At 40.9% G+C, this 144,179-nt stretch overlaps 2 protein-coding genes across 2 annotated transcripts; both read left to right on the forward strand.

Annotated features, from left to right (window-relative positions):
• Positions 1-2,834: 2,834 nt before the first annotated feature.
• Positions 2,835-54,943, forward strand: XK (X-linked Kx blood group antigen, Kell and VPS13A binding protein). Its single transcript, XM_070289896.1, has 3 exons — positions 2,835-3,462; positions 11,838-12,100; positions 51,238-54,943. The coding sequence occupies exons 1-3, from the start codon at positions 3,218-3,220 to the stop codon at positions 52,062-52,064; spliced, it is 1,335 nt and encodes a 444-aa protein (XP_070145997.1). The 5' UTR covers positions 2,835-3,217; the 3' UTR covers positions 52,065-54,943.
• A 34,577-nt stretch (positions 54,944-89,520) lies between these two features.
• On the forward strand, positions 89,521-123,717 carry CYBB (cytochrome b-245 beta chain). Its single transcript, XM_070289897.1, has 13 exons — positions 89,521-90,327; positions 92,371-92,466; positions 93,867-93,977; positions 100,526-100,610; positions 101,418-101,563; positions 103,984-104,174; positions 108,083-108,212; positions 110,603-110,695; positions 113,354-113,607; positions 114,897-115,059; positions 116,999-117,145; positions 119,610-119,734; positions 121,170-123,717. Exons 1-13 carry the CDS (start codon positions 90,283-90,285, stop codon positions 121,294-121,296), a joined length of 1,713 nt encoding a protein of 570 aa, XP_070145998.1. The 5' UTR covers positions 89,521-90,282; the 3' UTR covers positions 121,297-123,717.
• The last annotated feature ends 20,462 nt before the right edge of the window (positions 123,718-144,179 follow it).

The following is a 144,179-nucleotide window of genomic DNA, read 5'->3' on the forward strand; positions in this document are numbered from 1 at the left end:
TTCTCAAAAAAGGTAACAGCCTTCCCAATTTTGAACATGTGTGGGAGCTCTACTTGGAAAGGAAATCTGAATTAGTCTCATGGATTTAATGGCACTGAATTAACATTTTTCAAATAGATTTTGTAGTAGAATCCAATTATTAGAGGAAGTCACTTGGTTGCAAAGCCATATACTAGAGAATAGTCAAACACCACGTGCTAGTTTTGGAATGTGCATTTCCCAAGTGAACAGAATTTACTTCACCAAAAAGATTTTACACGATTCATGATACTTACAGAAATATGGTTGTATCATTGGAGAAAAAAGCTCACCTCTGTAAATTTCACAATCACTAGTAAACTAGTGTAATTCCTTAATTATTTGGGGGGATACAAAAGAATAATCTGTCAATAGAATAGAACTGCTTATTCCTAACTGTATTTAGGAATGAACACATATGATAATGCAAGAGACTTGGGTTCAATCCCTGGGTAGGGAAGATCCCCTGGAGGGGAGCATGGCAACCCACTCCAGTATTTTTGCCTGGAGAGTCCCATGGAAAGAGGAGCCCGGTGGGCTACAGTCCATGGGGTTGCAAAGAGTCAGACATGACTGAAGCGATTTTGCACGAATGCATGATTTAAGGTATTACTGAATTTTGAAGAACTGCTCAATAAATTAGTATTAATAAAATTGTACTCTTTTTACAATGCATTTGCCTCAGCACACATGCAGAGTTAAAAACATAAATTTATTTTAAAATACACCAAATAACATAGATCAGTTATTATGACTTTAAAAGCCTAATTTCCAATAGCATTAAATCCAACACCAGTTATATGTTGTATATAACTAAAATTTTGAAAGCCTTGCACACAAAATGAGAGACTTATTCAAAAATGCCTTTTTTTTCTTTTTGGTTCTACAACCCATTGCTAATTATTATATTCCTTTAGGGCTACTCTGAGGCGCTTTCAAAGACATTTGTAGCAGTTACATCTAAATTTAGAGCAGAACATTGTGTCAGATATTTTGCTATATCACAAAATGTTGTAGTACTGTATTTTATAATAAAACCAAATTGTCAAGTATTCTGGTATATTACATATTATTATGCCAAAAAAAAAACCACTTTCTAGAAGTCTGTTATTGTGTACTTAATATTTCAAGAAAATAATGGGTATTTCAGTCAGAGCAAGAAAGTATAATGCAATACATGACATTCAATTGATCTTTAGTCACAATCCATTTAGGTATTTGACAGAGAAACTAGCAATCACAAGCTCAAATGCATACATTATTCTCAAGGACAAAATGGCAAACACTTAATACACAAAGACATGGTCACTGGGGCAAGTTAGCTGGTGCCTGGCTGAACAGGATCAACTTGCCAATCAATGCTCATCGGGTTTTAGCTTTTGTTATTGGTTATTCCTGGCGGGGGAAGTGCTACAGGTCAGTTGATGTCGCCTCCCCTTCGCATGGGGGATTTGCTTACAGCCACTGCATGGTATAAAGAATTCTCTGGAAGCAGGGTTGAGTCAGAAGCTTAGAGATGCACCTTACTGTCTTTAAAACTGCTGTTATACAATGTTCTAAACACTGTGATCTTTCCAAATGTATTTTCTGTATTAGTTTTGTACTGTTAGAAAATAATACACCATAAACTGGACTCTATAGTGTTTAAAGCAATGTTATTTATTGGCTTATCACACCCTGCCTGTTTATGTACAGTCTACTTAATATAAAACCTGTGATAATCCTTTGCCTTAAAAATAAAATCTAATGCTAAATATTGAGTGTGCTCTAACATAATTTTAAGCTACAAGTTAATTTTTCCTTTAAAAGTTAAGATGGTGTCAAATAAAATATCAAATGAATACTTTATGGAGTGTGGCTGCCTATTCTGTACTTGTGACAGTGTGTGTATCTTGATCCAGAACATGATGACCTGCTGGGTGCTATAAATAGATATTAGTAATCCTTTTAGAGAATGGGCCTGGCACTTCTCAGCTGTGGGCTGAATACCTCCCCTTAACCCTTATAAATAGATTTTCCCATGCCACAGAAGAATGAAGAAAAAGTCCTCCATGTTCTCTCTCTACATTTTTTGTCTTGATTCCTCTTGCATCTTCACACTCTATTTGTGTTGCCATCATATTCCTAAATAGAAAAATGCCAGAGATGCCTGAAGATGGATGAAATCACCTAACTTCGGCGGGAAGAGGGATCTCACAATTATTCAAGTCCAGTCTCTTATGGAACAGGTTAGAACTCGAGTTGTAGAGATTTAATGAAGGCTCAAGCTCTGAGCGACAAAGGGAGGGGTCGCTGAGCCCATGCTGATGTCCAGAAGGTTGTCACCGATCCAATGAGTGAAAGGGCATTGTGTTAGTCTTGGGGCTGGCACAGAGCAGCAAGCAGAGGGAGATATCGTGTGGCCTAGAAAATCGTTTCCTTATTAGGTCTTGGTCTTCAGCGGGCTGAATTAGTCAGTTATGAAGGAATGTATCAATATATTTGAAAGCAGGTTTTCTGGGAAGGAAAGCGTTAGCTCTTAGGGATTACCATGATGCTCTTTCACTTTGAAAGCAATGCTTCAGACTTGGTCGGGTGAAAAGGTACATTCCGGGTGCGTGACGATATACTTGCACTTTGAAAAGCATCTGCGGGCTCTGCTTATTTTTTTTAAGTGACCGGAAACGCTGATCCTTTGAGGGATTCGGCGTTATTTAGGTCCAGAAAACAGAGCCCAGGCTGGAAAGGCATCCTGATCCCAATTCCGGGTCCCGCGGGGCTGCAGGTTTTTGAAGAGATGTGAAGGTTTCCCACAGAAGCGTCGTGCTAAGGGCTTTAGGACCCAGCGGCTGCGCGCGGGGCCGGCGGGGCCCGCCGCCTCCTGTGCGGCTCGGCGCGGGCGGTCGCCGGGCGCGGGTTCGCGGCCCGCCCGCGGCTCGTCGCCGCAGAGACGCGACGGGCGCCGAGGCGCGCGGGCGGCGCTCGGTGCGCGTGGGCGTGTCCCGCCCCGTCCGCGCGCCCCGCCCCAGCCCCGCTGGGTCGCTCGCCCCCAGGCCCAGCTCCAGCGCCCGGGCCCCGCGCCCTCGGCGGGCAGCGCAGAGCGCGGGAGCAGTTGGGGCCGGGCATGCCGGGAGCCCCCGGGGCAGCCGCCGCCGCCACCGCCACCGCTACCGCCACCGCCACCGCGTCCGTCGCCGGTGCGCGCCGCTGACGCGCGGAGATGAAATTCCCGGGCTCGGTGCTGGCGTCCGTGTTCCTGTTCGTGGCCGAGACGTCGGCGGCGCTGTACCTGAGCAGCACCTACCGCTCGGGCGGGGACGGCATGTGGCAGGCGCTGACGCTGCTTTTCTCGCTGCTGCCCTGCGCTCTGGTGCAGCTCACGCTGCTCTTCGTGCACCGCGACTTCACCCGCGACCGGCCGCTCGTGCTGCTGCTGCACCTGCTGCAGCTCGGGCCCCTCTTCAGGTGCGTGCGGGGCCCCCGGCGGCGGGGGCCAGGCCTCCCGGGCGAGGGGGCCGGGGTCGGGGACGGGGACCCAGGCCGGCCCGCCCGGCTCCTCCGCTCCACCACCGTCCCTGTCACAGGAATGCGACAGGAACCTGGGAGGGTGGGAATGGAGCCGGGGCGTACCGCCTTCCTGTTAGGGGCTAGCGGTGGAAATTGCCGACAGTCGACTGAATTTGACCAACGGAAAGGGCCAATTCGGGCCCCTCAACCCTCTCCGCGGCCTGGTGGGCTCTGGCAGGATGAGCTCGTGTCGCGACGGGGCCTTAGGAAGAGGGTTCTAAATGGCCGTTAGAATCGAAGTGGGCACAGTTGATTGAATTGAAAATAAATTGAACAAACACGTGGAGTGGACTGTACTAGGCACTGTTCTGAGCTCAGTTACAAATACTAACTTATGTAATTCTTATACACGACCCTAAAAATCCACGCAGCCGTCTTCTCTGTCCGATGTGGAAACATGGAGGGGGGAGGGCGAGGGTGGGGAGCAGGGTCGAAATGTGTTCAGGGCCCTGCCTGACTTGTAAACTTAGCCGACGAAGCTGGAACACAAGTGCCACGGAGACCCCCAACTCTCGCTGTGTGTAAAGAGAAAAAAAAATTATTAGTGACATTTCTGGAAATTGTAGGAACACAAAACAAGTAAAATATTTTCTGGTAATGAAGTAGAGTTTGGTTTATCGGAGGACCATGAAGAGAGTTTAAAATGTGTTGTTTTGATACCTCTCATCTCTGTAGGAAAAGCGAAACAAAGGGTTTCTATCTGGATTAGAAACAAATTTATAATAATGAACTTTAGATATAGGTGGGAGAGAAGAGGGAAGAGGTAGAAAGGCCAGATTCATGTCAATGTATGGCAAAACCAATACAGTATTGTAAAGCAAAATAAAGTAAAAATAAAAATTAAAAAAAAAAACAAGTTTAAAGTAAAAAAAAAAAAATTCAGCCAGCTGGGAATCTTTCCTACCAGGAAATATCTCCCCAGCCAACACATCACAAACACACACACAGCAAAATATCTCCCCCACCAACATACCACACACAAAACATTCGAGTAGCAAAATAGATTTTACAGAGCCTTATATACACACACACAGTTGAGTAGTAAAATAGATTTTACAGGGCCCTATTATAAAACTTTGCATTTCATATTAGAGACAGTCATCCCAGCTGACACTCAGAATACTGACTTGTAGTTTACACAGTGTCAAAACAAACCAGGTGAACAAGTTTCCCAACCTCGAAAGCCACAGACTCCTACAGAGGAAGAGAAACAGGTGCACTGGCAGGAGTAAGAAGTTGCTACCAACCTCCTGAGAGCAAGGGAAGAGTTGGAGGGGAGAGGAACAGAGAGAAAGAAAGAGGGGAATTTTAAAAGCCCTGCCGCCTAGGGCCAGAGAATGAGCAAGTCCTCCGTGGCCAAGTAGGCCGCAGCAGCCTGATTGTGTGCCCACTCAGTGGATCAGTGCAATGCGCTCTTCGTGGACAAGGCACTCATCATTTCTTAGCTCCATCTTGTGAAAAGAAAGTTCATTGCCCATGCTATTTGAGTAAAGTGACAGGGAAACTGACAGTTCTTAAATGCTTCTTGTGCTAAATGGCTTGGTAGGTAGCGGTTTCTCTCTCTCAGTTCATTGACTCCTCACCATAAAGTAGATATAATTGTTCCCATTTTATAGATGAGGAAAATGAGACCCCACACCACATTCACAAGGCTTCTTACAAGTGGAGTTGGCTTAATTATGTGAAAGAAGTCTGAGGAGTGTGGAATGTGTTTTATCTATAGTTCCATCTTAAGAAAGTTTGGTCATCTTGGCAAAATTGAAAAAGCACAACCTAAGTTACCATCTTGGTAAATGAGAATACCTTATCAGTACTAACGTTTAAAATGTTTCTAAGTACTGAGTGACCCAAGACAAAGCTAATGACATAATAGTATGTATAAAAACAGGATGGTACTCATAGACCTAAGCTCAGAGAAATATACCAATTTGTTAAGAGTGGTAATTTCAGGATGATGGAGTTATGGGGCAGTTTTCACTTTTTCTCTGAAAAATATAGAAAAGTACATCATTTACTCCTTTATTATATTATACTTCTCTACATTTTTCGGTTTTTATCGTAAAAATATTTTAACTTTATCTAAAAAAAGAAAAAGTTTGGTACTTTGGAGTGATAACTTCTCAACTGATATATATATATAAAGTTTCAAAAATATAAAGGGACCTATTTCCAGAAAATTCTGAATAGGTCATTGTGCTTTGGGGGAAAAAACAGAATAATACATAAAAAGAAAAAAAGGAACAAACAACCTACTTCCTTCAACAAAGGCACTTTCAAGAAGATGCTGGAACCATGCTGAGATACACAAAATGTGGTTTCAAGCCTCTTATCTTCCAGATGAAAAGAAAAGCAATTTGATGTTGTGTGTTAGCATGCCTTAATATCTTATTGAAAGTTCTTCCTGCTGTTTGATTTTATTCTAACTTGAAGACATCAGCTTTACATAAAGATCAAAATTATTTCCCCCAAACAAAGGAGAGTCTCTGCCCTTCTTATCGATTGGACTTAGTAATATTTTAAAACTGTTTGGGGAAAATTTAGCTCTCTTTAATTCGGGATGGGTACTAACTAGCCAAACTCCTGTTCTTTTTAGGTGAGATGTTGGTTTTGGATTCACTCAGTTCAGTCGCATTTCATTACATTGTAATGATGGTGGACTAAACACTACAGACTAGGCTTTGCTCCTCCGTTCATGTAGGGAGGCTTTGGGAGAGCACCATGTTTCATTTATATCAGCCTCACATTTAAAACTGTAGTTGCAGTTTGAAGAATTGTTTCCTCATGAAGGCTAGGTTGGGATGATAGGAACATTAAATAATGTCTTGAATTTCTTTTTTTCTATTATAAGGACAATCTTATTGTGAATGATAATAGACATTCTGGATAAGCAGAGTGGGGGGAAAGCACCTCTTAACAAACAAAATTTATTTCTCATTCTTTTACAGTTATGTTCATTTTATAAATTAATTGGGAGAAGGAATAAATATAAATGAGTTACAGGTTCAAGGAATTTGCCCCCCATTCTTATTTATTGGTATAATGAAGGAAAAATGGTACCTAAAAATCTAGCTTTATAAAATAAAAGCTAAGAAGTTCTAGTAATTTTTTTTATTCAAGTATAGTTGATGTACAATGTTATATGTTGTACAATATGGTGATTCACAATTTAAAGGTAATGCCCCATTTATAGTTATTATTATAAAATATTGGTTATATTCCCCATGTTGTACAGTATATTCTTGTAGCTTATTTTATATCTGAGTTTGTACCCCTTAATCTCCTACCCCTATATTGTCTTTCTTCCTTCCTGCTCCCTATTGGTAGCCACTAGTGTGTTCTGTGGATCTGTGAGTCTAGTATTTTTGACAGAACATTACAAAATGATTCATTGCAATGAAAAACATTGCAAAATACCCTAGTATTTCTCTCTTCTGTAAACTTTGAGAAGACTTTAAAATTAACAATAGCCTAAATATCAGTAGCTTTTTTTGTTGTTGCTTGCAAAGTGCTTTCACATACAGTATATAATTCCATCCAATGTAAAACCTTGTGAGCTAACTGTCATTATCTTTTTTTTACAGTTGAGAATTGAGGCTCAGTGAGATTACGCAAGTGGCTTTTCAGAGGTCACAGGGAGCTTTCTATTTAACCAGTTTGGTTCTTCACAGAGCATGTATGTCATAGGAAGATAACGTGGCATAGAGGAAATCATAATCAGTATTTCTTTTGAAAATGTGTTTTTAGTAACTACCTCAGAGGGTCTCTGGTACCACAGATTATTTATGCTGACACCAACATGCATGGTTTCAGCTAATTAATAAATTGGTTCCACTATGATGTTTGAAAATGGAATAAAATGAAAATAACAAAGGATCAGCCTGCTGATTACCTACATTAGGGATCAGCAAACCGTGCCCCACATGGAAATCCCCTTACTGCCTGTTTTTGTAAAGTTTTATTGGAACACAGGCATGCCCATTCACTTCTGTGTTGTCTGTGGCTGCTTTTGCATTACAGTGGCAGAGTTGAGTAGTTGCAGTAGAGACCATGACCTGCAAAGCCTAAAATATTTACTCTTTGTAAATACACAAAATGTTTGGCAACCCTTGGTCAAACTCAAAAACTATCTTGAATGATTGTGATGAAAATACTTAATTTATTTATGGCTACATTTAGGTAACTTCTCAAGTAAAACAAAACAACAACAACAAAAAAAAACCATTTGGAGTAATTGGATGAGTCTTGCAGAATCCCAGAAAGAATAGTAGAGTGTGTTTCTTATCAGTTTTCTTAACCAGTAGTGGCAAATAGTGGAAGTCTTAGGACCTTTCACAAATTCATTAAATACCTACTACATGTAAACTTCTGTGCTAAGATTTTTATTAGTTGAGAAAAACAGTGAATTGCAGGAGGGTACACCTGGGTTTCCTGGAAAAGGAAATGGCAACCCACTCCAGTATTCTTGCCTGGAGAATTCCATGGACAGAGGAGCCTGGTGACCTACAGTCCATGGGGTCGCAAAGAGTTGGATGTGACTGAGCGATTAACACACGCACCTGGGTTTCAGGGCCACCTCTGTGATTAGTTCATTCTGGGACCTTCCTTCGTTTCCACTGTAGACAAAGAAGTGTCATTTGTCTGTAATTCTGCAAATATTTTCCATTAAACACAGCCTTCTCCTCAGCATCCAGAGACTTGCTTTTTCCTCTGGACCTTCATTTTATTCATTCAGCTCTTAATATGTGCTGTTTTTTCATTTGCTTGTTTGTCATTAAAAATTCTGAGCTTGATTTTACTATTCAGGTAAAACATATTTGTTGTTGGAACGACAGAAGGGCAGAAAACAGATAAGCACAACTAAAAAAATTTAAAAGCTCTAATTTGACTAACTAAAGAGAACAATTCTTAATATTTTGTCATATATCCTCACTAATATTTTTACAGTCATTAAGCTGGTAAACCATGAACCATCTAGGGGGAGGAAGGAGGTATAGGAAGGAAGACCCTGATTTGCAGTCTTTGCTGATTTCTGTGATTTAAAGATTTCCATCATGGCCTATTTCAAGCTACTGAGTTGTTTAAGAACTGCCTCACAAAATTCCTAACCATTTACCTGTCTCATGAGTCAGTATGAGCCAGCTGAAGCACTCCACTGTTTATGTGTATATGTGTGTGTATCTATATGTATATGTAATTTTCTTTTTATTAAAAATGGAATTTTCTCTGTATTTTCCATTGTGATACATTACTCCTTTTGCTTACCAAACATGATACAAATTTTTTGTATGTCAGTATATGTATGTGTATACTGTCAATTTTAAGGACTGGATAATATTTCATTGAATATACATATTAGGATTTATTTAATCATTGTTTTGTTTAGGGACCTTTAGAGTTTTCCCAGAACTTTGCCATTAAAAATAATGGTATTCAAATTTTTGCAGTAACCTTTCTTTCTAAGTGAGTTAATCTATGAGAAGTACCTTACAAACTGAAAGTGCTATATAAATATTACTTATATTAATTAGGTCCTGTTTTCTTCTTTAGATTATGTACATCTCTGAATGAGACAGTAGTGTGCAACTACCTTTGCATTCCCCACAGCACTTACCAAAGTGCATCCACATTCATTACATATTTGAGAATAAAGACAGTTCAGTTCAGTCACTCAGTCATGTCCGACTCTTTGCGACCCCATGAATCACAGCACTCCAGGCCTCCCTGTCCATCTCCAACTCCCAGAGTTCACTCAGACTCATGTCCATCGAGTCCGTGATGCCATCCAGCCATCTCATCCTCGGTCGTCCCCTTCTCCTCCTGCCCCCAATCCCTCCCAGCATCAGAGTCTTTTCCAATGAGTCAACTCTTCACATGAGGTGGCCAAAGTGCTGGAGTTTCAGCTTTAGCATCATTCCTTCCAAAGAAATCCCAGGGTTGATGTCCTTCAGAATGGACTGGTTGGATCTCCTTGCAGTCCAAGGGACTCTCAAGAGTCTTCTCTAACACCACAGTTCAAAAGCATCAGTTCTTCAGCGCTCAGCCTTCTTCACAGTCCAACTCTCACTACCATACATGACCACTGGAAAAACCATAGCCTTGACTAGACAGACCTTAGTCGGCAAAGTAATGTCTCTGCTTTTGAATATGCTCTCTAGGTTGGTGATAACTTTTCTTCCAAGGAGTAAGCTTTTAATTTCATGGCTGCAATCACCATCTGCAGTGATTTTGGAGCCCAAAAAAATAAAGTCTGACACTGTTTCTACTGTTTCCCCATCTATTTCCCATGGAGTGATGGGACCAGATGCAATGGTCAGTTTCTTCTGTCTTCTAGTGCTTGTGATCAGTGGGCCAACCTTGTCAAGTTCCAAGGCCTCATACAGCCCTCAGTCATAGATCTGAGTTTTTCCTCAGAGCAGATTCAGTTGGATCAGCTAGACTTAGCTCAAAACCTTGAACTTCATTGTTTTCAGCTAACCAAGTTGATCCACATTGTTTTACATGATTTCATGTAATATATTGGGGCTTTCCTTATAGCTCAGTTGGTAAGAATCCGCCTGCAATGCAGGAGACCCCAGTTTGATTCCTGGGTCAAGAAGATCCGCTGGAGAAGGGATAGGCTACCCACTCCAGTATTCTTGGGCTTCCCTTGTGGCTCAACTGGTAAAGAATATGCCTGCACTGTGGGAGGCCTGGGTTCGATCCCTGGGTTGGGAAGAGCCCCTGGAGAAGGGAAAGGCTACCTACTCCAGTATTCTGGCCTGGAGAATCCCATGGACTAAACAGTCCATGGGTTGCAAAGTGTCAAACACAACTAATATATTAAAGTATCTGTGACCCCAGTGGACAAAATGTAGCAGACAGTTGCCTCTCCCTCCCCATCCCTCCCCACCCCCTTGCACAACCACACTACTGTGTACCTTGTTTTCTCCCAGGAACAAAGATAATCACAAAATATATCCACTTTGTACTCACTAAAGAAAGAAGCTCCTGCATTTCCTTTCTTACTTCAGGTTTTATTTTAGTATTTCAAATTATACATGTATTCGCATTTCCTTGGTTGCCTCCAGGTGACAGTGCAAAGTTAACAACACTCAATAAAATAAATAAAGCCATAAAATCTTCTGGCAGCATTATAAGGTTGTTATAAAAATGCACATTTGGGGAAAAATGTCCTTTAACAATTTTGAAACCTAAAGCCATGAACACTTTTTATCACTAAGAAAAACATTTTCCCCAATATTTTGTTATGAAAAATTTTGAACATACAGAAGACAACTTGAAAGAGTTGTACAAAGAACACCCAAATACTTGCCACCTAGATTCTACAGTTAACGTTTTATTTCACGTCTATCCATCCTTCTATCAATCCCTCACTTCACTTGTAAGTGTGCGCGTGTGTGTGTGTGTGTGTGTGTAAATCATATATATCAGTACTCTTCCTCTCTTTGCTATTCATATGATTACCTAGAGAGGAAAATCTTTTTAAAAGCCAACTACTCTATCAGTCTAGAAAGGTGACTGGTTTGGGCTCCATCCTCGAGCAAGCTTGAAACTCCATAGATAAGACAGAGCTGGCAGGCTTCCAGGTATGATTGACTTTAGTCCTGTTCTGAAAAGGCTTAAGAGAGCAGAAATAGGTAGTGTGGTCTTCCAGGGGAATTCTAGGTGGGAGGCTGCTCTCTGCTGGGGGATCTCCCAACCACAGCTGCTGTTTTAACTGAAGTGATTTGGGGTATCTATTGGATCTAGAAAAAGTATATGTGCATATATATATATATATATAAAATATGTGTGTGGGGGTGAGTGCACACACATGCACACCCCCCCCCCATATACTGCATTATCTCCATGACAGTGTGGCAAAGTAGGTCTTATCTCTTCTTTATAATTCAGGGACAGAACTTGGGTTAAAAGACATGTCCAAGGCTGCACAGCTAATAAGTGTTAGGAAGGAAAATGGAGCGTTTTTCTGGAGCTCTGGAGCCTGAACCACTTCCCATGCCATTCTCGACTTGGTTTCCTTGCCTCAGTGGCCTTCAGTGTCACCTCTCAACGTGGTTCGTGCTCAGGCCAGTTGGCCTGCTGCCTCTAGAAGACTGCGTGCTCACAACTGGTCCTTAGAGAGGATGATTTTAGTGGCGGGGGTGGGGGGCAAGTTGCAGTCCAGAATAACCAAGCCAAGGCTTTGAGAAAGCTAAGTGAAAGTGAGGTAACTGAGAAAAGACAGGATCCTGTCTGCCTCTGATGATCATGACTTGCTGGTTTGTTTCCAGGTGTTTTGAAGTCTTCTGCATCTATTGTCAGTCAAACCACATTGAAGAACCTTATGTCAGCATCACCAAGAAGCGGCAGATACCAAAAAATGGCCACTCAGAGGAAATTGAGAAGGAAGTGGGCCAGGCAGAGGGCAAGCTATTCACCCACCGATCTGCATTCAGCCGAGCATCGGTGATCCAGGCTTTCCTGGGCTCAGCCCCCCAGCTGACCCTGCAGCTGTATATAAGTGTCTTGCGGCAGGATGTCAGTATCGGACGATGTATGTATATTTTTTATTTCTGTTTGCATTTGGGAAGCATGGAGAGCAAAACATAAGGTCTGTTTTGTTTCAGGTGAAATTCATTTCTATGCGCCTTCCATCCGAAGTCTGTGTTCCAGTTACTAAGCTCAAAACGTAGTGAGTTAAAATAATAGCGTTTCTTTTGCTTATGAATCTGAAGTTTAGGCGGCTCTCAAAAGGGCTCACCTCAGCTCCACTGTGCGTTAACTGGGGTGGCTCAAAGATGGGGAGTTGGAATCCACTGAGGGCTCATCCTCTCACAGTTCTTACGGTCGGTGCTGGGCTGGGGCCTCAGATCCTCCCCACTTTGTCTCTCCATGTGGGCTAGTTTGAGCCTCCTCACAGCATGGTGGCTGCTTTCAAGAACGAGTATCCTGAGAGGGAGAAAGGGCCAGGTGGAAGGGTATCCCTTTTGTGATCCAGTTTTGAAGTCATGCAACATTACTTTTGCTGCCATTTTCTTTGTTGATACACGTAGGAATCCTGTTGAGGCTCAAGCCAAAGGGAAGAAAGGAAACTCTGACTTTTGTTGGGGAATGGCCGCAGTCTAGAGGTTCACAGCTGTGATCATTGTGGAAAATACAACTTGCTGTACATAGGCTGAAAGGATGGCTGCCAGGGGCTGGGCCTCTTCAGATTGTGCCTCTGTCACTCAGCAATAGTTGTAAAGCAGCTGAGACAGTTGTAACAGCTTCTTTGTGGTGAATGAGGGCATCAGGAGTTCCTTCCTGTCTTCTTGAAGTTCTAATAGATATCTCATCTTTAAAATAAACACACTTCTCTAACCTTTGGACTAGTCTAACATCATCAAATTGAGGGCAGGTTTTGATTAAGCCAGATTAAAAAAAAAACTGCATATGCATTGGACACAAGTGAAAAACCTTCATATGAAAAGAGGAAATAATCCTTTGCAAATATTAATATTGTGAGTAAATGAAAACCAGATATTCTGGTAAGTTTTACTATACAGATAAGCAAAAATGAGTTAAAAGCCTTAAATTTAAAAATACATATTTAAGATAACACTGAAATTGGAATATTTTAAAATAAATCACCCTTATTAATTTAACTTCCCTCAGTCTTCTTTCTGCCTCTAATCTAGGCTGGATGGTAAAATGTCATTAATTTATGGCTGAGTCACAGGTTATTTGTATATCACAACTGTCTCCCTTATCCAGGTTACATAAGAATGACTGATTCTTAAGATATATCATAACTTTAAGTTGAGATCTTGGACCTTGGTGGATTAACACCTGTGAAAACACCTTCCACAGCCCCAGATAGACAGTAGATGCTCAATAAATGCAGCAGCATCCTTGTTTTCTAGGGACTTATAACTAGAATGGGCATTGACCAAGGTGAGTCCTCTGCATGCTAATATACCCTTTACCCAGTTCATTGTTTTCCATGTGGCAGAAACACAGCAAGAGACCAGATATGGTGATAGCCAATTTGATTTTTACATGTTGGTTCAATTTTTTTTCTCAAGTTACTGAAAATGAAGTTGTCTTTTAGCTCAGAGGTTGGCAAATAGCAGCCCATGGATATAATCAGGGGGTGCTTGTTTTTGTAAATAAAGTTTTATTGGAACGCAGCCATGCCCTTTGATTTACTTCTTGTCTATGTCTGCCTTTTTTTTTTCCTTTGAGCAGAGTTGAGTAGTTGCATAGTTGCAACAGAAAATAAGTGGTCCACAGAGCATAAAGTATTTACTGTCAGGCTCCTTACAGAAAGTTTGCCAACCCACATTACAGTTTTTCAGATGGAATTCTATTCGGGAAAATGAAACCTATCTCATAAAATGTCAGTGTCACAAAGAACATCTATAACATGCCCCCCGAGAACTTGGAATAATATAAGTCCCCTGAGAATTAAACGATAAATCAAATATGTATAGAGAAAGGAAGTGGGCATGGTCCTCTTAAAAATACAGATAACTGCAATTTATATAGGTTTTGACTAACCCTAATCACTGCCTTAGCATATCTGAGGAAGTAATCCCTCAGCTGGAAGGGGAAAGGTAGTTATAATTAGAGCACAGGCTGGGGTGTGTCATGGAGGCCATGGGCAGTATCTGTCATATGATTAGGAATGCATTTGGTGCAAGAAACAAACACTTGACTACAAGGTTAGACAACCCATTATTTTGCTCATCTAAGAAGAAATTGGAGTTAGGCCATGCTGGCATTACATCAGCTGCTCACACTGATAAAGTTGATGTCCCTACAATTCCATTGGCCTTTCTTTTGGGTTGATACTGCATAGAATCCATCATAGCTTCATTCAAGGTAGGAAGGAAAGCATGAAGCAGAAGGGGGAATGTCTTTCTTCCTTTAGTTCAGTCACTCAGTTGTGTCCGACTCTTTGCAACCTCATGGACTGCAACATGCCAGGCCTCCCTATCCATCACCAACTCCTGGAATTTACTCACTCTCATGTCCATAGAGTTGATGATGCTATCCAACCATCTCATCCTCTGTCATACCCTTCCCTTCCTGCCTTCAATCTTTCCCAACATCAGGGTCTTTTCAAATGAGTCAGTTCTTCACATCAGGTGTTCAAAGTATTGGAGTTTCAGCTTCAGCATCAGTCCTTCCAATGAATATTCAGGACTGATTTTCTTTAGGATGGACTGGTTGGATCTCCTTGCAGTCCAAGGGACTCTCAAGAGACTTCTCCAACACCACAGTTCAAAAGCATCAATTCTTCAGCACTCAGCTTTCTTTATAGTCCAACTTTCACATCCATTCATGACTACTGGAAAAACCATAGCTTTGACTAAACAGACCTTTGTTGGCAAAGTAATGTCTCTGCTTTTCAGTATGCTGTCTAGGTTGGTCATAACTTTTCTTCCAAGGAGCAAGCATCTTTTAATTTCATGGCTGCAGTCACCATCTGCAGTGATTTTGGAGCCCAAAAAAGTAAAGTCAGCCACTGTTTCCATCACTTCCCCATCTATTTGCCATGAAGTGATGGGACCAGATGCCATGATCTTCGTTTTCTGAATGTTGAGTTTTAAGCCAACTTTTTCACTCTCTTCTTTCACTTTCATCAAAAGGCTCTTTAGTTCTTCTTAACTTTTTGCCATAAGGGTGGTGTCATCTGCATGTCTGAGGTTATTGATATTTCTCCCGACAATCTTGATTCCAGCTTGTGCTTCTTCCAGCCCAGTGTTTCTCATGATGTACTCTGCATATAAGTTAAATAAGCAGGGTAACAGTATACAGCCTTGATGTACTCCTTTCCCAATTATTAGTAAGTAAAAGCTTTCCCAGAAACCTCCCTAATAAACCTCATTTAGGTCTCATTGACCAGGATTGGTCATGTGATCACCTTGGTTCAAGAAATGCTAGAGAAGCTGGGCATAGGACAGTTAAAACCAGTGACTTTGAACAACATTCCTTCAACTTCTCTGGTGATGATGTGACCAGAGATGGGAGCTGGGGAGCTTGTTAAAAAATCGACAGAAAAACAGGCTTCATTCTTGGAAATTGTGATTTGCTAGGTATGGGATGGTAGCCTCAGATAGGTCTTTTGATCTTTTTTCTCTTTTGTTTTTTAAACAAGTGTTCCTGGTAATTTTTATGTTTAGCACAGTTTGGGAACACTGGACTAGATAAGTCACAGCCTGCCTAGGGCTGGGCCCATGCCACCCACAACAAAATTATGTTTTCTTAAAATATAGGAGGAGGACACTGTCTGCCATACCATATGTTGAGACCAATAAAAATATCCATTCTTGATAGGAAAGGACATGAAGTCCATCCGAACCTGATCCCGTTCAACATTCAAACTCTGTATAGCTTTCTTTTCTCTCTTATCCTATGCTCACTTAGCAAATGCTGATGAATTTGGCCTTGGCAGATCTTGGAGGGGAGGTGGAGCCAGCCACATGGTCCACTGGAGAGGTTTTTATTAATTGCAATACAATTCATACAACAATAAGTTCACCATTTTAAATGTACAATTTAGTGGATTTTAGGATATTTACTATGTTGTATCATCATCACTATCTAATTTTAGAATATTTTTGATACATCAAAAAGAAATCCCATACTTAGTAGCAGTCACTCCTCATTTCCCCTCTCCAGACCCTGGCAATCACTAATCTGCTTTCTGTCTCTATGAATTTGTCTATTTTGCATACTTCATATAAATGGTATCATATACTTTTGGAGAGTTTCTTCCCCCATAGTCAGTAAATAATGGACACTGTCTGTGACCCTCATCCTTTGAGTGAGACTAGTCAGCTCTCAGGGGACTTGATTAAGTCACTGGACCTTGGAGGATAGATTGGTCTGAGGCCCAGATGAGTTCACCAAGGTTTCTGTGTTCTGTGAAGACCTCTGCAGCATGCCACTTGGCCTGCCTGGATCTCCAAGTGTCCTTCTCTCTTCTAGTCAAGGTGGTAATGCTGGCAGTAATGATGACTGCTTCTCAGATCCTTGCTTTGTGCCAGGCACTATGATTGGCATGATTTTGTTTTACATTCACAGCATCCCTGTGAGATAGATCTGATTACTTCCATCTTCTTAAGGATGAAAATTGTACTCCTAGTGTCCCAGAGGAGGCAGGACGTAGGGTTAGATTTATGTGAATTCACTCATTGAAGTCAATGAATATGTATTGAATATGTTTTGTGTTCCTGACCTTGTGCTGGGCTCCAAGGATAAAGTGGTGAATAAGGTGGACAGGGCTATATCCTTCTGGAACAGGATAAGCAAATAGGATACAAATAATTAGTTATATATTTATTTTATTTCAGGTAAATCCTGCAAAGTAAAAGTCTGTTGGGAGACTCTAACTAAGTCTGAGAGATAAGGGAAAATTTCCCAGGGGAACTTAAGTATAAACTAAAATCTGGTAGATGAATCAAGTGAAGTAAAAGAAGGAAAGGGCATCCCAGGATTTCAGACTTTATCCCAGAGGCACTAGGAGGTCACTGATGAGTTTTAAACGTCACAGTGTCATGATCAGATTTTGTTTTAGAAGCTGATTACTCTGGAAAATGGACTGGAAGGGAGTGAGGGGAGAAACAAGGAGGCCCAGAAGTGAGCTGCTACAGTTGTCAAGTTGAGAACAATAATAGCTTAGGCTGTAATAGTAGAAATGGGTTATTGGAGCAATATTACTGGTGCAGAAATTGAACAAGATGATGATTGATTGAATGGGAAGGTGGGACAAAGGCAGATGTCAGACATAGTTCCCAAGTTCCTGACATATATTGTTGATTTATACCCTACCTCATTCCAAAAATGGACTTGGTGACAGGGCTTATTAGTTAGTGCTATGATACTCTCTGTGGAATATACCCTTCTGTCTGCTCTTGTGGAAACTGGTAAATTAAATGGTAGTATTATATAAAAATATCATCTGGACTAAAGCATGTAATTCATGCAGTTCATATGATTACTAAAGATTACTGAACTTATTTATGAATTTGTCTCATTGTAAACACAATTAAAAATCTCACTCTCACATGAAATACTTAACCTTTCTAACACCATTTATTTGAGAAAGGAACAAAGTTATCAGTGGCTGAATACATGTTTTAAGATGTACAAGTATATAAATTCTATCCTAAGTGATAGACTCCGATATATACACAGTTCTTATGAACACTCTACATGCTGTGTTAGGTTGAAAAAAAAAATTGTCACATCAAGTGAAGAAGGAAACTAATTACTCTCCTACTAGTTGATTCAGTGTCTGACATTTTCTCCTGTTCATCAGATGCCAAAGGGCCCCCATCTGCTGCTCCTGGCCTGTCATACAGGACTAGGCTGCCCAGCCAGCTTTAACAGTGGGGTCAGTGGACCTGGGTTCGCCATCCCAGTTAACCACTTTCTGGCTGTGTTATCTTGAACATCTGTCTGTCTCCTGTGAGCAGTGGCTTCCTCACCTGTAAGACGGGGATAATCAGAGTTCCTCCATCTTGGAGATGCAGTCACGATGTGCCTATAAACTGTGACTTAACACAGAGCCTGGCACAGGCCACACCCTTTACAGATGGCTGCCTGTGTCTCCCTCCCCAGCTGCTTAGACAGGTCCCCCAAAGGACGGCCAGGCCTGGTTCTCATGTGATTGCTGGATGCTTAGGCCTCTGGCTGTGAGAAACCCAGCCTGGCCTGCTGCACCTTGTGGGGGTAGAGTGCTGTGCAGAGGAGGAAGCCAGGGCTACATCCGGGAACCACACAGTCCTTACCTTGGTTCCCTCTCTGCTCCCGTCTGTCTGGTGACACCCTCTATCTCCCTCCTTCCTCCACTGATGGAAGCTTGGCACTGGCTTAGCCTTTGCTGGCTTCTCAGGAGTGTCTGAGAGTAACCATGTCGGGTATGTGTACAGCTCTGTGGAGCAGGTGCTTGTTTAATCCAAGAAACCTTTCTTGACACCTGGTGCTCCTTCAACCAGATGCCTCACTGTCAAGATGTTCACCGCACAAATTTGTGGATCGTTACAAGAGCCATAAAGCCCTTCTGGACTCAGGCAAGCCTCCCTCTTACCCTCCTGCTTATTTGAGTGGCCAGCAGGCTTCTCCCCAGCGATGGCAGGTAGAGTGTCCTTCAGCTGGTTACATGAGGACACCAGCCATGCCACCCTGTCCCTGAAGTGGAGCATCTTTATGTCCAGGGCATGGTACCTCATCTTCCAGTGACTTTCAGACAACAGGGAGTGCCTCCAGGGTGGGTGGTACCAAGGAATCAATCATGGTATTCACATCCTGCCAGGTTGGTTAAATAGCTGTGTGGTTGCTGAAAGTGGTTGATTTTGGCTTATGGCTGTGGCATGTTTTAGCACAAGATGTAGTCTCCAGGATACGTCACCAGAAGTCACACCAGAGGATCCATTGAGGACCAGAGAAGTCATAGTAGGTGGATAAAGTGTGTCAGGTTAGCAGGTCTGTGTGCTCAGTGTCACCTTACAGTCCATGCCGTGTCAGCACTAGTGGCCCCTGTGACACCTGCAGGAGCCAGGCTTCCTGGGCTCTTTAGACTCTCTGTTTGATGACTAGGTTTGGAGGTTGAGCTTTTCTGACCTCGTGTGGGCAGGCCATGTGCAGAGTCATGTGGACACGGGAGACTCAGGCAGAGCTGTACCGCCATCCTTTAAGAACTCACAGCTGTGCCTGTGGGTTCACAGGAGACAGGGGGGCCCTGGGCAGCTTGTCCTCCAGCTAACTGTGGCACCCTGCCACACCCCTCTCCTCCCCAGGACCAGGGCTCCTCCACCAGGGGAGGAAGGCAGGCAGAGGCTGAGAACCACTGCCCTTGGGAAAGCAGGAGTCACCCAAGATTAGGCTTTTCATGCATTTTGAAAAGATGGAAGGGGACTGGTGAGGGAGGATTTGTTCTAACTTGAGCCCTGCAGAAACCAGTGACAACCAGTGCCCTGTTGGGAGTGGGAAAACTAAAGCCAGTGTGAGTGGGAGCAAGGGCTAGGGAGGGCGTGCCTGCCAAACCAGGTCTGTGACCAAAAGCAGTGTCAGGGCAGGCCGGGGTCAGACACAGACACAGGTCAGCACAGGTGAAAACATCACGTGTGAGATGACATGAGCCCGAGTCCAGCCTGGAAAGACCTTGGAGAGGAATGTCAGATTGCTGTTGGCGTGAACACAGGCCTGGGAATAAGGCTGGCCTCCCTCTGAAGACAGCCTCTGAGAAGAGGTGTTTCGAGGGCCCAGGCTCCCCTGGCCCCTGAATCTGACAGGTCCTACAGTCATGTAGCTGTAACTCTTTAGAATAGGTCTCTAGATCCCCAAAATATAATTTCTAAATGAGGGACCATTTAGTAACCTCTAATACATTCTTTCCTAAAGCATAAATTGCAAAGTGGCAGCTCACAAACCTGATCTGGATGGTGTTTGTTAGTCCTCCGCAGACATCTTAAAAGAAAATTCATAAGTGCTGACACTTAGAATCACAAACTTTCAACCTAAGTATCTGGATTTCTGACTTCTTTCGTGAAATCAAAATGTCTGGATGCCCATGTGGTTGCAGTCAGCTGCAAATACAAGATACTATCCCATTAAGGTTGGCCTTTGGTTTGCCACTTCTCTCTTTTGGATTTCATGTCTCACCCACTTTACTCATAGTGGCCACTATAGTCTGGACACTATAGAGACTTGAACTTGTTACTCACACCACAAATTAAGTCTAAGTTCACAGTGTTCATAAGGATCAATTTTCTCCTTTAATGATGTATTATAGTACAGGGCTTCTCAAACTATCTTCAGTGTACAGTCAGTATTATCTGTTCTTCTTGTTCTAATTCCTTATGAACTGATAGGAGGTCCTATAATTCATGACTGATACACAGCTGACATTTGACAAATGTCTTTATAAGAGAGAGTCAGGAAGAGATTTGATTACAGAGTGAGATGATAATGTGAGGACTGGAGCAAGATGCTATATGCTTGCTTTGAAGATGGAGGATGGGGCCACTAGGCAAGGAATGCAAGCTAGAAAGTCAAGGAAATGGATTCTTCTCTTGGGCCTCTGGAGGGACCATGGCCCTATTGGCACCTTGATTTTAACCCAGAGAAACTAATTTGAGACTTCTGGCCCCCAAAGCTGTAAGAGAATAAAGGTGTGTTGTTTTAGGCCACCAAGTTTGTGATAATTTGTTACAGGAGCCATAGGAAACTAATAACAGGTGCAGAGTAACCTTTTACAATCTCTTATTAGGAGCAGACCAATACTCCAAGAAAAGTGGCTCATTTTCACGGAGAGCAAATAAATTCTAGATTTGCTTCAATGTAATATTTGATTTTAAAGGACCCACAATCTCTTTTTGATAAACTTACAAGTAAACCCATAAACTGAGCCAGATTTGGCAAAGTTTAACACAGATTTGTGTTACTTTTCAGATTCTTCCACAGACTTACTGCTTTCTATATTCATTCATTTTTTTTTTCTTCACCATTCTTCCTCTTTCCCATTCTGGAACAAGTCATTTTACTTCAGCCCAAACACTTTTTCTGCCCTTAATTTTTAAAATGTCTCATTATCTTCAGACTTATAGTAGAGACTCATTCTTATAGAGTCTCATTTACATAAATTATAACTTTTAAGCAGTCATAGGTATTTCATGGAGAAAACCAGGGGGTGGATCATTGTAAATTTCTGTCATTTTAGCAGAGCTTTTGAATACATTCAAGCCAGCTTTATTCAGCCATGCAATTCCTTTCTGTAGTTTCACATCCTGGCAGAAATGAACATACTCATTTACAAATCCAAAGATACAGCCTCTGTAGCATAACAAAAGTATATCAACTCAAATCATGCTTAGTAATCAATGTTTTAGTATTCTTTCTTAGACATTTTCTAGGTATCCATTGAATTTCTGTTAATTATCTCATAATATCACTGCAGAGCCTTCAGTTATCTAAAGATTTTAGAAATGTTTTTCAACAGAACATACTCCAAAATCTCATTACTGTGGAAAATACAGGTTTATCAGAACAATGACTCACTCTATTTGTTTAAATATAAATTGATTTTTTTCCTATAATCTTAGACCTTCAGTAGGAGTAATTCTAGTTCTTTTGATCATAAACCTGTAGGAAAAATATACCCAAGAGGCTTAAAAATGTACACTTGTATTATAATTAACACTGATGAATCAAAGAAGACCTAGTTGTCATTAAACCCAAAATATTATACTAGTCATCATACTCAAAGATTTACATGAATTATGTCAATTTGAACTTTTAAAATATTTTAAAATCTAGCACTTTTAAAGTGCTCATTAGTAGCTCATTTTTATATTTTAGGAAATTTTAGTTATATTCGGTCTATATAAGCAATTATTTATTTAGATATGCCATCAGAATAGAGGTCCTGTATTTTTTTTGAAATTTTAAACTTTTTATTTTATATTGGGATCTAGCTAATTAACAATGTTATGGTAGTTTTAGGTGAACAGTGAAGGGACTCAGCCATACATATACATTTATCCATTTCCCCCCAAAGCTCCCTCCCATCCAGGCTGGTACCAAACATTGAGTAGAGTTCCATGTGCTATACCATAGGTCCTTGTTGGTTATCCATGTTGAATATGGCAGCGTGTACATGACCTTCCCGAACTCCATGTCACTCCCCCCCCCCACCACAAGCAACCATAAGTTCATTTTCTAAGTCTGTGAGTCTTTCTGTTTCATAAGTAAATTCATTTGTATCATTTCTTTTTAGATTCCACATAAAAGGGAAGTCATATGATATTTCTCCTTCTCTGTCTGACTTACAGTATGACACTCTGTAGGTCTGTCCATATTGCTGCAAATGGCATTATTTCATTCTTTTTAATGGCTTAATAATATTCCATTGTATATATATGCCACATCTTCTTTATCCATTCCTCTGTCAATGGACATTTAGGTTGCTTCCATTTCTTGGCCATTATAAACAGTGCTGTGCTGAACACTGACATGTATCCAAAGGTAGGAAAACATTACATCCTCACACAATCAGAGATGAAGGAATTTCTGAATTATAGACACAGGTACATATAGCCACAGAGACATAGCTTCAGTTCTACAATTTCAGTCATGGGTTAAGTGTAAACACAAGCAGAAAATCTCCCTAGTCCAGATTTCAAATAGCTGTTTTCTTCCCAAAGGGCATGACATTTTGAATTGATTTGAGATAAAAAATGGACTAACAAATAAAAAGGCTGACAAACCGGATTCTCTTTTGTGGGCAGGGACCTGAATCATATAGACCTGAATATCTATAAACCATGAACCCATTTAGAGAAAGCTCCAGATGGTCAGACCCTCGTACCAAATCCCCATCCATTTCTGCCAATGATAGGGAATAACTTATCAGCCATAAATAAACCAAAATAAAACATTAGTAGAGAGGCAATTTTAAATTAGAAGAACGCAGAGTCCTCACAGTTTTGTTGGCATTCTGGCTTCACCCAGGAGAGCTAAGAAAAGACACACCTGGGCTTTCACCGCACACCAGGCGCACTTCTCCGTGAACAATGTTTACCTGGCTCTGACAGGTGAATCTATTGGGCATCTCATTGTGAGCTCCAAAGCGGTTAAAAGATATTTTTCAAAAAGGATGAAATCTTGTCAGATGTTAAAACGAATTCAAAAGAAAACAAAAGAATGTTGAGCAGGAATATTGAAAGAAGTGTGTAATTGGAAGCAAAACTGGTTTTATTGCATTGTGTGTGTGTGTGGGGGGTGCGACAGTTGAACCTCTGCTGGACAATGCATTTTGTCATGTATCTGTGACCTGATAGCCTGGATCTTGGAGCCAGCAAGCGACAGGCCCACGACCACCACAGGAGGTGCATTGCCCCCAACATGTGGAAAGGGCAGTGCCCAATCCTGAGCTCTACCTCTTCTTTATGGATGTGACCATTTCTCCAATTCATGTCCCAGTTCAGGAAGAATTGCTTTCAGAGCCTGGCAGGGGCCCTCAGAGTCTCATCCACTGGCTAAGCCACTCACAATTGAGGGAGCCCATGCTGCTGCTATCAGCAAATGTAGCTAGAGTTTAGATCCATGGGTATGCTCCAGACTCCTCTCAGTTTCTGTCATTGTGAATTGAAAGTTTCTGTGGGATATCTGAAAGGAGAGAGCTCATGGAGTTGATGGGTTTAGTCAGGAGAAATGAATGGACTCATAGCCTGGAGAGCTGAACGTAGGGCCTGTAACAGGCTCTTCTGTACTCCGAGCCACGTGTCCTTGGCCCTTTTGATTTTAGCATAGCTGTGGTGAAAAATTCCGTGGACATTGCTAACATCCCCTGTCCAGCCTGTGTCCCAGCACACCATGAGAGGTATTTTTCTTCCTTTCTGTCCTAGGATTTTCTCCTATGCCAGGGAACACAGCTCAGTTAGTGTTGGAAAGTGTGGGCAAGGTAATGCTTGTTGGGCCACCTGCAAACTAAGGAAGATGGTAGTGAATGAATAAAGCTTCAGCCTCTGTCCTTAAGGTGAATAATTCGGGATCCAATACGTATGGTGGATCCCCAGTGGAAATGATGCCCACTGGCTGCAGTGGGAACCAGCTTGACAGTGTCATGTAGTCTTTATGAGCCTTGCTTCCTTCCCTCCTTCGCTCTGTTTCCTAGGCTCCCCTCCCAATGAACTGCCTGCATCCAGATGCTTGTCTCAGGCTCTGCCATTAGTGCTGTCATCTGAATGGAGGTGGTCTCTTCAGTCAAAGCGGGCCAGGCATGTGCAGCTATGGAAAAGGCAGCTAACTTCTTCAAGGGCACACGTTCTGATGGAGGCTGTGAAAGAATAGAGGGGTAGGAATAGAGAGGTTTGTATAAGAGATAGGCTGAAATTGTGCCCCAGGGATTCTTAGCTGGATGAGGGAAAATAGAGGATTCATTTGATTTCAGAGCTTGTTGTAGGTTTCTCATGGAGGGCCACTTGAGGGAATAGCCTGGGCAAGGAGACACTATGGAGTAATATGCCTGGAAAGGGGGCAAAAGGTCTTCACTGTATCAGCTAGCTATTGTGAATAACAAACTACCCAAGACTTAGTGGGTTAAACAGTTAGCATTTATTGTTGCTCAGTAGTCTACAGGTCCACTGGGCAGTTCTGGTCTGGGCCTGTCTAGGCTGATGTTGAGTAAGCTTGCCCATGAATTCACATTCAGTCTGGGGGTCAATTGGGAATAATCGGTCTAGGATGGCAGCACTTGGAATGGCTCTCTTCCATGTGTTTACTTCCTGAGAAGCCTGCCCTGGTGGTGGCAGGGCTCTGAGAGAGTCACAGCGTGCCCAGCCTCTTGTGGTCTAGGCTCAGAATTGGGACATTGTCACTTCTTCCAGATTCTGTTTCCACTTAGCACAATCGAGAAGAGATCAGGAGAGAAAATGAAATCCCTTTCATGATAATATGCCACTAAGTTGACACTACTCAGTAGAGCATTTTCACTTGTATTATATGGATATTAGCCTCCTTTAATTTTTAGCCTGTTGGTTAGACCTGATTTTTCCCTGATGAAGCAACACTAACACAACTACTTCCCTTACGACATGGCAGGTCTTCACATTTTCACAAGTGTCCTGTCTTCCTTTTCTTTTCCGTTCTCCAAACCCTCCAGTCATTTCTCTAATGGCATGCTTGGTAGCCATCAAGGTCACTGTATCTGAAATACAGTCTGGTTCATCTGACTTGTCACTCTTAACACATGGCATTCATAACTGCATGTGACATTGTAGGAATATATGATGAGCTTATAGCAGTGAAACTGTTTTTACTTTATTTTTGCTTTAATCTGAACTCTGCGATTTTATTGATGTGCCCAAATGTAGCTTTTGGGAAAGCTCAATCACACAGTTGGTTTATACTGATAGATCTGATAAATTGTCCCATTTCTTCTTCCATACTGAGAGCAGCTAAATCAAGATTTACCCATCTTGTACTTACTTAGTATAATTTTACATATATAAAGGTAGGGTTTGATTTTTTTTTCTTGTTTCTATTTCCTTTTCTTGGCTTCAAGCCCAGGATATCAGTCTGTTCAGATAATTGTGAATCATGATTCTCTTGTCTTCCCAGTTTTGTCCTAGCTATAAGTTTATGTCATCATGCAGCAGTTGACAAGACAGTGAGGTTAGGACAGCCCCAAAGCTACAGCCCTGTGCACTCCTTGACAATTGCCCTTTGGCCTGGAAGGAAGTAGTAAAGCATATGAGTACAGATTGCATATCTCATTGAAAATCCATCTGCACTGCACTCACACTAGCATATGCATTTTCTCTAACTTGTCCACAAGGACATCATGAGAGGGCTTTTTCTGTTTTATGGGGCTTTTTCTGGAGGCCTTGCTGAAAACCATGCACAATATCTATAATATATACCCACTTATTAGCTGCAGATATCTTTTCTTTGTGCATGTAGACAGGAATAAAGAATATTATAAGAAACACCCATGTACCTACTTGTCTGCTTTACTGAATATTCACATTACATGTTTGCTTCAGAAATTTTTTTTTCTGTTTAAGAAATAAAACAATACTAGTTCAATTGGGGCACCCCATGATGCTTCCTCATCATAATTTCAGAGTTTATCATTCTCATGTGTGATTTATGACTTAACTGCATTTACACTGTCTCTATGACTATTCTGTATTGGTTTTGTAGGTGTTTAAACTTTATCATACTGTAGATATCATTATGTAACTTGAATTTTTTGCTCAACATAATATTTCAAGAACTATACATGCTCCATGCTGATGAATGTAGCGCTAGTTCTTTCTTTCTTGTGGCTAAGTACAATTTTCTAAGAGATAGACAATAAATGTTTTCAATTAACAATAAAGAATCCACCTGCCAATGCAGGAGATGTGGGTTCAATCCGTGGGTCAGGAAGATCCCCTGGAAAAGGAAATGGCAACCCACTCCAGTATTCTTAACCTGAGAAATCCCTTGGACAGAGGAGCCTGGTGGGCTATAGTCCATGGGGTCTCAAGAGTCGGACATGACTGAGCAACTAAACAACAAATGGTCAGTGTCACATAGTCTTCCTGGTTTTTGTCTGTTTTTATAACTCTTTAACAGTGTGCAAAGCACTATTAACTCTCATACTGTACAAAAATAGGGTTTAGATTGCCAACCTCTGTTCTCCTGTCCTGTCAGACTCACACTGTTTCTCCATCCTCCTTTTGATTTACATGGCTTCCTACGTCGTACGTTCCCTTTTTATAAAACAGAATGACTGCCTTGCCTACCTCCTAGAGTAGGAAGATAAGGCAGATGATATACATGAAAGTGCTTGGAAATGTTGCTTTTTCCCATGCTGCACAGCATGTAGTATCTTAATTTCCCCACCAGGTGTCAAACCCATTCCCTCTGCAGTAGAGGTGCAGAGTCCTAACCACTGGACCATCAGGGAAGTCCCTGAAATGTTTTGTTTTTTTAATGATTTTTTATGCCTTCTCTCTCTTTTCACTTTCTTTTTCTTTTTTCCTCTTTCCTTCCTTTTTGCTCCTTCATATTCCATGAAGAAATATGGGAGCTCATTGAGAAATGTAGATGACTGAGACACATAGGTAGACACTGTTGAGCAGTGGGAGATTGGGAAGACCTGAGCCCAAGTGTTACATTCTTGCCGGTGGTTTCTCTGCAGCTCTGGGACATCAGTGGCTGGGAAATTCAGGAGGCACACTCATTCTAGGCAGCCTATTAGTAGAACACAGCTGTTATTTTGTTTAAATGTGCTTGGTCTAAGGTCTGGGCTGATGGCCTGTTCTGCCACCAAATAGCTATGTGACCAGTCTCACCTCACAGCCTTTTGGCTCTTCATCTGTCAACTGCATCTGTCAACACAGGTTTCACAAGATTGTTGTGGAAATTAAATGAGATAAGCTTAAAATGTTAGTATGTGGTGCAGGCCCTTGGTGAAATGCTTATTAGAGGTTAATTTGCTATATTTTTACCTATGAAGGTTAATTACTATACTTTATTGTTTACTTATAGAGGGTCCCCCTTTAGGATCACTGCACTAGACAGCGAGTCCACCAAGGGTACGTGCCTACTTTTCTCTTTTTTTGTATAACAATGGTAGCTTTAATGGATTTTAATAAAATTTGTAACTTTTCAAAAAGTGAGTAAGGTGAGCTTGGATTCGGTATTTCAGCACCTTCTCTGGTCTTAACACAAAACAATGATGAATTAATTTTTCTTTGTGGGAAGGGTTTATTAGTAATTTAATTTCTTTAATGACCAGATAGCTATTCAGATTTTTAACTTCATCATGTGTCACTTTTGGTATGTTGTATTTTTCTACCAATTTGTCCATTGCACCTATGTTGCTGAATTTATTGGCAACTGTTGTTAGTAATATTCTCTTATATGATTTAATGTTTGTAGGACTGTAATGCTATTTCTTAATTTCTGATATTCATAATTCATTTTGTATCTTTTGTTTCTTTATCAGTCCATCTAGGAGTTTATCAATTTTGTTGATCTTTTCAAAGAACCAACTTTTGTATGTCTACTTTAAAAACTATCCCCAAATGGGAACTTTAATTTGAAAAAAAATAGTAGTGTCCTTCATCTGTTACTACAAACACCTTTTCTAAATGCCTTAAACACATAGTTAATAGTACCTAGCCTGGTGACAGGTATGTGGATGTACTAAAGCCTTTTTTTTAAAGTTGAACTGAATCCACATATTTTTTTTCTCAGGTATGACATACTCAATCCTTCCACATTAACTTCCCTGCAGTTAAAGATCACCTTACTCTTAGATTGGCTGAGGGTCGGAGATTTAAACATGGGCAAGAGGAACCTGTAGAAAGGGTCAGACCAGCTCTCACAGCTATATGATTATATGGGTAATAGTCATTGATGTTGCTGGCCTTTCCTTATTAAGGCTGATTCTGTAGTTTTTCCACATGTAGGAGCCTGAGGAAGAAGATTGAGATAGCCAGTCTTTATATTTCCAGAGATAAGTAGTTTTTAATGCTGACTTCAAGTTGAAAGCTATTTCTGGTATTTCTGATTATGTCTCAGGAGACCAAAAAGTAATTTGGGCTCAGTGGATAGAATGAAATTGAATTTTCTCTAGGGAAGATAATATTAAACATAAATGCAAAGCATCTTGTAACAAGGTTATTACAATGGTATATGTCCACTATGTTCAGGAAAAAGTAAGACAGTAAAATTCACGACTGTAGACTTGGTGAGAATTAGTTACTTATGGACAGAGCAGTTGTTACCATTTGCTTCTGCTAACATTTTCTGAGTTCTCTTTCATATGTGGACCAGGATCCAAATGTCAAGGTTAATTAAAGGAAGTGTATGTGTGTAAAGTGATGAATATCTAGAAAGAATCTAGGAAACTTTGATTTCAAAGTTTTTTGTTCATTTTTAAACCTTTTAGAAGCTCATTTGAATTGTTTTAGTCAATGCTTAGTAAAAAGAATGGCAATACGTTGAGCAGAGCGTTGGTTATCCAATTTCTTCTCTTTCAAAGTAAGAGTGCCTGGCAGAACAGATGTGTCAAATGTGCCATGAAACTCAAACAATCCAAAGGGAATGGAGATTTCTGAACATCTGACTTTCTGGTAAACGTGGGCCACCCAGAAATATATTTTGCTTGTGTGTTTTTCAGCCTTATATTTGTTATTTTTATACCTTTCTTTGGAGAAGATCCTATACATTTTAGAAATGCTCTTCAAGGATTGAGGTGCACCGTTTGGAACATGTTTGTATTAATAGCATATGGTTTGGTAAATGAAGAAGCTATGTAGCACTGGCTCGGATACAGTGTTTTTTTTTTTAATTTGATAATAAATCCTTGTTATCAATTAACTTATTCAACAAATAACTATTAAAGGCCCACTGTGTGCCAGGCACTATACTCCATCCCAGACAGCAGTGAATAAAACAAAATCTGTTTTTATTGAGCTTATATTCTATTCTATATAAATATTCTGTATGAATATTTTTCTTTCACCTAAAAATAGACCATTGATTAATTGGAAACTTGATTAAATATGGGCAAATTGAAGTTTGTGGTTATTTTTAATTTTAATTTCTGAAAAATTTACATGCATGTGTCCAAAAGCATCACTGTACCCATTAAATATGTGCAGTTATTTATATATAAATTATTCATCAGTAAAGCAGTAAAACATTTACTCTAGTTTGTTTTCTTCTTACCCTAAGGTTGATTGAGCTGTATTGTATTGACTGCTCCAGTATGAAAGTTTCTCAGACTTCTGTTAATACTTCATGTTAGACGTCTGTGATTTGGATCCCACATTACTCTCAACTACCTATATCAGATGAATTTGACTATTGCAGATCCAATAAGTGACATATATGGAGAGAGAGAGAGGTATTAACTGGAGAAGGAAATGGCTACCCACTCCAGTAGAGAATTCCATGGACATAGGAGTCTGTGGGGTTGCAAAGAGTTGGACACAACTGAGCGACTAACACATACATGGGTATTAACTATTTATTTATATTTTTCTACACCAAAGAGCATTTTCAGCCATACTTAGTATAATATATATAACTGCTATAGCCGTCTAAACAATGGTCTAAATGATTGTGTAATAGTGAATGTCAATGTGTAAGACAATATGAAGTATGTAGGAGTTGAGGGTGAGTTCATATCCATTCCTCCAAAATTAAACTCACCCCAAATGCGCTGGAGGAAAAGTGCTTCTATGTGCCACCAAGACTTTTCATTCAGGCTTGGCTTTTGCCTGGGTATGGATTCCAGTTTTCTTTCCTGGAGTCTGTGGCCACAAGCTGGTGGAAGTTACTTAATGCTACTTGATGGGGAGATACACACTCCTCCCCACCCCTCATGTCAAGGCTGTATTTGAGTTCACTGGAGGCTGGCAGTGTTGCTTATGTAGCCTCTCAGTTTTCCTTCTAGAGCCTACGTTTGAAGAATCTAGCATAGAACCTTCTGATTCCTCACTCATGTCTCTGTAAAGTAAGTATTGATGGGCCTGGTGATGTAGCTTAGAATCAGGCATGTTGAACAGGTACAGTCATACACAGGAGAACTGACGTTTTCTTTGCAAGGTCCAAGCCATTTGTTTATCCATTTTTTTAACCTTGGCAAGGCAAAGGCTTTTTAAAAAATAATTGTATTTATTTATTTATTTTGGCTGTGCTGGGTCTTTGCTGCTGCATGGGCTTTTCTCTAGCTGTGCCAAGCAGGAGCTACTCTTCAGTGTAGTGTGCAAGCTTCTCATTGTGGTGGCTTCTTTTGTTGTGGAGCACAGGCTTCAGTGGTTGCAGCCCATGGGCTCAATAGTTGTGGCTTCTGGGCTCTAGAGCACAGGCTTAGTAGTTGTGGTGCACGGCCTTAGTTGCCCCTTGGCATGTGGGATCTTCCCAGATCAGGGATGGAACCAGTGTCTCTTGTATTGACAGGTGAATTCTTTACCTTTAAGCTACCAGGGAAGCCCCTATATATCCATTTAATTTTTTTTTATTTCTTATATATTTCTAAAAGGTTTATAGCCATAAAAGTGAAGTGAAGTGAAGTGAAGTGAAGTCGCTCAGTTGTGCCCGACTCTGCGACCCCATGGACAGTAGCCTGCACCAAGCTCCTCCGTCCATGGGATTTTCCAGGCAAGAGTACTGGAGTGGGTTGCCATTTTCTTCTCCAGGGAATCGTCCTGACCCAGGGATCAAACCCAGGTCTCCCGCATTGTAGACAGATGCTTTACCATCTGAGCCACCATTATAGCCATAAACACATATAAAACAAGACCATTAAATAAGAGGATAGAATAAAGCATTTGAAAAGAGGGAAGGAAAAATAAAAATATACTCGAAATGACTAGTGCAGGTAAGGATGTGTGTGCAAATGTTTGTGAGCATCTTTGGTTCAAGTGGTGTCAAAGGTAGAAAATGCAAAAGCTTATTTCAGTTTTGGAGGGTCAAGTGGCTGTGCCTGATTGTTTACAAAGCTCACTAAACATGAGTAACTGTGTTTTAAGAAGCTTTGCTGTGCCTTGCCAGAGGTGAGAATCTGTACCAGAATACAGGTTTCTAAGTGGACCTGCTGACTGTTCTGCTGTTAGAAAACCTAATAGAGGGCCTTGCACATGGGTCAGGTACTAACTTCCTTTGTGTGGCTGTGTAGAGCAAGGCTGTTCCTTTCTCTAGTTCAACACACTGATGCCTCTTCTCTCTGCCTGAGGCAGATTGATAAGAAAGTTGGTAGGCAGATAGAGGAGCCTGTCCCTCTTGTTTCTGATCATTGGTTGTGCCTTGGGAGGCGATTCCCAGAAACAAAGTTCGTGCAATGAGGCTTATCAACGCCTAAGTGCCTAGATAGCATGATTTCAAGAAGCTTTTATATATAGAATACTCATACAATAGGAAATAGGTATAAAATTTGGGCTCAGTGGGAAAAAAAGAATTGGATAGTTCTCCACAGTGCTGTAGGCAAGAGGGGATTCTCCAGACTTTTTGAGGCCCTGGACAGTTTTAAGGTTAGCAGATTCCTGCTTCTTGCTGCCCATTGATAAAGGAGATAAAAAGTAGAGTTAAGACCACTGCTAGACCTCGTTATATTTAATATTTATTTAGGCAGAATTTCCTGTTGGTTAAGACCAAGACTCAAGAGCAAGACTGCTTAGGTATGAATTCCAGCTCTGCTAGCTGAGTTTTTTCTGGAAAGTTGTTTAGCACCTTTGAGTTCCTGTTTTCCCATCTGTGTAATGAGGATAATAACAGTGTCTACTTTATAGAATTGTTGTTAAGTGATTAGTACCTGTAAAGTGTTTACAATAGTCACTGATATGAGTTGAGTACAGTAGTTTTTTTGAGCATAAGACAGATGAGCTGGAACAGATCATATCATCCAGTTTCCTTAGGTAAGAAATTGAAATATATCTGGAAGAAAAATAGCAAAAGCATTCACATCATATGTGCTGTGAATGGCATGCCATAATATTTATTCTGACAATTCTGAATATTAAACAAGCTACAAATATGTATTAAAACGGAAATCCTCAAGTTCTAACTAAACAGCTGGTAAACTGGCAGATGTTCAAGAAGCATCTTGATAACAGTAAGGTCTTAATCACTAGAAATTTAAAATGTGTTTTATGGTATTAGGATGTTGTTCTGGTTACATCTGTAGAACAGGTTTTGCTGTAGTGATTCAGGTAGGGGTTTATGTTTGTTTTTTTTTTAATTATTTTTATTTTTTTATTAGTTTTTTATTTTTTTAAATTTTAATATCTTTAATTCTTACATGCGTTCCCAAACATGAACCCCCCTCCCACCTCCCTCCCCATAACATCTCTCTGGGTCATCCCCATGCACCCGCCCCAAGCATGCTGCAACCTGCGTCAGACATAGACTGGCGATTCAATTCTTACATGATAGTATACATGTTAGAATGTCATTCTCCCAAATCATCCCACCCTCTCCCTCTCCCTCTGAGTCCAAAGGTCCGTTATACACATCTGTGTCTCTTTCCCTGTCTTGCATACAGGGTCGTCATTGCCATCCTCCTAAATTCCATATATATGCGTTAGTATACTGTATTGGTGTTTTTCTTTCTGGCTTACTTCACTCTGTATAATCGGCTCCAGTTTCATCCATCTCATCAGAACTGATTCAAATGAATTCTTTTTTACGGCTGAGTAATACTCCATTGTGTATATGTACCACAGCTTTCTTATCCATTCATCTGCTGATGGACATCTAGGTTGTTTCCATGTCCTGGCTATTATAAACAGTGCTGCGATGAACATTGGGGTACATGTGTCTCTTTCAATTCTGGTTTCCTCGGTGTGTATGCCCAGCAGTGGGATTGCTGGGTCATAAGGTAGTTCTATTTGCAATTTTTTAAGGAATCTCCACACTGTTCTCCATAGTGGCTGTACTAGTTTGCATTCCCACCAACAGTGTAGGAGGGTTCCCTTTTCTCCACACCATCTCCAGCATTTATTGCTTGCAGATTTTTGGATCACAGCCATTCTGACTGGTGTGAAGTGGTACCTCATTGTGGTTTTGATTTGCATTTCTCTAATAATGAGTGATGTTGAGCATCTTTTCATGTGTTTGTTAGCCATCCGTATGTCTTCTTTGGAGAAATGTAAAAGAATGAAACTAGATCACTTTCTAACACCGCACACAAGAGTAAACTCAAAATGGATTAAAGATCTAAATGTAAGACCAGAAACTATAAAACTCCTAGAGGAGAACATAGGCAAAACACTCTCAGACATAAATCACAGCAGGATCCTCTATGATCCACCTCCCAGAATTCTGGAAATAAAAGCAAAAATAAACAAGTGGGATCTAATTAAAATTAAAAGCTTCTGCACAACAAAGGTAAATATAAGCAAGGTGAAAAGACAGCCTTCTGAATGGGAGAAAATAATAGCAAATGAAGCAACTGACAAACAACTAATCTCAAAAATATACAAGCAACTTCTGCAGCTCAATTCCAGAAAAATAAACGACCCAATCAAAAAATGGGCCAAAGAACTAAATAGACATTTCTCCAAAGAAGACATATGTTTGTTTTCTAATTGGCATTTTGCCAGGGTAGGGAAGGAAACTGTTGATGAAATAATTTCATTACAGTAATGAAAGAGTAGTCTTTTGCCTTTAAAAAAGTCTACTTAATAAACATTTATTGACTTGCCTAGTTGTGCTGTGTGCTAAGTTGCACAGTCGTGTCTAGCTCTTTGCGACCCTATGGACTGTAGCCCACCGTGTTCCCCTGTCCATGGGATTCTCCAGGTAAGAATACTGGAGTGGGTTGCCATGCCCTCCTTGAGGGGATCTTCCTGACCCAGGGATTGAACCTGCATCTATTCCATCTCTTGAATTGTCAGGCTGGTTCTTTTCCACTAGCACTCCTAGGAATAGTATTAATACACCTAAATATTTTTAAATAAAAAAATGTTGTTGGGGTATAAAATGTATATATAAAATTATACTCATATGGGTGAAATCTGATGAGTTATCAAAAAGTAAACACACTTGTGTGCTGTAGGAAGCGGGGGCCCCCTCCAGGGCCCCAAGAGCGGGCTCTTGTCTAACACTCAGAAAAGAATTGTCTGAGGAGACACATGCTGACAAAGCAAGAGATTTTATTGGAAGAGGGCACCCAGACAGACAGTAGCAGGGTAAGGGAACCCAGGAGAACTTCTCTGCCATGTAGCTTGCAGTCTTGGGTTTTATGTTGATTGGATTAGTTTCTGGGTTGCCTTTGGCCAATCATGCTGACTCAGTCCTTCCTGTTAGCACACGCATGGCTCAGCCAAGATGGATGCTAGCAAGAGGGATTCTGGGAGGTGGACGGACACATAGTGTCTCCTTTTGACCTTTCCCGAACTCTTCCAATTGGTGGTGGCTTATTAGTTCCATGTTCCTTACCAGGATTTCCTGTCGTAAAACAACTCATGCAAATGGTTACTAGAGAGCCTGGCCAGGGTGAGCGGTTTCAATCAGTGTGCTTTCCCTAGCATATGTAGCACTCTTGGCAGGTCAAGAAACAAAAGAGTATCTGCACTCCTAGAAGCCTGCCTTTGTCTCTTCTCGGTCACTTTTCCCAGCCCTTCTTCCCAAGGGTGACCACTAAGCAAAAAGCTGACTTCTACCCAGAAATAAACCCAGGGGCCTATGGTCAATTAATCTATGAAAGAGGAGGCATGAATGTACAATGGAGAGAAGGTAGCCTTTTCAATATGTGGTGCTAGGAAAACTGTATAACTACATGTGAAAGAGTGAAGTTAGAACATTCTCTAACACCATACACAAAAGTAAACTCAAAATGGATTAAAAACATCAATGTAAGAGTGGCTAGTATAAAACTCAGAGGAAGACATAGGCAGAACACTCTTTGACATAAAATGCAGCAATATCTTTTTGGACTCACTTCCTAGAGTAATAAAAATAAACAAATGGTACCTAATTAAACTGAAAAGCTTTTGCATAGCAAAGGAAACCATAAATAAAACAAAAAGACAACCCATAGAATGAGAGAAGATATTTGCAAATGAAGCATCCAAGAAGGGATTAATCTCTAAAATATGTAAACACCTCTTCTAGCTCTGTATCATAAAAGCAAACAACCCAATCAAAAAATGGGTGGAAGACCTAAATAAAAATTTCTCCAGAGGAGACATACAGATGGCCTACAGGCACATGAGAAGATACTCAACAGCACTAATTATTAGAGAAATGCAAATCAAAACTATTGGGGGTTTCACCTCACACCAATCAGAATGGCCATCATCAAAAAATCTACAAACAATAAATTCTGGAGTAGGTGTGGAAAAAAGGGAACCCTCATGGTTGGTGGGAATGTAAATTGGTGCACCCACTGTGGAGAACAGTATGGTGGTTCCTTAAATGACTAAAAATAGAGTCACCATATGACCCCACAATCCCACTGCTTTGCATATATCTGGTGCAAACTCTAATTTGAAAAGATACATGTACCCCACTGTTCATTGCAACACCATTTACAATAACCAAGACATGAAAGCAACCTAAATGTCCACTGACAGATGAATGGATAAATATGTAGTAACACAAATACAATGGAATATTATTCAGCCATAAAAAAGAATGAAATAATACCATTTGCACAACATGGATGAACCTAGAGATTGTCATGCTAAGTGAAGTAAGTCAAAGAAAGACAAATATCATATGGAATCACTTATATGTGGAATCTTAAAAAATGATACAGGTGAATTTATTTACAAAAGAGGAACAGACTCGCTGTATGCAAGACAGCAAAAAAGACACAGATGTGTATAGCGGACTTTTGGACTCAGAGGGAGAGGGAGAGGGTGGGATGATTTGGGAGAATGGCATTGAAACATGTATACTATCATGTAAGAATTGAATCACCAGTCTATATCCAATGCAGGATACAGCATGCTTGGGGCTGGTGCATGGGGATGACCCAGAGGGATGTTGTGGGGAGGGAGGTGGGAGGGGGGTTCATGTTTGGGATCGCATGTACACCCATGGTGGATTCATGTCAATGTATGGCAAAACCAATACAGTACTGTAAAGTAAAATAAAGTAAAAATAAAAATTAAAAAAGAAAGAAAACAAACTTATGGTTACCAAAGGGGAAAGGTAGGAGGGGAGGGATAAATTAGAAGTTGGGCTTATGCACAGTGCTATGTATGAAATAGATAATCACTGAGGACCTACTGTATAGTACAAGGAATTATACTCAGTACTCTGTAATAACCTATATGGGAATAGAATCTCAAAAAGGATAGATGTATATATATGTATAAGTGAATCATTTTTCCATATACCTGAAACTAACACAACATTATAGATCAACTATTCTCCAATATAAAAGAAAAAAAAGAAAGCTGACTTCTAACATCACAGATTAATTTTTATTGTTTTGTAAAAATTTTATATAAGTGAAATCAGGTCTAGCATCTTTCATTCAGCATAATATTTATGAGAGTTATCCATGGTTGCTTGTAGCAGAAGTTTGTGTTTTAGCATTGCTGTGTAGTATTCCATTATATGAATATACCACATGATACATTCCTCTCTTATTAGATTATTTTCAGATTGGGATTATTAAAAATAATGCTGCTAAAATATCCTTATACATGCCTATTTGTATACATATATATGCAGTTCTGTTACATCTGTACTCAGGTAGAATTGCTGGCCACAGGAAATGCCTGTGTTTAGCTCCTGTAGAAACTACAAAAGTGGTTATACCACTTTACACTCTCACAATAAGTGTATAAGAGTTGCAGTTGCCCCACATCTTGCCAACACTTGCTTTTACTTTCAGTAATACAGTGGGTGTGTAGTAGTGTCTCGTTTTAGTTTGAATTTGCATTTCCTGATGACAATGCCAAAGCCTTTGACTGTGTGGATCACAATAAACTAGAAAATTCTGAAAGAGATGGGAATACCAGACCACCTGACCTGCCTCTTGAGAAATCTGTATGCAGGCCAGGAAGCAGCAGTTAGAACTGGACATAGAACAACAGACTGGTTCCAAATAGGAAAAGGAGTACGTCAAGGCTGTATATTGTCACCCTACTTATTTAACTTATATGCAGAGTACATCACGCAAAATGCCAGGCTGGAGGAAGCACAAGCTGGAATCACAATTGCCAGAAGAAATATCAATAACCTCAGATATGCAGATGACACCACCCTTATGACAGAAAGTGAAGAGGAACTAAAGAGCCTCTTGATGAAAGTGAAAGAGAACAGTGAAAAACTTGGCTTAAAGCTCAACATTCAGAAAATGAAGATCATGGCATTTGGTCCCATCATTTCATGACAAATAGATGGGGAAACAGTGGAAACAGTGGCTGACTTTATTTTACTGGGCTCCAAAATCACTGCGGATGGTGATGACTGCAGCCATGAAATTAAAAGACACTTGCTTTTTGGAAGGAGAGTTATGACCAACCATACATTTCCTTCTCCAGGGGATCTTCCCGACCCAGGGATCGAACCCAGCTCTCCTGCATTCCAGGCAGACGCTTTAACCTCTGAGCCACCAGGGAAGCCCATGACCAACCTAGATAGCATATTAAAAAGCAGAGACATTACTTTGCCAACAAAGGTCCATCTAGTCAAGGCTATGGTTTTTCCAGTAGTCATATATGGTAGTGAGAGTTGGACTATAAAGAAAGCTAAGCGCAGAAGAAATGATGCTTTAGAACTGTGGTGTTAGAGAAGACTCTTGAGCGTCCCTTGGACTGCAAGGAGATCCAACCAGTCCATCGTAAAGGAGATCAGTCCTGAGTGTTCATTGGAGGGACTGATGTTGAAGCTGAAACTCCAGTACTTTGGCCACCTGATGTGAAGAGCCGACTCATTGGAGAAGACCCTGATGCTGGGAAAAATTCAGGGCAGGAGGAGAAGGGGACGGCAGAGGATGAGATGGTTGGATGGCATCAGTGACACAGTGGACATGGGTTTGGGTGGACTCTGGGAGTTGGTGATGGACAGGGAGGCCTGGCGTGCTGCGGTTCATGGGGTCACAAAGAGTCAGACATGACTGAGCGACTGAACTGAACTGATGACTAATGAGCTTAACTTCCTTTTGATGTTTTTAGTGACCATTTTGTGTGTGTGTGTGTGTGTGTGTGTGTGTGTGTGTGAAGTGATTGTTCAAGTCATTATAAAAATTGAGTTGTATTATTGGGGCTTCTCTGATGGTTCAGCAATAAATAATCTGCCTGTCTATGCAAAAGACGTGGGTTTGATCCTTGGGTAAGGAAGATCCCCTGGAGGAGGAAATGGCAGCCCACTCCTATATTCTTGCCTGAGAAATCCTATGGACAGAGGAGCCTGGCGGGCTACAGTCCGTAGGGTCGCAAAGAGTTGAACACAACTGAGAAACTAAACAACAGCTACATGTATCCTTTCGGTCCCTGTTCAGACCTTCATGTATCTCCATGCTTCCATGTGGGATCATTTTCATTTGGTCTGAAATGCCACCTTTAATATTTTCTTCAGAGCAGGTCTAGTGACAAGTACCCTCATTTTTGTTTTGTCATAAAATACCTTTCTTTTCCCTTGACCTCTGTATATGGGAAACTTAAGTTAGTGGTTATTTTCTTCCCAATTTGATGTTACCATTCTTTTGTCTTCTGGCTTCCATTATTTCCACTGAGATGCCAGCTGTTATTATTGTTGCTCCTTTGAAGTTTATCTCATTTTTGATTGTTTCTAACTGCTTTTTAAGATTTTCATTTAAACTTTGATGTTCAGCAATTTTAACACCATATGTATGCTTATTGAGGTTTTCTTCGTATTTGTCCTACTTGGAGTTTAATTTGATATTTTAGCAGTTTGGGGAAATTATGGCTTCTGACCCATTCTTTTTCTTTTTTCTATCTCTGTCTCTCTTGCCAACATTTTTACTTTTCTGTGGGTCTCTCATGCTTTTTGTTTCTCCATTTTCTTCTGACTTGCCTTCTACTTAGTACTATTTATCTTTATAGCTGTTTCTAATATATTAGAGCCACTGTTGATTTCTTAATTGCACTTATTTTATTTTTCAGTTATAGAATTTTCATTTCATTTCATAGCAACTATTCTAGTTTTTAGAATTGTTTCCAGTCTCTGATAAATTCTCTATCTTGTCATAATTTCTTGAGCATATATTAATTATGAATATTTTAAGTCCATGTTAGATAATTACAGAATCTCTATTTCTTATGGGTATATTTCAGTTCTTGGATTTTGATCATTTCTTCTGTTTTTGTTGTTGACATGCTGTGGTACTTTTAACTAAATGTCAGATATCTGTAGTAAAAAATAGAGATAATTTGAGGCTCTGAATGAGTTTTATTTCTCCAGGAAGATTTTATTTTTTTTGTTGCAAATATTGGATTAGATACAGGTTGAACTGATTCAGTCATAACTTGAGTTGGTTAAAATCTGTACTTCAGCTGTTATGAGGGATTATCTATTTCTGGTCACCCTTACTCCTAGTGTCTAGTCTTTGAGTTTCCCACCAGAAAGCTTCAGCTGTATCCAGGACCACTATAGAGCCAGAATGTCAATAGTTGCTCCCACACTCACCAGATTTGAGAGACTGCTGAAACCTGTATTCAGATTCTGTAATAGTATAACCACTACTATCATACAGGCAAATGTCTCAAGGGGAAAAGCAGCTTCAGAATTTTATCTTAGGACTTTTCTTTAAGATCTTAGCTCCAAAGTACTGAGGGCTTTGGTAGATCTCTGATGCCTTTGAACAGGTGTTCGTACAGTTGTTCTTGGCAGAAATATTGGACCAGAACAAACTAATCTGCCATTGCCAGCATGGAAATCCTCTTTTTTTGCTTTTTAATGCATTTATAGGGAATTTTAGAAGCATGAGAAGATCAAATTATACTTTTTTTTTTCATTTTAAGTGCTCATTGACAGCTGTTGATAAAGCTAATATATTGTTCTTAAGTCAGTCTGTGCAAAACTGGTCTTGAATTCTGGCAGTTTGGGGGATACATATGAGACGATGTGAAATTATTATGAGTGTGTGCTATAGCTAAGAACCAAAGCAAGTAAGGAAGATATGCAAATACCAATAAACACATGAAAAGACTGTTGTTCAGTTGCTAAGTTATGTCTGAGTCTTTGCAACCCCTTGGACTGCAACACACCAGGCTTCCCTGTCTTTCTCTATCTCCCTGAGTTTGCTCAAACCCATGTCCATTCAGTCGGTGATGCCATCCAACCATCTCTTCCTTTGTCACCCCCTTCTCCTCCCCTCAGTCTTTCCCAGCATCAGGGTCTCTTCCAACGAGTCAGCTCTTCATATCAGGTGGCCAAAGTATTGGAGCTTCAGCTTCAGTATCAGTCCTTCCAATGACTATTCAGGGTTGATTTCCTTTAAGATTGACTGGTTTGATCTCCTTGCTGTCCTAGGGATTCTCAAGAGTCTTCTCCAGCACCACAATTCAGAAGCATCAATTCTTCAGCACTCAGCCTTCCTTATGATATCAGGAAAAGATAATCTATATCATTAGTCATTAGGAAAATAGAAACTGAAATCAGAAAAGGTTACCACTTCACACCAACTGGCATGACTAAAATCAAAAAGTTAATAATAAAAATTTAAGTTAATAATAATAGCAAACACTGGTGAGTGTACGGAGAAATTATAACCTTCATACACTGCCGGTGGGAATGTAAAATGGTTCAATCACTTTGGAATACAGTCTGGCCATTCCTCAAATAATTAAACACAAAGTTGCCATATGACCAGGCAGTTCTACTCCTATAAACCCAAGTAAAAACATGTCCATATGCAAATGTTTGGAGCAGCACTCTTCACAATAGCCAGAAGGTGGAAACAACCCAAATTTTTATCAGCTGATGAATGGATAAACAAAATATAGTATATCTATACAATGGAATATTGTTTGACCATGAAATGAATGAAGGGCTGATGCAAGTTACAGTATACATGAATGTTGAAAACATTATGTTAAGTGAAAGAAACCAGTCACAAAAGACCACACATTACATGATTTTCTTCATATGGAAGTCCAGAATCGGGAAATCTATAGAGACAGAAAGTAGTTAGTGCTTGTTCATGACTGGGTGGGGGAAGGGATAGAGGAATGAGAGTTAAAGGGTACAGGATTTCTTTTTTTTTTTTTTTTTTAGCAGACAAAGCCATTTTGATTTCTTTTCTATATACTGATAAATTACATGTAATAGTTTCTTTCCAGATTTCTTTAATGCAATACACATTATATAGTTGAAAATCACCATATACTAAATGACAAATATAAATCTATTTCGTTTCTTTTTTTTTCTCCCACTCCTGAACCCCCCTCCCACCTCCCTCCCCATACCATCCCTCTGGGTTATCCCAGTGCACCAGCCCCAAGCATCTTGTATCCTGCATCGAACCTAGACTGGCGATTCATTTCTTATATGATATTATACATGTTTCAATGTCATTCTCCCAAATCATCCCACCCTCTCCCTCTCCCACAGAGTCAAAAAGTCTGTTCTGTACATCTGTGTCTCTTTTGCTATCTCGCATACAGGGTTATCATTACCATCTTTCTAAATTCCATATATATGTGTTAGTATACTGTATTGGTGTTTTTCTTTCCGGCTTACTTCACTCTGTATAATCGGCTCCAGTTTCATCCACCTCATTAGAACTAATTCAAATGTATTCTTTTTAATGGCTGAGTAATACTCCATTGTGTATATGTACCACGGCTTTCTCATCCATTCATCTGCTGATGGACATCTAGGTTGCTTCCATGTCCTGGCTATTATAAACAGTGCTGCAATGAACATTGGGATACATGTGTCTCTTTCAATTCTGGTTTCCTCGGTGTGTATGCCCAACAGTGGGATTGCTGGGTCATAAGGCAGTTCTATTTGCAGTTTTTTTAAGGAATCGCCACACTGTTCCCCATAGTGGCTGTACTAGTTTGCATTCCCACCAACAGTGTAGGAGGATTCCCTTTTCTCCACACCCTCTCCAGCATTTATTGCTTGTAGACTTTTGGATAGCAGCCATTCTGACTGGTGTGAAATGGTACCTCATTGTGGTTTTGATTTGCATGTCTCTGATAATGAGTGATGTTGAGCATCTTTTCATGTGTTTGTTAGCCATCTGTGTGTCTTCTTTGGAGAAATGTCTCTTTAGTTCTTTGGCCCATTTTTTGATTGGGTCGTTTATTATTCTGGAATTGAGCTGCATGGGTTGCTTGTAAATTTTTGAAATCAGTTGTTTGTCATTTGCTTCATTTGCTATTATTTTCTCCCATTCTGAAGGCTGTCTTTTCACCTTGCTTATAGTTTCCTTTGTTGTGCAGAACCTTTTAATTTTAATTAGGCCCCATTTGTTTATTTTTGCTTTTATTTCCAATATTCTGGGAGGTGGATCATAGAGGATCCTGCTGTGATTTATGTTGGAGAGTGTTTTGCCTATGTTCTCCTCTAGGAGTTTTATAGTTTCTCGTCTTACGTCTAGATCTTTAATTCATTTTGAGTTTATTTTTGTGTGCAGTGTTAGAAAGTGTTCTAGTTTCATTCTTTTACAAGTGGTTGAGCAGTTTTCCCAGCACCACTTGTTAAAGAGATTGTCTTTACTCCATTGTATATTCTTGCCTCCTTTGTCAAAGATAAGGTGTCCATAGGTGTGTGGATTTATCTCTGGGCTTTCTATTTTGTTCCATTGATCTATATTTCTGTCTTTGTGCCAGTACCATACTGTCTTGATGACTGTGGCTTTGTAGTAGAGCTTGAAATCAAGCAGGTTGATTCCTCCAGTTCCATTCTTCTTTCTCAAGATTGCTTTGGGTATTCAAGGTTTTTTGTATTTCCATACAAATTGTGAAATTACTTGTTCTAGCTCTGTGAAAGTTCATAGCATTACAGGCATACCTCAAGAAACAAGAAAAAAGTCAAATAAATAACCTAACTCTACACCTAAAGCAACTAGAAAAGGAAGAAATGAAGAACCCCAGGGTTAGTAGAAGGAAAGAAATCTTAAAAATTAGGGCAGAAATAAATGCAAAAGAAACAAAAGAGACCATAGCAAAAACCAACAAAGCCAAAAGCTTGTTCTTTGAAAGGATAAATAAAATTGACAAACCATTAGCTAGACTCATCAAGAAACGAAGGGAGAAAAATCAAATCAATTACATTAGAAATGAAAATGGAGAGATCACAACAGACAACACAGAAATACAAAGGATCATAAGAGACTACTATCAGCAATTATATGCCAATAAAATGGACAACGTGGAAGAAATGGACAAATTCTTAGAAAAGTACAACTTTCCAAAACTGAACCAGGAAGAAATAGAAAATCATAAAAGACCCATCACAAGCACAGAAATTGAAACTGTAATCAGAAATCTTCTAGCAAACAAAAGCCCAGGTCCAGACAGCTTCACAGCTGAATTCTACCAAAAATTTAGAGAAGAGCTAACACCGATCCTACTCAAACTCTTCCAGAAAATTGTAGAGGAAGGTAAACTTCCAAACTCATTCTATGAGGTCACCATCACCCTAATACCAAAACCTGACAAAGACACCACAAAAAGAGAAAACTACAGGCCAATATCACTGATGAACATAGATGCAAAAATCCTTAACAAAATTCTAGCAATCAGAATCCAACAACACATTAAAAAGATCATACACCATGACCAAGTGGGCTTTATCCCAGGGATGCAAGGATTCAATATCTGCAAATCAATCAATGTAATTCACCACATTAACAAATTGAAAAATAAAAGCAATATGATTATCTCAATAGGTGCAGAGAAGGCCTTTGACAAAATTCAACATCCATTTATGATAAAAACTCTCCAGAAAGCAGGAATAGAAGGTACATACCCAACATAATAAAAGCTATATATGACAAACCCACAGCAAACATCATCCTCAATGGTGAAAAATTGAAAGCATTTCCCCTAAAGTCAGGAACAAGACAAGGGTGCCTACTTTCACCACTACTATTCAACATAGTTTTGGAAGTTTTGGCTGGAGCAATCAGAGCAGAAAAAGAAATAAAAGGAATCCAGATTGGAAAAGAAGAAATAAAACTTTCACTGTTTGTGGATGACATGATCCTCTACATAGATAACCCTAAAGACTCCACCAGAAAATTACTAGAGCTAATCAATGAATAGTGTAAAGTTGCAGGATATAAAATCAACACACAGAAATCCCTTGCATTCCTATACACTAATAATGAGAAAGTAGAAAAAGAAATTAAGGAAACAATTCCATTCACCATTGCAACGAAAAAAATAAAATACTTAGGAATATATCTTCCTAAAGAAACTAAAGACCTATATATAGGATTTCTTTTTGAAGTGATGAAAACATACTAAAAGTGACTCTGGTGACAGGTGTACATATCTGTGAATCTACTTTTAAAGAAGCAGTGAATTACACAGTTTAAATTGTGAATCGTATGGTATGTAAATTATGTCTCAATGAAGCTGTTACAATAAAGGACCAAAGGAATATTTGTGATAGCAGCTGGAGAGGGAAAGTGGCAGATATGAGTGTGAGCTCAGAGTGATGATGATCTCGCTCATTTTCAATCTTTTCATTAGCAATTTGTAGTTGTCAGGGCCTAGGGTGGAGTTAAAGCAGAACACAGGGTCCTATAATAAGTGGTGAAAAATAACTCAAGTAAGAATAAGCCATGGTTTCCAGCAAGAACAGTGATCTGGATAACTGACCAGGGATACCACTGCTGAGATAATCCAGACTTGTCTTAATCCTGGTTGGGCCCCACATCCTGAAGCGGTAACTAGCTTCCTTAGTTCATCCTGAGACCAGAAATTGCTCTATTCCTAACCTTGTTTTGCAAGTCTCTTATGTACCTAAAAGAGATTCTTTAGAGTCTAAAATTAGATCTCAAAGACTTTTTCTAATTTGGATCCTACTTTTCTGGAAGTGTTGGAAACAGGTGCAACTTCATGATTGAGAAAGGCACATAAAGCAGATATATTTGCATAGGAAGCCTATAACCCCAGAAGTCACCCTCTGGGAAGGAGCTTCAAGAGTTCTCACTTAAGTTGCATCTGTGAGAGGCTTCAATTCCTTATTCAGGGTTTTTTTTTTTTTCTTTTAGTGTTCTTGCCTGGAGAATTCCAGGGACGGGGTAGCCTGGTGGGCTGCCATCTATGAGGTCGCACAGAGCCGGACACAACTGAAGTGACTTAGCAGTAGCAGCAGCATGGATTATACAGTTTTCAATTCATTCATTTATTCAACATACATGTATCAGTTACCAACTTTGTGCCAGTCACTATGCTAGGTGCTAGTAGTAAAAATCTGTATGAAACAGTGGCTACCTCTAAGAGCTTGCACTAAACCCAAGGTACCAAGTGATGACATAAAGGTATCCATGATGTCTGTGAGCAGTTGAAAATTTAGAAGAGAAAGATCCTAATTGAGTAAGATTTTGGAGAAGGCAAGTGATATAGTACAGTACAGGTGGAGATCCTGGCTCCAAATAGTAAGAAAGACACATTGTCTACTGAGGGAACAGCAAAAGAGGCAAAACTCACAGCCTCTCAGAATCTGGTTGAGATTTCCATTTCCAGAAACTTCTGTGCTAAGTCCTCCAATTTTCCTCTGCCACCGTGTACTGTACCCCTTCGGATTGTTTCACTTCCTGCCTTGAAGTCATTAGCTATTTTTTGAAAAATCTATTCCACCCAAGCATTTTGTGAATTCAGTCATTTTATTGAAGATCCAGTGGAGAGTAGTCACTTTACAGAGAATCCCCACTTCCCAGTGGGTCTCCATCTTGGAAACAGCCTTGATTCTCTCTCCAAAGCCACAGAGAAACTGCTGACCTTGTCCTGCAAATAGAATTCCCCTCCTAAGAGGAATCCTGAGGAATAAAATGTTCTCCCTCACTTAACAGAGAGATTAAGGTTTTGGTGTCAAGTCAGGAAATGAGAAAATTCATTCCTAATAACAATGAATTTCTCTGTGAAATAGGAAGACTTTATTTGGAGGAGTTGATTTGGCTGGAATTGAGTGGGAAGAAGCTTTCTAAGTGTGGCAACTATTTGAAATATTGCCACAACCTCCCTTTTAGCTTTACCTCAAGTGATGTCTCGCCTTATAATAAAATAAAAACAGCAGAATGCCCCCCTGACCCCCGCCCTGACCCCGCACACACTCATCAGATATGAGAATAAGATTATTAGGAGATATTAGGCTTCTATGAAGTGCCACATAAACGGGCGGGACCTCCAACTGACCCCCTTTTGTGTTGACTCTGGGAAGAGAAGGTTGGGAAGTGATGTCAGGAATGTTTCCCCATTTAAGTCTGAATAAGTAGGTATTTGCCTGAATATCGTCCTAGCCATTCATTAGATAACCACTTAATTCTAGAGGTAGAAATGTACATTCCACTCATTTTGTACAGGATCCTTGTCTCCCAGGTATACCTCTCTTCCCAAGTACCTTTCTATCGGTGACATTTTGAAGGGAGCACCCAACAATAGGAATGATGGTTGAAGGCAGTGCTTTCAAGGTAGTTTTCTTGCATTCTCAGAAGGCTTCATTGGTTAAATGCTATAAATCACCAATTGGGTGATAATTGGCTAACTCTCTTGTAGAGAAAAACATGTTATTTGGAAATAATTGACCTAACAAGAGAAAAATGGATAGATGCTTAAAAAATTGTTTGGGTCATTGCATTGTTAAAAGTAGTAAGTAATTTTAAATAATAGTAAGTAACCATAAATATAACAATGTAAATATTATATGTATGCTGCTACTGCTACTGCTGCTAAGTCACTTCAGTCGTGTCCAACTCTGTGCGATCCCATAGACGCCAGCCCACCAGGCTCCCCCGTCCTTGGGATTCTCAAGGCAAGAACACTGGAGTGGGTTGCCATTTCCTTCTCCAACGGGTGAAAGTGAAATCGCTCAGTTGTGTCCTACTCTTAGCGACCCCGTGGACTGCCGCCTACCAGGCTCCTCCGTCCATGGGATTTTCCAGGCAAGAATACTGGAGTGGGTTGCCATTGCCTTCTCCAAAGATAAAGACTGCTGCTGCTGAGTCACTTCAGTCGCTTCATATACATACATATATATGTATATGAATATATAATTAACGATAATTTATGCTTAGCTCATCTTATACATTTGATGTTATTTTTCTTATAGTGGAAAAAACATAAGGACTAAAAGAAATGGATCCAATACTAGATTGTTAAGATCTGTAGAAATTTGTAACCACACATATAAAAGTATGGACTTCTCAGGTGGCACAGTGGTAAAGAATCAGCCTGCCAATGCAGGAGATGCAGTTCCATCTCTGGGTTGGGAAGATCCCGTGGAGGAGGAAATCCCATGGACAGAGGAACCAGGTGGGCTGCAATCCATGGGATTGCAAAAAGTTGGACACAACTTAGTAACTGAGCACAAGCACATATAAGAGTATATCACCTGGGATAAACCATGATGAAAAGAATATAAGAATGTATGTATATGTACAACTGAGTCACTTTGTTGTATGGCAGAGATTAATAAACATTGTAAATCAACTATACTTCAATAAAAACAAAAAATGTATCATCAGTATGTACTGCTTTATAATGCTTCATTGAACTGACCTCTCAGGAAAAATAATTCAGTACAATTACTTCCCAGTATACTCCTGTGATAGTATTTCTGTCTTTTAAATTTGATCAGTAGATGACAGTCTTTCCAGAGAATGATATCAGTGATTTAAATCTGTGCAACAAGACTGTGAGAGAAACAGATGCTTTAAGTAAAACTGAGCTTCTTCCAGGAAACTTAACTACCAAAGCTCCATTGATTCAGAACTTAAGAAAAAGAACCCTTTATTTCCACACATTTAAATTATAAATAAAGACAATTTTGTAATAGGAACTTTGCATTTTAAGATGCTTCAGTTTATACAGAGCAATTTTATGGGCAAGAAAACAAAACCCAAGGAGATTACCATTTCCCCAGTGAGGCGTGGAGAGACCAGAGTAAACCAGAGCGAGACTCTCGGTTCCTAACTCCAAACCCCACCTCCTGTCCCTCCCTTCTCTAATATTTGAAGGTGGTGGCAGCCTACAGTAAGTGACTGTATTCCAGTTTTGACCACACAGTGTGTGCTCATGGGTCCAGTATAGTTCAGTCGCTCAGTCATGTCTGACTCTTCGCGACCCCATGAACCTCAGCACGCCAGGCCTCCCTGTCCATCACCAACTCCCAGAGTCCACCCAAACCCATGTCCATCGAGTCGGTGATGCCATCCAACCATCTCATCCTCTGTCATCCCCTTCTCCTCCTGCCCTCAATTTTTCCCAGCATCAGGGTCTTTTCAGATGAGTCAGTTCTTCGCATCAGGTGGCCAAAATATTGCAGTTTCAGCTTCAACATCATGTAGTGCTCATGGGTTAGCACTACATTTTTAAGATAATAGAACTCACAGCCAGCAGTGTGGTGCTCTCAAACATAGTACCATGGTCCATTCAATGAGCCACATCTTGGCCCCACCCCCAACATACTGCTGCTCTATATAAACTGAGTAAACCCATTAGCCATAAGTCATTTTAAGAAATAAATAAGTAGGGTTGAGATTTCTTGAAATATTAAGGCCTTTTAGCCTAAGACAGACAGATTCTTGGCAACAGTGAGGTCCTCACTTCTTTAGCAATGTACAGAATTTAAGAAAATAACTGAAGACCAAAGAAAAGTGAGCAATCTATAGTCAGTATATATATTTAAAAGATTCTACAGATAGAGAGGAACTCATGAGCAGTATATTATGGCATGTTCTCTGTTTCGGTTTCTACACGGCTATATGTTGAGGTTCTCGAGAAGAAATATCTAACCGGGTCACTCTTGACTCCTGCAATCTTGATTCCAGCTTGTGCTTCCTCCAGCCCAGTGTTTCTCATGATGTACTTTGCATATAAGTTAAATAAGCAGGGTGACAATATACAGCCTTGACGTACTCCTTTCCCAATTTGAACCCAGTCCATTGTTCCATGTCTGGTTCTAACTGCTGCTTCTTGACCTGCATACAGATTTCTCAGGAGGCAGGTAACGTGGTCTGGTATTCCCATCTCTTGAACAATTTTCCACAGTTTGTTGTGACCCACACACTCAAAGGCTTTAGTGTAGTCAGTGAAGCAGTAGTAGATGTTTTCCTGGAACTCTCTTGCTTTTTCTGTAATCCAGTGGATGTTGACATTTTGATCTCTGGTTCCTCTGCCTTTTCTAAATCCAACTTGAACATCTGGAAGTTCTCAGTTCATGTACGATTGAAGCGTAGCTTGGAGAATTTTGAACATTACTTTGCTAGTATGTGAGATGAGTGTGATTGTGTGGTAGTTTGTACATTCTTTGATAACTGCCTTTCTTTGGGATTCGAATGAAAACTGATCTTTTCTAGTCCTGTGGCCACTGTCAAGTTTTCCAAATTTGCTGGCGTATTGAGTGCAGCAGTTTAACAGCATCGTCTTTTAGGATTTGAAATAGCTCAACTGGAATGCCATCACCTCCACTAGCTTTGTTTGTAGTGATGCTTCCTAAGGCCCACTTGACTTCACACTCCAGGATGTCTGGCTCTAGGTGAGTGATCACACCATCGTGGTGATCTGAGTCATGAAGATCTTTTTTGTATAGTTCTTCTGTGTATTTTTGCCACCTCTTCTTAATATCTTCTGCTTCTATTAGGTCCATACTGTTTCTGTCCTTTATTGTGCCCATCTTTGAATGAAATGTTCCCTTGGTATCTCTAATTTTCTTGGAGAGATCTCTAGTCTTTCCCATTCTGTTGTTTTCCTCTATTTCTTTGCATTGATCACTGAGGAAGGCTTTCTTATCTCTCCTTGCTATTCTTTGGAACTCTGTGTTCAAATCGGTATATCTTTCCTTTTCTCCTTTGCCTTTCACTTCTGTTCTTTTCTCAGCTATTGTAAGGCCTCCTCAGACAATCATTTTGTCTTTCTTTTTCTTGAGGATCATGTAAAGGACTCTTCATATTCAGACAGAGCAAAATGGGGTCCAAAGGTGTTTTAGTTTCAGTTGACCATGAAGTAGACCAAGACAAGGAATCTGAGCACAGGTCTTTCTAGAAAAAGGTGTAAGAACCATGGGAGAAGAGTAGTGAGACAGGGAAGAGAAAGTTGACAATAAAGGGAGCATTATTAGACAACAGTTTCTGTGGGTGACTAGAAAATAATCCTGTGAGGAAACACCGATAAATACTGAGCCAAAAAGTTCACTTGATGTTTCCTTAAAATGCTATGGAAAAACACAAAGGAACTTTTTGGTTAACCCCAAGAGTACAGAACATACATCTCCAAATTATTCTACCCAAAGGGTAGGGAAATTTGGTTTGTTATATTCCAGCTCTTTTCAGGGCTAGGGTTGGGGTATTGAAGGGTTCTCCCAGGGTATTAATTCCGGGGCACTTCTGCCTGCCTGGCACCTGGGCACAGCAGGCTTCTGCAACCCTGAAAAAAAGCCCGCAGGCACAGTGAGTGACCCTGACAGCCGGCAGTCTGCCTGTGCACATAAAACAGAAGGGTCCAAGGAGTGCGGCTAGGGGCGTGACCACGGCCGCCACAGGAGGATTCTTGGTGGAGGGGAGACTTGAGAGCACTCTTTCTCTTCTCTCCTCAGGTCTGTTCATGGTCCTTTCCCTATTGTCCATTGTGTACGGAGCCTTGCGCTGTAACATCCTAGCCATCAAGATCAAATACGATGAATATGATGTCAAGGTGAAGCCCCTGGCCTATGTCTGTATCTTCCTCTGGAGGAGCTTTGAGATTGTCACCCGAGTCATTGTCCTGGTCCTCTTTACCTCTGTCCTGAAGGCCTGGGTGGTCATAGACATACTCATCAACTTCCTCGGCTTCCTCTTCTACCCCTGGATCCTCTTCTGGTGCAGTGGCTCCCCCTTCCCTGAGAACTTTGAGAAGGCCTTCAGTCGGCTGGGCACCACCATTGTGCTGTGCTTCCTCACCCTCCTCTACGCCGGGATCAACATGTTCTGCTGGTCGGCGGTGCAGCTGAAAATCAACAACCCCGACCTCATCAGCAAGTCTCAGAACTGGTACCGGCTCCTGGTGTACTACATGGTGAGGTTCATCGAGAATGCCTTCCTCCTCCTCATGTGGTATCTTTACAAGACGGATATCTATATGTATGTGTGTGCACCCCTGCTGATGCTGCAGTTGCTCATTGGGTACTGCACAGCCATTCTGTTCATGGTTGTGTTCTATCAGTTCTTCCACCCTTGCAAAAAGCTCTTTTCCCCTAATGCTTCTGAAAGCTTTCAGGAGTGGCTAAAATGTGCCTGCTGTAACCGCAGGCGGCAGGAATCCTGCGAGTCTGCAGAAAATACAGACCTAAGGTCACCCACAGACAGAGAGGAGACCCCTTCTAGCAGTAAAATAAGTTCCATGCCCAGCCAGATCTTGAATACTGATGAACTCTCTTCTGCTTAGTGGGACCTGAATCTCTTGAGGCCCAGATGTAGTATTTGCTGGGTTGATCCCTGTTCTTCATGCAAGTGATGGGCCCTGCACAATTAACAAAGCAGGAATTTAGCTCTCAACTCCTTGTGAGTTGCTCCCCTTTAGAGAGCTCTTGGTCAGGTGAGTGGGAACCATGGAGAGAAGTCAGGGGAACCCGTGAGTGTTGCAGAGGCAGCCTAAAGCACCACCATTCACAGCTGACCAGACGTTACTGGCCTTGTCATTGACAAAGTACCCATGATAACTGAGTTGGCTGTTGAGAGCCATCACATAGAATGAGGACAGGGGATTTCTTCTGTTCTAGTTTTCTGGACTACTGGTTTAGGTAGCCTAATGTTTTATTATCCCCGAGAAGAGTTCTCACCTAAGAGCTGTCTGATGACCAGAGATGGTCACTGGGGTTTTTGCCATCAGCCACATCATTCCTGTCAGAGTTTTCAGAGAAAGCTGTTCAAGTTTGGTTTTTGAATAGACAGATGTTCCATTTTCATCTCACTAGGGCTCTTTGTACATAACCAGCCATAGCAACCTTGGCCTCCTATTTCTCATTGACTCAAAAGTCTGTATTTGCAAACTCTATTCTTAAGAATCCATGGATGCAAAATTGAATTCTAAATTTGGTTATGGAAGCCATAGAGTTTTAGAGAAGTAGTGTTCCTTCGATATGTTGGAGAAACTCTGGATCGAGGGGATTGTTAAAATATCAAAATGATTTTGGCTTTTATAAGCAGAATTCTTACCTTCTTGTGATGGTTGAAGATGTGACTCTGCTAGAAGGTAGGCTTAACCTCTTCAAGATTCAGTCCCATCCTACAGTTTTGGAAATTTCTAGTATAAAACTCCATAGAAATTCCTCACCTAGCACAGGTATATAGGGCATTTTAAGTTTCATTATTTGAAGGAGCAGAGTTCCCCCCTTCAGTTAGATACAGACTTCAGAAACTTAAATTTTCAGAGATGGCATGACCAGAAGAGTTTTATCTTTAACTGAATGTACCTTGATTTGGTATGATTATGAGTTAATTTAAATAAGAACTTCAATTTTATCCTCCTACACTCTCCTATCTTCAGTATAATTTCTCCTTTAATTTGGAACCCTGTTTCTTTCGTAAAAGGATCTGCAGAATCTCCTCAGTTGTCCAGGGAAAATGCCTGGATCTAGTGCCATTATTTGTACCATAAAAACCTTGATAATGAAATACCTGGGAGCAGGTGACCTGTCACTGACAAGGCTGGACATTGCAGGTCAGTCAGGGTTGACAGTCTTAGGACCCTAATGGCTGAACTTTCTGAACCATCCAGTTTCTAATAGCTAGTTTGTCGGGGTACAGGTTAAAATGGTGAGTTTGAGCAGGAGTTGTGGTCAGAATTAGACCAGGATAGAGAGACTAGTACTTCCCCAGCCTTCATTTGGAAGCCTGTCTCAAGAACCATTACAAAATCTGGGCCTTCAAATAAATTTAAAATCATTTTAATGTAGCATGTAGGTAAGCATATTGAGTGACCCCAAATCAATCTAACTGTGATGGTCTGTCACACTCCCAAAGCCCAATTTTAAGCCACATTTATAAGGATATTTATAAGGTTTGGTAACTAAATTGGACATTTTGTCATCTTTAACTCTTGATATGCAGATACCCCCACTTTGGGACCATATACATGTAGTCACTTTGGGGAAAGAAACCACTGCTTTTTTCATGGCAAAAATTTAAATCCTAGTGAACTGAGAAAAAATTTTTAATGATTTATATTATACCTCTAAAAAGACAAAATTATGCAGAACTAGGTTGCCCTAAAGACAAACCAGCAAATCTCCTATCTTGAGAGTTAAAACATCTTTTTCAGTTATAATTCCAATTTTTAAAACTCTCAGTGCTTTGTCTAATTAATTACATGCCTTAACTTGTCATAAGAGATGCACCAACTGAATTACTATCATTTGACTGGATAGAAGTGAAGTATTTCCTCCAAATATATTGAAACAAGGTCATGAAACATGTTTAGACTTTCTTCATTACTGGAGACAGTGCAGTATAGAGGTTGGCATCACCCTGATAACCCAGCAAATTACTTACTTGATCTCTGCCTCAGTTTCCTCACCCATCAGATTTGCATGATATTCTTGCCCAGCCTACCTCACAAGGTTGTCAGCAGAACAAATTTAAGTAATAGCTGTGAAAATGCTTTGAAAATGTTTTTAAAGTGCCATGCATGTTTAAAGGAGTTGTTTTTATAGTTACTCAAATCCCGAAACAGGTTATTGTTTTTGTTTTACTGTTAGAAAAGAAACAAATAAAGTCATTCATGTGAGTGTCTTCAGGGAATATGTCGGCCTTTTACCTTATGGAAGGACAAGTGTAAATGGTCTTTTACTCTTGGAGAGAACTCAGCAGTTGCCCTTTCTCTTACCATCAGTTATGTAAAAAATTAGCACTCAAACATATAGTACTTGGAGGAAAAAGACCCACTGAAATCTGAGAAATTGCTTTTGATAGCAGATGAGCTTATCGTTTTTGTATCTGTCATGTTTCATAAAGGATATAACAGCATCTTTTGTTAATTTTGCTTTACAATTTGAATGCCTGATCCTGCTAGACTTTAACTGAATGTGGATATAATCTTTTCAGCCTTGTAAATGGGAAAAATAAAACTTTAAAATTGATTGTTAAATGTAGCATTTCCTTGGAAGCCTCCTTAGAACATTATTACTATGGTTATGAGTGTATGTATCAGTACTTCTCAGCCTGTACATTGTGGATGAGAGCTTTTGCAGGCTGCTTCTCAGCAGCCATTCACTCTAATAAATATTGTTTATGTTTCTTCATATAATAAATTAATTTTTCAATTTCTCCTTGTTTTTCATGCCTTAGAGTCCTTGCATGGCTTTTTCACTTCAGGGACTATTTTAGAAACAAAATTGAAACTGGTTTTTTTGTGATTAATTATGATTGTGTAATCTCATCTGGAAATTTTGTTTGTAGGATGAGACATTTGAGAGTGCTAGCGCTCTGCCTGGCAACACACCAGCAGTCCATAAAATTCCTCTGATTGTTTTACAAGCCTTTATCCCATTTTTTAAAGCTACACTGCTAAATCCTAAAATTCTGCTCAAATGTAAGTGGTATACTGATCCAGAAATATAAGATATCAAATGAGTGACTTAATAGTTACATAAGCAAATAGTCAAATTGTAAATGATAATCTGTGGTTGGAAAAAAATCAGGTTTTTTCTACATGTCAAAATGCATTATTTTTTTTTATTGAGGTATACTTGACATATTAGGTTCAGATGTATAATGATTCAATATTTGTATACATTGCAGAATGATAACCAGTAATTCTGCTTACCATCTGTCACCATACAAAATTACAAAACTTTTTTCTTGTGATGAGTTTTAAGATTTACTCTCTTAGCAACTTTGAAATAGGCAGTACAATATTGTTGACTCTGGTCACCATGCTGTTTATTATACCTGTGACTTATTTAGGACTAGAAGTTTGTACCTCTAGATCCCCTCCATGGATTTTACCCACTCACCCCCAACTGGCAACCACTAATCTATTATCTATATCTATGTGAGGTTGCTCAGTCATGTCTGACTCTTTGCAACCCCATGGACTATAGCCCACTAGGCTCTTCCATCCATGAAGTTTTCCAGGCAAGGGTACTGGAGTGGGTTGCCATTTCCTCTCCAGGGGTTTTTCCTGACCCAGGGATCGAACCCGGCTCTCCCACATTGTGGGCAGACGCTTTTACCATCTGAGCCACCAGGGAAGCCCTCTATATCTATAAGGGTTTTTTTGTTTATTTTAAGAAAGATAAATACTGTATTATTTTACCTATATGTGGAATCTAAAAAAACTATCAGTTATTAAAGGGGTCATTTTTGGAGCATGAACTAGACAAGGATTGTTGCAATCATTTCTTTGCCTCTGAAGGTGACCTTGCAATTTGGAAAGACTTAGCTATAGGATAAGTCTTTTGGAAGAGATCTCTTGGTGTTCAGTCAACCCCTTGAGAAAACAGAAGGTCAACAAGAGTAGTGTTTAAATAGGTCATTCTAAAATTACTTCATATGGTGTTTGTAAATGTTTTATTTTGAAATAATTTCAAGCTAATAGAAGAGCCTTAGGAATGGTGCAAGGAATTCCTTTATCCTTCACTCAGTTTCATGTATTAATATTGTGTCATGTTTACTTTATAATTCTTACTTTTACTCTTTTTCCCCTTTATTCCTAAACACTTCACTGTATATTCTCTTATACACTGAACAAGGTCATTTTCTTACGTAGCCATAGAACAGTGATCAAATTCTGGAAATTCAACATGATTATGATACTGGTATCTAATCTAGAGTTCATATTCCATTTAACAATTGAATCAATTCATTTGTTTCCAGAAACCTTCCTTAACAATGTGAATCTACTCAGTTCTCTTCTATGAGTTCTCTTTGTTTAAAGTTATGATGAAATTTTAGCTTCCCTGTGGAAGCTGGGAAAACTAGAGCAGACTTTGAAAATCTATTTGAAGAAAACATGCATTTTATCAGTACTAATAGCTTAATGGCATAAATTTAGGATGTTTACTGGCAAACTGTGTTGTTCAGTTGGTAAGTTGCATCTCACTCTTTGTGACCCCATGGACTGCATCTCAGCAGGCTCCTCTGTCCTGCACTGTCTCCCAGAATTTGCTCAAATTTAAGTCCACTGAGTTGGTGATGCTATCTAACCATTTTATCCTTTGCCTCTCCCTTCTCCTTTTGCCTTCAATCTTTCCCAGCATCAGGGTCTTTTCTAATAAACCGTCTCTTCACATCAGGTGGCCAAAGTATTGGAGCTTCAGTTTCAGTATCAGTCCTTCCAATGAATATTCAGGGTTGATTTCTATAGGATTGACTGGCTTGATCTCATTGAAGTCCAAGGAACTCTCAAGAGTCTTCTCCAGCACCACAGTTTGAAAGCATCGATTCTTCAGCACTTAGCCTTCTTTATGATCTATTACATCTGTACATGACTGCTGGAAAAACCACAGGTTCGACTATAGGGACTTTTGTTGGCAAAGTAATGTCTCTGCTTTTTAATATGCAAACTATGGGTGATGCTTTTTCATGGATCCCCATCTTAACCATCAAGGGTTGGCTGCTTAATACATGAACGTGTAGTTCATACCCTGCCCCCATCCCACTGTGATAGTTCATTTTACAGTTTTTAGGCCCAAGTTTCTAAAGATTTGGAAGCAGGTGAGGGAAGTACAGTATATATTATTCCTCCATGACCACATTTTTCCAGGTGCTCCATTCCAGGAGACTATATTCTCTGTGAACAACTTTCCAACTGGGAAAGAGCTCAGAAATACCAACTGTAAACACTATAATGAGTGATGTTTTGAGCCTTTTTTCTTTTTTCAAAAAAGGCACTTCATATCAGCATACGACATGAAGAGAGCTGGGAATTCAGAAATATTCCCAATCCCTTCTTTCCCAGGGGACAAGAAACCCCATCAGACTAGGCCTCTAACCTGCTAAGAATGTGTGTGTCCACTGCAGAAGCCTACCTAAGGTGATGCCTTGTGGCTCCCTGTCACCCTCCCTGTGTGGTTGTTTCTCTAGAAACGCTCTGGAGGTGTAGACCAAGGAGGTATAAAACAGTGCTGTTTTAAGCCAGGTTTTATACCCAGAGCATCCCTGAGAAGTCCACAGCAGGATGCAGCAGTATCTCTTTGCAGTGGTTTTTTCAGAAAACCTCACCCAGACTCCCCTGTGTGAGGTTTCAGCATCTGCCTTCTCCCAACGAGAGATTCATCCAGAGAGATTTAAGATTCTGCCTGTGCTTCTGCTCCCTCCCTGCCTCCTGTCCTGAATTAATTGTCTGTCTCCAAATGATGAGTTCCTGATTGAAGTTCCTGATTAGCCTGCTTCCTAGAGCCCTGGGAATATCTTCCTCCATAGACATCTGCATTATGCATACTGGTTTCATTTCTTATCACTCAGCTTCCTATTTTAATTACCTAAATTTGACAGTTAATGAATCGGGTTCTTAGGAGCGATGGCACTCAAGAGAAAAAATAGGATTTAGAAATTCTGTTTTGGAGTGGGGCTGCAGGACTATCCTCACCCCACCACCATCACCACCACCCTCCCACCTCACCCCTCCACCCTGTCCACTGCACAGGAAACTGCTGCCCTGCCTTCTCCCGACAAGGTGACCTGAAGTAGAGCGGCAGAATTTTTTAGAACAACAGTACTCAGCTGTAGAGCTGCAGACCTCCACCAATTGCAGAAGCATTGCACTCCTCTCCACTGACAAGGGATGTTTGACACTATTCAGAGATGTCTGGCACACATTTGTACAATTGTTTTTCACACCTATGAGGATGCTGTTGTGAGTGATAGAACAAGACTGATTTAAAGTGTCACTGTATTTAAAGTAACTTTGTCATCCCCCCCTCCCAAGTCCCTACCTTGAACAGGTATTAAAAATTCAACCACCATCATATGGGAGGTGACCTTAAAAGACCTCCTTTGTAATTGAGAGTGTGGGGAATTATTATTTTTTCTTTAATTTTGGGGGGTATATATTTGATTTACAATGTTGTGTTAGTTTCAAGTGAACAGCAACATGAATCTTTTATATTGTATATACATGTGTGCATTCTTTTTCAGTTTCTTTCCCCATATAGGCCATTACAGAGTATTGAGTAGGTCTTTATTAGGTATCTATTTTATATATAGTAGTATGTGCATGTCAGTCCCATTCTCCAAATTTATCCCACCCTGTTGAGAATTACTACTCTAGGAAGTTTTTTCACTGATGGAATATCTTCTCATGTGTATTTAAAGTCTACTTTTTTCCTTTTGAAATGAAAGTTGTTCACACACAAATCACTTGGCTTCTCTCATTTCCAGCTTGATTCAAGAGACAATAAAATATTTTTTTTATTTTTAAAATGTAATGTGCTGCGATTCATGGGGTCGCAAAGAGTCGGACACAACTGAGCAACTGAACTGAACTGAACTGAATGTGACTTTGTGAGTATTCTATCTTCAAGAAGTAAATTATCTACCTTTACACAAAGTGTGTCATCAAGGTGAAATGCTTTAACAATTTCAAAGTACTAAAAAGATATGTATTATTTATCATGATAACCATCAAAATAATGAGATTTCTACACATTCTTCAGTTCACTTCCTTGGATTCATAAGAAATTCTATCAAGGTGCTTTCAGCTACAGTTCGTAGAATACCTGATTCAGTTCAGTTCAGTCGCTCACTCGTATCCGACTCTCTGCAACCCCATGAACCGCAGCATGCCAGGCCTCCCTGTCCATCACCAACTCCCAGAGTTTACCCAAACTCATGTCCATTGAGTCAGTGATGCCATCCAACCATCTCATCCTCTGTCATCGCCTTCTCCTGCCCTCAATCTTTCCCAGCATCAGGGTCTTTTCAGATGAGTCAGCTCTTTGCATCAGGTGGCCAAAGTATTGGAGTTTCAGCTTCAACATTAGTCCTTCCAATGAACACCCAGGACCGATCTCCTTTAGGATGGACTGGTTGGATCTCCTTGCAGTCCAAGGGACTCTCAAGAATCTTCTCCAACACCACAGTTCAAACGTATCAATTCTCTGTGCTCAGCTTTCTTCACAGTCCAACTCTCACATCCATACATGACTACTGGAAAAACCATAGCCTTGACTAGATGGACCTTTGCTGGCAAAATAATGTCTCTGCTTTTTAATATGCTGTCTAGGTTGGTCATAATTTTCCTTCCAAGGAGTAAGCGTCTTTTAATTTCATGGCTGCAATCACCATCTGTAGTGATTCTGGAACCCCAAAAGATAAAGTCAGCCACTGTTTCCACTGTTTCCCCATCTATTTGCCATGAAGTAATGGGACTGGATACCATGATCTTAGTTTTCTGACTGTTGAGCTTTAAGCCAACTTTTTCACTCTCTTATTTCACTTTCATCAAGAAGCTCTTTAGTTCCTCTTCACTTTCTGCCATAAGGGTGGTGTCATCTGCATATATTTCTCCCTGCAACCTTGATTCCAGCTTGTGCTTCCTCCAGCCCAGCGTTTCTCATGATGTACTCTGCATATAGGTTAAATAAGCAGGGTGACAATATACAGCCTTGACGTACTCCTTTTCCTATTTGGAACCAGTCTGTTGTTCCATGTCCAGTTCTAACTGTTGCTTCCTGACCTATATACAGGTTTCTCAAGAGGCAGATCAGGTGATCTGGTATTCCCATCTCCTTCAGAAATTTCCACAGTTTATTGTGATCCACACAGTCAAAGGCTTTGGCATAGTCAATAAAGCAGAAATAAATGTTTTTCTGGAACTCTCTTGCTTTTTCCATGATCCAGCAGATGTTGGCAATTTGATCTCTGGTTCCTCTGCCATTTCTAAAACCCACTTAAACATCTGGAAGTTCACAGTTCACGTATTGCTGAAGCCTGGCTTGGAGAATTTTGAGCATTACTTTACTAGCATGTGAGATGAGTGCAATTGTGTGGTAGTTTGAGCATTCTTTGGCATTGCCTTTCTTTGGGATTAGAATGAAAACTGACCTTTTCCAGTCCTGTGGCCACTGTTGAGTTTCCAAATTTGCTGGCATATTGAGTGCAGCAGTTTAACAGCATCGTCTTTTAGGATTTGAAGTAGCTCAACTGGAATTCCATCACCTCCACTAGCTTTGTTCGTAGTGATGCTTTCTAACGCCCACTTGATTTCACATTCCAGAATGTCTGGCTCTAGGTGAGTGATCACACCATCATGATTATCTTGGTCATGAAGATCTTTTTTGTATAGTTCTTCTGTGTATTTTTGCCACCTCTTCTTAATATCTCCTGCTTCTGTTAGGTCCCTACCATTTCTGTCCTTTATCGAGCCCATCTTTGCATGAAATGTTCCCTTGGTATCTCTAATTTTCTTGAAGAGATCTCTAGTCCTTCCTATTGTGTTGTTTTCCTCTATTTCTTTGCATTGATCATTGAGGAAGGCTTTCTTATCTCTCCTTGCTATTCTTTGGAATTCTGCATTCAAATGGGTATATCTTTCCTTTTCTCCTTTGCTTTTCACTTCTCTTTTTCACAGCTATTTATAAGGCCTCCTCAGATAGCCATTTTGCTTTTTTGCATTTCTTTCTCGTGGGGATGGTCTCGGTTCCTGTCTCCTGTACAGTGTCATGAACCTCCGTCCATAGTTCACCAGGCACTCTGTCTATCAGATCTAGCCTCTTAAATCTATTTCTCACTTGTACTGTATAATCATAAGGGATTTGATTTAGGTCATACCTGAATGGTCTAGTGGTTTTCCCCACTTTCTTCAATTTAAGTCTTCTAAACTGAAGAACACCTGATTAGAAGTGGCTTAAACAATAAGATTTTGTTATCTGACCTAAGAAGTTTTGCTGCTTCATCTTCACATTTGCCTCCTTATGATTGCAACATGACAGCCTGGGCTCCAGGCGTCACAAGTACACAACTGAACCAAAATTTGAAAAACTATTTTCCTTCTTTCAGGAGGAAATCTTTCCTAGAAGCCACCTATCCCCTTCAGCAGAATTCCATAAGTTTCTTATTGGCTGGAGTTGTCATATCCTTACCTCTAAAGCTGTCTCTGGCAAGCAGAATGATGTTGTCATGGTTTCGTTTGACTACACAGCAGTCATTCCTTGGGGCTGACAAAGAGGCCACTATCCTTTAGCTTATGGGAGGAAGAACATCCACAAAAATAGGAGTCTGCAAACAGCAACAAGTGGGGGAAATGGCCATTTGCTGGGCCATCTGACATTTCAGTCTCATTTCTTAAAATTTATGGCTGTGCTGGGGCCTCGTTTTTGCACAGGCTTTTCTCTAGTTGTGGTGAGCACGGACTCCTCTCAAGTTGCAGTGCTCAGGCTTCTCATTGCGGTGGCTTCTCTTGTTGTGGAGTATGGGTTCTAGGGTGTGTGGTCTTCAGTAGTTGAAGTACACAGGTTTAGCTGCTCCATGGCATGTGGGATCTTTCTGGATCAAGGATCGAACCCATGTCTCCTGCATTGGCAGGTGAATTCTTTACTGCTGAGCCACCAGGGAAGCCCTGTCATTTTTAAAAAATAAAGATTCAAAGACTTCCCTAGTGGTCCAGTGTTTATGAGTCCATGCTTCTAATGCAGAGGGCACAAGTTTGATCCCTGGTTGGGGAATTAAGATTCCACATTAATCTTAAGGTGGCACAGCCAAAAAAAAAAAAATTCAGCTAAGGTGATGAATTTGGGAAGAATATGAAAGCTCCCTGTCTCCCCTCCAAAAACAAAATCCTGTACTTATCTCCTTTTGCATTATATGTCCCTGATAAAGAAACTCTCAGGGAGAAGGCAATGGCACCCCACTCCAGTACTCTTGCCTGAAAAGTGCCATGGACGGAGGAGCCTGGTAGGCTGTAGTCCATGGGGTCACGAAGAGTGGGACATGACTGAGCAACTTCCCTTTCACTTTTCACTTTCATGCATTGGAGAAGGAAATGGCAACCCACTCCAGTGTTCTTGCCTGGAGAATCCCAGGGATGGGGGAGCCTGGTGAGCTGCCGTCTGTCGGGTCACACAGAGTCGGACACGACTGAAGCGACGCAGCAGCAGCAGCAGCAGCAGCAGCAGCAGCAGCAGCAGCAGCAGCAGCAGGAAGTCATATGTTGAAAAAATAGGAACAGTTACATCCAATTATCTTGTGAGAATACTGATTAGTAGGATTGCATTTGTGTCCTTGAAGTGGAATTGTGGATCTGCGGGCATCTAAGAGAAGCAGGGAAGAGAATTCTCTTCTCTGGAGAATTAGGAATCCTAGAGGTTGGAGAAGGAAACCGGATATTCATGCATTAGTTCAACAGCTATTTGAAGTGCTCCCCCTTGTGCCAGGTGCTGGACTAGGCACTGAGGGTAATGTGGTGACTAAGACACCAACCCTCCTTTGCAGAATTCACAGTCCCTTCAGAGTCAGATACCCAACCTGGTGATCTCAATGCACTGAGATAAGAGCTATGATGGGACTATAAGCCAGGAGGTCAGAGGGACAGACACAAAGAGTTCAGATCTGGTCTTGGAGGTCCAGAGAGATTCAAAGAGAAAGTAACATAAAATCCCAGACCAGAGATGAATTTACCCTGAAGTTTATAGCGCTTAAGCTTTAGGCCCCACAATGAATGCCGGGAGTGTAGCACTTTCTAGACAGCAAGGAAAAATTGGATACAATTTGAAAGGACATTTACTACGCATTTCTGCCACACTGTCCAAAGAGATCACAGAAGGACGGGATCAGAATCTCTAAGGCGCCAGTACTTTGTTCTGATTTTCATTTGGAATATTCTTTCATTTTATACCTAATTTTGAATTCATATGTTTTATCTTTTTTTTTCAAAGCTTCTCCCCAGACCAAATTGTCTAGGTTTCAGGCCCCATTAAACTTAGATCTGCCCCTGCTTGTGATCTGAAGCATAAGTAGGTGTTTACCTGGCGGAAGCAGTGGAAAGAATTTTCATGGCGTTCTAAAACACCATGTGCAAAAGCCTGAATTAATAAAAAGGATATTTATAATCAGAGAACAGCTTATAGGTCTTTGTTGCTGGAGCATGGGACAGAGGTGAGGTTGGATCACTGGCCACATCGTGAGGGGCAGAAAAAATGATAGTGTTGACACAAGTCAGGTCCTCTGCTAAGCACCAGTATCCATGTGATCACTTTTATTCCTCATAATAATCCTATGCAGCCATTGCTGCAATTATTTCCATTTTACAGAAAAAAAGCTGAGAGTAGTGAACTAAAGGAATTTTCCTGTGGTTGCACAGTAAGTAGTAGAGTTAGTATTCCAGCTCAATATTGTCTGATGCCAAAGCTCAAGCATTTAATCACTAGGCTCTCCTGACTCCTAAACTACCCAGATTGCAGATGTGGTTAAGTTTGGCAGATGTCAGAGACCAAGGAAAGAAGCAAGCCTGGTGGCACTTCCCAGGGTAGCCTGGAATGAACGGGCAGAGTACATAGAAGGCAGCTCTTACTCAGTAGGGAGGGATCATTTCTGCTGAGACCCCAGGCTGGGGGCTGAGGCAGGGCACCCCCACAGCTCCCAGCACTGGAGCCCTGCTCTGAAGCCATAAGGGGGACACTGGGCTGAAACCAGGAGGGTCCCAGGGGAAAGAATTCTGGGTTGAGGTCCTGTTCTTCTACAATATATCTGCTCAGAGCCACTGTCCTCTTTTTTCTAGAAAAACTGATAGAACTTCTCAAGGCCAACAGGTGTAGTTCAGCACAGGTGAACCTAGAACCCAGTTGATCAAGTCTTATTCTTTGGAACCAAAGAAGTTAACACTGCTTAAGTAGATAAATGAGAAAAAAAATATTTTCTTCAAACTGACTTTCAGGAGGGACACTATTAAGTGCTTACATTGCAGAGGAAGAGTTTGGCTAAGGGGTATAGTTATGGGACAGGTGATGGTGTCAGGCCAGGACCCAAGGAAAACTTCAGTCCCTACCCAGACCATCCACTTCTTTCTTCGCAGTGGCCAAGGATGGTGTTTCCTGAGAGAAGAAAGACCTTTTGTTATTTCCCCCAACCCTGATAGAGAACTCTAGGTGGCTGGTGTGACACGTCTAGAAAAATCCTTCTCCCCCCATTTGGAAGGTTTAAGTAACATATGTTAAACAGCAAACTGCAAGACCTATGCCATTGATTTTGTGTGACTGCCAATCCTAATACTTGTGAATGCCATGATGTCTAAGCCAGCACTGTCCAGTATGGCAGGCATTAGCCGTGTGTGATTACTAAGCACTTGAAATATTCCTAGTCTGAGTTGAGATGTGTTGTAAAACACACATCACATTTCCAAGACTTAGTACCAAAAAAAAGAAAATATTAATAATTTTTATGTTTGATTACATTACAATGATAACATCTTGGATATATTGGACTAAACACAGAATTTATTAAAGTGAATTTCACCCCATCTAGTTAGTTTTTAAAGTTTTTAAAATAAATATTTAGTTTTGGCTGTGCTGTGTCTTTATTGCTACATGGGCTTTTCTCTAGTTACGCTGCACAGGCTTCTCATTGAGTGACTTCTGTTGTTGCAGAGCACAGACCCAAGGGCACACGGGCTTCAGCAGGTGTGGCTCCCAAGCTCAAAAGCACTTACTTAATAGTTGTGGCGAATGGGCTTACTTGCTCCTCGGCATGTGGGATCTTCCTGGTCCAGGGATTGAACCCACATCACCTGCATTGGCAGGCAGATCCTTTACCACTGAGCCACCAAGGAAGCCCCAACTTTTAAAATATTTTGTAAAAAAATTTATTGGCATAGAGTTGATTTACAGTGTTGTGTTAGTTCCAGGTATACAACAAAGTGAATCAATTTTGTGTGTGTGTGTGTATATAAATATAATCTCCAGTCTTTTTAAGATTCTTTTTCCACATACGTTATTGAGTAGAGTTCCCTGTGCTATGCAATGAAAGTGTTAATCGCTAAGTCGTGTCCAACTGTTTGCAACCCCATGGGCTGTAGCCCGCCAGGCTCCTCTGTCCATGAGGTTTCTCTGGCAAGAATAGTGGTGTGGGTAGACATTCCATTCTCCAGGGGATCTTCCTGGCCCAGGGATCAAACCCAGGTTTCCTGCATTGCAGGCAGATTCTTTACCATCTGAGACACCAGTGTGGCTATTAGGAAATGTTAAGTGTTGTATGTGACTGGCTTCTGTGGTTTATGGTATATTGGACAGCACTGCTCTAGACGTTTGAATAGCTAGATACCTTGAGGACCTGCTTTTCTATGAAGAGCACTAAACTCACCACAGAAAAGTCAGCCTGGTCTCATTCCTGGATGTAATTTTCCACCCATCGTGTCAGAAAAATTGTATTTGCAGTAAAAAGGAGTCATCCTTACTCTATTATTTCTGTGTTCAAAGAGAGGGTGAACACAGCATGTCCTGGGCAATGGGGCTGATGTTTTCCTATATAGTGGTTCTTAACTTTGGCTGTGCATTAGAACCACCTGGGGACTTTAGAAAATTCTGAGGTCAGGCTACACCCCAGACTACTTTAGTGGCAATGTGTGGGAGTGAGACACAGGCATCAGGGTTTTCCTAAAGTTTCCCCAGGCGATTACACTGCAGCTGGGCTGTCCAGCGATTCAGAAATCTTGCTGTATAAGAAAGGCAGGTGTCTGGGACTTAACAGCAGGTGAATATTTCATCAGATATACGTGTCAAAAGGTAACAGAATCACTGATTTCCTCACACTGAGCTTAGATAGCCAAATAAAATGTAGAATGGATCTGAACTTCCTCCTGACTCCCCTTCCCCAATGGCACACACAAACGCACAAAAACCCAAACACACAAAAAAACCCAAACAAAACAAAACTTTGCTAAGCCTGGTGTCTCTATCTGTGCTAAATTGAGTAGTCTCTTTGCACTAGCTGGAGATCTTAGACTTAAAATGCTTTGTATTTCATTTAAATTATTTTCTTTAAATTTGTTTTATTGAAGTATAGTTGTCTTACAATGTTGTGGTAATTTGTGCTGTGCTGCAAAGTGACTCCAGTTATATATATATGTGTGTGTGTGTGTATGTGTGTGTTCTTTTTCATATTCTTTTTCCATTATGATTTATCACAGGTTACTGAATATAGTTCCCTGTGCTATACAGTAGGACCTTGTTGTTTATCCATCCTTTATATAACACATCTACTAACCCCAAACTCCCAGTCTATCCCTCTCCATCAGTCCCCTCCTCCTTGGCAACCACAAGTATATTCTCTATGTCGGTGAGTCTCTTTCTATTTCATAGATAAGTTCATTTGTGTTATATTTTAGATTCCATATATGTGATATCGTATGATACTTGTCTTTCTCTTTCTGACTTACTTCACCTAGTGTGACAATCTCTAGGTCAATCCACATTGCTGCAGATGTCATTATTCCAATTCTTTTTCTTGGCCAAATAGTAGTGTGTGTATATACCCCACATCTTTTTTATGTTTTAATTTTCATATGTATTTAATAAATTTGCAAAGTTTAATTTTTCCTTATAATTTGTACAGAAGACTCAAATATGGACAATCTGTGTCTTTTCTCAGTTCAGTCGCTTAGTCATGTCCAACTCTTTGTGACCCCATAGACTGCAGCATGCCAGGCCTCTCTGTCCATCACCAACTCCTGGAGTTTACTCATGTCCATTGAGTTGGTGATGCCATCCAACCACCTCATCCTCTGTTGTCCCCTTCTCCTCCTGCCTTCAATCTTTCCCAGCATCAGGGTCTTTTCAAATGAGTCAGTTCTTCACATCAGGTGGCCAAAGTATTGGAGTTTCAGATGCAACATCAGTCTTTCTGATGAATATCCAAGACTGATTTCCTTTAGGATGGACTGGATGGATTTTGCAGTCCAAGGGACTCTCAAGAGTCTTCTCCAACACCACAATTCAAAAGCATCAATTCTTTGGCGCTCAGCTTTCTTTAGAGTCTAACTCTCACATCTATACACGACTACTAGAGAAACCATAGCCTTGACTAGACGGACCTTTGTTGACAAAGTAATGTCTCTGCTTTTGAATATGCTGTCTAGTTTGGTCATAACTTTCCTTCTAAGGAGTGTCTTTTAATTTCATGGCTGCAGTCACCATCTGCAGTGATTTTGGAGTCCCCAAAAAATAAAGTCTATCACTGTTTCCACTGTTTCTCCATCTATTTGCCATGAAGTGATGGGACCAGATACCATGATCATAGTTTTCTGAATGTTGAGCTTTAAGCCAACTTTTTCACTCCTCTTTTGCTTTCATCAAAAGGCTATTTAGTTCTTCTTCAGTTTCTGCCATAAGGGTGGTGTCATCTGCATATCTGAGGTTATTGATATTTCTCCTGGCAATCTTGATTCCAGCCTGTGCTTCCTCCAGCCCAATGTTTCTCATGATGTACTCTGCATATAAGTTAAATAAGCAGGATGACAATATAGAGCCTTAACGTACTTATTTTCCTATTTGCAACCAGTCTGTTGTTCCATGTCCAGTTCTAACTGTTGCTTCCTGACCTGCATACAGATTTCTCAAGAGGCAGGTCATGGGGTCTGATATTCCCATCTCTTTCAGAATTTTCCACAGTTTGTTGTGATCCACACAGTCAAAGGCTTTGGCATAGTCAAAAAAGCAGAAATAGATGTTTTTCTGGAACGCTCTTGCTTTTTCGATGATCTAAGGGATGTTAACAATTTGATCTCTGGTGTTTTTCTAAAAAGATACAAATGAACTTAATTTACAAAACAGAAACGTACTCACAAACTTAGACAATGAGCTTCTGGTTGTCAGGGGGAAGGGTAGCGGGCAAGGATAGATTGGGAGTTTGTCCCACATCCTTTTTATCCATAAAATGCTATCTTTCAGAATATCATCCCTGCCCTCCTCCTTTACTAAGATGGAGTCAAGGAAAGACACTATATGGGAGAGACACTGTGTGCACTGACCTCATGGCAGAGGGACAGCCAAACCCTCTGGCCTGAGGCTGGTCCTGGGGCCAGGTCGGGCCAGTGTTAGCTCACACCTGGGCCCTACGTTTTCTGCTGGGTTCTGCTGCCCAGGTCTGCCGTGGATAGGGCCAATCCTCTGCTGCCTTCCTCAGCATTCCTCTTCTCACTGTGAGTTGCCAATCCTGGAGCGCACCCCATTCCCTCTTTTGGGGCCTGCAACCTGGCTGCTCCACAGAGGGCACATTGAAGGGTTTTGGCCTGAGCCTCACGTCCCACCTCCCCAGCAAGGCTGGGCTTCTGGATCCCTATGGCCACACCAGAGGGCTCATCCCTGCCCTCTCTCTGTGTTACCTCAACTCCTCCTTGGTTACTCGTGATTAGGTTGGGCCTTGAACAAGTGTCACTCATAGAGTCAACAATGGGAAGAGAAGCTCCGAATCTCTCAACTGATTCCATATGTCCCTTCCCAGGCTGAGGTCCGGAGAAGGCAATGGCACCCCACTCCAGTACTCTTGCCTGGAAAATCCCATGGACAGAGGAGCCTAGAAGGCTGCAGTCCATGGGGTCGCTGAGGGTCGGACACGACTGAGCGACTTCCCTTTCACTTTTCACTTTCTCGCATTGGAGAAGGAAATGGCAACCCACTCCAGTGTTCTTGCCTGGAGAATCCCAGGGATGGCGGAGCCTGGTGGGCTGCTATCTATAGGGTCGCACAGAGTCGGACACAACTGAAGCAACTTAGCAGCAGCAGCAGTGTATATATCAGTGCTACTTTTTCAGTTTGCCCCATCCTCTGCTTCTCCACCTGTGTCCACATGCCCGTTCTCTACGTCTGCATCTCTATTCCTGCCCTGCAACTAGGATCATCTGTACAGTTTTTTTAGATTTCACATATATGCGCTCATATACGATTTTTGTTGTTCTCTTTCTGACTTGCTTCACTCTGTATGACACACAGAGTTCATCTTCTTAACCTCTTCTCTCCCTCCATGAGGACCCTTCCCCTCTGCATGCTCCCCACTTCTCTTCTTGAGAGGTATAAAGACAAAGAGCTCTAAGAAAATATTCTTTTGACATGAGAGGCCCAGGATGTCTCACTACCAAAAGACTTTTCAGAAAGAGCTGAAGTACAATATTTTAAAAGTAAATGTGTGTGCCAAAAGACCATTCAGTTGGGTTAGCTATCAATCATTAAGCCTCCTACTCCCAACAGAATTGAATCCGTCTCTGTGGAGTCCAAGTCCTTGCTTCAGGCTCCTTTGAATTCTAAACACTTCCATTAACCTAGTTTGATTTATTGTGAAATGCTTCCACCCTCACTCCTTAGCCTTACTCACTACTGCCTTTTAATTCCTTCTGTCCATTACCTATACCTGCACTATGTACAGCATGGCCTAGTGAGATTATATATTGTTTCCTTTAAACCACACACATACACATTTTTGTCTTGAGATGAGAACTCAGGATTCGCTTTGTTTTTTGTTGATGTATATTTTTAGTTGTACTCAATCTTTGTTGCTGTGTGGGCTTTCTCTAGTTGCAGTGAGCAGGGGCTACTCTTCGTTGCAATGCACAGGCTTCTCTTTGCAGTGGCTTCTCTTGTTACAGAGCACAAGCTCTAGGCACATAGGCTTCAGTAGTTGTTGCCCACAGGCTTAGTTGATCCACAGTGTGTGGGATCTTCTCAGACCAGGAATCGAACCCATATCCCCTGCATTGGCAGGCAGAATCTTATCCACTGTACCACCAGGGAAGTCCTATATATTGTTTTCTGATTGTGTCCTCTGTGTATATTTTATTTCCCCAAACTGACTGTGAACTCCTGGAGGGCAGAGACTGTACAGATGGCAGAGACTGTATCAGACTCACAGCCCCCACAGTGTTAGCACAGTAGGGTGCACAGAGAAGGGGCTCAGTCAATATTTGTGGATTGATTCCCTTGGGGAAAAAATAAATGATCTCTGTTTGCTTACTTTTCAAATCTTTGAAACTTAAATTCAGTCTCTGGCTTCCTTTATTTGTCAAATATACACTGGGCTCTGTGCTAAACTGCGTAGGTTGAAACTTTAGTACTGCCAGTTCCTAGCTTTGGGCTAGGTGCATTCACCCCCTGTGCCTCAGTTTCCACAAATGTAAAATGGGGATATAATTGTGTTATCTCACAAGATTGGTGTGAGGAGTATAAATGGGATAATATACACTGAAGAATTAGACTAGTGCCTGGCATGTTGTAAGCATTCAATAAATTCCAGCTATAAAAAATGGATGCACGTTTACCTTATAATCCCACTTCTCCTACCCTCTAGCTTGAATACCCCAAGCACACATTTACATGCACATGACAAAACAAAATATTTAAAATATTTAAAATTTTCTATCCATTCACCCATTTCCTCACATTTTTCAAACACTGTTTGTTATGTCATTTCCCAAGAAACCCCTTGATGGTCAGGCTTTCCAGATGGCGCTAGCGATAAAAACAAAACAAAACAAAACAAATCCCTCCTGCCAGTGCAGGAGACATAAGACACCCAGATTCGATCCCTGGATTGGGAAGGTCCCCTGGAGGAAGGCATGGCAACCCACTCCAGAATTCTTGCCTGGAAAATTCCATGGACAGAGGCGCCTGACAGGCTACAGTCCATGGGGTCACAAAGAGTTGGCTACAAATGAAGCAACTTCATAGGCACTTCAATGGTCACATGATCCTGGCCACCAGGTGGCGGTGTTGTTCAGTCGGGTGCAGTATGTTAGCAGTTGCCTTACACTAGGGCTTGGCCTGAACTTCCACTGCTGTTTCAGAAATAGCACAAGTTACTTTTCTTGTCCTGTGACTAGCTGTTTTTTCCTTCTGCTTCTGTTCCTATCTACTTCTTGACTCACCTCCATTACACATTTCACCACCTCCTCAAATGACCCACCTCCATTACATATCTAACCACCTCCTCAAATATGCACTGTATAACTGTGGCCTCATAGAAATCTGATTGAAATTTCCATACCACCCAGCAAGGTGTTGACCAGAAATGAAAAAAGTGAAAATGTTAGTCGCTCAGTCATGTCCAACTCTTTGTGACCCCGTGGCCTGTAGCCCGCCAGGCTCCTCTGTCCGTGGGATTATCCAGGCAACAATACTGGGATGGATATAATGTTTTTTTAAAAGAGCCACCTTGAACATTCTGGAAATTAAAGGTTAAATCACTAAATACCTGCAGTAAATCACTAACAGGGCAGAAAAGGCAAATGCCCCGCTGGTCTCTCCATGCCAATCTCCCCCCTCCTCTGCACTCCAAGCCCACAGCTGGGCCATGGGGACCAATCCTCACATTCAGTGGCCACCCGGACACTCTCCATGGCTTCAGAGTCCTTCCCAGGATGACTTTCCTTGAAGCTTCCGGTAACCAACAGGCCAACAAGCCAAACCCGTGTTTGCCAGATAGAGCAAGCTTGTGGGTTCAGGTGCAGTGTATGTGCAGTTCCCAAGCCCCACACCTGCATTCAGCTGCTTCCCAGAACCACCGCCTAGGCCCCTGTACCATTTCCTCCTCCCTAGTATGATGGCAATAGCCAGGCGTCTAGTAACAGCTGCCGCCTCCAGTGAGCCCGTCCTGTGTGCTCAGTGATTCACAGGCGTTAACTCACTTCACCTTCAGAACAGAGCTGAACTGTGGCAGTGACACTTGTGGACACTATGGCTGAGGTTCAAAAATCAAAGTCACGCAGCCCAGAAATGGAAGAGCTGGGGTTGAGTCCAGGTCACTGACTTGAAAACCTTCCCTCTTACCCACCCACTCCCTGGAGGTCCCATAGGACATCACATGTTCTTGCTTCAGCAACTAAAAGTGGAACAAGGCCGCCACCCTCACACCCACCCCACACCCACAATTCCCAGCTGTCCCTCCCCCTCCCTACCCACAGCTCACGACTCTGCAGAAAAATCAGATCTGGCAACTCGACCTGCCACTTTAGAAAGGCTGTGGTCTGTGGTCTTTCCCTCTGGGGCCCTGGTACCAGCGAGCTAGGAAGGTGCCCTGTGATACCCAGATGGGCAGGGTGGCCTTGTGGCAACGATAGTTGGGCACATGGAGAGGGAGCAGACACTGTCTGCAGGGCTGAAGAAAGGTCCTGAATTTGGGAAGAAGAGAGGATGAACTTAGGAAGGATGGGAACACAAAGGTTGACCTACGGGGACCCCTGTCCTCTGACTCAGAGCTGAGGTGCAGCTTCTCCGGGTCATCAGGAATTCTTCCACACCCTGCAGAGGGGCAGCTCCTGCATGGAGAACTTCTCCAACATGAGGGAAGGGCTCAGCACCTCCCTAGCCGGGGCAGGATACACGGATAAACCATTCCTAGGTCACGAGCTTCCTACGGAGCCAGGCCTGGAGTCTCTCTGGAGCGCTGGTGGTGGGGTCCACCTTCCTGTTGCTGCATTGTGTGCTGCATTCCCAGCCCCATGCTGCTGCAGAGAAGGAGTAGGTGGCCGTGACAGTGTGGGTTCACTACACGGTGGATTGTGTTGGCCTGAAAAATGAGTCATCATGGAAACCATGGAGGGCTGCCCTGGAAGGGCCCTGCTACCCTCATGTTTCCACCCATGTCTCATGTAAGGCAGTTTCCAGAATTCTTCCACCTGTAGCTATAAACCACTAATGGATCCCAAAATCAGTTTCATGTGTCACAACCAGAATTTTGTTTACAAAATAAAATAGGCTAGAGTTGAATACAAGGGAAAATATCAGAATGCCTAGAACATATCAAATCAGTTATTCTTTGGGGGCATTTTTGCTTCAGTTCTATATGTTTATGAGGGTAGTGAGTCACAGTATAAAATAGATTCTTGTCGTAGCTGTGGTCCAAAATGCTTGTAAACTGATGCTAACCTGAGTCTCATCTTGACAGAAGGGAAAAGCTTTCATTTTTTTTCAGAGGAGAAAAACATTTCCAGTAGTCAAAAATGGGACACAACCCAAATGGGTCTCAAAGATAGAAGAGATAAAGTGGCATAATGATGCAATGGGAATATTATGTATATGGCAAAGAAAGTGAATGAACTATAGCTATAAACAGTAACATGGATGAAACATATTAACATCATATTGAACATAAGCAAGATGAAAAGGAAGACATAATTTATGATTCAGCTTATATAAAACTTTTAAAAGGCAAAACTAAACTCTGTGGTTTACAGTTACATCTATCGATGGTAAAATTAAAAAGAGAAGTAATCATTACATAACATCAGGCAAATGGTTACCCCAGAGGCAAAGGGGTTTGACGATGATCAGGAAGGGACACCAGGCAGGGAAACCAGAGGCCTGACTGTGTTGTTTCCTAACCCTGCTGGTGCTTACCTGGGAATCCACTTTAACATTATTCATTAAATTCTATGTTTATGTTATATGCATTTCTAGGTATTCATCTTTCATAGTTTAAAACAAGATCATAAAAGTATAGCGTTGAAATTTTACCTTTCAGTCTACATGTTTATTAGTTTCTAGTTTCATGACTTTCTGGAAAACATCTTGACAGTGAAAGGAAATAATTATGAAGTAAAGTATGTCAGGGCCTCTTCATTCTAGACCAGCACTGGACAATAGACATTTCAGTGATGATGAGAGTGTTGTGCTTCTATGCTGCTGCTGCTGCTGCTGCTGCTAAGTCGCTTCAGTCATGTCCGACTCTGTGCGATCCCATAGACGGCAGCCCACCAGGCTCCCCGGTCCCTGGGATTCTCCAGGCAAGAACTCTGGAGTGGGTTGCCATTTCCTTCTATGCTATCCAGTGCCAAATCTACTAGCACATGTCACTGTTGAGCACTTGAGACAAGGCTAGTGTAACTGAGAAATTTCAAATTGTATTTAAATAATGAAGTCTAAAAAGCCACATGTGACTAGTAGATTGTACAATACTGGTCCAGACCCACTTGCTTGGTATAATCAAATGTAATAATGCTTTTCAGATCAACCTAAATCTGAATCCTACCTCCATTCCTACCATTGTAAGAATTTAGGTGGAATAGTTGGTTTTTCTAATCCTTATCACACTCATCTGTAGAATGAGGATAAAAAGAAACACATCTTAATCTTGATATGAGGACTGTATTAAAGTCATGAATGCATACTGGAGTGAGTTGCCATTTCCTCCTCCAGGAGATCTTCCTGACCCAGGGATTGAACCCATGTCTCCTGCATCTTCTGCACTAGCAGGCAGATTCTTTAGTGCTGAGCCACCAGGGAAGCCCATATAAATATATAATATAAACATATATATTCTTTTTCATATGGTCAGCGGGTTTTTCTTTGCTGTACCCTCTTATATAACTTGCCTGGTGGTGTACTTGGAGGCCACTCTGACATCATGATGGATAGAATCGTACGTGACAGGGAGGACACTTTAATGGCCTCAACTCTTCACCCCTCCCTATGTGCACAGCCTTTGTCATGTGACTTTTCAGCTCCCCCCATCAAGGGATGACATGTATTTCCTCCCCTTTGAAACTGAGGTCAGTCATGTGGTATGCTTTGCTCCATGGGATGTTAGCAGAGGCTTGAAAGAGAGCCTGTCTGGTTGGGCTTCCTCTCCTGTACCACTTCCATCCATATAAGAAGGATGTGTCCAGGTTTGCCCACTGTTCCTAGGAGGAGGATGAAAGACACAGGGTGTGGAACCATGGCCAGCCAAGCCCATTCTAGATCAGCTGACTCCTAACTTGCCCAGCCTAGATTAGTCATCTATCAGTTCAGTTCAGTTCAGTTCATTTCAGTCGCTTAGTTGTGTCCAACTCTCTGCGACCCTATGAACTGCAGCATGCCCGGCCTCCCTGTCCATCACCAACTCCTGGAGCCTACCCAAACTCATGTCCATTGAGTCAGTGATGCCTTCCAACCATCTCATCTTCTGTCGTCCCCTTCTCCTCCCACCTTCAATCTTTCCCAGCATCAGGGTCTTTTCCAATGAGTCAGCTCTTCACATCAGGTGGCCAAAGTATTGGAGTTTCAGCCTGAACATCAGTCCTTCCAATGAACACCCAGGACTGATTTCCTTTAGGATGGACTGGTTGGATCTCCTTGCAGTCCAAGGGACTCTCAAGAGTATTTTCCAACTGATCCACAAATTCACTGAAATAATATTGCATGTTATTTTAAGCCACTGGGTTTAGGGCATTTTATTAAACAGTAGTAGCCAATTTATTATATTCATCTAGACAAATTCTGTGGCCTCCTCACTTTTGTTCCTGCCTACAGTGGTCTCTTCCAGTCCATTTCCTACTGAAGTCATAGTACTCCTATAAGACATAAATCTGCTCATCTTACCCATCTTCTTTAAACCGTTCAATGAATCTTTTCTTTACCTTTAGGATAAATTACAAACTCCTGTATAATCTGGCCCCTACCTGTTTATCTAGCCAGCCTCATTTCTTGGCATGACCCACATCTCTCTCTAGACTTTAAATACACTGAACTCTTTGCAGGTGTCTGACCGAGTCATTCTCTCTCCTGCCTCCAGGCCTTGGAACATGCTGTTTTCTCTACAGGGAGCATGTGTGAATTTCCTAGGACTGACTGAACAAAGTAGTACCACAAAGTAAGTGGCTTAAAACCACGAAAATTCATTGTCTCCTGGTTCTGGAAGTGAGAATTCCTAAATCAAGTTATCAGCAGATTCATGTGCTCTCTGAAACCTTCCTCACCTCTCCCTAGTCATTGGTAGCTGCCAGCCATTCTTGGCATCCCTAGGCTGGCAGTGGCTGCAATTCAATCTCTGCCTCTGTCATCACATAATCTTCTTCCCTTGTGTCTTCACCTCCTTTTTTTAAAAAAAATTTATTGTTTATGAATAATGAAGTCCTGAGTCTTCATTGGTGTTTATGGTCTTCTCTAGTTATGACACACATGCTTAGTTACAGCATGTGGGATCTAGTTCCCAGACCAGAGTTCGAACCTGGGCCCCCTGCATTGGGAGTGTGGAGTCTTAGCTACTGGACCACCAGGGAAGTCCCACACATCCTTTTCTTATAAGGACACTAGTCAGATTGAATTGAGGACCCATTTTACCCCAGGATGATCATATCTTTTTATTCCCCTACGTTTATTGGGATATAATTGACAATGATGTATAAGTTTAAGATTAGTTATCTTAAATAAAGTTAGTTATCACCTCTGTCATCACACATAATTAACATTTAATTATTGTAATGGGAATGTTGGAGATCTACTCTGTTAACAACTTTCAAGTATATGATACAGTATTGCTAATTATAGTCGCCATGCTGTACATTAGATCCTCAGAACTGATTCATATAACTGGGCACTTTTACCCTTTGACCACCAACATACTGATCTAGGGTGGCATCATCCTGCAGCAGCTTGAAACAGATCTTCGGTTTCCAGCCAGAGATTGGTCAGTGACAAAGCCCTGGCCCTTCGGCTGTGCAGAAAAGGATTCCCACAAAGATGGAAAGTAGTGAAACAAGTAAAGTATTTATTGGGAGGAAAAATAGAGTACAGTGCATGTGGTTAGGGGCAGGCTCAGAGAGAGTCGCTGAGTCGCACCCTTGTAGTAGTTTGAATCACTTTTATGGGCATTTCTTCCGGGTTTCCTTTGACCAGTCATCTTGCTTTGTCTGGTCCTGAGTCTGTATTTGGTTTGTCTCAGGGTCCTCTCGTGTGTGTGTGTGTGTGTGTGTGTGTGCATCTCTCAGCCAAGATGGATTCCAGCAAAGAGGCATATGGGTAGTTGAATCACTTACTATGAGGTGACAACACCCCCTCCCTTTTGACCTCCAAGGAGCCTTTCTGTGTATGTGTAGTCAGGGAGGTCTCCTTGACTTCAAGAATGAGAAATATGTTGTCTTTTATCTCTTATCTTGGCAAGGCCCAGAATCCTCCATCATCCTGCTTTTATGGAGTTTCTGCTGTTATGGAATTTCTGTCCGCAGAGGAGAAAGTGTTCAGCCTGGGGCCCATCTATCTTCTACTTCAATATATATAGCTCACATCTTTTTTATCCATTCACCTGAGCCATACTTTCTTATTTCTTTACATGCCTATAATATTTTGTTGAAAACTGGACATTTTGAATCTTATCCTGTACTAATTTAGATTATTTGCCTCACTTCCAGGATTTGTTGTTGCTTGCCTTGGGTTGTAGTTGTTTGTTTAGTGACTTCTCTAAACTAATTTTGTGAAGACTGTGTTCTTTGCAATGAATGCTATATGAGGTCTCTGTTTCATCAGCTCAGTGGTCAGCTAGTCATTGAACAGAGATTTCCTTAAATGCCTTGAGTCAAATTTTTATAAATAGAAAGAAAGAAAAAGATACTCTCCAGGTCCTTGAAGAATGGCTCCCTCTTGGGATAATCCTTCATACATCAGTCATACCATTTACAATTCTGCCTAAATTTTCACTTCCTACTTACTTGGAGCATAAAGATCAGCTATATGTAGAAGTGTATAGTTTTCTCGGGTCTTTTTTGAGCACGCATCCTTCCCTGGACATGAATGTGGCCTTCTAGTTTCCCCAGTCTACAAGGCAGCTTGTCAAAACTTTTATTCCCCAAAGAATGTCCTACCCAGCTTTTCCTGCCAGGCTATCAGAGTTTCTGTCATTTGCCCCAGTGGTTATGTCTTGCCCCAGGTCACAGTGGCTTTCCTTTCAGTGCTTTTGAGGGAGGATCTTTGCATGGCCACTCCTCCACTCTGAGACAGCTCTGATTTAGAGAAAACAAAATCAAGCACTTGTGCCAGTCCTTCATGGAACCCCTAGACCAATCAAAACAGACAAATGCTGTCCTTGGGGTTAAGGTCAGCTCTGGTCCCTCCACAACCAAGTACCCACAATGGGAATGCAGGCTGCTGTCTTCAAAGTCACTGCCATCCTGCAGAGGGGGATGGGACTAAGGTAAATTAAAATGCCACAAAGCTCTCCTACTGTGTTCTCATGGCCTTTCTCTTAGTTAAGTATTCACTTGTTGCTGTAAACATTTCATTATCGTCCAGTGTTCTGATGAGGTTTCTGCTGACAGTTTTTCCCCGGGTTTTTCAATGATTCTGGGCATGGACAACCTCCCTGATTTCCTTATTCTGCCTGTATTGATCTACTCAGGCTGCTAAAACAAAATACCACTGACTGTGTGGCTTCAATAAGTGAATTTTTTTTTTTTTTGCACAGTTGAAGGGGCTAGAAGTCTTAAGGTGCCATCAGGGTTGGTTTCTGGTGATGCTTCTCTTGCTACTTCTTCACTGTATCCTACATGGACTCTTCTCTTGCACACAGGAGAGAAGAGAGAGCTCTCTAGTGTCAAAGTCTTCTTATGAGGACATCAGTCCAATCAGATTAGGGCCCCATCCTCGTGGTCTCATGTAACCTTAATTACCTCCTAAAGCCCCTGAGTCCAAATACAGTCACAATGGGGGTTAGGGTTATAACAGATAAGCTTTATTTTTTATTTTTAAAAATTGTATTATTGGGTTATAGTGCCTTAGAATGTTGTGTTAATTTCTGCTGTATAACACCGTGAATCGGCTATTTGTATAATGATTCCTTCCTTCATAAGCCTCCCTCCCACCCCCACCCCCAGATTTTAGAGGGACCGAATTCAGTCCATAAAACCACCATTTTCGCTGACATCATCCTTGACTTCATTATTATTACAGGTTTTCAATAAAAGGAAATTTTTTCCCTGTAATGTTTTATCTTCCATGCTCCTGGAAGATATTTTTTGTTTTTTGGCCATGCTGAGTTTTCATTGCTGTGCACTAGCCTTTCTCTAGTTGCAGGCAGCAGGGCTGCTCTTCATTGTGGTGTGTGGGCTTCTCCTTGTGGTGGCTTCTCTTGCTGAGGAACACAGGCTCTAGGTACATGGGCTCGGTAGTTGTGGCACACAGGCTTAGTCACTGCACAGGCAGGTGGTATCTTCGTGGACTAGGGATCGAACCCCTGTCCCCTGCTTTAGCAGGTGGATTCCTAACCACTAGACCACCAAGGAAGTCCTGGAAGATTGTATTTTAAAGTCTACTTGCGAGGAAGTTTGGGAGCTTCCAGAGACCTTGTATTTGTTTTTATTTGTTTTTGTTTTCATTCTCTATATTGGGAGGCAGTGGAGGAGAAGGGAGTTAAGAAAATCTTGAGAGTAATGAAAACACTGCCTGCTGTGCTGGTATTTAACAGGCTAAACCATCCTGGGGAAATGGATCAAGTTAGAGAGTACCTCATTTTGACTCTGAGCTTGCATTGCTCATGGTGCCTCTTTGATTTCAGCTGTTTCATGAATGCCTACAATGCAGGAGAGCCGGTTCAATCCCTGAGCTGGGAAGATCACCTGGAGAAAAGAATGGCTATCCATTCCAGTATTCTTGCCGGGAGAATTTCACGGACAGGGAAGCCTGGCAGGATATAGTCCGTGGGGTCACAAAGAATTGGACATGACTGAGCGACTAACACTTTCACTTCATTTCATTAATAATTACAATTTTATACAGTCACTTAAGACCCAAACATTGTTCATCATTGCACCATATTGCTAGATATTTTATGAGAATTTTAGTATCTAGAGCCACATATTTCCATGGACACTATCAGCTTTGATGGGTATGTGTTGTTTTTAAGCCAATCAATGCTTTTAAAACTGAATCACACTCTCAGGACTGATATTTATCCAATTATATGTGTATAGATAAAGACGTTTAAATTTCTAAGGCAACTGAATAAATGTTAACTATCATCCAGAGTCATCAAATCTTTTTTAAAATTGTGGTTTCATTTCCACAAAAATGTTTGCCTTTGTTCAAAATCATGAATCCTTTGGGTCCAGGGAAGTTTAATAAGGGAAATAGATGTGATCTCTGAATTATATAACAGTCTGAGTTGTGTCTGAATATCTTCACTTCCTTGAACTGACAACAGTATTTCACATTTTTAGCCTGTAGTTTCAAGTTCAGTGTGTGCAGATGTCTTCTCACATCAGTGAGAAAATAAAACTTCATGGTTCATTTGAACTCTTGTTGTAGAGCTTCTTAGACTTTTTAAATTCCTGAAATCTCAGTATCAAGAAAGCAGTGCAGTAAATCTCACAAGTAACCACAAATTAATAATCTCACTGTGCTAAAATCAAATAGTCATTACCTGCCTTCTTATTTTTACACATGGTCCCTAAATTAGCAAAGTTTGAAAGTCCACACAGAGGAATATTCTCATTCTTGATCCACCTCATATGCAAGGGATGACTTTGCCTAACAAAATCATTATTCTCCTGGTGCTTGTTGTAGTAGAAGGTAGGCACACCAACTCTTCCTTTGGACTTGAATAAACCACTCAAGCATATTTTTTTAACCATTTATTGTAGATGACCCACATGTGGCCAATGAACTCTACTTTCCTATATATGCTCACGTTCTCCAGAGTTCTGCAGTTTTCTTCTCCTTAACAGCCAAATCACTACAGTTCGAACGCCAGAGAATGCCTGGAAGTCCAGTGTCTTTTCCCAAATATTTCCAGGAATTTTTCAGACGGTTGGCATCCTCCTGATTGTCTCCTGCTCTTCCTTTCACGTCTGATCATCTCATCATTTTTTTTTTTTTCTCCTTGCTGCCTCAGGCCCTCCTAGTCTATTTCACCACATGGCCAGCTTCCACTTTATCCCTCAAGATGACCATTAATTCAAGACTGATGCTATGTCGTGCTGGTTTATCAGCTGTAGTGGAGACAGAGGAACAACATAAAGGAATGACATTATAGGAAAGGGAAAACCAACAGTCATTATCGTGTGGCCCCGTTCTTACAGATTATTACCATAAACAGGAAAGTTCCTTATTGTCCATGTCCTCTTTTTCTTTTTTAAAATTAGATGACTTCCCCACCCCCGCCCCCGCCCCCCCAAAACCATGCCACAAGGCATGTAGAATCTTAGTTCCCTGACGAGGTATCAAACTGGTGCCCCCTGCATTGGAAGCATGAAGTCCTAACCATTGGGCTACTAGGGAAATCCTGCCCATGTCCTCTCTTGGGCCAGAGACTGTTCTGTTCTTGGGCCTGTTACTCATCTCTGTGAGAAACACTTCTGTCCTCCAGGACATGCTATTTCATGGTCTCCAGTGCAAGCCTCATATCAAGGTAACACTGTAAGTTTCTTCACTCAAGGACATCATCCTTTTGTTGTATTATGCTAAGCAGCTTAGCTTTTCTCTGATGCTACCTCTAACCCCTTGACCAGGCAATGCCTTTGAATCACCAAGAAGCCCATTGAAGTGCCTTCCCTCACAAAAAGCAGCATACCCCCCCAAAACCAATGCTGCCCCCAAGTGCCAGAGCAATCTGTACACACTGAAGACAGCTTCTAATATGTCAGATTTTTAACCTGCTTTATTTAAAAATGATATCAAGCCTGCAGTAGAGTTATCAGAACAGGACAAAGAAACCCAGTGTGCTGTTGACCCAGATTTATCAGCTATTACCATTTTGTCAGATTTCCACAATCATGGTTATTGTTTTTAAACCATTTGAAAAGAAATGGCCTACATTTACTCTTAAAGATTTCTCTGTGTGTTGTCTAAGAGTAAGGTCATCATCAGCAATGTGACAGACTGACATCACGTCCCTCCCTGATGTGATGCTCTAACAAGGACACTTGCCATTTCTAGCATATTCCCACCCAAATGGCATAAGTTGAGTCTACTCATAAACAAATGCAATACCTCAAAGGAGGGACATTCTATGCAATAACCAGCCTATATTCTTCAAACATGCCACAATCAGGAAAAATAAACAAATAAAACCTCAGGAACTGGTCCAGATTAAAGGAGCCCAGAGATACATGACAACTGTATTCCATACATGATCTTAGACTAGATTCCAGAGCACAACAACAAATCACAAAAAGGGCAGTTGGTAAACTCCATGAACTGTACATTACACAATAATATTGTATTTGTGTTGTGTCTCCTAATTTTGACAACTGTACTGTGATTATATATCTTAACAGATTTTTGCATGTGGCTACAAGTATTGACCTGAAATATCTTCAGTTTCTCCTTAGCAAGCAGTCAGACCCTATTATTAATAGTTTTGTTAGGCTAGACATTATTTGGTGAAATTGTCAAGGGAACTAGACCTCAGGCTCACGTGAAATGAAGATGCTTTTTCTCTTGGAGAGAATCCTATTTCAATGCCAGTTGTCCTACAAGAACTGACACTTGCCTCTCTCATGTGGCTGACACTTGTGATGACAATGATGATGTTTAGTTGCTCAGTCATGTCTAACTTTTCACGACCCTATGGACTGTAGCCTGCCAGGCTCCTCTGTCCATGGGATTCTCCAGGCAAGGATTTCCTGACCCAGAGATTGAACCTGCATCTCCTGCATTGGCAGGCATGTTCTCCATGCTCTGAGCCACCTGGGAAGCCCAGCTAACACTGAAGTGACTGATTAACATCTTCTCCAGAATGAACCCTTGCTAACTGCTGCAAGTGGAGCTATAAGAGCTCAGATACCTCCTGGGGCAAGGAAAAGTGATAGCAGAAACACAGAAACAGTTTTCCTGCTTCAGGTCAGGGTAAAGTAGGCAGAAACTGGTTGTATGGAGTCACCCTTGTGGCTCAACAGACTCCTTCAGGCTTCTTGAGTGGAGCCAGTTCTGCATGCCAGTGGTTACTGCAGGAAACCATCAGCAGCATCTAGACTGTCAGAGGGAGACTGGAAATCAAGGGCAATTCTGGTCAGTCCTAGGTGGGAGAGCCATGTGTTGCCAACTAACAGCAAGATAGCAGAGTCCAATCCAGGGATCTTGGGACAGCAGCTGATGCTCCAAAATAAATGATTTTATTATTGACAATGAAGACCTAGCTTTACAAAATGATTCTGGAGGCGCGAATAAGCAGTGATGCATCAGACTGCCCGCATTCAAATCTCAGCTCCAGCATCAAGCAGCCGTGTGATTCTGGGCAAGCTACTTTGTCTCCTCACTGCTGTTATCTCTAGTCTTTAAAGAGGGATATGAGTCTTCTATTGCTGCTGTAACAAATTTCCACAAATGACTGGCTTAAATCAGCACAAACTTACTTTCTTGCAGTTCTGGAGGTCAGAGGTCTGGAATCCCTTTCATGGGGTTAAAATCAAGGTGTCAGCAGGCCTGCATTCCTTCTGGAGGCTCCAGAAGAAAATCTGTTTCCTTGCCTCTTAGAGATGCTAGAGCTGCGTTCCTTGCATTCCTTTGTTCAGGGCTTCTGCCTCCATCTTGGAAGTAAGCCACATAGCATCTTCTCTGCTCTCTGAATTCTGGTTCATCCCTCACATCCTCTCTCGATGCATCTGAACCTCCTGCCTCCTTCGAATAAGGGCCCTTGAGATTACATTGGCCTACTCAGAATAATCCTGATAATCTCCCCATCTCAAAATGTTTAACTCAATCATGTCTTCAAAGCAAAGTTAAAGTTACTTTAACCATGTAAAGTAACATATTCATAGGTTCTAGGAATCAGTACTTAGACATTTGGCTGGAGCAGGGGGCAATACCTTCCCTGGTGGCTCAGATGGTAAAGAACTCGCCTGCAATGCAGGAGACCTCAGTTTGATCCTGGGTCGGGAAGATGCCCTGGAGAAGGAAATGACAACCCACTCCAGTATATTTGCCTGGAGAATTCCATGGACGAAGGAGCCTTGGGAGCTACAGTCCATGGGGTCACATAGAGTCCAACACAACTGAGCGATTAACACACAATATTCGTACTACTTCAAATGGATATGATAAGTTTGCACACTTCATAATGTGAGTGTGAAAAGTGAATGAGATAAAGCACATCAGGCACTTGGCATGTGTAAAATGCTTCAAGAAAAAAAATTATTTACTCAGGAAGCATCCTTGAAAGTTTTAAATTCAAATCAGTGATTAGTGAGAGAAAATAGGTAAGCTTTCCTCATTCTTCCTTATTCTTGTGAATGCTGCTGCTGCTGCTGCTGCTAAGTCACCTCAGTCATGTCCGACTCTGTGCGACCCCATAGACAGCAGCCCGCCAGGCTCCCCCGTCCCTGGGATTCTCCAGGCAAGAACACTGGAGTGGGCTGCCATTTCCTTCTCCAATGCATGAAAGTGAAAAGTGAAAGTGAAGTCGCTCAGTCGTGCCCGACTCTTCGCGACCCCATGGACTGCAGCCCACCAGGCTCCTCTGTCCATGGGATTTTCCAGGCAAGAGTACTAGAGTGGGATGCCATTGCCTTCTCCAATTCTTGTGAATAAATGTATGCAAATCACAATCTAAAGAGTTAAATTTTAAATCCTCATCACCAGACATTTTCACTTTCTAATAAATAAAATATCAGGTAAAACCATGTTCTTAATGCCTCTAATCACCTACATCAGTAAATTACCCCTTCCTCCCTGTCTCTTCTTTTACTCTTTTTTCTCCTTCAAACAAGAAATAAAATATCTGGATCCAATTCCAGCAGCCTTATTCAACTTTCACTAACCTTTGAGACTGTAGTTATGGAATAAAAGTGGTTTCCATTACAACATGCTTTAGTAGGAACCCTTCTAGGTATAAGTGGTAGAAAGCCAACTCAAACTGTTTTTTCTTCCCCTTAAAAATAGGAATTTATGGCTTGTGTAACTGGGTTGGATACTATAATGTGGCAACTTCAAAAGTGAAAGACTTACTCCCCTGCTGTCCACACCTCCAGGGAGTGTCTTAGTGAAGAGCAACTGTCTTGCCCAAGATCATCCAGTCATCCCAGCTTCATATCTCCCCACAGGGTTGTTGAGGCCTTCTTATGACCACGTGATAATTCAGCTTCCCCTTTTGCCCACTGCTGTTTTCTTATTTTTCCTTTACGTGGGTGCATGCCTCCAAAGACACTCTCAGATCAAACTCCTCAGCACTAATCTCCAACTTGGAATGTACTTCCAGGGAACTCAATCTGTAAGAATAACTGAGATATCCCAGTGTCTCAGGTAGATCAGACCCAGAAAGCAAATGCTATTATATTTGTCTCCAGACCTCTCACTCCTTCCCCAGCCTCTGATCTGATTTTGTGTTGGCATGATTCTTATGCAGCTTCTTGGCACAAAGTAGTAGAGATGGTTAGTGGCAGCAGCAGACATGCATATTCACAAAGAACAAAGAAGAGCTTTGCTCTTTCACCTCCATAGACCCTAAAAATTCCCTCCTTGTGCAAAAGGAACTCTCATTGGCCTCATTTGGGTCAAGTGCCCATCCCTGAGACAGTTACTATTTCCAGGAGGATGAAGTCCTCTCATTAGTCATCCTTAAGCAAGGGAAGTGGAGCCACGTAACTCACGGATGCATAGAGAGTGGGAACATGGTAGTTCTGAAAAGAATAGCTTGCACAGTAGAGGTAATCCATTTTTCATCATTACCAGGAATGAAATTTCTCAGGAATCTTGGTGCAGTAACATACCTGCCTTTCTTCGCCATTCCATACATCCTTCTGGAAATAACTTTAGTATACTTTTTTTTTTTTTTTAATTTAACAAAGCTTCCCTGGTGGCTCATACGGCAAAGAATCTGCTTGCAGTGCAGAGACCCAGGTTCGATCCCTGGGTCAGAAAGATGCCCTGGAGAAGGGAATGACTACTCACTTCAGTATTCTTGTCTGGAGAATTCCATGGACAGAGGAGCCTGGCGGGCTGTAGTCCATGGGGTCACAAGGAATCAAACATGACTGCACAACTTTCATTTTCACATACTTTTCTAATTTGACAAATCGGGAAAGAATTATACTCAGAATGCAAAATCTAGGGATCTCCTAGAGACATGGGGCTGCGTCTCTCTTTTTTCCCTCCACAAGAGATGTCTAGGATTTCAATCACAAGTTGATGGTGTTGGTCATTGTCATTACTGCCTGCTAGAAGGGTTGAACACTTTCTTGCATTCATCACAGTCTAACGTGACACTAACAGCTTAGGAGGCAATGGAAGCCCAAGTGACTGGGAGAAGATAAACTATTAGCTGATGCATAGAGGTTCAATTTTCTTCATTCTCCATGTCCAGTCAATACCAGTCAACCAATACCTGTTGCTCCTTTATCAAACTTTCTGCTTGTCTTTTCAAGAACAGAGCACATTGAAATTAACTTGAGCAGTGTTCTCAAAAGGGAAGTTACTTGCTATAAAAGAAAGATTTTACTCTTCATTGCAACTGAGCTCTCTTCCTCCAGCTGTGAAACTGATTGAGGTTCTTAAATTTCTCAAGACATCTCTACTCACAGCCCTGTGATTACTTTTATAAAGGAGAAAAAAGAAGCCATAGGAAGGAATGGTTGATCACCCAAAAAAATATTCTTTCTTTTTTGAATTTTCTTCTTAAACTGTGGAGGGAGGGGAAAGGAGTTAGGAAGTGTTCAAGGAGCATTATTTCCTGGTATATGAGTATCTATGGTCCCCTCGCAATTGCTGCCCCAGCAGAGCATGGTCCTTGGGAGGTAGATGACAAAATGTGGGAGAGACTTGACATTTAAGATAGGTAAGGTAAAGGGACGATAAGTCAGTAGGTTAGGAAAGAGAGAAGCGGAGAGGGGTGGAGAGGAGAAGACTTTGGCAAGTTTTGTTTTTTTTTTTAATTGGGATATAGTTGCTGTACAATTTAGTGTAGGTTTCTGCTGTATGATGAAGTGAATCAGCTATATGTGTGTGTGTGTGTATATACCTATATATCTATATATCTATATCTATATATATATATATCTTTTCTCTCTTGGACCTCCCTCACACATACACTGCCTCCCCACCCCTCTAGGTCACCAAGACCTAGACCACCTCAGACCACCAAGCTGAGCTCCCTGTATGGCAGGTTCCCACTAGCCATCTATTTTACACATGGTAGTGTATATATGTCAGTCCTAATCTCCCAATTCATCCCATCACCCCACCATGTCCACTCATCCAATCTCTACATCTGCATCTCTATTCCTGCCCTGCAAATAGATTCATCTGAACCATTTTTCTAGATTCCACGTATATGCGTTAATATATATTTGTTTTTCTCTTTCTGACTTACTTCAGTCTATATGACAGACTCTAGGGCCATCCACGTCTCTATAAATGACCCAATTTCTTTCCTTTTTATGGCTGAGTAATATGCTTCTCTGGTGGCTCAGATGGTAAAGAATCTGCCTGCAGAGGAGGAGACCTGGCTTTGATCCCTGGGTTGGGAAGATCCCCTGAAGTAGAGTATGGCAACCCACTCCAGTATTCTTGCCTGGAGAATCCCATGGACTGTATAGCCTGGTGGGCTACAGTCCATAGGGTCACAAAGAGTCGGACACAACTGAGCAACTAAGCACAGCACAATATTCCATTGTATTTATGTAGCACATCTTCTTCATCCTTTCATCTGTCGATGGACTACTTTGGTAAGTTTCAAAGACCCTGATGGAGCAGGAATCATCCCTGTGGAAGAGTTTGAGAGTGGCAGGAAGAGAGAGCTCAGATTTTAAGGTATTTTATTCCTCTTTAGGCATACATGCCTCACTTCTTTAATTCCATGAGAAAATGAGTACAGGTCTGAATTACTTTCTGTATCAGGCAAAGTCCAGTCAGAAAAACAGAAACCACCCTGTTTCAACAGAGGGAATTTCACACCAGGGATTTGTTACATGGATGACGTGAAAGTGGAGAATCCCAATGTGGGTGCAGAGGCAACAAAAAGATTAACAGCTACAGGAAGTGGTGACTGCCCTCCGGGTTGGAGGGAACCTGGGAGCAGTTGGTGTAACTCAAGCCCAGAAGCAAGGGCCATCTGGTAGGAGCTGGACCTATAGTGATGATGGCCGGCAGGAGCTCAGGCCACAGGGAGAAAGGCTGACTGGTGGGAGCCGTAGTTTCTGGTTAAAGGCAAGCACTTGTGAGACCCCTCTTGAAGCTGAAAGCCAGGGGAAGAAGCACTCTGACTCCTCGCCTGCTCCTCATCCTCCAGTTTGACTGAACATCCCAGAAGCCAGTGGGCCAAGGAGCCTGGCAAATACAACTCTCTCTAAAACAGAACAGAACAAGGAAAGGGTGAGGAATAGATCCCGGAGCAGAAAAGCAAATTACTGACACATAACTTGATTGTCTGTGTTTCCTTGAATTCATCTCTGTGTGTAACTGAACCATGAAGCTGACTGTCCTTGATGTGGGTTACGCATGATTCAAGAGCCACACAGAAAGTCACAGTTGAGTACCTTTCCTTAAATATTAAAAGATGAAAAATAATTACTTTACTCATGGTCACAATTCTGTAGGTTGTCTCAAGTGCTTCAGTAGACACCAACCCAAATAGTTCAGGCCTCTCTCTTTTTTCTTCTCTTTTTCCCTTTTGCTCCTCCAGTTTCTTCTTTTACCTCTCTACTCTAGCTGTTCTACAACCACCTTGTTGCAATTAGTCAACTTTGAACTCATAGTGGCGTTACCACGCTACCCTTGTCTCTTTCATGTCCTGAAGACTGGGTGGGAGTCGGGCGGGGGTGGGGGGGATGCTAAATCTGACTTTTGACATCCACCACCTAGAACATACCCTTGTTCTGACCCTGTTTATCTACCCTGCCTAGAAAAATGACCTGTGAACCTGGGACTACTACAGCCATCCAAACATTTTGGCCTGTTTGTTGTTTTCTTTTCCCATAGTTGTATTGTAAGTGATTTGGGATGGGGTTGCCACTGTCAGGCTTTCTTATTTTGGTATCATGGTCAAAGTATGGCCAAATTACTTGGCTTTCAAATCCCAACTCCACAGTTTCCTACTTGTATGACCTTGGCCAAGTAACTTAACTGCTCTGGGTCTCAGTTTCCTCATCTGTAAATGTAAGCATAATAATAGAAACTGCTTTATAAGGTAGAATATTAGATCAAATTAATTTATTTACATACTGCTTCCCTGGTGGCTCAGAGGTTAAAGCGTCTGCCTGCAATGTGGGAGACCTGGGTTCGATCCCTGGGTCAGGAAGATTCCCCTGGAGAAGGAAATGGCAACCCACTCCAGTATTCTTGCCTGGAGAATCCCATGGACGGAGGAGCCTGGAGGGCTACAGTCCACGGGGTCGCAAAAAGTCGGACACGACTGAGCGACTTCACTTTCACTTTCACTGAATTTATATGTGTGTATATGGGTGTCTTTGTGTGTAGACACACACATAGATGTGTATCAACTTATATATATATATGTGTGTGTGTATATATGTACATACATATACACACATATGTATCTTAGAAAATTGGCATAATGTAAGCATGGTATAAATATCAGCCATCACTATTGTTATTATTTTTCTCAGTAAGATTATAAATGCTTCTCCAGCCCATCAAAAAAGATCACATCTATCTAATTTTTTTTTTTTACCTAACACGAAGTCATGGCTAGTTGGGTGACTTTTTAAAAATTGCCATTTGCTAACCAGTCAGTCCAAAAATTAATTCACTGTGTAATTCACTATGAATTACACTGTTATTTGCCTCTCAGTTGTAGAAATTAGTTTCATTTCTCACTATGTTTAATTGTGATTGGATCATTGTAGACTTTTTTTCTGTCTTTTTTTTTGTGGTTTAAAAATTTAAATTTGTTATGAAAACAAGCTTTTCAGTTGACCAATGATTAGCTAATTTCTGATAATAGAAAAGGAAACATATTGCCCCAAGGCTGCTATTTTCATTTCCTCATGGGAAGAAGAAGTATAGCAGAGAAGAAAGGCAAACTCAAGGCATTGAACCTCTGCTACCATGGGGAACTGGGCTGTGAATGAGGGCATCTCCATCTTTGTCATTGTAAGTACCAATAAGAAAGAAATTACAAATTCTCTAACTTGTCTCTTGAAAATGAAAATAGAGCAAAGCTTTATTTCATTCGTTTGAGAAATTGTGTTGAAACTTATTTATGTGAACATGCATCCATCTGATGGATACAGAATGAGTCCATTCTTCCAAATTTACTCATGGAAGGAATGCATCTAGTGGCTCACTTCACCTAGTTTGTTTCTGGAATTTTTTAGAAGTATTAAATTAGCCAGCATTTCACAGTGGGAGTAGAAGACATTTCATGATAACAATCCCTGAATATGAAGTGGTTACAATGTTTACTTAGAAGCAAATTTTTCTATTTTTTATGTACTTATACCACCTAAAAATGGGCAATTGAAACTTTATACAGTTTTCCAAATAACAAATACAGGATTGGCTGATGTACGGGAAATTGTCCTGTATTTTCAGTAATTACACCAATAATAATTGAATTTCTCAATTTTCTCTTTTTAAGAAGTATCTTCTTTCTTCTGAGGTAAATTGTAGTTATTTATGAAGTTTTTTTTTTAAGTCAAGGAAAAGGAATTGAAGTAAACTATCTAGATATATGTGTATAATGTATGTATGAGATATATTACACATAGCTATATATAAATTAATATAATCTATCATGAGAAACAACTTTTAAATAAAGATATGGTGATTTTCTAATAGACATGTTGATTTCTTTAGTTTTTAGCATAACAAATATTAACTATTATTTTAAGGTGGTGATCTCAGCAAAGCAATCACAGATGGTTGGGAAGATAGAAATATGATTTAGAAGTAGCTTTTCCAGTAGCCAATGAAAGTGTTATCCTGATTTTTTAAAAGGACACCTATGAATGAAATTTTTCAAAGAATTTGTCATGAAATAAATATGACTTCTCATTTCTGTTTTAAGAACAGATCACTCCTATAGAAGCTAAGTTCAAATTATACTTTTAGCCCTTACCACAGTTTAATGGCCTCCATCTAAATTATGCATTCATATACTTGAAAGTGAAGACACAGCTTGGAAATCAAGAGTAAACATGACAAAGTTAGGAAATGGAGAAGTGGCTTTAGCACCTTCTTCTTTGTAAAGAGAGACTATTTTCCAGCATTGAAGGACATTAAATAAACTGAAAGCTCAATTAAGAAAAGATAGCCACTGGGGACCTGAAGGTGGAGCACTGGGCAGAGTCATTGTTGGATGCAGTCAGTGCTTGAGATGAAATCAACATGCAGTCTAGAAGAATCTCCTTTTAATAATAATAATAATAATAATAATAAATCCCATGCCTCTCATCCCCTTGGGCTTCCCAAGTGGCTCTATTGGAAAAGAACCTGCATTGCATGCCAATGAAGGAGACACAAGAGATGCAGGTTCATTCCCTGGGCTGGGAAGATCTCCTGAACGAGGACATAGCAACCCACTCCATTATTCTTGCCTGGAGAATCCCATGGACAGAGGAGCCTGGCAGGCTACAGTCCATAGGGTCACAAAGAGTCAGCTACGACTGAAGCAACTTAGCATGCAGTCATCCCTTCATTGATGCTCACTTGAAGCAAAATTCATCAAGTAGAATTAAAGATTCGCCATTTTAGCTGAGGAGACTCCCACTAACTAGGGCAAGATGCTGTGTGATGGAGGGAGATCTTCCACCTGTGAGAACTGAGAATCTAACAGAGTCTTCCTGGTGTGAGAGACAGCATAGTAACAGATTCCTTTCCCTTCAAGTCACTTGCTATCATCTATCAACTTAAGAGAAGGAGAAAGAAACAAGAAGAGATAGACAGATAATAACGGCATAGTGGCCAAGTAGTAGAACAATCACAGGGGACAAGACAGAGTGGAAAGGTTACTACCAAAGTGCAGAGACACCTTTGCAGGAAAGAGCTGGTTCAAAGCTGGTTCCACCCAGCTTTGTAACCACCTTTATTGAGGGCTGTCCGTGGGGAAGTCTTGACCCTGGTCTGACTCCAACCTGGTGTGAAATTTGCCTGTTGAAACTTGAAAACTTCATGCAACCATTTCTATTTGTGCAGCTGGTATGGCTGGGGATGAACGTCTTCCTCTTTGTCTGGTACTACCGGGTTTATGATATTCCAGATAAGTTCTTTTATACTCGAAAACTTCTTGGGGTAAGTATACCTTCCATATCCCATGGTATTAACTGGCTCACATGTTTAATCAGAGAGTCTTGTTCCTATTCCTCTTAACATTTTAAAGAAATATTCTGACCAACCCAACGGTACTATCGGCCTCAGTCCCTCCATTGCAGCCCCCTGATCAAGAGTCTTTAGGTCTTCCAGTATGGGACAAACAGAAGGGTGGCAGAAGGTCCCAGCAGCAACCTTCCCCTCCCAAGAACTACTGTGCACCTGTTTAGCTTAAAGGAGAAATCTAATACTGACTCTGGAATAGATGGCCAGGTTGAAGAGATCCATCCAGGGTGACACAGGTAGCACAAGTGAGACTTTCTATATTCTCTAAATCATCTGATTCCTACTACATTTTTGCATGAAAAGCCCTAGTGACATGTTATGAAATAATCTACAGGAAATAAGCCTCTCCCTGCATATGGAGCCTTTGAGGAACTTGCCCAAAGGTCACATCCGTTAACTAGACTGGAGGAGCAAAGGCCCCTGCCTTTCCTTGGGTCCATAAGCATTCTCAATTTCCTTGAACTGCCAGAGTTCTTCTTCATCATAAATGAAATAGTTACAATTAGGGCTGCCTCAGAGGATGTCATTTGTTACATCATGCTGAAACCACAAATTGATTACTTAATGATACTAATTATAATATGTATTATGCATTATATGCATACATATTATAGCATATAATTATACTATGTTATTATAATTGTTAATTTATTCAGGTTGATGCTGAAAAGGATGATTTCCTTTTGCATTTTCCTCCCCCCATATTTAATTGCATATATGCAATTTCTTTAGGCATTACAAGGAACAGTTTTAATGCCAAAGCATTACACCATACCAACTTAGTTACTGTTAAGGTTAGTCTAAGTGCTAAGAAAATCTTTACAAACTCCCAGTTTCTATATTGGACTCTAATTAATGATATGCATACTGAGCTATTTAGGAGGAAGTGAACTGATGTCTGCAACTTGGAAATGCATCAAAAATAAGATGCATTGATGGATACAGAGGTAGGCAGATGCATTGATGGATACAGAGGTAGGCAGATGAATGGATAGATTAATAGACATGTGCTAAAGCAAGCTTCATAAAATGTAAAAGGTAGAATCTGGGAGATGAATAAGCAGGTATTCATTGTGAAATTATTTCAGATTCTCTTTGTGTTTGAAAATGTTCATAAAAAAATGTTGGGGTGGGGAGCAAAGCCTTAAAAATAAATCTTTGGTTCTGAAGAACTTTTGTTCCCAGATTAACTTGATGTCTCTGGAGTGTGGTCCTCATGCTTGCTGGGAAGCCTGGGGGTTGGGGGGCTGGAATGAGATGGGGGAGGGTGTTCTGGGCTCACAGGAGTCACCTGCTTTTCATCCTGCCCTTTCCAGTCAGCGCTGGCCCTGGCCAGAGCCCCTGCAGCCTGCCTGAATTTCAACTGCATGCTGATTCTGCTGCCTGTCTGTCGAAATCTGCTCTCCTTCCTCAGGGGTTCCAGTGCGGTAAGAACCAAATTTACAAAGTTTGAGTTCCTCAAAATTTCGAAGGCCATCAAGCTCAACACCCTTTTATAGGAAAAGCAAACCAAGGGTTTATGAGAATTCCAACCACTGTACAATATTCATTATACAATCAAGCCATGCTTGATTCTCTAGTTTATTTTTGTATTATCTGTCGATGGAGCTCCCTGAGACAACCTTTTAACCTGGAACAGACATTGAAAACAAAACAAAACCCCCCAAAAAACAAAACAACCAATCTACCTATACCTCCACAATAGCAATAAAGTACATGTACACACACATACAGATATATATAATATGACATTATATATATATATATACATATAGAAATTTATGAGACTGATGTGAAATTTGGGGATTAATCTCATAGTGTCATGTTTTTCAAAATTTTTAAGTGAGAGAAAATCTCTTTGGTGGATAATATCCCAAGAAGATGGAAACAATGAGCCATGAGTCACTATGCAATGAATGTGACAGGTGTTTGGTCCATGGAATTGAGGAGTTCAGAGCTTTCTAAATGCCCCAGGCTCTTTCACCCTCACTTCAACAGTCTACTGAACCCCTAATATACTATGCTGGAAGAAAAAAAGATTATGTAGGAAGAACTTTTGTAATCTGTAAAATGGTATACAAATTTCTTATTATTATACAAAGATGAGAAGCAAGGAACTTGGAATCTACATACATACTCAAATACGATACAAAGCAAAATGTGATGGGTCCCACAAAATGTTACAAAGAAGGAGCTACAGGGAATCAAGCAAAGGCAAAGGAAATTATATCAGGTACTGTGGGGGATGAAAAAAGAATTCTTAGAGAAGGTGGCATCAGATATGGGCATAAAGGATAAAAATAAGCTTGTAGAAGATATAAAGCACAGGAAATGGTGAAGAAATCATATTGAAAGTCCTGTGTGATCATGACTTGTGGCTTCTTTTTGGCTGTGTTGGCCATTCCTGACCACACCACGGAGGGTAGCTCTTGCAAACTTAGGGACTAATGCCTGGGAGGACCTATTCCATTGCTCATTAGTGACTAGTTGCCTCTGTTTGGGGGCTTCCCTGCCAGCTCAGTGGTAAAGAACCTGCCTGCAATGCAGGAGACCCAGGTTCGACCCCTGAGTCAGGAAGATTCCCTGGATTAGGAAATGGCAACCCACTGCAGTATTCTTGCCTGGAAAATCCCACCGACAGAGGAGCCTGGTGAGCTACTGTTCGCGGGGTTGCAAAGAGTTGGACATGACTTAGCATGCATGCAGCCTCTGTTTTTCCTTTTAATAAAATGTTTCTTTTATATTAACTGGCTTTTTAAAAAATGACCTATTAAATAGAAGTCATTTATAGTGGAGAGAAGCAAGCAATCTACTTTGATGAGAGTGTAAGGATTTTAAATGGCAGATACCTGAGGTCAAGTTGGAGCTTTGCTAGTAAACTTGGATCTGAAATGTATAGCTTAGGTGTTAATCTTAATTGGTAATCAGTGACTCCGTGCGGGAAGGAAAGTGATCTAAACTATCAATAACAATTAGAACTTGCCTTGAACTCTATCTCGCTTTTCCCTAGTCTTACTAAATTCACATTGATCCTAAGGAGATTTTTTTTTCTTTAAGAATGATACAACACTTGATTTACAAATATAGGGTTAACAAGCCATAACTAACACATTGATCACAAGGATTTCCAAAATAATCTTCTCAACCTAAGAAACCACGGAGGTAGAACTCCATTTGATGGAAAAGTTTTATTTTTTATTGAAGTATAATTGATTTACAGTGTTGTGTTAATCTACACTATATACCAAAGTGACTAAGTTATACATATACATACATTCTCCTTTATATTCTCTTCCATTATAGTTTGTCACAGGACATTGACTATAGTTCCCACTTGCTACCTAGGTCCTATACAGTAGGACCTTGTTGTTCATCCATTCTAAATGTAATGGTTTACATCTGCTAGTACTGAACTCCATTCCTCCCCAACACTCCCCTCTGTTGGCAACTGCATGTCTGTTCTCTATTTCTGTGATTCCATTTCTGTTTTGTAGATAGGTTCATTTGTGTCATATTTTAGATTCCACATATATGGGATTTTCTTTCTCTTTCTGACTTTTTTCACTTAGTATGATGGTCTCTAGGTGCATCTATGTTGCTGTAAAGGGCAATGTTTCATTCTTTTTTATGACTGAATAATATTTCATTGTATATGTGTACCACATCTTCTTTATGCATTCATCTGCTGATGAACACTTATTTAGGTTGTTTCCATGTCTCAGCTACTATAAACAGTGCTGCTATGAACATAGGTGTGCATATCTTTTTTAATTATAGTTTTGTCTGGATATATGCCAAGGAGTGGAATTGCTGGATCATATGGCAATTGAAAAGTTTTCTTGAAGGGCGGGTTGTAAAGTACAACATCTGGACATTTTCTAAATAAAGTTCAGGGACTGTAACTGTTTTATTCTCCCCCAATACCTCCTGTTCAAATAGTTTCTATTTAGAGGAAGTAAACCCTGATAAACAGGCAGTGTTTTCACCAGGACAGCCTGTTAAGAAATCCTTGTTACTCCACAGGCTCAAATTGCACTGCCGTTTTGTGGCTATGATCAGCACATGTTGTAATGGCCACTTTTAGGGTTCCTGTGACCTTAAGGGAGTAAAGATTCTAATGAGGGTTTCTAGAGACAAGGGTGAAATGAGGCTTTTCTTCAAATTGCAGAGAAGTTCAGCTCTCTAAGTAGAGAGACCTGTACATCAAAGAATGCATTTTTCAAAAATGAGGAGCAAGTAACATTCTTTTATAGATGGGGTGTGTCCTTCCTTCCAGATTTCCCAACCTGAAATGGGAACTTGGCAAAGAATCTTCTTTTCTGATTGGGATTAAAATGAGTAGACATACTGTGACTCATTGGACACGGTAACACCTGCCGCTTACTGAGTCTTCATAAACCTTACCTCCATGAAATCTGCATGTCAGACCAGTGAGATGGGGATGAAATTCAGTGAGAGTGTTGAGGTTCCAACCCAGGTGTTTGTGCCTCCAGAGCCTGTTCACTTTCCCACTTGCTACCTAAACTCAAACTCTTGTGGTGCCGTTATAGTCTTAGGAAGTCCATCAAATATATGCATGTTCGGGCAGGCTGAATAACGTAACCTAGAAGTGGCAAGGATGTTGTAGACTCAAGGATTTATTAGTTGGCCTTTATGAAAACTAAACAGTCACAGAACTTCAGTGTCTAATGGTCTTAATCCTTTAGAGCTGGTTTTATAATCCTTCTGGTTAGCTGGAGAAAGAAAACCCCAGGGTTGGCCTTTCCCAGGGAAGATAGGGGTAAACACTCAGAGCCTGCTCTGTTGAGGGAAATGGGGAATGGTGGGATTCAGCAGACAGACGTCCCTAAAGAAACATTAACAACCTCAGCTTGGGTGGAAGTTCTAGTCTGAAGATCAGAAAGAAACAGAAACATGAGAGAGTGAGCTCTTTTCTATAACCTTATATCACCTGAGAGCCAGAGGCTCTCAACATAGCCCTGTATCTAACACGTCCAGGGCAAGGCTCTTAGACTTCCTGTCTCGTAGTTGTTTTTTTTTTTTCTTCTCTGTTGTTTTTAGCTAAAAAGCAAATGAAATAATGCAAATGTAAGAACAGATATGAATGATATTTTAAAATTGTATTAATTGACTAAGTCTGCCAACTAGTGAGTTGTCAGTGAACAAATATTTGTTGAGTGCTAACTATGTGCTAGGCACGGGGACACATAGTGAGTAGAGGGTAAGACATCGATGAGCCATGAGCTCAGAGAGCTTAGAGTTTTATGGAAGAGATAGAAGATAAATATGGATTTTAAAATTATAGACAGTGCTATACGAATCCAGTGGTGATCTTCATATTTATCGCATATTCTAATGCTTCCAGGTTTCTGTCAGCTTCTTTGCCTGAGTTCTGTAGAGTCAAGGCTGGCTTTGCAATTTCTCTCAAATTGCATATAGATATCTAATTCAGATTCATTTATGGCATTTGTGGTGAAACCAGGTGTACATAAAATAGAACTTTAAAGTTTCCGTAACACTCATGTTACAGAAGCTAATGGTATGCTCCATTAAATATGCACTTCTTTATAGTTCTGTTTCTCAACTTTTTAAATTTTTTTTACTCTTGCAGTTTGAATCAAGCGTAGAAATCTGCCAAGGTGACTCAGTAATCTCCCTAGCACTTGAATGTTAGCTTATTGAGATTGAGCAAGGCTTTAGCTGACAGTAATAGAGGACCTCTCCATTATAAGTCAATGGAGTGGAAGTTCCCTGATGGTCCTGTGGCTAAGGCTCTATGCTCCCAATATAGGGGCCCAGGGTTCAATCCCTGATTAGGGAACAAGATCCTGCGTGTCTCTACTGAGGATCCCTCATGCCACAACTAAGACCCAGCACAGCCAAATAGATAAATATTTTTCTAAAAAAAAAAAAGAAGTCACTGGTTATTCAGTGAAGAAGCTATGGTGCATGATGGCAGCTTGGGTCATTAGTAGGTGGCTGGTGGTAATTCACAAGTGACTCAAAAGCATAAAAATGGTATCTGCATGGTAGCAAGGAAGAATAAAGCCCTGGTCAGTCACAGGCAGCAAAGCCCTCCCTTCCCAACCAATCGTCTCACCACCACCCCTCCTTGTCAGGAAACAATGAGGAAATTGTATCTGGAAGCCTGGTATAATCATGATATATGGCTTCTCTTTGGATGTGTTTGCCATTCCTGACCACATTATAGAGGGTGGCTGGGAAAAAAATGAGGGATTGGTGCCCTAGTAGGACCCTATTTTACTAACTCATTAGTGACTACAAGTCTCTGTTTTTCCTTTTAATAAAATGTGTATGGTGGTGGTTTAGTTACTAAGTCATGTCTGACTCTTACAACCCCATGGCTCCTCTGTCCATGGGGATTCTCCAGGCAAGAATACTGGAGTGTGTTCCCATTCCCTTCTCCAGGGGATCTTCCCTACCCAGAGGTCAAACCTGGGTCTCCTGCTTGGCAGGCAGATTTTTTACCACTGAGCCATCTGGGAAGCTTCAGTTTTGTTATCTGTAAAATGAAAATAGTAATATTTATCTGGCTATATTAAATGGTGTAGTGATTATGGATAAGCTGCTTGGCTCATAGAAGGCACTCAACAAAGCCTAATTGTTTTGTTTTGTTTTGTTTTCCCTTTTTCTGGAATCATGCGTCTTCCTTACTAGTATTTCTGCAGTTTCAGGAATCTGCTTTCATGATCCAAACAGCCTGCCCTTCCTAAATGTAACTAACTCCAAGATAGTGGAGTAAGCACAATTTTCCATGTAATTTTATTTTTTCTATAAAACCAGAATATTTGATTAAAAATAAGTAAGTCAAATATTTAATACCCCTGTATTGAAATTAAACATGTTTAGAACCAGTTATTTATAATACCTAAGTTTTTTGTTTTGTTTTGGGGTTTTTTTGCTTTGGTCTCCTTAAAAGATTTCTGAATCTATATGCCAGTACATCTACCCTTGGAAACAAAGCAGCCAGAGTGAGCACTTGACCCCTTTTCAGGAAAACAAAGTTCTGATTCAAACAAAAAGCAGGGCTTTTTCTCTATTTCGGGCAATGACCTGAATCCAGATTGAAACATTGAAACCCACAGCCTCTAACATATGTTCGTAAGAAAATTACACTAATCAATTGGCCATAATTCCATTGTAATGCCAAAGTAATCATAAAAGGTATGAAATATCAGATTGTTGATATCTCTAGCATCAGGGAACTGGAGTTTAGACCCCAGCCAACTCTGTCACTTATTAACTATGAAACCTAGGGGAAGGTAACCTCTCTATGCCTGTCATGTGGTGAAAATAATGGTACCTCCCACATAGAATTAATGTAAGAATGAAATGAGTCAATGCATGTAAAACACTTCTGCACAAGCTCTTTGTAAATACCCTTGGCTATTATTATTTTTGCTGTGATTGTTTTAATGATTTCCCTTGCTTTGTTGTCTCTATCAACATGTACAAGTGGACACTTTTCTACCTCTTATAGTGTGTATTTCCTGGAAGGGTGCTATTCTAAAACTATTCACTTGTTGTAGAACTGTTCATTTGTCTGTGCCCCCACTGGACCTTCAGATCTTTGAGGGCATCCCTGTCCTTATAAAATTTCTATATCCTCTCTTTATTGAGTAAATTAATCTGAGCTAGAAGCTACACAGGTGCTTTCTGTCCAAATTCATATTTTATACAATTAAGCAATGAATTCCATGAGAGGCTTTTTATGTTAATAGTATGAGAACCTAAAACATTGCTTAAGCCAACCATACTACTCATTGGCTGTTTGACCTATCTGAGCCTCAGTTTTCTTATCTGTCAAATGGGTAGTATGATATAGGTTTTTTGTTTGTTTGTTTGTTTGTTTAGAGAATTGGTTGTAACAACTAACTGAGAAAAGATGTGTCTAATATCTGACACAGAGAAAACTTTCTTGTTAACAATTATTATTTTTCCCTTTAATCCAAAGTGCTGCTCAACAAGAATTCGGAGACAACTGGACAGGAACCTCACCTTTCATAAAATGGTGGCATGGATGATTGCGCTTCACACTGGTAAGTTCATTCAGATATTTGAGACTGCAAAGAAAACTTGGAACCAGAGAATTCCCTCTAAGATACTTTTAAAATAAGATATCAGCCTTTGCAGGTAGATTGAGATATTTTTTTGATTGAGTTCTGTTAGAAAAATATTCAACACTCTTTCTGCCATCCCAACATTAGGATTTATTCCTTCAGGTCTTAAAACGTTATTCCCTAAGGCTCTTCTGATAAAATCCCAGTGTACTCCCCCTTTTGCACACTTTTTAATGTGAAAATTGTTTGTTAGTTCACATGTACGAGCTTTTGTTCATTCATTTAAAAAAAAAAATACTTGGTTGAACATATAGATTCATGGATTTCTTGCAGTAACTCTACAAGGACCATAGCCCATAAATTGAGAATCTAAGATAGACATTATGAGCTAAACATTTTATTTTTATTATTTTTATATATGTATATATAATAGTATTCATGTATTTATATGTGTTAAATATTTTGTTTTATTATTATAATTATTAAGAAAGTGGTGTTGGTGTAAGAAGGGATCCTTATCAAACCTCCACTACTTTATCATAGAGTCAGGAAATGGCAACCCACTCCAGTATTCTTCCTGGAAAATTCCATGGACAGAGAAGCCTGGCAGGCTACAGTCCATGGGATCACAATGAGTCAGACATGACTGAGTAACTGAGCACCACACACACACACACACACACACACACACACACACACACACAGGGATTGTAGCCAGAAACTCAGCTCCAAATAAAATTATGTACACCACTCACCCTCTTTGTTTCTCTTCTCTGCCCTCTTTAGCAATTCACACCATTGCACATCTATTTAATGTGGAGTGGTGTGTGAATGCCCGAGTCAACAATTCTGATCCTTATTCAATAGCACTCTCTGACATTGGAGATAAGCCCGGTGAAACTTACCTCAATTTTGTTCGACAAAGAATCAAGGTAAGCCTCTAATTTCCTAATTCAGATGTTCTCTAGACTATTAAAACTGAGGATTAGATTTCAGTGAGTGAACAATTTCACTTGATCAGAACAGCAACAATGACAAAAGTAGACTAACTATATCAGAGGGCCAGGTCTGGAGGTTCTAAGAATGTGGGCACAGAAAAAAATGCCTCCCATACTCCTGAGCTAAATGTGGAAGGTCACGATATGTTTTCCAGTTTCTTAAACTCACCTGTAAGAACGAGTATACATGAAGCCTAGAGCAACTCAGGCTTATCCTTGACAAGGCCCAGCAGTCAAAGAAAGCCAGGAACATCGTCTAGTCAAACGAACTTGGGTTTATTACTTACTGCAGCAAAGAAACCTCACACTCTGAGGAAATCTGGGGTTTCTCAGGAGGATGTTGAGAAAGGCTTGTTGTGGGATTTGTGTCAGATGATTTGGGGGGAGTTTCAGAAAACAAGCATCTGCTCTGGGTCAGATTCAGTCCAAAATTGGGGATAGTTCCAGCATTAGGTATCTTAATATTTTTTCTAGGAGGCAGAAGAATGGGGCTAAGTCTGTAATAGTCTAAGAAGCAGCAGTCACGCATGTGTTTGTCTTGACTGGTCTTGAATGACAAGGTCACAGAATGACCTTGTCTGATGTTGGTGTTCTATGAAACTGTTTATGTGAAATAGGGAAGCTTCTGGCTGAGGTGTTAATACCAGCTCAGCCACCAGCTGACACCCATCAGCAATGCTTTTCCTCTTCCTTGCTTACAACATCTGAGAGGTGGCCTCTGTCTGCTAATTGCTCCAGCAGCAGCCATATGGGCAATCCATAGGCAAGGACTTCTTCCCTTCCAGTAGTTGCTAGAGCCTTCTACACTCAGAGGGAGAAGGTCAAAATCATTTTCATGTGCCCAGTGACTGGGTAGGATATCTGAATCAAATCACTCACTATACACTGAATTCTAAACACATTTTGTTGTCTGTTTAGATTACAAAAAAGTCCTTTAATTTTGCAGAAATCATTATCCTCAGGCTGATATTAAAAAATGTGATCTATTTAGGGACAGAATTAAACAGCATCAAATAAAATAGGAATTCTCTTTGTATGATGTGTTGGATGACTTTTCTTTTATTTATATCATGATACATAGAGGTGGCACTGCAAACATATCAAGTGAGCTGACACTGCAGTGCTGGGCCCAGATCACGCTTCTGTTGTCTGTGCTCCCCTGCCCTTCTGTGTGCTTCCATTTTCAATTGCCTGTATTTGTGTTTCTTCCTCAGAGGATTGCCCTGGGGCTACTGGAGGCCCTTTCCCCACAAGCTCCAAGATCTGAAAGGGCCTAGATAGCTATCTCGCTGAGCTGGTCTTAACCAATAACTGATGGGTTTGGGCCATAAAAACCCAGCTTCTTTGCCTCTAGTCAGGATAAACACTGAGCTGTGTTTGACCCTCTGCAGTTTCCCTGCAGCATCAGGCTGAAGATTTGGCCCAAAATCACCCTCTCGGAAAGGACCCTGATGCAGGGAAAGATTGAAGGCAAAGGAAAAGGGGGCAGCAGAGGATGAGATGGTTAGATAGCATCACTGACTCAATGGATAGGAATTTGAGCAAACTCCAGTACATAGTGGAGGACAGGGGAGCCTGGTGGTCTGCAGTCCATGGGATACAACTAAGCCACTGAACAACACCCTCTTATTTGACTTGACATGTTCCTCTTTCCTGTCCTGTTAACCATTCTCTTACCAGTTTCTTCAGGAGCACATTCTTTCAAAATCACTTACCCATGAATCCTCATCTCAGGATCTGCTTTGGAGGAACATAGCCTAAGATGTGGCATGCCCAGAATACTTTTACAAGCTAAGCATTATGACACTTTCCAAATCAAAGCAGGAAAAGAGCTTCTGACCCTTTTAGGACATAGCGTTGACAAATGTCCTTTTTTTCTGATACTGAGAACTACTTCTGTATATCAGTTGATATTTCCTATGACACCTCAACCATGTAAGACTTTTAGTTTGGAACTATCCATTCTAAGTCTATATGGGCTTCCCTGATGGCTCAGTGGTAAAGAATCCTCCTGACAGTGTAGGAGACATGGGTTTGATCCCTGGGTCACACAGATCCCCTGGAGAAAGAAATGGCAACCCACTCCAGTATTCTCGTCTGGAGAATTCCATGGACAGAGGAGCCTAGTGGGCTACAGTCAATGGAGTCGCAAGAGAGTCAGCCACAGCTGAGAAACTAAACAACAACAATTCAAAGTCTATACCACCCTATTGAGGGATGGTTAGGATTATCTAAAGAAGGAAAGAACATACCTATTTCCCTGTTCATTGGACACTCTATAGATAGGGAGTCCTACATCTGAGAGCATACAAATAATGTGTGTGTATTTGTGTCTGTGTCTGTGTATTTTACAGAATCCTGAAGGAGGCCTGTATGTGGCTGTGACTCGGGTGGCAGGCATCACCGGAGTAGTCATTACACTGTGCCTGATATTAATTATCACGTCCTCCACCAAAACCATCCGGAGGTCTTATTTTGAAGTGTTTTGGTACACACACCATCTCTTTGTGATCTTCTTCATTGGTCTCGCCATCCATGGAGTTGAGTGAGTATTTAAACTCCAAGCCAAGTACTTTATGCCCCTTAGTTCCCAGACATGGTGTTCTGTTAGAGGCACAGTGACCTTGTCTTGGTGTGATCAGCCTGTCTGTTGAGAGAATAAGAGGTGAAAACAGAAGTCACTTTGATAAAAACCACTCAGTACCACTTTAGTTTCTGGTATGCGACTCATAACTATTCATAGTGCAGTTATTTATAGCAAACTTGAAAAATACACCAAAGTTTTGAACATCTTTGCAAGCATATACAAAGCATGCTGAGAGTGCTGGTAGAGTCTTGGACGTCTGCAATGATGTTTCCCATGGCTTAATCCCTCGTAAATTAGACAAACTCCCAAACCAGGGAGGGTAATGATTCATCAGGTGAAAGGGTCTGCTGTAGTTCAATGAGTTTTGATTCAAGCCAATCATTCACTGATTACCTACTGTATATGAGGGCCAATCTCAGACACAGTGGGGAATACTAGAATGAGAAACACATGGTTATTGCCTTCAAGCATCCTAACATAATAAAGGGAAGACCTAGCTTCTATTGAGCATCTGTGACAGGCATGTTTCTTTTAACCTGTAAAAGGAAGACATGCTCTTACTGTCCTCATTTACTGGGGAAATGATAGACAAGGAAACAGACTAAAAAAGTTTAAGTACAGGGTTGGCCAGAAAGTTAATTTGGCTTTTTCTGTACCATCCTATGGATAAACCCAAATGAACTTTTTGGCGAACCCAGTATGTAGCCAAGCCATCACCAGTTTATCAGTGGTTTAGATGGGATTGGAACTCAGAGGGGCTAAGGCAGGCAGTGATGAATCTGTCCTAGAGATACTCAGTGCCTGGATGTGCGGTTGAGAGAGTTTGCCTTATTGGGACCCCTGTTTCATACCAGGCTTCCTTTTTCTACTGTTTCACACTAGCCGATTCTCCCACCTGCACGCAAAAGCAGGCCTGGGAAGTTCCCCAGTGGGTACGGGGCTGCATATAACTAAGAGTAGAGGAAGTAGGTGCTCAAGGCTCAGTGACTCTGCTCTGAGTCAAGTCAGCCTAGAAGTGGCTGAGACTTGAGTATGAAAAGGGGAAGGGTGGGGAGAAGCAGCCTGTGGCAACCCCTCATGTGCATTCTTTTTTAAAAATGTTTTATTGAAATATAGTTGAGGTACCATGTCATGGTAGTTTCAGGTATATGGCAAAATAACTCACTTATACATTCTTTTTCATCTTCTTTTCCATTATGGTTTATTACCAAATATTGAATATAGTTCCCTCTCCTCATGTGCATTCTTGATCAACTTGCAGACCCTGACCCCTGGTCATCCCTTTCTAAACACTGAAAAATCAGTATAGACAAAGACTCTTTCAATTCAGTTCAGTCACTCTGTCATGTCCTACTCTTTGTGATCCCGTGGACTGCAGCATGCCAGGCTTCTCTATCCATCACCAACTCCCTGAGCTTACTCACACTCATGTCCATAGAGTTGATGATGCCATCCAACCATCTCATCCTCTGTCGTCCCCTTCTCCTCCCACCTTTCTTTATAGTGCAACTCTCACATCCATCCATGACTACTGGAAAACCCTCTTAAACCAATGAGTACCTTTAAACGGAACTCGGTCATCATCCAGTTGTTTCAGAGAATCCTAGAGAAAAAAAAATTAATCTCTTCCCCTCTCTAGCTGAGTAATTCCACCACTTTAAGTTTGTATAGATTCATAGATTTGTATCTTTTTTTTTTTTTTTTTGGCCATGGATCATGTGGTATATTAGTTCCCAACCAGGGATTGAAACTGTGCCCCCTACATTTGTAGTGCAGAGACTTAATCACTGGACTGCCAAGGAAGTCCCTCACAGATATTTATCTTACTGTGGAGCAGGCAGAGGACAGATATGTTCCCTGTTCTCCACCTGAGGAAAATCTGCCACTTACACTGGTTGACTGATTCTTAGTCTCATAGCTAGGTAGCAGCTGAACTGGGATTAAAATGCAGGTTTTCTGACTTCCAGTCTTGGCACTGAGAAGAGAAGAAAGTCAGTTTCTTTTTCTCTATCACTCCCCATGTGATCTTAAGCATTAAGAACTCTAATAGTTATCATTTGTTGGATCATTACTTTGTGCGGGAGTCTTATATGCATCATGCCAGTTGATTCCTAAAATGAACTTTTAATGAGGTACTTATGCCTATCTTATGGGCTTCCCAGGTGGCATTAGGGGTGGAGAACCTACCTTCCAATGCAGGCGACATAAGAGATGCAGGTTCAATCCCTGGTCAGGAAGATCCCCTGGAGGCGGGCATGGAACCCACTCCAGTATTCTTGCCTGGAGAATCCCATGGACAGAGGAACCTGGCGGGCTACAGTACATAGGCTCACAAAGAGTCGGGCATGACTGAAGAGACTTAGCACGCACGCACATGCCTATCCTACAGCTGAAGAAACTGAGGCTCAAAACAAGTAAAATAACTTGCCCAATTTGCCACTAAATTAGCAAGGGGTGGATGTGGGATGTGAAATCAAGGCTGTCTGGCTTGGGTCCAGAATTGCTTTCACCAAATCATTCTGCTTCTAGTTACCTGGTCTCTCTAAGCCTCATGGTCCACATATGTAAAATGAGGGTGCTTACATTTCAGGCCTGTTATGAAAACCAACTGAAATAATTTGTGTACAGTGCCTTTCCCATACCTGGCACATGACAGATGCTCAACACATGGTAATTCTCTTCCCTAGGACCTAGGGATAGAAAGCGATGGTTAATGACCTTGAAGTCAAACATCCTCTGAATATACCAAGTGGCCCAAACTTTTACAAAGGGCCTTCTATGTGTCATCTTATATATTTTGAAATGCTAGTGTTAGTCACTCAGTCATGCCCGACTCTTTGTGACCCCATGGACTACAGCCCGCTGGGCTCCTCTGTCTATAGGATTTTCCAGGCAAGGATTCTGAAGACCTTGCCATTTATGTTTCTAGAGACCAGAGACCTGACTCTTTCAACTTTGCGCCTCCCTCCACCAGTTCCTACTCAACCTGAATTGTCTTATGTTATAGTAGTTGCTCAATTAATACTTATTGAAGTGAATGGGCTCTGAGCATTTCAGGAAACATACTATCAGTGTTGATGTCTGTGAGAATGGCATATCTCCACAAAGCCATCTCAAGTGAATTTCAGCCTTTTGATTTAATTTAGACAATTTTGAAAAAACAAATAAAGGATCTATACCAAGCCTCAGGGCTACTGTAGATGGTTGTATGGGTTGTCAACTACACAAGCGTACCTGGCCAATGGGAATGAAATTAGTCCATGCTCTGCTGGCCAAACTCTTTGCCTCTAGGGCTGTCCTCAAAGAGGCGGGGCATCTTGTTCTAATTTTCAGAAAGACCCTGTACCCATCAGCAGTTGCTCTCATAGATTTGCAGTTTTTCTGTTTTTGTTTCTAAATGAGAATAATATTTGAAACAGAAGCACAAATGTTGCACTTCAGGAAACATGTATGGATGATCCAAACTTACCCTGTAGATGTAATGTTACATATAAATATCCTTTGTGCCATCATACATGTTTTTCCTTTTTATTCTTTTTCTCTTTTTTTTTGGCTATGCTGTGCAGCATGTGGGATGTGGGATCTTAGTTCCCAGACCAGGGATCAAACCCACATTCCCTGCAGTAGAAGCTTGGAATCTCAGCCACTGGACTGGCAGGGAAGTCCCCATATAATTTTTTTTTCTATTGCTAAAGATCATGCATTTTTCCCTTCCTCTAATCTATTGGGAGGAGGCAATAAGATATTGCTTGTAAATCAGAAGTATAAGACCCATATTAGAATACTAAAAACACATCCAGAATCTCAAAAAATTAAGAACTTAATGTCTCATTTCTAAATGGTCAAGACTTACATTTCCTCCTCAGGCAGATTGTACGTGGGCAGACTGCAGAGAGTTTGTTGAAACACCGACCAAGAAACTGTTATCAAAACATCTCAGAGTGGGGAAAAATAAAGAACTGTCCAATCCCAGAGTTCTCTGGGAACCCTCCTATGGTACGTACAACTCATTGTTGCTATTATAGTTTCATTACCAATAATCTTCAAACTACATCTAAGAAATACATACAAATGCCATAGAGTTGTCCATTATGAATGTCATGGAACTGCTAGGATAAGTATCCAGTGTTTTTCTGCTATGCTAATTGTCTGGAATTAGTTCTTGAAAAGTAACCTTTACATTAGTCTGATATGAGCATCCTCATATGAAACTTGGAAAAGTATTGTTTTTTTTAAAGTGCATTTGGATTCAAGAACTTCTATCTCTTCTGGATATGATGGCCATGATAATATCAGTTGATGATTTTCAGAGGGATTCCATCCTGAGCTGAATTGGAAAGCTCAGATAATGATTTATAATATAAGGAGCCAGGAACCTCCTCAGATACCAGGAAATAAGATTTTCTATCCAGCTTTCAGAGCTGAGTGGAAATTTGTGAGATGGTACATAGGGCTGCCATTAGATATCAGGAGGTCCTGTCTGTGAATAACAGAGACTGGAGAGCTAGGTTCATGCCAACACCCAATGGCACTTCATGGTAGAGCAGGGGTGTGGCAAGGGTGACCAAGGGAAAGGATGCTAAAATATTTCCCTTTTGTTGGGAACTCTCAAGAACTCCATTTTGTTTATTCTCAATATCTCTGTTCCATAGAGTGAGAAGTGAACCCTATGATTTTCATACCTTTTCCCCCATTGGCAAGCAATACACGTTATCGGTTATTATGTTAGCTATTGGTATAAAACTAAGCAAAAATCAACGTTTGTATAGGTCTTCTGAAAAGGATCATTAGTTGTGTCCTTAAACACAGTATAATATAAATGCAAATTTACCATCCCATTTCTCCTTCCTTTTCCCCTACTCTCCTAATATAGGAGTACTCTTCCTCTAGAAACAGCATCTAGAGGACTTAACATCTTTCAGCATCCTTACTTATTAATGAAAGTAACCAGACACATCACTGAACTACCCCCACTACATAGAGACATCAGTTGTTGTTGTTGTTTTAGTCACTCAGTCTCATCCGACTCTTTGCAACCCTATGGACTGTAGCCCACCAGGCTCCTCTGTCCATGGGATTCTCCAGGCAAGAATACTGGAGTGGGTTGCCATTTCCTTCTCCCAGGGATCTTCCCAACCCAGGGACTGAACCCACATGTCCTGCATGGCAGGTGGATTCTTTACTGCTGAGCCACCAGGGAAGCCCAGAGACATCAATAGAAAGGATTAAAAGGGAACTGTATTGCAGATCCTCTTCTGAGTTGGGAAAGGCACATTTCCTTGAAGACACCTGGAGTCAGAATGCTACTACCTTAGCAGACACCTACCTCAGAAATGCTCCTGGGTTTCTGGGAAGATTAGAGGTGATGTCCAACACCTGGTTCCATTCAATGTGGCCCCAGGTGGCCCCCAGGAAATAGATGGATAATGCTAGATGGTTTGAAAAACCTGTCCCATGAAAATGAAGGCCAGTAGCAGAGAATTTATGACTTCCAGGCAGATATTTTTCAAGTTTGATTGGAGATAGGGCTATTTGGGTGCTCTCAACTTCCAACAATAAGTTTCTTAAAAATTTTCATAGGAAGATCATTAGTGAGAGTACGGAAAGTCCTCTGAGATTTCTTCCCCTCTTGGAATCCCTTCTGGAATGTCGTATTTAAGATGATATCACCTTCTAAAATTCTTTGCTACTTCATATATTCAACTAGGAACCTAATTGACTGAATCCCAGGATGGATCTGTTTGGTCTAAATATTTCTGGACAGCAAACAATGCCACAGAGTAATTCCAGTGGTCTGGAACATTGCAGATTCTGACAAGAGGGGACTCTAGAAAAAGCTAAAAATCTCTGGATCTGTCCTTATTCAGCAAGTGCATTGCTCTGAGAACTTGCCAGAATATTGGAGAAACAGCTAAATTCTTACATGAAATTTCTCATCTTGTGACGAATCAAGCTTTGACTACGTGACTGAGAGAAAGTAATTGCAATGTTACATTAAAAATATGATGTTTTTGAAATGCTTTCCTTTAGAGAAATGTTAATTCCAAAACCAACTTTACTCTGCTGTAGGATTCTCACAACTCCTATTGCAACAATAGGAGGAAATCCCATTCTTGTGGGCAGTTCCTCTTGGGAGAGTTTCATACTGTAGATATAGTTCCCCAAAGTGACCAAAGAGAATGTTCATTTTTACTGGCTCAGAAATTTATTTTAACTTTAGGTATTTTCATGCATTCTTTTATAGAAGAAATTTACTAATATAATATCAAATATTTAAACAAGTCCACAAATGTTAATTGCATTTCTAAAATGTTTTGTCCCCGTGAATCTTTTATTAACTACCACCCCTTAACACATGCTTTTTTCATTGTTTGTTCTGGTTACAGACTTGGAAATGGATAGTGGGTCCCATGTTCCTGTATCTCTGTGAGAGGTTGGTACGGTTTTGGCGATCTCAACAGAAGGTGGTCATCACCAAGGTAGGCACTGGCTTAGGAATGACTGTCTAACTATATCATGGACAAGTCTACCCAAGTTCTTTACAACACTGTCAGAGCTGTCTTTTACTTGGTTTCTTTTGATTCAACTTAGGGCAGAGCGATGACCTATGGTTTGTTTCAATGCCCCTAGCCTGATAATCAAATGATTGGACCTTTCCATTGGGGAAACTAGAATTTAACATTTTCTGTTGAAAAATGAATGCAAATATTTTATGTAAATGAATTTGTGTTGTGTGTGTGTGTGTGTTAAGGGGAGAGGCATGAGGGATGATGTGATTAGTTAAGAGTAAAGAAGCAAAGAGATGAGTTCAAAAGGTCACAAAGGTCATTTATTGAGCCTTAAAATATTCAGATGCTGAAAGAATCAGGGAACCAGGGCAGATCTTACTGAGATAGAGATCATTCCCCAGGTCCTCTTTGCCTCCTCCTCTGTGCTTTGTATGTAGTAACAGAATATCAGAGGTAATGTCCTCAAAGTCTTTAGTAAGCTAACTAAACTTCATTGGGAGTTGAGTCTGGTAACTTCAAATATATAGTGTTTGATTCCCCTCATGTTGATGCCACTTCTTATCACTAAATAAATAAATATCTAACTAAATAAATAAAAATAGAATTACCTTATAGTTTCAGAAAACATCAGACAAGACTATTTTTATCAAATTGAATTCAATTCAGTTCAAAAAGTATTTACCAAAGTTTACCATGGGTTGCTTTTGCAAAACACACAAAACCTTCCTGTCCACCTACCTCTTCTTTCTGGACCACTATGGAAGGTCATAGGAACGTAGTCCAGCTGGCAAAGGAGTTCTTGAAATATAGGAAGCCACAACAGTTCTCCTTTTATGATATTTATATTGTATGAGAAAAAGCCCACAGATCAGCAAAAAGAGCAACCACAAAATTTCCCTTACTAGACTAAAATGAACTAACCAGACAAGTATTTCTGCTAGGCCTATTTCTAAGGCAAACTTGTTTTCCTGTGAATAAAATGAATATCCATTTTCTTCTCATGTCAACACATGTAAGAAATGAAGTACTATCCAAAAGTATTTTGTGACTGTGTTGTCCACTAGGACATTTTACTCCCTCCTATCCCAGTGTTGCCTGTGGTGGCAACATTGCAATATGGTAAAAATCATGTTCACCACACAAAATTGCAATGTGAGCAGCATAATTTTCAAAGTCATTTTCATCAATCTTTGTTTTCAAAATGAAGCTTTACACCTCCTTAATTCAGTGATGAAGGTCCATGGGTTGCAGCCTTGTCATTTAAGTTATATTTGAATCACAAATTTTGGAAACATTTGACAATTTTTCTTAAGGAAAAGGATTTCCCATTCTCCTACTCCTCAGTCATGAAAAGTAAAGCTCAGCAGTATCAGTCAACATTGTGCTCAGTCCCTTCAGTTGTGTCCAACTCTTTGCAGCCCCATGGACTGTAGCCTGTCAGGCTCTTCTGTCCATGGGATTTTCCAAGCAAGAATACTGGAGTGGGTTGCCATGCCTTCCTCCAGGGGATCTTCCCAACTGAGGGATTGAACCAGTGTCTCCTATGTCTCTTGAGTCACTCGTGGATTCCTTACCACCGAGCTACCAGAGAAGCCCCTTACTCAACATTAGGAGACTGCTCTTTTGTTTCTATTGATTGTCCTTTCCTTTGATGTCCCTTGGTTTGTTTTCTGTTGTATATATAAAGACCTTCTAAGATCTCAGGAATCATCACAGAAACAGCATATTACAATGAAAGCATTTTGTTGTGTTCTATTTTTATTTTTATTTACCAACTCACCAGTTGATGGGCATTTGGACTGTTTCCAAATTATTTTGCTATTGCAAACAAAGCTATTATGAACATTCAGGTACATGGAGAACGAACAATGGGTGGGTGGGGCCTGGCTCTGGGAGAGGTGAATGGTGTACTTCCCAAGTAGGGAGAAACAGAAACAATGCATGAAATCAAGCAGGCTCAAGGTGGGACTTGGGACAAAGACAGGCCAGCACCTTAGGCTTAGTTTGGGGGACGTTGCTATGTAACTGTCAACAGGGTCGCCTTCTGCCTCTGTCTGGCTGCTAAGGCTCTTGATCATCCCTCTGGGGAAACAGGAAGGCTGAGTAGGAAACCATCTCTTCTTCCTGTTTCTAGCCACTGCCTTGATTTCTTAGAGGAAAAAAAAAATCACGGTAAGCCGGAGTCTTAGGTTGAATTCCCTAGCCAAGACTCAGAGACAGAGAACTGCATGCAGAAGGCTTATCGGGGCGTGTTCTCAGGAGAGGAACTTGTAAAAGAAAAAAAGGCAGGACTGGGGGAAGAAAATGGGTGGCTGTCAAAGTGGTTGCAACTGCAGCCTCAGCTGATCCTACAGGAAGTGCTGGAGCTGGGATGGCCCCTGGGAGTTGTCCAGAAGTGAGGACAAGGGCCAGGCCTTTGGGTCCCTGCATCAGAGCTCATTGTGGGCCACTGGCTACAGCCGAGGGCTATTCCCAGTAAGAGATTCGTTTGCTGGAAGAACTACTCTGTTGGCCCTGAAGAAGGGACCTGGGTAGGGCCTCTTAGCTCAGCCTCTTATCCATACAGACACTGACAAGACAAGTACTGGGAGAAAGGGGCATTTCCAGAGACATGTTTTATTTCCATAGGTGGTCACTCACCCTTTCAAAACCATCGAGCTCCAGATGAAGAAGAAGGGATTCAAGATGGAGGTGGGCCAATACATTTTTGTCAAGTGTCCCATGGTGTCTAAGCTGGAGTGGCACCCTTTCACCCTGACCTCTGCCCCCGAGGAAGACTTTTTTAGCATCCATATCCGCATCGTGGGGGACTGGACAGAGGGACTCTTCAAAGCTTGTGGCTGTGATAAGCAGGAGTTTCAAGATGCCTGGAAACTACCAAAGTGAGTAGAGTGCCTGTTACAAAGGTGCATGCGTTCAGGAAAATATGTCACTAAATAGCTTTGCGTCTCCCATCTCTTACTCCAGTAGCCCCTGAGTCTTGACAAAACACACGGATTCTACAAACAGAGGTAACGATCTCTGTGTTCCCCATATTACATGTGGTGAAGTGTTAGTCTCTCAGTCGTGTCCGACTCTCTGAGACCCCATGCACTGTAGCCCACCAGGCTCCTCTGTCCATGGAATTCTCCAGGCAAGAATACTGGAGTGGGTTGCCATTCAGTTCTCCAGGGGATCTTCCCGACCCAGGGATCGAACCCTGGTCTCCTGTGTCTTCTGCATTGCAGGCAGATTCTTTACCATCTGAGCCACCGGGGAAGCTGTTTATGCATATCTGTATAAATCTTATGTAAAATATAAAATATTTGAATCATATGTTAATCATGAATATTCCCCAATGCCTTTACATTTGTAAGGGTCAAGGTCAAGGTATGTTAACTTTCAATCAAAGCTATACTTAAAATTTAATTGCTGTACATTATTTGAGGGGAAATGCCAGGTGGTGCTAGTGGTAAAGAACCTGCCTGCCAATGCAGGAGACATAAGACACTCTGGTTCAATCCCTGGGTGGGGAAGATCCCCTGGAGGAGGGCGCACCAACCCACTCCAGTATTCTTGCCTGGAGAATCCCATGGACAGATGAGCCTGGCAGGCCGCAGTCTACAGGGTCGCAAAGAGTCAGACACAACTGAAGTGACTAAGCATGCATGCATGCCAGATCTTACTCAGTTGGCCTCCTTCTTCCCACATGCCTAACATGGCGTCAGGTACTTAGTAGATGCTGAAGAAAAGTTGGTCAAATAACTCAATGACTAGACAAATGAAAAGTGGAGATAATAAATTCATAAGATATTATAGCGTGGAAAATTCTCACTTTAATGTGCAAAAATTTCAAGTGCGGGCTGCCCTGGCAAAACACAGACATGTGTGTGTGAGTGTGTATGTGAGTGTGTGTACGTGTTTGATGTGTGAAGGGAGGTACGGGAAAAAATACCCCTGAGAGTTACCGCATATTTTCAGTTAGCTAAAAATTTCTCTTCTTACTTCCAACCCCAGTGTTCACACTGAGTTGGTTACTTGAAAGCCATCTCACAGAAGAAACTGCCACATCATCAATACATTGTCCCGGTTTGAAGTGATGTATTGCACACCCCCAGTGATAATGTGTGCCCCCTCCGCCTCTGAAGAGCAAGACATCTGTGTAACCATCTCCCCCCATATTTCCCTCCAGGGTAGCTGTTGACGGGCCCTTTGGCACTGCCAGTGAGGACGTGTTCAGTTACGAGGTGGTGATGTTAGTGGGAGCAGGGATCGGGGTTACGCCCTTTGCATCCATCCTCAAGTCGGTCTGGTACAAATATTGCAATAAAGCCCCAAATCTGAGGCTCAAAAAGGTAGGTTCTTTCTTTTCTTCAGAGAGCTTGGACTGGTCATCACACTCTGCCAAGTGAAGCTTCAAAGAGCCATCAGGGCAGTGGCTGGCAGAGATCAGGCGAAGTGAAGACAAGTTCTGGGTGGTTTCAGAGAGGCAGGCTTCTCACAAAAGGGCCATTTGATAAATTAAAGGTGTCTCTGGGACTTACCTGGTGTTCCAGTGGTTAGGACTCAGCACTTTCACTGCCAAGGGTTTCAGGTTCAATGCCTGGTCAGGGAACTAAGATCCCACAAGCCTCGCAGCACCACCAAACAAACAAATAAATGTGGTTCTGTAGATGCAGGCCTATTATTGAAAGCAATGTACCATATTTACATGGTATTACTAGAAATTCAGATGAGAGAGAGCTAAAGTGTTCACAATCCCAATCCAGTAATTCTCCTTTTGGTAAATTCTCTTCCAACATTTTTCCACTTATTTATATATTTTTAGAGAGCTGCATATATTGAGTATGTACAATTTCATGTCCCACTCTTTTGAAAACATATAGTGTTTTTCAGTGTTGTCACAAGCTTGCTAATAATCATTTTTGATGAGTCCTTCATGTTCCATTGAGAGGATATAGAATAATTTTTCTATCATCTTATGTTAGATATTGAGGTAGATTCCATTTCCAGTCACCTCTCCCCCACATTTATTTGCAGGGGGAGGACAGGAGACATGTCCTTTCATGACACTTTTACTTTTTTACTTTCTATGGCTGTCTCCTCAGAGTAAAGTCCCAGGGGAATTTTTGGTCCCATGTAAGTTGGGTTTCATTGCCTGAGAAACGACATCTTTAATAAAGCTTGAGTCACTCTAATGACTGTTGTTGTTTAGTCACTAAGTTGTGTCCAAGTCTTTGTGACCCCATAGTCTGTAGCCCAGCAGGCTCCTTTGTCCATGGGATTTCCCAGGCAAGAATACTGGAGTGGGTTGCCATTTCTTTATCCAGGGGATCTTCCTGAGAGAGAACCTCTAATAGGCACATGGAGCTTACTTTGACTTTCATTCTCCCTTCCCCTCTTTTCAATGTTAAGGAGGTGTGGGTAGAACTACTTTTTCCCCTAGAACTCCAAGGTGTCTGGCGTAGCAGGCAGGGAAGTTGTATGGTGGCAACCATGGCTCATCAACATCCTACTGATCTTTCTGAAAGGAGAGTCCAAGGAAGTGAGGAATTCTGAGAGGGCAAGAGCAGCCCCAGAGGGCACATGGTGGGCTCATGTTTTCTTCTTAAGCTACAGATTTCTGCGAACAAGCTGTTTATTTACTATGCTGCTATGTAAAGGCCAGAGCAGGTTCATGCAAGCTAGTTTGTCAAATATCTAGAGTTTTCTGAAAACCTATGTTTCTAGGCATCCTGAGCAACAGGGAAAAGTGGAAGGTGGGAGGGTAGAAATCCATATGTCAATGCTGATAGGTCTCTATTTAAATATGATCTACTCAATTCACAGATATAGAGAACTAACTGGTGGTTACCAGTGGGGAGAAGAGACAGGCAAGGGCAACATAGGGGGAGAGGATCAAAAGATACAAACTATTAAAAATAAAATAAGCTACAAGGATATACAGCATGGGGAATATAGCCAATGATTTATAATAATTATAAATGGGGTATAACCTTTGGAATTATTGATCACTCTACTATACACTTGTAATTTATATAATACTATACATCAATGATACTTCAATTTAAAAATTATATATATATACATACATATATATGTGTATATATATATATATATATATAATGGTTGGATGGCATCATCAACTCAATGCACATGAGTTTGAGCAAAATCCGGAAGATGGTGAAGGACTGTGAAGCCTGGCGTGCTGCAGTCCATGGGGTTGCAAAGAGTTGGACATGACTGAATGACTGAACAGCAAATAACCTGCTTCACGGTCTGTCCCCCTCTCAGATCTACTTCTACTGGCTGTGCCGGGACACACATGCCTTTGAGTGGTTTGCGGACCTGCTGCAGCTGCTAGAAACACAGATGCAGGAGAAGAACAACACGGGCTTCCTCAGCTACAACATCTACCTCACTGGCTGGGATGAGTCTCAGGTAAGGACAAGATACCCAGTCTCAGGTCTCTCCCATAGCACCCAGGGCTTACCGACTTCCCCTTGGCTATTGGAGTGGCTTGTGTACAGGTTTTAAGAATAGTCAGTGGGTTCAGGTGATCCACCACATTCACTCTGACTCAGTATGCCCATATGTTCAGACTGTTGAGACTAAATTCAAAGCTGGTATCTGTGGGACAGGTCAAAGCTAGGGAGCCTACAAAGAAGTCAGAGCCATGACTGTGACCTTGTTAGAGCAATGCCCCCACCAGGAGTATTGAACCAGGTGGATAAGATGATCCACTGGTTTACGGGAAGAAAAGATAATATTAGCTATCTCTCACTCTCTTTCTGTGTGTGTGTGTGTGTGTGTATATAAATATATGCATATGTATGTTGCTATTGTTTAGTCACTAAGTCGTGTCCGACTGTTTTGTGACCCCATGGACTGTAACCCGCCAGGTTCCTCTGTCCCTCGGATTTCCCATGCAAGAATACTAGAGTGGGGTTGCTACTTCCTACTCCAGGGGATCTTCCACACCCAGGGGTCTCCTTCATTGGCAGGCAGAATCTTTACCGCCGAGCCCCCTGGGAAGCCCATAAATACACATGCATAAATACACATGCATATATATGGGTATATATTCCTTTAATTTGTATTATGTATGTTTTATAATATACATAATACATTTAATAAAGAGTCATAATAACTGGTAACAATTCTTAAGCATATGCTTGTGCCAAGTATTCTTCTTAGTGTTTACACAGATTGTCTAATTAAATCCTCACAACCACCTTATAAGTAGCTATTATTCTTATCCATATTTTACAGATAGGGAAGCCAAGGCCCAGAACAGCTTAGGTCATTTGTCCAAGGGCATCCAAGTAATAAATGCTCCAGGACCTGCACTCTTGGCCACTTCCAGTAGTTCGTGATAATCATTGGTAAATAAATCAGTATATATCTAGTGAAGGTGATATATGTATGTATATATGTATACATGTGTGTAGTACACATATGTATATATACTCCCTCCTGAGACATTTAGCAATGAAATTGTGAATTTTCAATGGATAAAACAATTACAGCTACAAGTATTGATAAGATAACAATTCACGAGACAACCACCCACAACAAAGAACTATCTGGCCTCAAATGTCTAAAGTGATGAGACTGAGAAACTTAGAAACAAGCTAATGATTCCTAGCGGGTAACGTGTTTCTAAATAAACAAACATTAATAACTTGGCCCAGAAACAGCATAACTGTCCTCCTGAGTGAGGAGCTAAGGCAAGAGTTTCTGGTCACTGGCTCAACTGGCCACACCCATACAATGGCTCCTCATCAGAGACATTTTTCACATGTACCTTGTACCTGTGAAAACTGACTTCTTCTCATTCAGGTTTTGGCATATTGCCTATTATAAATTCTCCAAGTCTTCAGAAAGTTTTGTAGGTCCAATAGGTCCCACAGGTCCCACAAACATAGATCCCGGGCCACATGACCATGAAAATTGCTGCTCTAGAAAAAGTGGTTTTAAGATGTCACTTCTGCAATTTAAAGACAAAACAACAGAATTTGATAAAAATGAAACCCAGTGGGAAAAATGTATAATATATTAATTACTCTGCAGTTCTGTTTTTTTCAAAAGCCAGCTTTTTTTTCCCAGTGGAAAATTTTTTGCATTGAAAAATAGTTATTTTTCTTTGCAAAACTTTGTGTCTACAGGATTATTAAACCAGGGAAACCACCCTTCTTAACCTCTTCCATCCCCATTATCCATCCCCTGTCCAGTAAATTTAAAATCTGATTTAATTGTTAAATTTAATTAACCATTTTTACTAAAAAATACCTGTGGTTCAAACTGAGGCTCCCTAGAATGGTAACCGAAAGCAACCCCCCCCACCCCACCCCCACACACAGACTATTAATAGCTTTAGGCTTTGTTTGATGTCTTATTACATTAGCAAAATATGAGTGTATTTTAATCTATGATTGTGTTAATTCTTAGTGATTCTCTCAGAACAGTGGGAGTATATTCAGGACAGACTGCTAGATGTACTGCAGAGAGAAAAACAGTGAAATAGCATTTAAATCATACCCACACTTTAAAGTCCGGCTCAAATGCTGCCACCCTGAGACCTTCTCATATCCTCCACTTGTCCTCCCTTCTTTGTTCTCACGGAGATGTTTGTGCCTCCTCTATGACATTCATGGTACCTTAGTCTACAAACAGGATTGCCCACCTCTTTATTTCAAGGTCTCCCTTTCTAGACTATAAATGGCTTGAAATCAGTGTGTTCAGTGTTGTTGACCTTCTAGCTTCTGGCATAATGCCTTGCTTCATATATGTACATTTAGAATGGGTAGTTAGAGCTTGGTTTGTGGGATATGTTAGTCTATCTGTGTGTGTTTATAGAGCATGACTCTTTTTTCTGAATTCAAATTCTTGTTCTTTCCTGCAGGCCAGTCACTTTGCTGTGCATCATGACGAGGAGAAAGATGTAATCACAGGCCTGAAACAAAAGACCTTGTATGGACGACCCAACTGGGATAATGAGTTCAAGACCATTGGAAGTCAACACCCTAAGTAAGGAGTTCCCCCAACAGAGTGTTCTTGAGGCTTACAGTCTATGTAAAGCAGCAGCTCCCAAACACAGCTAAATTTATATATTCTGGAAACTAAAATATCTAGATAACTATATTCACACTCATAAAAGGTTCTAAATATCTCTCACTTTAAGAAGTCTTTAAATCACACCCAACACTGACTGGTGAGTTCCAAACAGAGTCCCAGGCCCCACCTCAGACTTTCTGAACCCTGCTGCCCTCAAGTAGGCCCATAACTCAATTCTTTGCTTTTATCTCCTAAATTTCACTCATGTATCTGCTTCTATTAACTCAACAAGATTTATATTGTTTACTAAGGAGACACTGGCCCCATTTTCATGTATAGCTTTTGGGTCCTAATCATAAGTTGACAGATACCCCAGGTCCTTCTTGCCCTCACTAAAGCTTTAGTCATTATGAAGCTTTGAAGAGATCTTTTATCTTGTTAGAACACATGGCAAACTCAAGAAATCACCATAAATACACTCTTTATGTCATTGCTTCTTACACTTTAATGAACATGTAAATCACTTGGAGGAGCTTTTTAAAATGCTGATTTAGTATATGTGGGGTGGGGCCCAAGAATCTGCATTCTTGGCTTTGAATGGCTTTTTGAGTTTTCTTGAAATCTTAACATGAACAAGGAATTGGAAATACGGTCACATCAAAGAACAAATCATCACAGCTTTGACATTTAAGCCAAACAGATATTTTAGGGCAGATTTGAAAAAAGTGTGAAGTCATAACAATTTAAAAACACAGCTGACCTACTTCAATAATATGTATTCTTGAAAAGCTGACACCAGGGCTCTGGTCTGAAACCACAGCTAGAGGAATAAGGCTTTAGAGTCTAAAAAGTTGAAGGACGAAGCCACACCAAGTTGTTAGCAGAGTTGCCGTTCCTAACGTGGGTTTGTTCCTGATTTTAAGACACTGGAGTGACTTCCCTGGTGGTCCAATGGTTAAAAGTCCGTGCTTCAAGTACAGGAGGGTGTGGTTCGATCCTGGGTCAGGGAACTAAGCTCTCACATGTCCCATGGTGTGGTCAAAAATAATTTTTTTAAAAAAGATGCTGGAGTGTTTGAGAACACAGAGCCCCGAAACGAAGTAGACCACAGGCTCACAAATTCACCACCATTTTCTCTGTGGTAGAAGTTTCCATAAATCTTGCTTGAATGTCATTTTTTTTTTCAATACAATCAGCTGCCTTTTAAAGTAGCCAGCTGCCCCCATAAACAGGACCAAGCCACCCTTCCAAGGGTCACCTGAACTCTGTCATTTGTGGAAAGATAAAGGAGCTGAGGAGACTCTGCTCTGAGGCCTAAAATCAGTAGGAAATCTCCCGATGTGCTTTGTAATTGATCCCATCCCAAAGCCTAAAACTGTCTTTTTCTTTCTCTGTTTCTCCCCAAAAGTACCAGAATAGGAGTCTTCCTCTGTGGACCGGAAGCCTTGGCTGACACCCTTAATAAGCAGTGCATCTCCAACTCCGACTCTGGCCCCAGGGGAGTGCATTTCATTTTCAATAAGGAAAACTTCTAACTGGTCTCTTCCATGAGGAATAAATGTGGGTTGTACCACTGAATAACCAAGTAATGCTAGTGGATAATATAAGTTCCTCCCTTTAAAAAAGAAAAAGGAACTATGATGTGATGATTTTCCCTGAAAGGAATGTCAAAGATTTTTAATGGTGATAAATTTGCATTTGTGTGGAGCTTTATGGTTTTCAGAGCAATTATATAAACTTTTTTTTTCATTTTGTTTTTTCCCTTTACAGTAATGCCAGGAAAGGTAGGGCAAAGATTCTCAGACTCAGTTTTCAGGATAAAAAAAAAAAAAAAAGGTTTAAAGTGGTGAAGTAACCTCCCTAAGATTAAAGCTGAGACTGGCTCTAGGCCATCTGACTCTAGTTTTGGTGATCTTTCAGCAATAGAAGGTTGCCTGGAAATTGGTTTGCACACTCCCCCAAAGAAGAAGTGAACCAGGGAATAGTTATTCATATTCCCTTTTGTGTCATCTTTGTTATCAATATTGCTCTATTGAAGGAAATGTTCCAAGTAGGAGATAATTTATCCTGTGAATGATTCATCACTTAATAGTGACGACATCCTCCAGTTTACCAATACAGCAGCCTAACTGGGTCAGAGATTTCTCCTAAAAAAGAATATTAAGCTGACTGGATGTATATTTGACCCACCATTTACACTGATACTTGGCAGAGAGTGGATACTCATTGAAAGTTAGCTGAATGAATGAATGAAAAGACATTTAGAACCATACGGTGCCAAGGTAGAATCAACTGAAAGCCTTAAACAGTATTATCTGAGGAAATCACTTCTGATACTCTAGTTGACCAAATGAGCCTCATTCTCTTAAGGGTACAGAACAGGCTAAGGTTAGTAACCAATAGGTTGTCCTGTCCAAACACTCTTATTTGAAGCATTGCACCAAAGGGAGATGGAGGCAGAGAAATAAACTCCTCTTGTAATTCTGGCTGGCTCCTTTAGTCCTGCTCCTGCTGATGCTATGAAAGAAATGCAAACTAATTTATTGCCCAAAACGGTCCTCTCCAGCCAGCACTTGTGAATTTGAAATTAAGAATTGTGACAAGAATGTATCTGACAGCTGCTTTAAATAGCATCCACCCTTTGTTTTACTTAAATACACATGGAAAATTGATCTTACTGGTGTAACTAATGATTTATCCTTCTATCATCATGATCATAATAAAACTTACATCCCAGAAACTAAATCCCTAGCTTACTATATAGCTTTTGAATTCATATCCAATAGAATATTCTAGATATTCATGAGTTCAAGAATCTCTAAATCACTCTTAATGTAACTGCTCCTACTTCTGGAAACTAAAAACAAATTTATTTGTTATATTCTCTGCGGCCACAGATATTTAGAAGTAATCAACTTTAATAATGAGAAAGAAGGAGAAAGGAGCAGAGGGGGAGGGCAGAAGACCAGGTTAGGAGGAAAGGGGAGGGAGGGAGGAAGACAATAGAAGGAAAGTGAGAGAAAGCCAAAAACAAAAAAAAGGCAAAAGGGAAGGGTAGGGGAAGGGGGTCACTTTCTACCCCAGATTTCTTAAAGTCTTGTATGTATTGAATGTAATTGCAGGAGCCATATACATATTCATTTTATTCTGATCACATAAGGTATTGAATCTGAAATTCTGGCCACAAATTTGATGCTGAGTGGACCTATTCAGGGGACCAAGCTGAACTAGAAAGAACTCAGTTGTTCCATTGGGTCCCCAGAATGCCCAGGGCACTGAGGGCATCAAGTCAGGCTTGCTTTGGGAAGGTCTTTTCCCCATGATGTCCAGGACTGTTTTTTCAAAGAGAAACTTAGGTCTGCCCCATTCACACTGCACCTGAGGAATCAGTTCATTCATTCAACAAAGCTGTATTGTGTTATTGCTATGACTCAGGCTCCTTGTTTGTGGTTTCATTTCTTTATGCCAAAGTGTGAGCCAGAAGGGGGACGAGAGTTACAGGGAGTCTGAGAATCTGGGCCCTTCCTCCCTATGTGGCATAAGTAAAACCAACTTTATTTGTTGCTCTGAAAATATCTCTGCAGGGTTTTCTATTTTTGACACCCAGAGAGTTACGCCCTGTGTTATCCTGGTTATAAGATGAAAAATGAGTGTAAACGCGCTTGTCATTATAAGAGCTTCCTTCCTGCTCCCCAGCCACTGGCTGCCCGTGCAGCCTTTTTAGCATTTAGTATTTAGTATTTAGTAACAGTTACTGAGAGAACGATTAAGCATTATTTTTAATCTCAAGGCTATGAAGGAGTTTCTTATTTCTTTTGCTTTTGCAACATTGTGTTTATTAATTTGAATACTGGTAGATGTTGTGTGTGAATAATTTGGGAGAGGGGGGCCCTGGGAGATAATTCTTGGGAAGAACTATCAAAATGGCACTCAATTATTAAAATGAATGAGCTGTGTCTGTGTTTGTGTTATTGATCTTCTTATTCAAGGATGGACCTAGAGGGCATAGATTTTCTCTGCCCCAGTGGGATTGAGATTCTCTGTGTTTTCGTAGATGACATGTCAAACACGGCACAATTTCTGGATTGAGTAGGGAAAACGAAGTACTGAGTTCTGTACTGATATCCGGGTGACACTCACAACACTGGTACAAGGAAATGGACAAGAGAGTATCACCTGATATTGTAGATAGAATTTCAAAGGCAAAGAAGCCCTAGTATAGCAACTTCTTTTTTTTTTTTTCATTTCCACTCATCTTTTAGGTTCTTTTTTTTTTTTTTTTTTTTTTTTTTTTTTTTTTTTTTATCTTTTAGGTTCTAACTTTGCAGTTCAGTTCAGTTCAGTTCAGTCGCTCAGTCGTGTCCAACTCTGCGACCCCATGAATGGCAGCACGCCAGGCCTCCCTGTCCATCACCAGCTCCTGGAGTTCACTCAGACTCACGTCCATCGAGTCAATGATGCCATCCAGCCATCTCATCCTCTGTCGTCCCCCTCTCCTCCTTCCCCCAATCCCTCCCACCATCAGAGTCTTTTCCAATGAGTCAACTCTTCACAGGAGGTGGACAAAGTACTGGAGCTTCAACTTCAGCTCATTCCCTCCAAAGAAATCCCAGGGCTGATCTCCTTTAGGATGCACTAGTTGGATCTCCTTGCAGTCCAAGGGACTCTCAAGAGTCTTCTCCAACACCACAGTTCAAAAACATCAATTCTTTGGTGCTCAGCTTTCTTCACAGTCCAACTGTCACATCCATACATGACCACTGGAAAAACCATAGCCTTGACTAGATGGACCTTTGTTGGCAAAGTAATGTCTCTGCTTTTGAATATGCTATCTAGGTTGGTCATAACTTTCCTTCCAAGGAGTAAGCGTCTTTTAATTTCATGGCTGCAATCACCATCTGCAGTGATTTTGGAGCCCAAAAAAATAAAGTCTGACACTGTTTCCACTGTTTCCCCATCTATTTCCCATGAAGTAATGGGACCAAATGCCATGATCTTCATTTTCTGAATGTTGAGCTTTAGGCCAACTTTTTCACGCTCCTCTTTCACTTTCATCAAGAGGCTTTTTAGTTCCTCTTCACTTTCTGCCATAAGGGTGGTGTCATCTGCATATCTGAGGTTATTGATATTTCTCCCGGCAATCTTGATTCCAGCTTGTGCTTCTTCCAGCCTAACTTTGCAGTTAGGTGCCATCAAATCAGGTTGTGAATAGATATACACTCATGGTTCTGTGTTGGTCATTGTTCTATGAGTCAACCAATTATGATCCCCCCATCTAGGAAAGGTATAGAGGTGTGGGCATATGTTCCTGTGGGGGTCAGCAAATGCTGCCATGGAGGGAAAGGTCATTAACTGAAACAAACATCAGCAACATCAACAGCTAATCTTTAATAAACACCTTCTACTATGTCAAATGTTTTAATCCCTCAGGATTTTGCAAGGTAGTTGTGTGCGTGCATGCTAAGTTGCTTCAGTCGTGTCTGACTCTTTGCAACCCTATGGACTGTAGCCTGCCAGTCTCCTCTGTCCATGGGATTCTCCAGGCAAAAATACTGGAGTGGGTTACCATGCCCTCCTCCAGCAGATCTTCCCAACCCAAGAGTTGAACCCCCATCTCTTAGCAAGGTAGCTATAGCTATTTTATCTCAGTTTTGTTGATTTAAAAAAACTGAAGCTGAGCAAGAATAACTGATAGGCTCAAACTATCCCACAACTACTGGGAAACTGGATCAAAACTAAGTCCATATATTTCTAGCTAAAAATTTCATGTTCTTTATGCCACGCTAGCAGATTAGACAAGGTATAAGTACCAAAGATTTTTTTTAAAGCTATTGTGCTGCTGCTGCTGCTAAGTCACTTCAGTCGTGTCCAACTCTGTGTGACCCCATAGACGGCAGCCCACCAGGCTCCCCCGTCTCTGTGCTATTGTGCTAGGTACAGATAATGCACTAAGAGCTGCGTAACTGTAGTGTATAAACCTTTGGTTTTTACTATCTAAGTATCTTGGTAACTTAATTTAGAAATATTGATTAACCAGATTCATGCTAATTTTTACTTTATTTTAATGCTTTAGGCTTTGTTGAGGTATAGTTGACAAATAAAATTGTAAGATATTTAAAGTGAGCAACATGATGATTCACTGAATGTTTTTCCAAAGAACAACTTTCAGTTATATAACCACAGTGCAATGAATCAATCCAAGAAATTTAACACCAATACAAAACTATCATTTACTATATAGTCTATGTATAGGTGACATTGTATCTTTAGTGCATTGCATTGGGAGGTAGGTACTATCAGTTTGTCCTGTTATTAGTGGTATTAAGTTTGACCACCAGATTTTTCTGTTATAAATGTAAAGGTATTACTTTACTTTTGTAATCAGTAATTAACATTTGGGGAATACTTCTGATGATATGAATATCATTTTCTCCAATCGTCTTTCACCCAGTCATTTTAAGATACATTGATGAAATCACATTGAATTGATTTTTATAATGATGGTTACCAAATATCTAGATTCTTAATAAAACTAGATATTTTATAAATATCTTAAACCTCAATAACCTACCAATTTCTTTCCCCTTCTCAGATTTATTGAGATATAATTGATATGGAACATTGTGTAAGTTTAAGATGTACAACGTGTTGATTCAATACATTTATATATTGCAAAATGATTACCACTATAGCCTTAGCTAACACTTCCATCCTGTCACATAATTACAATTGCTTTACTGTGTTAAGAATAATTAAGATATATTCTTTGCAGTATCCCAGACATTTTGACGTGTTGCACTTCCATTTTCATTTGTTTTGAGATATTTCTTGATTTACTCTGATTTCTTCTTTGACCCATTCATTGTTCAGGAACATGTTTAATTTCCACATATTTGTGAATTTTCCAGTTTCTTCCTGTTACTGGTTTCTGACTTCATACCATTGTGGTCAGAAAAGATACTCATGATTTCAATCTTCTTAAATTTACTAAAACTTGTGTGAGACCTATCATTTACTCTGTGCTAGAGTATGTTCTGTGTGTGCTTGTGTGTGCTTGAGAAGAATGTCTATTCTTTGTTGTTTGATGAAATGTTCTATATATGTCTGTTAGTTCTATTGGTCTGAAGTATGTTTCAGATTCATTTCCTCATTGATTTCCTGTCTGAATAACCTATCCATTGTTGAAAGTGGAGTATTGAAGTCCTCTACGATTATTGGATAGTTGTCTATTTCTCCCTTCAGATCTGTATTTGCTTAATGCATTTAGGTGCTCTGATGTTGGGTGTATATATATTTATGATTATTATAGCTTCTTGACTAATTGCCTCCCTTATCATTATATAATGACTGTCTTTGTCTTCTTAACATTTTTGCCTAGGAGTCTATTTTGTCTGATCTAAGTATAGCTACTCTTGCTCTCTTGGTTTCCACTTGCATAGAATATCTTTTGCCATCCCTTCACTTTGAGTCTATGTGTGTCCTTAAAGCTGAAGTGAGTCTCTTATGGGCAACATAGACTCTCTGCGACCCTATGGACTATAGCCCACCAGGCTCCTCTCTCTGTCCATAGGATTTTCCAGGCAAGAATACTGAAGTGGGTTGTCATTTCCTTCTCCAGGGGATCTTCCCAACCCAGGGATGAAACCCAGGTCTCCCACATTTCAGGCAGACTCTTTACTGTCTGAGCCACCAGGGAATCCCATATAACATATATATATATATATATATATATATATATATATATATATATATATATATAATGTATATATATATAATAACAGTCTACCTTACAGTGATAATTTCAGTTTAATTACATACAAAACCTCTTTTTACTACCCCCTTTTGTATGTTTTATGTCACCATTTACATCTTTTTATATTGTATAACTAAACAAATTGTAATACTTTTGTCCTTTAACCCTTATACTAGAGTTAAGTAGTGAACACATCACTATATTACAGTGTTAAGGTATTCTGAATCTAACCTTATGCTTACTTTACCAATGTGTTGTCTTATTTTCACATCTAATTAGCATACATTTGTTTCAAGCTTGAAGAGCTCTTTTCAGCATTTCTCTTAGGGCAGATTTACTGGTGAGAAATTCCCAGTTTTTGTTTGCTAGGGAAAGTTTTTATTTTGCCTTCATTTTTTTTTTTAAGATTTATTTATTTTATTTATGGCTGTGCTGGGTCTTTGTTGCTGGACATGGGCTTTCTCTGGTTACAGTGAGCAGAGGCTACTCTTCGCTCCAGTGCGCAGGCTTCTCATTGCAGTGGCTTCTTTTGTTGTAGACTATAGGCTCTAGACCCAAGGGCTTCAGGACTTGCGGTTTGTAGGTTCAGTAGTTGTGGCACACGGCTTAGTAGCTCTGTGGCATGTGGGATCTTCCTGGACCAGGGATCAAACCCGTGTCCCCTACATTAGCAGACAGATTCTTAACCAATGGACCACCAGGGAAGTCCTTGCTTTCAAGTCTGAAATACAACTTTGCTGGCTAAAGTTTTCTTGGCTGGTGGTTTCTTTCAGCATCTTGAATTTTCAGCATCTTTTAGCATCCCATTCTCTCCCGGCCTGCAAGGTCTCTGCTGAGAAGTCCACTGATAGCCTTATGGAAGTTCCCTTGCATGAGAGATTTTTTTTTTCTTTTGCTGGTTTTAAAATTCTTTGTCTTCAGTTTTGGACAGTTTTGTTATTACGTGTCTTGGAAAAGATTGTTTTGGATTGAAAATTTTAGGTGACATTAGCTTCACGAACTTGGATGTCTAAATCTCTTCCCATGTTTGGGAAGTTCGCAGTCATTATTCTTTAAATAAGCTTTCTACTCCTTTCCGACTCTCTTCTAAAACTCTAATGGTGTATACATGATTTTTTATCGTGTCCCATAATCCCCCAGGCTTTCTTCATCCTTTTCCATGTTTTTTTTCTTACTCCTTTATTGGATAATTTCACTTGGTCTCTCTTCTTGCTCAAAGATTCTCTCTTCTGTTTGCTAAATTCTGCTGTTCTATACTGACTTCTTCAATTATTGTATTCTTCAGCCCCCAAAATTCTGTTTATTTTTTTTCCTTTTTTTCTATCTTTCTGTTGAACTTCTCATGTTGTTCTTATATTTTTCCTGATATCATTAAGTTGTTTATCTGTGTTCTCTTGTAGCACTCTGAGCATCTGTAATTATTTTGAACTCTTTATTGGACAATTCCTAGATCTCCATTTCTTTGAGGCCAATTACTGAAATTTTACTATATCCCTTTGGTGGAAGCATGTTTCCTGATTCTTCATCATTCCCATAGCCTCAAATAGGTGTCAGCATATTTGAAGAAGCAGTCACTTCTTCCAGACTTCATGAACTGAGTTTAGGGAAGGAAACCATTTACCTGCAAGAGCAGCATACTGGATCATACGGTGACTCTGTGTCACCTGGTCCAGGGTCTTGAGCTTGGGGGTATGTTGCAGCGCCCAGTCTGGGGAAATGCGATGTCTCTTCAGCTCGGGCCGCTGGACTCCACAGTACAGAAAACTGTGTGGTCCTTGGTGAGTACTGAATGGGGGAGAGGGATTCCGTAGTGGCTGCTAAACAGTACCTCCAGTTCTGCTAACTAGTGTAGGCAGTGGGGATGGCCAGAGCTGGTGGCATACACACACTTGGTTGTGGCAGCCAGCTGCAGTTCCCATGCAGTGGAGGAGGCTCCTTGCAGACACACTTGTAGTGGTAGGAACCAGGGCTGGTAGCGAGGGCCAGTCTAACCATGTGCCCTCTAGTAGCTGCTGGGGATCTGGCTGTTGACATGTTCTCCTGCAGCTGCAGACACTCCCCTGCAGGGTGTACACTGTGGTGTAGGCTGGTGATGGGTTCAGGCTGGGGGCATGGAGCAAAGCTGGAGGTGCTAGGTACAGGTGGGCAGGGTGGTGCTGGCCAGTGACAGAACATGGCTGGATCCCAGCTCACAAGCTGCTGTGGGGGCCCTGGTTGTTGGTGTACTCACCCATGGCTGAGCACTCACCCAGGGATGCACACTGCAGCTTGCAGGCTGCAGTCAGAGGCCAATGACTGGTGTCAAGCCAGTGGTATGCAGGTGCACAGCTGCAGGCACTCGCTTCCAGGGCAGGCCTGGCAGTGGGGTCACCGAGGGGTGGGCGCTAGGCTGGCTGTGAGCCTGACTCCACGGCGCTGGTAGAGGTGGGGAGGGACTCGGATAGCTGGTATCTTACACTTGCCCAGCCACCCAGACCTCAGTGCCTGCAGGTGTGACCAGCTTCCGGTGGGGGCGGGGTGGCAGTGCTAGGGTAGGGGGCGGGGCAAGACTCAGGTGTTAAGCATCACTGAACAGACTACCTGTGGGGCAAAGGCTGGAGACATCAGCAGGGGGTCCACGCATGTGTGCTGGCCATTGCCTTCATCAATGGAGAAACCTGCAGAGTTTTTCTGCAGAGCGGATCTCCGTGAACCACACTCTCTCCCACTGCGTGTCTGCTAATAGCAGCTAGCCTCTGCGTTTCCTCCTGATTCATAGCCGGCTATATTGACCTCTCAATTTGGCCAGTGGGGTGGGGGTGAAACTGAAGCAGAACCTTCCTGCAGTGTCCTAAGAACCCAAGGAAGCTGTCATTCATGCCACTCTTAGGGAAGGGGTGAGTTACTGGTGAGGGCAACTCTTTCTAACTGGGAGGTTCCTTCTTGGCCCTGAACAATGCCTGCTTGGGAAGGGGGGTGGTGGCAGGGAATGATGTGGGCAAAATGAATTTGTTTTTTCTTCTCTTTTTATGTGATGATTCACAGGAGTTTTTGTTGTTGTTGTTCCACAGTGTCGCTAACAGTTCCTAAGTGGACTCCAGATGTCTCCCAGAGCTGTTTTTGTTCAGGAAGTGTCCAGTCATTAATCTTTGTAAGGAGATTAGAAAGCTGGGTTCTCCTATGCCACTATGTATTAATTTTTGGTTGTGTTGGATTTTCCTTGCACTGTGTGGACTTTCTCTAGTTGTGGCAAGCAGGGGTTACTTTTTATTTCCAGTTCGAGGGCTTCTTATTGTGGTGGCTTCTCTTGTTGTGGAGAAGGGCCCTAGGGTGCTAGGGCTTCAGTAGTTGTGGCAAACGGGCTTAGTTGCTCCGCAGTATGTGGGATCTTCCCTGACCAGGGATCAAACCCACATCTCCTGCATGGATAAACAGATTCTTTACCACCGAGGAGACACAAGAGAGGCCGGTTTGATCCTTGGATTGGGAAGATCCTGAGGAGAAGGAAATGGCAACCTAGTCCAGTATTCTGGCCTGGGAAAGCCTGTGGACAAACGAGCCCGGTGGACTACAATCCACGGGGTAGCAAAGATTGGAACATGATTTAGCAACTAAAACAACAAACAAACAATACCAGGGAAGCCTCCTACATCACTATTTATCCCATAACCTAATTTTCACTTTAGAATGGACCTATTAAGAAATGGAATTATTTTGCTTGGAGAAAAGGCTTCAAAGTGATTCAATAATATTTATGAAATCCATGTTTTTGATATTTATTTTATTCATAAAGGATTTCTGTCAGAAAAAGCCAGTTATTGTCAATATTGTTGTGTGTGTGTTATGAAATAAAATTGCATGAGGAAGAAGCCAGTTTTGAGTTTTAAGCCAGCTTATCTACTTTCCTCTTTCACCATCAAGAGGCTCTTTAGTTCCTCTTCACTTTCTGCCATAAGGGTGGTATCATCTGCATATCTGGGGTTATTTATATTTCTCCCGGCAATCTTGATTCCAGCTTGTGCTTTATCCAGCCTGGCATTTTGCATTAAATACTCTGAATATGAGTTAAATAAGCAGGGTGAGAGCCTTGACATTCTCCTTTCCCAATTTGGAAACAGTCCATTGTTACACGCCAGGTTCTAACTGTTGCTTCTTGACCTGCATACAGGTTTCTCAGGAGGCAGGTCGGGTGGTCTGTTATTCCCATCTATTTAAAACTTTTCCAGTTTGTTATGATCCACGCAAAGGGTTTAGCATAGTCAAAGAAGCAGAAGTAGATGTTTCTCTGGAATGCTCTTGCTTTTTCTATAATCCAACAGATGTTGGCAATTTGATCTCTGGTTCCTCGGCCTTTTCTAAATCCAGCTTGTACATCTGGAAGTTCTCAGTTCACATACTATTGAAGCCTAGCTTGAAGAATTTTGAGCATGACCTTGCTAGCATGTGAAATGAGTGCAATTGTGAAGTAGTTTGAACATCCTTTGGCATTGCCTGTCTTTGGGATTGGAGTGAAAACTGACCTTTTCCAGTCCTGTGGCCACTGCTGAGTTTTCCAAATTTGCTGGCATATTGAGTGCAGCACCTTCACAGCATCATCTTTCAGGATTTGAAATAGCTCAGCTGGAATTCCATCACCTCCACTAGCTTTGTTCGTAGTGATTCTTCCTAAGGGCCACTTGACTTCACACTCCAGGATGTCTGGCTTTAGGTGAACGATCACCCCATGGTGTTTATCCAGGTCATTAAGCTCTTTTTTGTATAGTTCCTCTGTATATTCTTGCTGCCTCTTCTTTTTATATATATATTTTTTAGTATCAGTGCAATATTTTTTTTAAATAATAATCATGCAGAAGAATCCTGAATATCAAAACTCTAAAGGACAAGATCAGTATGTTACAGTTTCTCCTGGTCTGTTTCTCTTAATAGCAGCTCTATTGAGTTGTAACTCACAGACCATACAATTAACCCATGTAAAGCGTAGACTGTAGCGGTTTTTAGTCTATTCACTGAGTGTGGAACTGTCACCATAATCAATTTTAAAACATTCCATCACCCTTTAAAGAAGCCCTGTACCGTTAACAGTCACTCCCCATTTCCCTCTAATCTCCCCAGTCTTAGACAAACATCCATTTACTTTCTGTCTCTATGGATTGAATTTGCTTATTCTGGGCTTTTCTTATAAACGGAATCATTCAATATGTAGTCATTGGTGATTAACTTCTTTCACTTGGCATAATGTTTCCACCTCTTCCTAATGTCTTCTGCTTCTGTTAGGTCCATGCCATTTCTGTCCTTTATTGAGCCCATCTTTGCATGAAATGTTCCCTTGGTATCTCTAATTTTCTTGAAGAGATCTCTAGTCTTTCCCATTCTATTATTTTCCTCTATTTCTTTGCACTGGTCACTGAGGAAGGCTTTCTTATCTCTCCTTGCTATTCTTTGGAACTCTGCATTCAAATTGGTATATCTTTCTTTTTCTCCTTTGCCTTTCGCTTCTCTTCTTTTCTCCGCTATTTGTAAGGCCTCCTCAGACAACCATTTTGCCTTTTTGCATTTCTTTTTCTTGAGGAATGTTTTGATCACTGCCTCCTGTACAGTGTTATGAACCTCCATGCACATTTCTTCAGGCACTCTATCAGATCTAATCCCTTGAATCTATTTGTCAATTATACTGTATAATCATAAAGGATTTGATTTAGGTCATACCTGAATGGTCTAGTGGTTTTCCCTACTTTTTTCAATTTAAGTCTGAATTTGGCAATAAGAAGTTCATGAGCTGAGCCACAGTCAGCTCCCAGTCTTGTTTTTGCTGATTTCTCCATCTTTGGCTGCAAAGAATATAATCAATCTGATTTTTGTATTGACCATCTGGTGATGTCCATGTGTAGAGTCATCTCTTGTGTTGTTGGAAGAGGCTGTTTGCTATGACCAGTGCATTCTCTTGGCAAAAATATGACCCGTAGAGTTTTCTAAATACTAGGCAAAAGATCAACCAGGTACCCTGAGATTTTTTTAAAACTGTAGTCTTTATTATCCTGTGGTGATGGTTGGGAAATAAAATAGCCTCAGGAATTGGATATTCCAGTTAATAATAATTAATACCAACAGATTTGCAATCTTCAAGGAATTGGGATACTTTATAAAGTAGAAGAGGAAACTCAGTCCTGATATATACTATTTTGTGGACAAAAGGAGGTACCAAGAAAGATAATACATGAATAGTGGCCTCTCTGAGTTTATTTTCTTGATCTTACTTTGAGAACTATTAGCTGTCTGACTTTGGGAAACAGTCCAAAATATTACATTCTGAAACTTCATCCTTCAGAGAAGACTACTCCAAATACAGTAAAATCTGATTTATACTAAAAAAAAATGAGGCTCAAAAATCTTAAGTTTTAGAATCACATGAGAATATTAAGTAATCACCAAGTTTACCATTATAGTAAATCACTTGCTTGCTAAACACTGCTTCCTCTTTCGAGTCATGCAATTCCCAATTAAGTAACAATAAAAATCACTAGCCCTCCCACTCACATAGAAGAAGTGAAACATCCCTCTTTCACATCAGATGGAGGGAAATTCAGGGCAGAAGGAATGAACCACCTTTATCTTTCCTGAGATTCCAGAGGAAATTTCAGATCTCCTTGCATTTGTTGATAAGAAAAAAGAATCATGCTTCTAAACATCTCCCAGGAATAGTTAATGTGCCTGTATTGGCTGAAAATCACCAGAGCATACAATTCACATAGTAATTATTCCATATGTAGCTAATGACGTTCAGCAGACCTCTCTGATGACCCTGTTTTTCAGTTGGGAGCTCAGCAGCACCCACCCATGGCTAAAATATTCAAGTCAAGTGTCTCTGTTGTCAGCTTCCTGGTGCATTTATCACTTGCTGTTCCATTCTTCTAGGACCACTGTGCCTGTCACTTGACAGCTCAAAGGCAACAGCGGGTTTGACCACATCCAACTCACGACGTAATTTTACTGTCAACCTCCTTTTAAGAATATGAGGTTTTGCACCTTTTTCCTTTGTAGAAACCATTCAGCAAATTTTACTTTCCATGTGCTTGGCAGAAAAATGCATTTTAAGAAGTCTTCCTCTTTAAGATATTGTATAACAAAGAATGTGGAGATGGAAATAGGGGAAAGATAATTGGAACATCACTAGATGATACCAGCATTAATTAGAAGGAGTGAAACAAAATAGGGAATATTATAATAAAATGGAGTGATTCTTTTTCCTTGCTTAAAAAAAAAGTAAATGTTTCCAATGATTGCCATCTGGCCCTGAGTTTCCACTACTCTCTGTATCCATGTCCTCTGCAATGTGGCTTCACGGTTTCTTCCAGCAAGAGCAGGAGTCTATTCACTCACCCCTTAAACCTCGGTTATCCTTATGACTTGACACTGACCAGTGGAATGCAGTGAAATTGATGTGTGAGTTGCAGAGTCTAGGCCTCAAGAAACCTGGCCTGCTTCTCTGTTCTCTTTTGCCCTTCTGCCTTTTCCATGGCACTATGCCCAGGCTAGCTTGCTCAAAGTTCAAGTGTGGAGAACAGAACAGATCCAGCCTAGTAGTGCCAGCCGAGATGCCAGACATACAAGGGCCCAAGGCTAACAGAACTTCTTAGGCAAAACCCACCACTGACTGTGAATGTTTAAGGGAGCTCAGCTTAAATCAGCAGAATCACCCAAATGACCTCTAGATGCATAGAAAATAGTAAAAAAGTTCTTGTTTTAAGCCTCTAACTTTAGAATAATTTGTTACATGACAAAGCTGCTGATTAGACAGGTCTAGGATGAGAGTTGAAGGTGATAATATACTTGTGGACACTGCATGAGAAATTTTTTTCTGGGGATTACCATAAAGAACACGTTGGCTTTACTTTGAGTAAAAACACAATATCCTCTGAATTATCATGACTGATGTGGAGTTATACTTGCTTGGAAAATCCCTGGGATCATGGATCCCAAAGGTGTTGCCATGTAGAAAATACAAGTAGTTTATTTTAGACAGTTCTAACCCAATAGATAGCACCTTGTCCTGTCTATGCAGCAATAAGCTATCAGACAGTCTATCTGAAACAGAACTAAAAACTGGGGATGAGGGCAGGAGGAAGTGTATGAGCCACCAAAATAGAACTAAAATCCACAAACAGTACATATAACTCTGCCCAAGCCAATCTGAAATTCACTCAGAGCATTTTCATACTTGCCATAACAAGCTTAGTGATCTTGGTCCCAAATCCATAGTTGATGAGAAGTGGCAAGTTAGAAGTAGAAGAGGGCAGCAGAGGATGAGATGGTTAGATAGCATCACTGACTGAGTGGACAAGAATTTGAGTAAACTCCGGGAGATAGTGAAGGACAGAGGAGCCTGGTGTGCTACAGTTCATGGGGTTGCAAATAGTCGAACACGACTTAATGACAAAAAAACAACAGGACAGAGTGGTATCAAGTGACATTTGAGAACCTAAAGAAAGGGCAAAGAAAGACATGCTACAGCAGAGTCAAAAACTCAGAAGCATAGCAATCTGGAGTCATTTAGTGTAGGGGAAAAGAGGTCCATATACCTCAACAAAACATAAAGACGACATTGTATTGTATCCCTTTTTTTGTACTGTATTTATTCATTCATATTCAACACATGCTATATACACCAAGCTTTTTCTCTGGTCATTGTACTTGCCAGAACCTAAAGGGTGGAGAATATTAATTACAGCCTACAATTTGACACAATATCCTGTGTGATGGCAGTGATGTTTTTATTGAAAGTGTTAGTTGCTCAGTCATGTCTGACTCTTTGCGACCCCATGGACTGTAGCCCACCAGGCTGCTCTGTCCATGGGATTCTGCTGGCAAGAATACTGGAGTGGGCTGCCATTCCCTTTGCCAGGGGATCTTCCTAACCCAGGGATCGAACCCAGGTCTCCCGCATTGCAGGCAGATTCTTTACTATCTGAGCCACCAAGGAAGCTCTACTCCATTCAAAAAAAGAAAAAAAAAAGAGTTAAATCATGTTAGTCAGCACAAGCACAATGGTTAAGATTTTTGTCTCTGTTTAAAGGGTAAATTTTCAGTTATCTGGAAAGTTCAGACATTGAAAATGACTCATTTCAGGGTGTTCCTAGATGGCTTAAGTTTTGCACTATTAGTATGTCCAAGTTATGTCTAATGTGGGTTTTGTATAGTTAGTGTATCCCTGTCCACTATAGGAAAGTCCACATTTCTTGGAGAAAGACAAGGAAAACTTGTGTAGATTTTCCTTTAAAAAGCAAACTTTGTTTATAATTAAAGAAAAAAATACAGAATTAGATTGCTTTCAAAGTGGGGAGGGGAAAACAAAGTTATGTGATATGTAAGACATTAAAAGAAGAAAAATAGTTTTCTTCTTCTGAAAATAATGCCTTAAATCTGCTGAAAATGAAAAAATACAGGATGCACTAACAATTTTTTTTTTTTTTACTTTTCGTTTTCTTTTACTGGTATTTAAAAACAAAATTAGTTATTTTCAGAAATGAGGAAGTTTTGACCTGCTGGATAAAGCTCTGCTGCAGGTGGTGTTGATTGCTTTCAGATGGCAGAGAATGGTAAGCTCTTCTCTAAGTGAAGATTAAACTGGGAAAATGAACCCAAAGCATGCCTAGCACTTAGGGGAAAAAAACACAAAACCCACAAGTCACATGGAAAAGACAGATTCAACTACATAATAAAAATTTAGACACTTCCAGTTCGAGATGAACTGACCCTAAGTAATTTTCTTCCCCGTTCTCCCAAGACTTATAAAGTACATTTAAAAATAATAATAGCATAACCCATGCAAAAAGAATAAAAGAGGGCCATCAAGGGATAGAAGATTTCACTATATTCCTAGAAGCTGGGTAATTGGCAAGGAAGTGGTAATTCATGAATTGGGATGAAGAAAACCAAAACCAGAATTATGTGAAGAGGAGGCTAAAGCTCAGAAAGATGCCTACCTGTCTTGAATGATGCCAGAGGGTTTCAATTCTGTTCAGTCACTCAGTCGTATCCAACTCTTTGCAGCCCCATGGACTGCAACACGCTAGGCTTCCCTGTCCATCACCAATTCCCGGAGCTTGCTCAAACTCATGTCCGTCGAGTCGGTGATGCCATCCAACCATCTCATCCTCTGTCGTCCCCTTCTCCTCCCACCTTCAATCTTTCCCAGCATCAGAGTCTTTTCAAATGAGTCAGTTCTTCACATCAGGTGGCCAAAGTATTGCACCTTCGGCATCAGTCCTTCCAATGAATATTCAGGACTGCCAGAGGGTTTAGGGACCTGGAAATACCAGGTATAAAGAAAGAGAATAGTGACAACTGTGACTAAAAAGAGTAGAACATCATCCAACTAATGAAAATTCCAGAAAGAGTGCAGGGATAGCAGGTGGGAGAAAATCATCAAAGAGAGAAGATAATTTCTCTGAGCTAAATAACACAAGTTATCATACGGATAGGATTCCACTGAATAAACCAGTCCATTGTAAGCAAATCTCCACATCTAGACACAGTGTTACAAAATTTCAGAATATCAGGTTAAAGCAAAATGGAAACAGCCTACACAAAGCACAATCAAACAAATCAAAACACAGCTAACCCATAATGTAGAAAGAATCACAGTTTCTACCAACACTGCAGACTTGAAGATCCTGAACTTCCATAGCTCCTCATAATTTTGTTACAAGTTATATTCAACTTTGAGTTCTACTTGGTCTCAGACTAGGTTCCCTTGAAAGCAGAGTTTAAAGCAATGATTAAAGTGCAAGAGGTGTGCTCTGCCATCTGAGCCACCAGGGAAGTTGGGTCAAGTTAAAAAAGTATGCTTTTCATCTATTTCAGATGGGACTGAACCTTTAATTTGTGAAATCTGTTGATAACTCCAGATATTAATAGAGGGTGTCAAAACTGAATTGAGTTGTAGGACACCCAGCTGGTGTTAGAGAATTGGTCAGTTGGGGCAAAATCCATCCATATTTGGCAACCAGAAGTGAAATAGAGGAGAAAGATTTTCCCTTTCATCACCCTCCTCCCATGCCCCCAGCCTCTAACCCACGCTTTTGCACTCTATGGCCCAGTCTCAGTGACATGAGAGAAACAAGATGTCATGCTTTGCATTGGGACGTTTCACTGAAGTCTGGGGAGAAAGGAGCCACCCCACACAGATGGGGCTCTGACATGAGGGAAAGAAAGGAGACATTTGAGAAAATCAAGGAGGAAGCACACAGTTCATGTTCTATAAGCTGGTTGATGTTCAGGTGCCCAGTCATGTCCAACTCTTTGTGACCCCATGGACTGCAGGATGCCAGGCCTCCCTGTCCCTTACCATCTCCCGGAGTTTGCCCAGGTTCCTATCCATTGCATTGGTGATGCCATCCAGCCATCTCATTCTCTGATGTCCTCTTCTCCTTCTGCCCTCAATCTTTCCCAACATCAGGGACTTTTCCAATGAGTCGACTGTTTGCATCAGATGACCAAAATACTGGAGCTTCAGCTTCAGCATCAGTCCTTCCAGTGAGTATTCAGGGTTGATTTCCTTTAAGATTGACTGGTTTGAAGAATTGAAAGAGACACATGTACCCCAATGTTCATCGCAGCACTGTTTATAATAGCCAGGACATGGAAGCAACCTAGATGTCCATCAACAGATGAATGGATAAGAAAGCTGTGGTACGTATACACAATGGAATATTACTCAGCCATTAAAAAGAATACATTTGAATCAGCTCTAATGAGGTGGATGAAACTGGAGCCTATTATACAGAGTGAAGCAAGCCAGAAAGAAAAACACCAATACAGTATACTAACACATATATATGGAATTTAGAAAGATGGTAATGATAACCCTACATGCGAGACAGCAAAAGAGACACAGATGTATAGAACAGTCTTCTGGACTCTGTGGGAGAGGGAGAGGGTGGGAAGATCTGAGAGAATAGCATTGAAACATGTATATTATCATATGTGAAACAGATCCCCAGTCCAGGTTTGATGCATGAGCAGGGTGCTCAGGGCTGGTTCACTGGGATGATCCAGAGGGAGGTGGGAGGGGGGTTCAGGATGGGGAACACATGTACAGCCATGGTGGATTCATGTCAATGTATGGCAAAACTACTACAATATTGTAATCAGCCTCCAACTAAAATACATAAAATTTTTTAGAAAAAAAGAAAAAAAAGATTGACTAGTTTGATCTCTCTATAACCCAGCTAAATACTCAATTGTAAGGCAGAATAAAGATATTTTATGACTTCCATTTTTTTTCTTTTTCAAATCACTTGTTGATTATATAATGTATGTAAAGCTAAGTGTATAATGGACACTAATCTTGAGTGTACAACTCGAGCCATTTTTTATGTATGTAGGCACCATGTAACCCCATGCAGATTGAGATCCAGAACATTTCTAGAAACCTGATTTCCCTCTTGCCCCTTGAAAGTCAATACCACAACCCTTAGAGATAATCACTGTTCTGACTGCTAATATATACTCGTTTTTTGCAAGCTCTGAATTTCATATTCATAGAATCCTGTAGTATATGCAGTTTTGTGCCTTCTGTTCAAAAGTCTTCCTGTGGATCATTCATGTTGTGTGCAGCAGAAGTTTGTCCTTTTTTATGGTGGTGTTACCTTCAGTTGTGTGATGCCACTGAAATTCATTTACCCATTCTTCCATTAATCGACATCTGGTTTGTTTCAGGTTTGTTTCCAATTTTCAGTTATCGTGAGTAAAGCTGCTCTAATTATTTTTGTATATCTTTTGGTAGACATATGCATATATGTAGGAGTCAGATTCCTAGATCATAGAGTAGTATATGGTGTCTTATTTTGTTTTGTTTTTACAGATTTTTATTTATTTATTTTTATTTTTGGCCCTGGCTCATGGCATGTGGGATCTTGTTCCTTGACCAGGGAACCAACCTGAGCCCCCTGCATTGGAAACGAGCAGTCTTAACCACTGGACTGCCTGGGAAGTCCCTGAGTAGTGTATGTTTAGATTTAATAGACACTTCCAGACTTTTCCAAAGTGGTTGTCCCAATTTATAATTTATAGTTCTGGAATTTCCTAGCAATCCAGTTGGCTAAGACTCCATGCTTCCACGGCAGTGGACACAGATTCAATCCCTGGTCAAGGAACTAAGAGCTCACATGCCATGCTGCTGCTGCTGCTGCTGCTGCTGCTAAGTTGCTTCAGTCGTGTCCGACTCTGTGTGACCCCATAGACGACAGCCCACTAGGCTCCCCCGTCCCTGGGATTCTCCAGGCAAGAATACTGGAGTGGGTTGCCATTTCCTTCTCCAATGCATGAAAGTGAAAAGTGAAAGTGAAGTCGCTCAGTCGTGTCCGACTCTTAGCAACCCCATGGACTGCAGCCCATCAGGCTCCTCCGTCCATGGGATTTTCCAGGCAAGAGTACTGGAGTGGGGTGCCATTGCCTTCTCTGCCATGCCATGAGGTGTGGCCAAAAAAAGGAAAATATATAGTCCTACTAGCAAGATGACACCACCCTTATGGCAGAAAGTGAAGAGGAACTAAAAAGCCTCTTGATGAAAGTGAAAGTGAAGAGTGAAAAAGTTGGCTTAAAGCTCAACATTCAGAAAACGAAGATCATGGCATCTGGTCCCATCACTTCATGGGAAATAGATGGGGAAACAGTGGAAACAGTGTCAGACTTTATTTGGGGGGCTCCAAAATCACTGCAGATGGTGATTGCAGCCATGAAATTAAAAGACGCTTACTCCTTGGAAGAAAAGTTATGACCAACCTAGATAGCATATTGAAAAGTAGAGACATTACTTTGCCAATAAATGTCCATTTAGTCAAGGCTATAGTTTTTCCAGTGGTCATGTATGGATGTGAGAGTTGGACTGTGAAGAAAGCTGAGCGCCGAAGAATTGATACTTTTGAACTGTGGTGTTGGAGAAGACTCTTGAGAGTCCCTTGGACTGCAAGGAGATCCAACCAGTCCATTCTGAAGATCAGCCCTGGGATTTCTTTGGAAGGAATGATGCTGAAGCTGAAACTCCAATACTTTGGCCACCTCATGCAAAGAGTTGACTCATTGGAAAAGACTCTGATGCTGGGAGGGATTGGGGGCAGGAGGAGAAGGGGACGACAGAGGATGAGATGGCTGGGTGGCATCACAGAATCGATGGACGTGAGTCTGAGTGAACTCCGGGAATTGGTGATGGACAGGGAGGCCTGGGGTGCTGCGGTTCATGGGGTTGCAAAGAGCCGGACACAACTGAGCGATTGAACTGACTGACTGACTAGCATGCTATGAATGTATAATAATTAAGACAGTGTGGCATATTATATAAAATAGGCTATATATTTTTCAAGTTTATATAGTCAAGTTAACATAAATGTATATAAATCATAAATATATATCAAGTTAATCTATATTCATGTAAACCAAATGTACTATTTCACTTAAGGGAAAGGTTGGTCTTTTCTATGAATGATGCTAAGTGAAGTGAAGTGAAGTCGCTCAGTTGTGTCCAACTCTTTGCAACCCCACAGACTGTAGCCTACCAGGTTCCTCCATCCATGGGATTTTCCAGGTAAGAATACTGGAGTGGGTTGCCATTTTCTTCTCCAGGATAAATGATGCTAAAGCAATTACATATCCATATGAAAAAATATAAACCTTGACTTCTATCTTACCAGAAAATTAGAGATTAGTATAGACTTAAGTGACCTAAATGCAAAATGTTACTAACAAAACATGTAGAATAAAATGTAGATTATCTTTATGATATGGGGGTAGGCAAAGGTTTTATAAACAGAATATAATGAGCACTAACCGTAAAAGAAAAAACTTAAAAATCAGACTTTATAAAATTAGGAAATTTTGTTCATAAAAAAATATTAAGAAAGTGAAAAGATAAGTCACAGATGGGGAGAAGATACTTGAAATACATATATCCATAAAGGACTCATTTCTCAAGTATATAAAGAACCTGTACAGATCTATAATAGAGACAAAGATATTCAAAATGGACAAAACACTTCAACAGTCAATTCTCAACAAAATATATCTACATAGCCAATAGCCATGAAAAATTCTCAACTTCGTTAGTCATTAGGAAGACGCAAATTAAGATCACAAGGCAATACTACCTCATATGGACCAATAAGCTAAAATTTTGAACTTTTGATGTTAGTGGGGACGTGGGGCAATTAGTACTATAAGACATTTTCATATGTTTAGGTACACTAAAATTAGCCTCCCATTATTCTTTCTTGAGAAGTCACCTGAGACTGTATTTTTTGACAAATGAGGAAGTAATCTGAAACAAATAAGGAAATAGGATCTAGAAAGCAGTGGTTCTAACCCAAGAGAGCAGAGAAAGAATATCCCAGGATTATGACTGTGGAATATTTCGGGCTGAGCAGGTATTTCGATCGAAGCTACAGGAAATAAATGAATGGGATGGAATACATAAAGTGATGGGCAGTTGATTTTCTTGAGCATATGGGAAAAACATTTGATGGGAGCTTTGGGGAAAAAAGAATCAATTCAGACATCACTCTAGGAATATCTTCTTTTTAGTAGCATAGACATGACATTAGAGCCATAGAGAAGGAAAAATAAACTAGCACAACTCAGCTCAAAATTAATAATAATAAATAATGAACCTGGAATGTTAGGTCCACTAATCAAGGCAAATTGGAAGTGGTCAAACAGGAGATGCAAGAGTGAACATCGACATTTGGGAATCAGTGAACTAAAATGGACTGGAATGGGTGAATTTAACTCAGATGACCATTATATCTACTACTGTGGGCAGGAATCCCTCAGAAGAAATGGAGTAGCCATCATGGTCAACAAAAGAGTCCAAAATACAGTACTTGGTTGCAGTCTCAAAAGCAACAGAATGATCTCTGTTTGTTTCCAAGGCAAACCATTCAGTATCACGGTAATCCAAGTCTATGCCCCGATCAGTAATGCTGAAGAAGCTGGAGTTGAACGGTTCTATGAAGACTTACAAGACCTTCTAAAACTAACACCCAAAAAAGACATCCTTTTCATTATAGGGGACTGGAATGCAAAAGTAGAAAGTCAAGAAACACCTGGAGTAACAGGCAAATTTGGCCTTGGAGTACAGACTGAAGCAGGGCAAAGGCTAATAGAGTTTTGCCAAAAGAATGCACTGGTCATAACGAACACCCTCTTCCAACAACACAAGAGAAGACTCTACACATGGACATCACCAGATGGTCAATACAAAAATCAGATTGATTATATTATTTGCAGCCAAAGATGGAAAGCTCGATACAGTCAGCAAAAACAAGACTGGGAGCTGACTGTGGCTCAGGTCATGAACTCCTTATTGCCAAATTCAGACTTAAATTGAAGAAAGTAGGAAAAACCACTAGACCATTCAGGTATGACCTAAATTAAATTCCTTATGATTATACAATGAAGTGAAAAATAGATTCAAGTGATTAGATCTGATAGAGTGCCTGAAGAACTATGGACAGAGGTTCGTGACATTGTACAGGAGACAGTGATCAAGACCATCCTTAAGAAAAAGAAATTGCAAAAAGGCAAAATGGTTGTCTGAGGAGGCCTTACAAATAGCTGTGAAAAGAAAAGAAGCAAAAGGCAAAGGAGAAAATGAAAGATATACCCATTTGAATGCACTGTTCCAAAGAATAGCAA

This window comes from Ovis canadensis, chromosome X, assembly GCF_042477335.2.
Source record: "Ovis canadensis isolate MfBH-ARS-UI-01 breed Bighorn chromosome X, ARS-UI_OviCan_v2, whole genome shotgun sequence".
In the NCBI taxonomy this organism is placed as follows: domain Eukaryota; kingdom Metazoa; phylum Chordata; class Mammalia; order Artiodactyla; family Bovidae; genus Ovis; species Ovis canadensis.

Bases quoted from the DNA above. Each gene is read 5' to 3' on its own strand.
- CYBB (XM_070289897.1), top strand. From the start codon at position 90,283: ATGGGGAACTGGGCTGTGAATGAGGGCATCTCCATCTTTGTCATT. The intron at 104,175-108,082 runs GTGAGTATTTAA...TTTCCTCCTCAG, and splicing joins CTCGCCATCCATGGAGTTGA to GCAGATTGTACGTGGGCAGA. The intron at 117,146-119,609 runs GTAAGGACAAGA...TCTTTCCTGCAG, and splicing joins CTGGCTGGGATGAGTCTCAG to GCCAGTCACTTTGCTGTGCA.
- XK (XM_070289896.1), top strand. From the start codon at position 3,218: ATGAAATTCCCGGGCTCGGTGCTGGCGTCCGTGTTCCTGTTCGTGGCC. The intron at 3,463-11,837 runs GTGCGTGCGGGG...GTTTGTTTCCAG, and splicing joins CAGCTCGGGCCCCTCTTCAG to GTGTTTTGAAGTCTTCTGCA. The intron at 12,101-51,237 runs GTATGTATATTT...TTCTCTCCTCAG, and splicing joins GGATGTCAGTATCGGACGAT to GTCTGTTCATGGTCCTTTCC.